At 39.8% G+C, this 144,179-nt stretch overlaps 4 protein-coding genes and 1 pseudogene across 5 annotated transcripts; 2 read left to right on the forward strand and 3 right to left on the reverse strand.

The window, feature by feature from the left end:
- Nucleotides 1-21,310: 21,310 nt before the first annotated feature.
- Nucleotides 21,311-30,778, reverse strand: oaz1.S (ornithine decarboxylase antizyme 1 S homeolog). The gene is given in 5 exon segments (NM_001086576.1): nt 21,311-21,727; nt 22,911-22,996; nt 23,863-24,035; nt 25,559-25,704; nt 30,617-30,778. Coding segments are annotated over 5 exon segments (651 nt in total). The 5' UTR covers nt 30,733-30,778; the 3' UTR covers nt 21,311-21,596.
- A 188-nt stretch (nt 30,779-30,966) lies between these two features.
- Nucleotides 30,967-80,325, forward strand: jsrp1.S (junctional sarcoplasmic reticulum protein 1 S homeolog). 2 transcript variants are annotated; one of them, XM_018243637.2, is made up of 8 exons: nt 30,967-31,342; nt 48,001-48,171; nt 63,802-63,870; nt 66,247-66,290; nt 68,697-68,856; nt 77,208-77,366; nt 78,763-78,836; nt 79,402-80,325. In XM_018243637.2, the coding sequence occupies exons 3-8, from the start codon at nt 63,816-63,818 to the stop codon at nt 80,029-80,031; spliced, it is 1,122 nt and encodes a 373-aa protein (XP_018099126.1). In that variant the 5' UTR covers nt 30,967-31,342; nt 48,001-48,171; nt 63,802-63,815; the 3' UTR covers nt 80,032-80,325. The 2 variants fall into 2 exon arrangements, with proteins under 2 accessions (XP_018099126.1, XP_018099127.1); XM_018243638.2 differs by lacking the exon at nt 30,967-31,342 and adding an exon at nt 31,379-31,702.
- A 14,852-nt stretch (nt 80,326-95,177) lies between these two features.
- On the reverse strand, nt 95,178-122,133 carry amh.S (anti-Mullerian hormone S homeolog). The gene is made up of 5 exons (XM_018243639.2): nt 121,237-122,133; nt 106,445-106,623; nt 105,806-105,926; nt 104,011-104,173; nt 95,178-99,613 (listed from the first exon to the last, which is right to left on the reverse strand). The coding sequence occupies exons 1-5, from the start codon at nt 121,688-121,690 to the stop codon at nt 98,719-98,721; spliced, it is 1,812 nt and encodes a 603-aa protein (XP_018099128.1). The 5' UTR covers nt 121,691-122,133; the 3' UTR covers nt 95,178-98,718.
- A 90-nt stretch (nt 122,134-122,223) lies between these two features.
- sf3a2.S (splicing factor 3a subunit 2 S homeolog) lies at nt 122,224-133,125 on the reverse strand (the record flags this gene model as incomplete). The annotated part of the gene is given in 9 exon segments (NM_001086671.1): nt 122,224-122,906; nt 123,918-123,986; nt 124,276-124,416; nt 125,625-125,674; nt 126,118-126,227; nt 127,900-127,946; nt 129,625-129,696; nt 129,778-129,941; nt 133,075-133,125. Coding segments are annotated over 8 exon segments (1,218 nt in total). The 3' UTR covers nt 122,224-122,303.
- A 197-nt stretch (nt 133,126-133,322) lies between these two features.
- Nucleotides 133,323-141,426, forward strand: LOC108706871 (annotated as a pseudogene).
- Nucleotides 141,427-144,179: the final 2,753 nt, after the last annotated feature.

A 144,179-nucleotide genomic window follows, 5' to 3' on the forward strand; every position in this document is an offset into this window, starting at 1 on the left:
AGGAGATAGACTCTGGCGCAACTTCGCACTCTTAACGCCAGGCAAATTTTCACTCTGACGAAAGAGCGTTACTACGCAAATTCACTACGTTTTTGATTTTACTGAACGTTACCTCTATCGCCAGACTTGCCTTCGCAACCTCAGACCAGGTGAAGTGCAATAGAGTAGATAGGACTTGGTCCCAAAAAATGCTGGCGTCTTTTCCTTTTTACAGGGTGATAGGATGAAAAAGATCCTAAATTTTTTTTTGGGTACCCTCCTTCCCCCCTACATTTCCTTACATATGGCACATAAACTATACTGTGGGCTTGTGTGTAGGGCAATATAACAACTCTATTTTCTTTTATTAAGGTTCCCTGGGCTTGTGAAATGTAATGTATTTGCTGCAATATATACGTCCATTGAAATGTAACTTCCCGCCATATGTTAATTATCTAACGCTAGCGCAACTTCGCTATGCCTGGCGTAGTAACGCTAGCGCAACTTCGCAAGCATTCGGCACCGGCGACGAAACTTCGCAACTTAATGAATTAGCATTGTCTCTACAAAGTTGCGCCTGGCAGAGTGTGGCGAAGGCGGCAAAGCCGCTGCCGCTGGCAAATTTTAGCCTGTTAGTGAATTTCCCCCATAGAATAAATCTGTACTAAGTAGTGTGTCCTTTGTGAGCAATGCCATTTATGGCTCTGTTTGACTTGCCATTATATCATGCCATGTCGACAAGTTATGTTGGCCTCTAAAGGACCTTTAAAGCAGAAGTTCACCCTTGTTTTTTGAATTATTTACCATTTTGTTTAGCTCCCCAATCTGGAATTTCAGCAGCTGTCTGGTTGCTATGGTGCATTTTACCCTAGTAACCATTCTACTACAGGTATGGGACCCATTATCCAGAAACCAGTTATCCAGAAAGCTCAGAATTATGGAGTCCATTTTATCCAAATAATCCAAATTTTAATAAATTATTTTCTTTTTCTCTGTATTTATAAAACAGTACATTTAATTTGATCCAAACTGAGATATAAGTAATCTTACTGGAATTTAAATCAGCCTATTGGGTTTATTTAATATTTAAATGATTAAGGTATGAAGATACAAATTAAAGAAAGATCCATTATCTGGAAAGCACCGGGTCCCAAGCATTCTGGATAACAGATCCCACCCATTTTCTACTGGGTAGTAAGTATCTTCTCTTTAGATTATGGTTTTGGCAGGCAGATGATTAGGTTAAGTTAATTTGCAACCATTCTTTAGCCCATACTAACCATACTGGGTTTTGTTTTTTTTTTTACATTTTTCACAAAACTAACAAATTTTTAAAAACAACAGAGGTTATTGACGAATGCAAGTGCAGTGCGAAAGATGCAAATTAGTTCAGCGTGGTTTTACCAACAATATAGTTTATAAAAATTCCAGTGTCACTGGCTGCTGACACGAAGAGGAAGTTGTGTCGAATATAATTATGGCACAATTGAGCAAGAGCATTTTGAAGCATGAAAATGGAGTGTCATTCCCAACACTTGACCTCAAAAGGACATCTATGTGTGATTCTTCAGCTGTGCCCATTGACACAGGCAACAGTGGGAAACCCTGCGTCAGTAGGCACACTCACGCACAATTCAGAGCAGAGAGCAGGAAAGATTCCAAGGCTCTGGGTGAATTGCAGATGCAGAGATCGGCAGGGGGCTCAAGTCTCAGGTACAGCATTATGCACTACTGTGCATGACCAGGCTGCACACATAATTTCCATAATTTGTCTGTACGTTGCTTTCACTGACAAATTATGCTGGAATTGGTTTATTTAAAACCCTAGCTAAATATATGCTAACATGTTTTGGTCATTTCACCCACTGATGTGTGATGCCTCTGCTCTTTGGTTGGTTGTACACTGTAAGGCAGTTGGTTTTTGGAAAGTGCAAGTCCCATTTTGTAGGTCCAATATCTAGTCACAGCACCTCTTAGCTAATAAAGTTAATGATATATAAAACAAATGAAATCTAGGACCGTAAATACCCAAATTACACCACCTTGAACTTCAAGCTGGGATTTAATAAGTATCAATGTGAGCAAATAGTAATGGGGCTCATTTATAAACACTGTGCACATTTGCACATGGGCAGCAACCCATAGCAACCTATCAGTGATTACATTTTTTCAGTCAGTTGTAAGGAGAAGAATGAAAGCAAACATCAAATTGATTGCCATGGGTTACTGCCCAGGTACACATTTGCCCAGTAATACTGTTTGCTCACACTGATATTTATTAAATCCAATGTTGACATTCAAGGAGGTGTAATTTGGGTAAAAACGTATTTACAGTTCTAGGTATTCTTGGAACTTTCTTTATCAAAAAACTTTCCCAACTGGTCTTCGGGTTGCCCCCACCCACTCCTGCCAGCCTAGTCACTGATCTTACCACCACCCCCCCCCCACACAGTTTAGAAGTAGATATTCTGCCAATCAATTATGCCTTTTTTACATAAAGGATGGCATTATTAAAAGAATCCAGAAAAAATGTAATGCATTATGCCAGTATAAAATTAAAGGGATTCATCATCTCTAAATTAACCTTTGTTGTGGTGTAGAGAGCCTATTCTGAGACAATTTGTAATTGGCATTAATTTTTTTATTATTTGTATTATTAGAATTATATAGCTTTTTGTTTAGCATCTCTCCAGTTTGCAATTTCAGTTGCTATTTAGTTGCTAGGGTCCAAATTACCCCAACAAACAGGTAGCGGTTTGAATAGGAAAGGCCCTGAATATAAACAAAGTAAAAGTAACAATGACAATAAAATTGTAGCCTCACAGAGCAATAGTTTTTTACTGCCCAGGTCAGTGCCATTTAATCTTACATTAAAGAAAAGCACAGCAATTAAGTAGTGTTAGTATTGGATACATTAATGGGTTTAATACTCTATTGTACTTTTTAGCACCAAACAATGCGTTCATTAGGAGCAAGCAAATAAATATCTTTGAGAATTTAGTCTTTAGAGTGTACAGATCTTGTTTTTTATATTATACAAATCAGGACTGTTTTAATGGAAGCCTGCAGCCCAGATGCCCAGATGCAACAATCCATTGGATAACTGTGGTGTCCAGCCTACTTAATGGCTTTTTGACCGTGGGTTTTTAATACAATCTGCCCTCAAATATTTGTGGCTAATCAGCCCACTACTACAGGCAGAAAGCTAATATTTATGATATAATTATGGTTATTTTTTTTTTTTTTTTTGCAATTTAAGCCATGGTTAAGCTTTACATACATTTTTATGTACAGCTCCCACATTCTACAGCAACAAGATTGTGAGATTTAATGAGTGCCCACATTGGATTATTTTCCATTTCTATTTTTTATATACTTGTTGATAGCAGTGTTTTGAACAAGTTGCACCACATATAGCCCATGGTGCTCAATTGAATTGTTTATTGCACCAGCTGGGTATTTGTATTGCTTAATTATATTTAAGATAAAGTAAAAAAAAGAAAGAATGTTGACAGAATTAAAATACTACAGACTTAACGAAGAATCTTTTGGAAGAGAAGCCAAGATAAATTAATGTTTATGATAGAATTCTACCTGATCTCACTGCCAATATCAAGTGATATGAGATAATAGGAGAGATCTTATGAAAAACTATGCATTGGAACTGGATACTGTACTACAGGATATGTTGCCTGGATTCTAGAAAAGCCTGGCCAGACTGGATAATGATTGTGTTTTATTCTAAAAACTCTCTTGTTTTGGACAAAAATAGTCATTTTCTTAATGGGTTTTACTCTGTGTCTTCCTGAATAAAGAGGTGTATTAATAAAATATTCTGTTTTTAAGACCAGTGTTCATGTATAAGACAACCCATGAACATCTTCTGGAAAAAAGATTTGTATAATAAATGAGATCATAATAAAAGTGCATGGAAACAAAACCATTTTTGTTGGGTATCTTTTAAAGTCTGTGAAAAAAAAAACCTTTACCATGTTGCACCTACTGTACACACCCAACTGACATGCACCTACACTAGCGAATCACACATTAACTAGATATTTCTTGAATAAATCAGTATGAACATAAATACCCCACTTTGTAACTTTGTAATGGATTTTGCCACTCATTTTGGAAATGGTGATGGATAATGGTAAGTAATGAGTAGGGAGAACAACATAGCTCATAGACTTTAGCCATGTGGCTTAAACTGTGAGTACAGCGTGGTCTACCACCTAAAATGGTACACTGCCATATAGGAAAAAAACACCAGTGACATAACATCAAGACATTGAATACCCTCCCCCGTATGAAATTGAAGGTCACCTACAATGTTGTAGGTGACCTGCAATTTTGCGTAGGTCACCAGTGTCCACCTTCACATTAACAGCCCTCTGTGGGGTCTGCTAACCCAGTAGATACACCATTAAACAACATACATTTTTAAAGTCTAAATTGCAATTACAAACACTATCCCATCCCCCTCACTTGTAAACAAGCAAAAAAAAACCTTACTGCTGGATTAAAACATTACGAATTCAGAAACTGAAGCACCACAGCAATCAGCTATGTGTTAAACACTAAAGTATATTTTTCACCATGTGGCTTTATTCATATTAAGCAATGTTTAGAAACATAAGTTATTTGAAGAAATATATTTTTTATAGATTCCTGAAATGATCAAAGGTTTAGTTTACTTTTAAGGCCCCTTTGTTAGAAGTCATTGTGAAATTACTCTCCATACTAATTATTTTCTAACTCCTTATTATGGGGTCATACTGCCCATTCTATATGTACTCTCTGCCTGTCCCTGCAACAGTAAGCTATTACCTATTTACATTGTTAAGTTGGGTTGAAAAAAGGCCAAAATTCATCAAGTTCAACCCATCCAAATGAAACCCATTGCAGAAACGCACGCACGCACGCACACACACTGATAATGAGCAATCTATAAACACACATATATAACCTATATATACCAATATCTCTACTAATTGTAGATTTTAGTATTACAATAGCCTTGAATATTATGCTTGTTTAAGAAATAATCCAATCAAAGTACGATATGAACAGCACCACAATTGTAATTGAAGTTAAAATGCCTTTATTGCAAAAGCATTTGATACATTTATTAGTGACCTGGAGGTGGGATTTGAAAGTACTGCTTCTGTTTTTGCTTATGATATTAAATTACAAAACTAAGCTCAATGTAGGAAAAAAAGCTTGAAAAAGGGCCAAATGAGGCCTGAAACGTTGCGGTAATGCCCGTCACTTGAGCAATAAAGGCATTTTAACTTCAATTACAATTGTGGTGCTGTTCATATCGTACTTTGACTGCATTTGCTGGTGGAAAGTGGCCACTGGAGAACCTGCACCCATCCAAAGAAAAGTAAGAAGATTTAATAAGGTTGTGCTGACTATTTTTGTTTGCATAAGAAATAATCCAAGCCACTCAAATGCATTACCAGAATCAGCCATCACAACATCATCTGGCAGGACATTCCACAACCTCACTGCCCTTACCATGAAGAACAACTTACACTGCTTTAAATGAAAGTTATTTCCCTCTACTCTAAAGTGTTGGTCTCTGTTGCATGAATGCATTTATGGGGAAAAAAGATCCCCTGCTATTTGTATATAATATCCTCTAATATACTTATAAAGAATAATCATGTCCCCTCCCAAGCTTCTTATTTTCCAGAGAAAACAAGCCCAACCTTGACAATCTACCCTCAATCATCTGTCCCTGTAAGCAGCTTAGTTGCATGTCTCTCCAGTTCATTTATATCCTTATTAAGCTTTGGAGTCCAAAACTACACTGCATACTCCAGGTGAGGCCTTACCAGGGATCTATAAAGAGGCAAAATTAAGTTGAGTCAACGGCCTTTTTTATTGAAAACAGTTCTTTATCTGCTTTTGTAGCCAAAGAATGACACTGGCTGGAATTAAGCTGGCCATAGACGCAAAGACCCGATCATACGAATCCTTGATTCGTATGATTTTCGGACCATGTGTGGAGAGTCCCGTCATTTTTCATCCTACGAAGATCGGTCGTTTGGTCGATTGGACAGGTTAAAAGATTTCTGTCGGCTGCCGATAATTTCTCTGCATGTATTGCCGAATCGGGCGATTTTCAGTGGGAGACTGTCACCAGCTTTGTTGGGCATAACTTCGTACGATTGCTGTCAGAGGCAGAACATTGGCTGATCTGTTCTTTTACTACTTTATTTGATCGGAATGGTTAGTGCCTGGTCGGGAGATGGGGAAGTCCGATGAGGATTCGAACGATCGGATCTTTGCGTCTATGGCCAGCTTTAGACAATTTGTAATCTACAAAATTCACCAGATCCTTTTCAAAAGGAAATCCCCAAAACTTTACCATTTAGTGTATAACTCACATTTATATTATTGCTCTACAAAGTGGCAACATCCTACATTGAGCTTAGTTTTGTAATTTAATATCATAAGCAAAAACAGAAGCAGTACTTTCAAATCCCACCTCCAGGTCACTAATAAATGTATCAAATGCTTTAGCAAAGTATAAGTAAATCGTATCCACTGCTAATAAAATGCTATGGGTCCAGCTCCTTTCTATGGACAACTGCAGGGAATCCCACTGTGGCCCAACGTATACACAAGAAATAGTATCATTATTTTTATTGACATTCACACAACCACTACTGGAGCTTATTTTAATATCAGTGGCCAAACTGCTAGAGCAAATCAACATGCTGACGGGTTCAATCCTATGTCTTATTCGAAATGTGAGCAGTAGTGTATCTGAATTTCAGCATGGGGGTTATTAGTTAGGGGGTCTTATTCTCCACCCCAACTACTATAATCTATTGTTTAAGAGTTGTAGTCACCATGACATAAGCTAGGGGTAGGTGATCCCTGGGATATTCAGTGTTTTTTTATAATTATTAACCATGCCCCGCCTTTATGGAGTATGGTATGGGGGGATTACTGGAGTTAACCTGTGCAGAAAGGGAATTCAAGGACATCAAAAATTAATTGCTCATGTTTCTATGAAATTTGAAACGCTATTTTTATATGTCTACTCTTTGAAAATGTCTTTTGAAGTTTACTAAATAATTGAGATTGAAAAAAATATTGACTGACGGTGGATGGGGATAAAAATAATAATCTTCTTTTTTGCACCTTTATGCTAGGGCTTCCTTTATTCTGCCAGTTTCATAAAGGAGCCATTTTATATGATTTGCTGAATGGATTAGAACCATGATCTGGGATTAAATCATGGTTTTACCATGAGGTAAAGAAAAATACATAGGTCCAAAAAGAGATCAAAGCAGAATTGTACTTATATACAAAAAGCTGAGCAGCAGCTTTCAAAGTAGGGACATGGTTGCCACAATAACTGTTTCTGATATTTATTGGGAGAATTACAGACACAACAATAAACCCTTTTCAAATAAAAAAAAAGGTCTTCAGTGGGGTGGGAAAACAATAATTCATTGCTTCTGCAGGTATTGACAATCTGGAAGTCTTAAAGGAACAGTTCAGATAGTATATGCAAAATAAAAAATGTTTCTAATATAGTTAGTTAGTCAAAAATATAATCTATAAAGGCTGGAGTGAGCGGATGTCTAACATAATAGCCAGAACACTGCTTCCTGCTTTGAAGCTCTCTAACGCTGAGTTAGTCAGCAACTTGAAGGGGGGCCACATGGGACATAACTGTTCAGTGAGTTTGCAATTGATCCTTAGCATGCAGGTCACATTCAAAAGCATCATTACGACTCATATGCCCTTCTCAAGTCACTGATTGGTTACTGCCTGGTAACCAATCAGTAGAAACCAAGAGAGCTGCAAAGCAGGAAGTAGTGTTCTGGCTATTATGTTAGATATCCAGTCACTTCAGCCTTTATACATTATATTTTTCGCTAACTAACTATATGGAAAACATTTTTTATGTTGCAAAGCCCATCTGTTTACCCAGTTTTTATTTTTATATTGAACAATTCCTTTAAGACTATTGGCGTAACAACTGCAATCTACAAAACCCCCCCCTCACCACCCACTTGAAGGATCATATGTGTGCACATGCAGTTAGCATGTGTGCAAATTTTCCAGGATTAAAGTGACTATTAAGGAAGCCGACTTTTAAGGTCCAGGCCTCCCTATTCCCTGGGGGTTTCCAGATAACGGATCTTTCTGTAATTTGGAGTTTCATGCCTTAAGTCTACTAGAAAATCATGTAAACATTAAATAAACCCAATAGGATTGTTTTGCTTCCAGTAAGTATTAATTATATATTAGTTTGGATGATATACAAGGTACTGTTTTATTATTACAGAGAAAAAGGAAATAATTTTTAAATATTTTAATTATTTTGATAAAATGGAGTCTATGTGAGGCGGCCTTTCCGTAATTCGGAGCTTTCTGGATAACAGGTTTCAAGATATGGATCATATACCTGTAGTAGTTTTAAGGCATTATGCTTCAAATTAAGGAATAACTCTATATTCATCATGTGCTAGGTCCCATGTATTTCAGAAAATAGAAACCATTCCTGTACTAAAATATAGATAACATTAATATTACACTGTAGTGCTTTACTCAAGATTGTTACTGATATAAATACCAATAATTAAAGACTAGAATTCACTATTTAAAAATAAAATGCCAAAGAAAGCCATTATTTTGCATGACATTATCAGAGCATACACAATCTGCTATGGAGACAAAAGCTTTTGTAGCTGGGCCTTTTAGCACCCTAAAAAGTAATGTAAGTCTGTTTTTAAAAAGCCAAAAGCATTTCACTGTGATATATGTCGCACTGAGACTGCAGTCGTAAACATGACCTACAACCTGTCACTACTGTTAGCGCTGTACAATAAGCATAATGTTTTCTCAAACGATAAAGGGCAACAGCATCACCTTCTGCATCGTAATGGAATTGCAAATCATAGTTAGGCTAGGGGGCTATATACATTTAACATAAGCAAACATACATTTAGGATTGTGAAAATGTATTTGTCTATTTTTTTATAGTAATTATTATCTAGATTTAAAGCACTGGAGTTTATCTGTATAGAGATAATTAGTTTTGTATAAGAACGTTGCTGCCTGTGACTCAGGTTTACAAATGAGGATGAGTTTGTTATATTAACAGATTGAAGTAAACTGATTAACTTACCTTCTTCTTCTCCAGCAATGGCTATAAAGTACAAGGAAATTGGAAAATGACAGTACTTTTAATTTCACTGTTAAAATAAAACCCATAAATACTGTTTCCCTTACGTCCCCTACGGCAGCACCATGAGATTTATTTTGCTTTCCCTTACATGTAGGACAAGTGAGAAAAAAAGAGTTAATTCTCCCCACCCATAAATACCAGCTACTCAAAACCCCCTCTAGTGTTTTTTTGTCCTACCTTCGTAGGCAGGTGAGTGTATTATCCGCGTAAAGGTGGATGCCATATTAACGTTCTTTCTGGTTTTTTCCTAGATTAAAGATGCCAGGTCCCTAGGGGACTTGAAGACCGCAGACTGCATTACCCAAGAGGTCTTTCAGTCGGAGGTGCGAGTGGCCTCTTAGGTTTTGCCGTCGCCGCAATAGACTGTGCAGCCGAGGGTTGCCCATAAACAAAATGGCGACGATAACCTATGACGCAACTTAGAGTTGACGTGATTGGTTAAGAGATGTTTACACTGATGATGCGGATCAGGTGTGCTGAAGTTCGCACCAGAGGATCTTTAAAGCTAATCACGCTGTGTTCAGACGCTCCCCTTGTATAGGAGTGTGATCAGCCTGCTGCTTAGACGTTGCTGCCTGGGTTGCAGCCTCCTTATTCAGCACTAAGGTACAAGGTACTCTGTGGGCATGCTTTTTACCTAAGATTCCTTTATAATCTATGTGTAAATTTTCATGTTTTTTCAGATGTCTACCCTAGAGCCACCACCTGTCAAAAGACACAGGAAGTCAAAGCATCTGCAGTGTAGAGCATGTGACATACTTCTCCCAGATGACTATGGGAAAAGGTTTTGTAAGGACTGTCTGTCCTATCTGGCTCACAAGGATGTTGAAGCACTTCCTGAAGCTTCTTCTTCGTGGATTAAGGAGTTTATAAAATCAACTATAAAGGATATGTTTAACCAGTTGCAACCTGGCCCAGTCCCTATTGCGGATGATATTGTGAATTCTCCTACAATAGTTAATCCTATATCTTTAGACGGATCAACTCAGGATTCATCCTCGGATGAGGAAGAAATCTTAGCCTTGTTTCCGGTGGAAAGCACTGCGAAATTGATCAGGAGAGTAAGGTTAACGATGGAATCTCTGGAAAGCGAGGATTCGCAGGCAACCACTTCTCAGGTAGCTAAGAAATCTAAAGATTTTCCGGTTCACCCAGTCATGAAAGATTTAATGACTAGAGAGTGGAAAAATCCTGAAAAGCCTCCGTCTATAACAAAAAGACAAAAGCTTTTGTTTCCCATTCAGGAAGAGGAGATACAGTCCTGGGGGACTCCTCCGAAAGTAGATGTAGCCATTGCCAGACTGTCTAATAAAACACTCATTCCTGTGGAAGATGGTTCAGGATTAAAGGATCCTATGGATCGCAAGATGGAGTCCTTACTTAAAAGAGTTTATAATACGGGTACAGCTATTTGTAAGCCAGCCTTGGCTGCCTCGGCAGTGGCTAGATCAACCAGGCATTGGCTCAAACAATTCACGGAGGATATCAACAACAACATATCCCGTGTGGAGCTTCTGGAATCCCTGGAAAAGGTCAATATGGCAGTTGAGTTCTTGTGTGACTCATCCATTGAAAGTATTAAGCTAGCTGCGAAAACTATGGCTTTATCTACAGCATCCAGAAGAGCTTTATGGCTAAGAACCTGGTCAGCTGATTCAGTATCCAAAAACAGCTTATGTGCCATGGCATTTGAACCAGGTCGTCTCTTTGGATCAGAGCTGGATAAACTTTTGGAATCTTTGTCAGGCTCTAAGAATAAGCGTCTTCCTCAGGAAAACCAATCAAATAGGAGCAAAAATTCCTTTTTCCGGAATAGAAGAACATCACCTAAAAGAGATAACTACTTTCAAAGAGACAGAAGAAGGAACGATACAAATTCCTTTCGGCCCAATAGAGCATTCAATTCTTCCAGAGGGGAGAGAGGATTTGGGAAAACCTTCCCACCAAAGAAAAGGCCATCCTTCTGACGCCAGAAGTTTACTGCCGGTAGGGGGCAGATTAATTTTTTTCTTTCCAGAATGGAAAGAAACCATTGCAGACGCATGGATACTCCAATTAATTGCAGAAGGCTACAGAATAGAATTTCTGAGTCTACCTCCTCAGAGGTTTATTCTTACTCCCTTAAATTCTCCAAACAAACAGCTGGCTCTCGAGCAGGCCATCACAGAATTTGTTTCAGCCAGAGTTCTCGAACCAGTGCCTCCACTGGAGATTCATCGAGGAACCTATTCAAAGGTCTTTTTAGTCCCCAAGCCAAATGGGACTTTCAGAACGATTGTAGACTTAAGACAAGTAAATCAGTTCATCCACAAGAAGACTTTTCGTATGGAAACCATCAAGTCGGTGATAAACATACTAGACAGAGGCGACTATATGGCTTCTTTGGATCTCAAAGATGCTTATCTGCATATTCCAATTTTTCATGCTCACAAGAAATTTCTTCGGATTGCTGTGTTCATCAAAGGAGTTCTGCACCATTATCAGTTCAGAGTTCTTCCTTTTGGGATAACAACGGCACCTCGGGTGTTCACCAAGGTTGTGACCTCGATAGCAGCGGTTCTAAGAGAAGAAGGGATAACTCTTATACCTTATCTAGACGACTGGCTGATTACAGCAGTGTCAGCAGCGCTGTTAAAGAAACATTTAAACAGAACCATCGAGCTGCTTCAGTATCTAGGATGGATAATAAATTGGGACAAATCAACCCTAGAACCATCCAGAGCAATAAAATTTTTGGGACTCATCATCAAATCTGCGGAAATGAAGTTATATCTTCCCCAGGACAAGATTTACAGTTTGAGGGAAGCTGTTCAAGAGATAATCAGAAACCCTCTTTCGACAATCAGAGGCTTAATGAGAGTCCTAGGTCTCATGACGGCATCAATAGAGGCTGTCGCTTGGGCGAAGTTACACATGAGACCTTTACAAACAGAGATACTTATGAGTTGGAATCGGAAAGTTTCCTCCATAGATATGAAGATATGTCTCAGCGCAGAGACACGATCCAGGTTGGAATGGTGGCTTCAGGAGAATCACCTAGTACAGGGTCTATCTTTTCAACAGCCGGAATGGATAGTGCTAACTACGGATGCCTCTCAATGGGGATGGGGAGCCCATCTGAGCCATCTAACGGCACAGGGCATTTGGGATCCAATGGAAAGCTCCATGTCCTCAAATTTCAGGGAATTGAGAGCGGTCTACAAAGCCATTATGAGTTTCCAAAGACAACTAAAAGGCAAAAGCATAAAGATTCTTTCAGACAATTCCACCACAGTGGCTTACTTGAACAAGCAGGGGGGGACCAGAGTTCCCTTGTTGAATCAGGAGCTATTCAAGATCTTGAATTGGACAGAGAGACACAGTCCTCGTCTGATGGCGGTGCATATAAAAGGAAAGGAGAATTTCATAGCGGATCATCTCAGCAAAGATTGCTCCAGGGGAATGGTCCCTAGATCAACACATATTCTGGAGAATTACAGATCGATGGGGAATGCCAGAGATAGATCTCATGGCCAACAGGAAGAATCGCAAAACACAGAGGTTTTGCTCCTTAAACAGACTAGATCGTCCGGATTATATAGACGCCATGTCAATCAGGTGGAAATTCCAACTAGTTTACATCTTTCCCCCAATACCTATGATTCCCAAGGTTTTACAGAAGATCAGATTGGAGAGAGTGCAGACAATTCTCTTAACCCCATTTTGGCCTCGGAGGAGTTGGTTCTCTCTGTTAATGAGAATGTCCAGAGGACAGTATTGGATTCTCCCGCACTTTCCGAAGCTATTGACCCAGGGGCCTCTGGCATATCAGCATCTTGCGAGATTGAAGATGACAGCTTGGAGACTGACAGGTCCATTTTAGAGTCGGAGGGACTCTCTGAAGAAGTAGTAGACATACTGATTCAATCCAGAAAAGCTTCTACTATCAAGTCCTATTCTAGAGTCTGGAAAAGATTCAGAGACTGGTGCAAGAGGAAACAGATTTCGGAGACTCAACCTTCTGTGCCGGTGTTGTTAAAATTTCTTCAAGAAGGTTTTGATAAAGGGTTATCGGTAAATACTATCAAAGCGCAGATCTCGGCTTTATCTGCTCTCCAAAATAGATCTTTGTCCACTCTACCGCTTCTTAAAAGATTTGTCAAGGCTATTTCAAAGATCAGGCCTAGACTCATTCAATCCTCTCCTACTTGGGACCTACCTCGGGTGTTGAAGAAATTATGTGAAGCACCTTATGAACCTCTGGAAAATATCTCCATTAAGTGTCTATCTTTCAAGACTTTATTTTTAGTAGCCATTACTTCAGCTAGAAGAGTTGGGGAAATCCAGGCTTTATCAATAAAGGAGCCTTACTTGACATTCCTTCCAGACCGTGTTGTCTTGAGAACCCTTCCTAATTTCAGACCTAAGGTTGTCAATACATATAATATCAATCAGGAGATTGTTCTACCAAACGTTCAGGAAGCCCAAGGCCACAGCTCTCAACTGGTCCTTTTGGATGTAGGCAGAATTCTGAAAGCCTACCTAAGGAGTACAGAAGAATTTAGATTATCTGAAAGTCTATTCATCAGTTTTTGCGGGGAAGAAATAAGGGGCTAAAGAGCTCGAAACCGTCATTAGCACGTTGGATTAGAGAGACTATCCAGACGGCCTACATTAAGGATAATCTCAATCCTCCATTTCCTGTCAAGGCACACTCTACTAGGAAAATTTCTGCTTCATGGGCAGAGGCAGCCAATGTATCCTTGGATCAGATATGTAGAGCGGCAACCTGGAGTAATCCAAATACTTTCATCCAGCACTACAGGGTAGACATCTCGGCTTCACAGGAAGCTTCCTATGGCAGTAGCATACTACAGAAGGCGATATGAAGATACCCTCCCTTGTTACTCGTTAACTCTCATGGTGCTGCCGTAGGGGACGTAAGGGAATAAGTAAATTTATACTTACCGTAATTTACTTTTCCCTTAGTCCCTTAGGCAGCAATAAATTACCCGCCCTAATAAAATACTTAAGCATCGGTCTGTGTGTCTTATTAAAAAAAAAAAAAAAAAAACACTAGAGGGGGTTTTGAGTAGCTGGTATTTATGGGTGGGGAGAATTAACTCTTTTTTTCTCACTTGTCCTACATGTAAGGGAAAGCAAAATAAATCTCATGGTGCTGCCTAAGGGACTAAGGGAAAAGTAAATTACGGTAAGTATAAATTTACTTATTATCTTAATTAAAAAAAATCATAATTTTTTATGCCAAAATAAAAAAAGTAGGTAAACCAGTACGTGTTTTCCATGGGCAGTGAAAATTGGGTATTCTCATTTAGTTGTATGGGACCCCAAGATTTTTATTGACATTCCTGTGGATGAATTAAAAACTGCGATAGGCAATGTTACAAAGAATACATCTGGAGGGAAATGCAGTTATGGTTTACTTTTTCTGTATACATCAGAAAGAAACGTTTGCAGGGACTCACATCCTGCAGTTTTTTTTGCTGGGCATTCAACATGAAACCAGCTTGTATTACCCAGTAATACCTGGAGGTGGCATTGCTGTATTAGGTAAACTCACAACATAGTCCAGTTTCTCAGCTGCCAAAAAACACACACACACATCCTTTTTTTTAAATTACCTGAAACGCACGGGACTTGTGTCCCATACCTCATTGATCACTTGAAATTGAATTTCCTATTTTTTAAATTCTTTTGGAACCTGGTGACATTTATGCTGACTTTGTTGCTGATGTGGAATAAGTAATAATTAATTACATAAAGGAATAATTAAGCATAACGGTTACCATCACATTTTAAATTAGTCTGATCCATTAACAAATTATTATAAGAAAAAAAAGCATACCTCCCAACATTTGAGTTTAAGAAAGAGGGACAAAAATGTGTGCCGCGCAGATTGTATCGGTCATGCCCTCTTTATGGCCACTCCCCCATAAGCCACACCCATTTTAGGACATAATCAGCCAAAGTCAGCGATGCAATCTCCTAACTAAGCACAAGAAAGCAGGTTCACTTGGTATGTTTCTCACCCTTCAAATAAGACTCTATTCACTCTTTAGTCCTGCCTGCATACCTCGCTCAAATCTAGCCCTCCTGTCACATAACTCAGCCTTCATGTCTCAGTTTTCCTGCTTTACTGATTTCCTCTGAGCCCTCCTCATTACCTCTCATACAATAACTATCTCCTCTATCAGCCCTGTGTCCTCATTCGTCAGCGTTCTTCTCTAGGACCCTGGCTGATGATAAGGATGAGGAATGAGGGGTCAAGACTGAGGGAGGAGGGCCAATATCCGGGACAGCGGGACAGGCAGCTAAAAACGGGACTGTCCTGCGAAAGTTGGGGGGTATGAAAAAGGCTCTATCATAGAAAAAATTGGATAAATGGCTGACTATATAAATGTACTAGGCAGCACTTGAAATAAATCTACAGCTCACCGATAACAGAATTGACCTGGGTGTGTATATAAACATTATTATATATGTGTATTTAATCAGAATATATATATATATTTATAGTCATATGAAAAAGTTTGGGAACCCCTCTTAATTCTTTGGAGTTTTGTTTATCATTGGCTAAGCTTTCAAAGTAGCAACTTTTTTTTAATACTGTATATAACATGCCTTATGGAAACAGTAGTATTTCAGTTTTGAAAAAGCATTGGAAATATGCAATATGCATCATCAACAAAATTAGACAGGTCCATAAATTTGGGCACCCCAACAGAGATAATACATCAATATTTAGTTGAGCCTACTTTGGCAAATGTAACAGCCTCTAGACTCCTCCTATAGCCTTTGATGAGTGTCTGGATTCTGGATGGCAGTATTTTTGACCATTTGCCCATACAAAATCTCTCCAGTTTAGTCAAATTTGATGGCTGCCGAGCATGGACAGCCTGCTTCAAATAATCCCATAGATTTTCAATGATATTCAAGTCGGGGGACTGTGACGGCCATTCCAGAAAATTGTATTTTTCCCTCTGCATAAATGCCTTAATTGTTTTCGAAGTGTGTTTAGGCTCATTGTCTTCTTGGAATATCCAACCCCTGCGTAACTTCAACTTTGTGACTGATGCTTGAACATTATCCTGAAAAATTTGTTCATATTGGGTTGAATTGATCTGACTCTCAACTTTAACAAGGGCCCCAGTCCCTTAACTAGTCACACAGCCCCACAGCATGATGGAACCTCCACCAAATTTGACACTAAGTAGCAGGTTTTTTTTTTCTTGGAATGCGGTATTCTTCTTCCGCCATGCAAAGGGTTTTTTGTTATGACCAAATAACTCAATTTTTGTCTCATCAGTCCAAAACACTTTGTTCCAGAATGACTGTAGCTTTTCTAAATGAGCTTTTGCATACAACAAGCGACTCTGTTTGTGGCGTGAGTGCAGAAAGGGCTTCTTTCTCATCACCCTGCCATACAGATGTTCTTTATGCAAATTGCGTTGAATTGTAGAACGATGTACAGATACACCAACTGCAGCGAGATGTTATTACAGGTCTTTGGAGGTGATCTTTGGGTTGTCTATAACTATTCTCACAATCCTCCGCATATGCCACTCCTGTATTTTTCTTGGTGTACCAGACCTGGGTTTTACAGCAACTGTGCCTGTAGCCTTCCATTTCTTGATTACATTCCTTACAGTTTAAACTAACAGTTTATACCTCTGAGATAGCTTTTTGTAGCCTTACTCTAAACCATGATACTGAACAGTCTTTATTTTCAGATCTTTTGAGAGTTGCTTTGAGGATCCCATGATGTCACTATTGAGAGAAGAGTCAATCAGAAGCACAACTTGCAATTGGCCACCTTAAATACCTTTTCGCATGATTGAAAACACCTGCCTATGAAGTTCAAGGCTTAATGAGCTAAACCAACCAATTTGGTGTTGCCAGTAATCAGTATTGAGCAGTTACATGCATTCAAATTAGCAAAATTACAAGGGTACCCAAATTCTTGCACAGCCAGTTTCACATTTGATTTAATTTCATACAACTGAATACTGCTTAACTAAAAATCTTTGTACAGAAAACACCCCAGTACTCAGATGTTCGGAGCAGCATTTCAGCTTGTTTGTTTAAAAATGTTATATTTTTTGGGAAGGTGGCTCTCTCCTTAAATGCTCGGTCTCCCAACGCCCCGCCTAATGGTGTCTTTGGAAGTGATCATGCTAAATAAAGAGAAAAGCAGGTATGGTCTGTCTCCCCCCAAAGGTAACACTTAGGATAGGACTGACGCATGGACACTGCCTTGACGGGGCATGTCAGCTTATGCATGTTTTGTACAAACTTTGTAACTAAAAGTGTATTTTTTAAGAAAGTTACAGTTCAGTTATATATTTACAGTTCAGAATATTTTTTCAGGGGGTAATATATTGAGAGTGCTGGGGCTACCTTGTTTAGTAAATATATATATATATATATATATATATATATATATATTATATATTCAAAGGTTAAAATACACATCAGACACATAAGATAAGGGCAGGGAGAGAGCACTGCTTTACACATTTTGTAACTAATGCGAGTAACTTCCTCAAAAGCGTGCCAGTGACATCACTAGTGTTATGGATCTGCACACATCTGGGTGCACACATGCCTTTCCTGCCTCCTTCTTCCAGCAGGTACACCCTGTAATCCTGCAAATAGAATTAATAATTGAAAAACAATAGATGGGCCTGTGCATTAATCTGTCCATTAGTCAGTTGTGTGAATTGGCTTAGCCTTAGAGCTCGAGATGGGTACAAGATAAGGATAACATATTAGGACATTTTCTGGATAGTTTGATGTGCATATTTTTAAAAGATACAGGGCTATACATGTAAACATTAAACTAACACTTGTGTACCCCACCCCCATTCAAGAGCTGAAAAGAGGCAAAAAAGGAAGGCAGATAACCAGGATTTATAAAACAATAGAGACCAAATGAAAAGTTGCTAAGAAAAGGCCACACTATAATATATTCAAAAGTAACTTAAGGTGAAATACCCTTTAAATGTAATTTTTGTCATTATGAAATATGTATTGTGCATGTAAAAACTGCATGTTTGTTTCTCAGCGAGCTACCATTCGTTGTTTTTCATTTTAAGAAATGTATTTTCCAAATTCTTTGTTCCGTGGGATGACAGCCTTGAACCATAATATGTGCCTTGCCCACAGAATGCTGGTCTTTGTTCACATGACACCTGCATTTCTTCCTGCCTGGAGCACTAATAATAAGAGATTACTGTGCAGTACATTCAATTCCTAAATTTTGGAGATGAAACATTCTATTCATATCCTAGCTAGCCCCACAGAAGATTAGAATAATTTTTCAAGGTCAGGTAAATCTGTCACCTATTTAGTTTTACTCTATGTACCCTCAATATAAGAAGTAGCCAGATGTAACAACATGAGCATAAGGTTTGAGGAAAACTACTTATTATTTCACTTTGTTAGTTAGCATTGTGCTATTAAACTGCTACAAAAACACACACCAGAATCCACATATCTGTGAGCATATGAAAAGAAGTACTGTGATATAAGAATAGAATCTATTTCCAGAATCCTCAGTACCTAGAGTTTTCCAGAAAAGTGATGTTTCTGTAATTGGGATCACCATACATTAAGTCTGCTTAAAGGGATACTGTCATGGGAAAAAAAAAATTTTCAAAATGAATCAGTTAATAGTGCTGCTCCAGCAGAATTCTGCACTGACATTCATTTCTCAAAAGAACAAACAGATTTTTTTTATATTCAATTTTGAACTCTGACATGGAGCTAGACATATTGTCAATTTCCTAGCTGCCCCAATTCATGTGACTTGTGCTCTGATAAACTTTAATCACTCTTTACAGCTGTACTGCAAGTTGGAGTTATATCACCCCCCACCCTTTTCCCCTCAGCAGCCAAACAAAAGAACAATGGGAAGGTAACCAGATAGCAGCTCCCTAACACAAGATAACAGCTGCCTGGTAGATCTAAGAACAGCACTCAATAGTAAAAACCCATGTCTCACTGAGACACATTCAGTTACATTGAGAAGGAAAAACAGCAGCCTGCCAGAAAGCATTTCTCTCCTAAAGTGCAGGCACCAGTCACATGACTGGGGGCAGCTGGGAAATTGACAAAATGTCTAGCCCCATGTCAGATTTCAAAATTGAATATAAAAAAATCTTTTTGCTCTTTTGGGAAATGGATTTCAGTGTAGAATTCTGCTGGAGTAGAACCATTAACTGATGCATTTTGAAAAAAAAACATGTTTTCCGATGACAGGATCCCTTTAAAGGCATTTACATAATACCAATATGATTGTTTTGACACCAATATGGATTCATTCAGTTTAGTTACGCTTAATGGGGTGGTTCACATCTTTAGTTAACTAATCTTTAGTATGTGATAGGGTAATTAGGACCCTAGTAACCAGATTGTTGAAATTACAAATTTCTGCTGAATAAAAAGCTAAATAATGCAAAATAAACACAAATAAAAAAATTAAAACCAACTGCAAATTGTCTTAGAATATCTATCATCCCCAACTTTATGCAAATAATTCTAGTTTTTTAAAATGATTTCATATTTCACTGTAATAAAACAGTATCTTGTACTTGATCAGTGCACGGCCAAAATGGAAGAGTGACTGATGCAAGCTGCCAATCAGATGGGCCCCTACTCCCCGCATGAGTGAAAGTGATGCTTGTTATGGACTAAATTTGGGTAAGTAAGACAGAGGTAGGTACCTAGCAACCCCACCCGCCATTGGGCCCTAGTAATGTGCCTCTTCTGTATTCTTGTTCACTTTCAATTAACTTTTAGTACAATGTAGAGTGTGATATTCTGAGAGAATTTGCAATTTTCTATTATCATTTTCTATAATTTGTGATTGTTTTCAGTTGTTTAGCTTTTTGTAGAGCAACTCTCCATTTTGGTAGCTATCTGGTTGCTAGTTCTTATTTACCCTAGCAACAAGGCAGGGGTTTTTTTTTTTGTTTTTTACTGTGTGGTGGGTGGCAGACCTTTGGGGTGGGGAGGACGGACCTGTAGGTGGGGCTTGCAGTGGGTGCAGCCCAAGGGGCCCAGGAAATTTTGTTGCATGTGGCCCTGTGATTTCTGATGGCGGTCCTGGATGTGGCCAGTGTATGGCATGCCTCCCTTCAATATTGGCCAAGAACTAAACACTGTATTCACATAGCCTGTCCTTTGCTGTGTAAATCAAAGGTATGACCAAGGTATATGATTGAAAGTCTGCCAGCTTTGTGTAAAGTTAGTGATTATTAATGGGAATCTTTTATGAAAGGACCTAGCACCTTCTCTATTTGATATATTAAGTTATTTCCCAGTTTAGTTTTTTTATTCAGCCGCTTGCCAGTTTGCAAGTTCAGCCATCTTGTTGCTAGGGTCCATATTACCATAGCAACAATGTACAGCTTTGAAGGACTGGACAGTGAAAGGTATGAATAGAAAGATTAATAAATGTGTAGCCTTAAAGAACATTTGTTTTTAAGATAGGGTCCATGACCCCCATTTAAAAGCTGGAAAGAGGCAATAATCAAAAAAAAAAAATTATTTACCAATTGAAAAGTTGCTTATAACATACTAAAAGTTAACTTGAAGGTGAACCGCCCCTTTAAGTATGCTTTATCTGCTCACTTTTTATACACCCCAACTTTTCTGGGCAGTGTCAGTGTTCCAAAAAGTTGCGTTTCTCACATAATACTATCATGTTAATAACTTCATATGTTAAAAGTGCATTTTCCAGAAGGAATTATTTCTGCTACAATACACTGCGCTATCGCAGTCTTGGCTAACTGATGTTGGGGGGAATGGCACCTAGGATGTCACCTTCTCCATGCTTGGAAGCGATTTTATCCACTATATAGAGTTTGCCTTGGTTCAGAATACCAGACCAACCAACTATTGCTTGCTTTTATGGTACTAACCCGTATAAAACGTTACTGTTACATAACAAATTATGTGTTCTCTGCAAGTGTCCTTTTCACATACAGAAGAGGGATGAGAAAGCAAGTGTGCCTTGTTTGTAATGTTAACACATGTACGGTGTGACCATTTAGTATTCATTTATACTACTGTAAAATCCCATTTCAGTAAGGATCTTTACCTGTAAACAGAGAAAGTAAAATAGAAATGTTTTATTTAGAATGAAAGAAAAGTACTATCACAAAACACATTAAACCTCCATTCATATAGCAATAAATTGGAGTGGCATTTATTCATAACGTGCAGACAAAAAAAAAATTCAGAATATGATGAAAATCTCAAAATCTTGTGTCTTCTCTCAGACCCATATGGGCACAAGCATAAATCAACAGCTTAAATTGACATGATTTCTCACATTCCAGCTCGAGATGTGGGGAGGGCAAAAAGAAAAAACAAAAAGCAAAAATTGCAGGGCTGTCTAATCTTCATCAGAAGAATCTCTTTCAAAGGTGTAAGCCATAAAGCAAGCATCTGGTCTCTTAGGGACAAGGGGATGTCCAGGTATCACAATCTCAAAGCCCAAGAATCTGAAAGTTCGGAGAAGCATAGCTAAAGAAAAAAAATATGGTTCTTAGTAAAGCACTACAGTTTAAGCAGAGTAGTTATGCTAATTTCATTTTAATTCAATGTAAATTACATTTTACATTTTTAAATTCAAGAATGTGAATTTTTTTTAACAAATTAGATTTTATTCACAATTTGGACATATTTAGGAAAATCTCCAATGTCTCAAATCCAATCAAATAGTCCCGACACGAAAATTTGAATCAAATTCAAACTGCGAAAAAAAAGTCCACGGGCATCATTTTCACAGCAAAACTCATCACTACTATTAACATCTTAAAATAGTTTAAGGGACCTCTGCTATTGACTTCTACATGAACTTGGCAAGTTTTAGGTGGCCAATATTCGAATTTTTGAAGGGTCTGACTAATAAATCTTACACTGGAATTCAAACTCCAGTTTGTGATTTTAAATTCGAAATTGTGAGTTTCAACCCCCCAAAAAATAAAAAAATTGAACTCGCCATTCGAACCTTAGTAAATCTGCACCTAAGTGTTCTAGCTACACAAAGCCTTGCGTAGGCCATGTTAATGGTCATTGTGCCCTTTAGCAACAAGTTAAAGCTCAGGAAACACTTATGTCAAGTAGGGATTTTAAAGAACAAAAAGTTAAGTTTTACAACTTAGGGTAGAAATGGTACACATTGTTTTGGGGTTTTGAACAAGCCATGGGCAACCACAGACCTTCAGCACTGAAGACCCGTGTCCCTTAAGATGCCCCAGTAGCTCCCTGTCTTTTCTGTCGATTCACAACACATTCTGTGCTGCCATCAGTCACACGTTTAGGGACTAAATGAACTGTGTATAGTGAATACAAATGTCACAAATAGAAGGCTGACTAGTAATTAATTCTAATTCTCGGTACAAGGTAGCATCAAAACCAGTGCAATTCATATTAGACTGATAATCTGCCCTGTAGTTTTATCTTATATAACAGAAAACCTAATTAATTAGAAATGACTACAAAGCTTAGCTTCTCAACAACATCCCAGAGAAGACAGACCCTCTTAAAATCCAAGATTTTGCACTATTATAACAACTTTGAAGGCCTGGGTCATCTATTAGAGATTCTGAATACATAGGCCAGTGAAGCAAGTTCAATATACAAGGTTTTATGGTATAGTTGTCTTAATGCCAACATTTGAAAAAACCAAAAATGTAACAGATACCTCTATCATCCCTGTTCTTGTGGAAGCAGATAAAGACATGATCCACTTGAAGTTGCTCTTCTGCATATTCCAGTAGAATTGCAAAACTAAATAGGTAGGGAAAAAAATATTGCAAATGCAAGTAGATGCTAACGTACATAGTTTCACATTTAATATGTGGCATATTAAGATACCACGAACAATCATGAACATAGCATGACAAGCATGCACTGCATTGTAAAACAATGTAATTTCCAAGGCAATACCCTTATGATGATAAGCTCACATCCAGTTGATGTAAAGCTCTTACAATTTAAACTCCTGGAGTGACTGGATGTCTAACATAGCCCAACTTCCTCCTTTTCAACTCTCTTGGTTTCCACTGACTGGTTACCAGGCAGTAACCAATCAATGACTTGAAGGGGGCCACATGGGTCATTTCTGTTGCTTTTGAACCTGAGCTGAATGCTGAAGATCAATTGCAAACTCACTGTGGCCCCCCTTCAAGTCGCTGACTAGCTCAGAGTTAGAGAGCTGAAAAGCAGGAAGAAGTGTACAGGCTATGTTACAAATCCAGCCACTCTAGTTTATACATTACATTTTTGGATAACTATATTAGAAATATTTATTTTGCACAGCCTATTTACAGTTTTTATTTTCACGCTTAAGTATTCCTCTCATATCATGAGCCCAAATATGTAGGATCATGCAGACTAACATTTACAAAAAAATGGAAGCAGACTTCAGGGGAAGGGAAAAAACACCAGGCAACAAAAACATATTGTAGGCCAGCACTATACAGTCACATTTTAAAACAACATTTACAATTTACTAAGTGGTGGTTTGCAGCCAGCCATTCGAGCAAAGATTATAAATAAGAACTCATGGTGATAGGTGGGCATTAATCATTCAGATGTGGGGTTTTCTTTATACATTCTAAATTCTACTACTATGTAAAGAAAATTAAACATACCTGTCTTTGCTGCCATCAGGTAGAGAACCACTTGGCATTTCTATGTAGAGGTTGTTATTGTTTAGCACAGCTCTCCAACTCACTTGCTTGCCATCTGTCAGACTTGATTGGACATTGAGTATTCTGGTCCTGTTGTTGGATGTAAGCTCCTCTGTTATATTCAGCCTATTATCCTATAAACAACAAGACACCACTAGAATTTCTACAAATATATCACAAACCTTTAATCTTGAAAATAAATGTCATGTTATGTGCACATTTATATAATTTGTAATCCCAAACTGGAGGACTGCAGCCAAACGTAGACCTCAATATTATATTGAGAAGCATGCCTATGACTCCCTCAGACAAGCTACGTTGTATTAATACTTACAATAAAGCAGTCCCAAAATGTGGAATAGCAGGGTCATTGAAAACACTGTAAACAATGCTTAGAGAATGATTAAGATCATGTACACCAGTTCTGAAAGTGTTAACTGTTCCTTACTGGAGGGAAAGGCAATCTCCCATTGCCCACAGGGTCCAATTTAGCAGCCAAAACGAGCATGTGTTAATATTTACAGAATAAAAATCTTGAAATATATAGCATACAGGATAAACAAGAATTTTTACCAATAGTATATTTTCTGAACCTGAGCTTCAAGTTTCAGCAATCATTGATTAACTTGCATGGAAGGGAGTCTATTAAAAAGGCCTATGCCCCTTTTCAACATGAATTCAATAAGCAAGGCTTGTGCTGAACATAAGCAAAGCAAAAAAGCAGACCACCTTTTATGGAAAAGTTCAGAAGCCTATCCACTAATCTAATGTTGAAAAAGGGTTTACTGCCACCATTTCTTTCTGCAGAATGCATTGTCTAGAAATTAAGCATAGTAAAACACATTTTGCCAAGCAAAGGGTTAATGTTACGTGATAACGACAATTCATACTAAAGGGGTAGTTCACCTTTAAAACTTACTTTGGTATGAAAAAAAAACTTTACTGGTCAATTTTAAATTTATCTTTTCATTAAGAAACTCTGCAGCCTGGTTGCTTAGATAAACTACCATAGTAACAAAGCAATGCTCTGAATAACCCCAACAACCAAACAGCATTTTAAATAGCAAGATGGAAAGAACTAGCAGTTCTTTCAAGAATAAAGTGGTAAGACAGGAGAAAAAATTACATGCCTCCCCCACCTCGATTCAAGTTTACACACATGCAGTCCAACCAGCTTCTGACAGCACAATTCTAATATGTAGCATGTGCTGGGAGAAAGAATTACTTTATATTAATTCACTTCTAACAAGCATATTTATGACAAAAATCTTTTTATTGCATGGTATGCAATCATCTTGTGTTTAGCCCAGTTATTACATGTCTAAACCAAGTGCTACCTTATGATGTTAAATACAGCCTTAGATAATCTGTTGACAAACTGTCACAGAAAGCCCTTGTAAAGGCTAATGCCTTTCAAGGCCATTTTGAGCACCATTGCCACAGCAGAAGGGCTCAAGATGTCCCTCGGTTTTGTTAGTCATCTATGGGAAATGCAGCATCTGCTACCTGTACTACGATCATCAACGCATGAGCTTTAGGCACACTTCTCAGATTAGTGTTTGGTGACACTTGTTCAGCTGCTAAGGTTTTTCACAGATTTTTTTTTGGACAATAACATAGCTAAACAGTAACTTGCAAATGCTAGTACAATACTTACAGAATAAAATAAATTAGCTGAAAGATTGTGATCCCTCTGACTATTCCCTCGCCCACCTGGGATCTTCAGGGGTGGGTGAGGGACATCAGGAACACCACCGAGGCCCGGGACCCAGGTTACTACAGCAATTGAAAGAAGCCCTGGAACTAAGAAGAAAAAAAAACAAGTTAAGGTAAATTAATGCAGTCTAAAATTGTAGAAAAATGACAGCTCGTTTGACATTATACCCCTATCATTTGAATTTTTTAATGAATTGTTTTACAGATAGTATCTCTACTTCAGATATAAAAAAACCTATGAAGCAGAGCAAGACCTTTAGCTACTGCACACCCTGAGCCTAAAGTCATGTTTGTTATGCAAGATCTGTAACCCCTTCACAGCTAAATTTGTGTTGTTGTGTTTCTGAAGTTCTGTTGTAAAGTTTTTAATAATAAACAAAAACCCTTCACAGCTGAATTGGTGGAAAACACACAACAGTTAATACAAAGCAGTACATATCTATCACACAACAACATATTAGAACGCAGAAAGGAAAAAGTTTGCACATCTAATAAGCAATATACATATATTTTGGAGGCAAGCATCAAACCTTAATACTGTTTAAAATATCACTACCTCCTCTTTTCTGTTCAAAAGCTTTGCTCCTCCCTATGCATCATATCTCACCCCGCAGCTCATTTTTTGCTTGCGTCATCTCAGCAGATGTAGCAAGCAGATGCCCACAAGGGATTTGTTAGTCCTGTGAACAGCAGCCATTTGCAGATGGGTTAATACATATGCAGAGAATAAAAGCATCCATTTTGTAGACATACCGACTTCCGAGGGAAGAATGCCAATATCTATATTTGTAATAATTATTCCATTCATTTAAGCACACTGACAAAGCACCATGAAAGGTTTATATTTTTTAAGCTGAATCAAAAGCTCAAAATAGCCATAGAATGTTTAGAAACCATCTAACAAAAGAAATTAGATGAATGACAAGCCTATAAAGTCATAGGATGATAGTTTTTATATTATAATACTAGAGTGTCCTGCTTGCCAAGGAACAAATGAACAAAAGCAAATAGCCTACTGTAGCAACTATGATACAGGATAGCATCTGCCTGTGAAACGTTTGTCTAGCTTGACAAACTGAAACAGATTGCTTAAAAATGCAGATTCATTCTAGCCTAAACATGTGACCTAAAGGCAACAGCATGCATGGCGATGTTGCCCACAAAAATTGCGTCACATGGGAGTCTATCTCCGGAATATACCTTGCCATCCATTAGACTTACTGTACATACTGCAAACCCAGCTAACAAGGAAATGCGTAAATAGGTATTTTCTCGATTACTCAGGGTCACTGTATAATGACAAGTTAAATATGTTGACAATTTTTCGAGTTTGTCACCTGCCTATAGTGTCAATTACTCGTGGATGACAAACCTTATGTGCAATTACCCCAACATTTCCTCTATCAACACTATCCAGCTTTTCAGTATAGTCCGATTACATGACTTCTCCAATGCCCTGAAAGATACCATACATCAGGGGTGTCCAAACTGCGGCCCGAGGGCCACATGCGGCCCAGGATGCATTTGAATGCGGCCCACCTTGAAATGCTTAGTTCCCAAGGAAATAGGAGGAGGGGGGACTCTGCCCATTGCCAAGTTAGTAATAATAATATAATAATACGTCTATTTAATATCCAGGTGTCCCATATTCCAGTGTGTAGCTCCATCTGGTTATCCAACTGGCATTGTAGTTCTTTTCTGTGTATTTGCTTTACTTTTAGAAATCAAATGTGTTTGTGTATTTCATGTGTGGCCCCAGACAATTTTGTCTTTTTCCAATGTGGCCCGACGAGCCAAACGTTTGGACACCCCTGCCATACATAAACTCAATCTACAGGCCTTTGGCCATGTTGGGAGGCATCAAACACCTGGATATGTCCAGCCAGAGTCCTCATTCTGTACAAACATTTTTGTTAGGAAGCACAAATGGACACAGGATACACACTACAGACATGTCTAATCAAAGCAGGCACCCCTTTCTGCCTAATGACAATAAATATAAAATCTTTAAGCATAAACTAGTAGAACATGCAGCCCACTGGACAAAAGAATATTAACAAAAGGCAAACTAGTTTAGTTTTATTTTCATTCCATAAGTCAACAAGAGCCAAACAAGTTTAATTTCAGTCATTGGCCTAAAGTTGTATAAAGGTTGAAATTTACAGAGACTGAATAAGAAACAAGAGTTAATCTGCAACAGAAGGTTCCAAATCTCTGATTCCTCAAGCAGAATCCAGACCAGCGGGTGGCTCTGATGACCAATTATGGAGAGATTTAAGTAGAATGCCCATTCTATTGTGACAAGATTAGATACACTAGAGAAATGCTGTAAACCAAAGAGTAAGCCATCTCAATGCAACCCATTTTTAAACAGTACCATACATCACTAATCCAAAATAAATGAAGACCAGTGGCACACAGTATATTAAATTTGCCAGCAGGAAACAAAACCTAACCATGGTCATGCATTCTTCCATTTACAGGTATGGCACCTCTTAATCAGAATGTGTAAAAGAAACGGATCCGCACACACACCGATTAGTGCAGTCGGGGAATATCCCCTTTTTAGTCAGCCACCAAACATCAACGTTTCTGCGGATCCGTTTCTTTTACACATTGGTTGCTAAGGGACCCGGCCGGGTCAACGGAAGGAACGCACCACCAGCTTGCAGGATTGGTGAACTACAGGTGTGCGGTAGGAGAATTACATTGTAACCTCTTAATCAGAAGCCAGTTTGAAACTTTGAATTATAAAAGGCCATCTCCCATGGAGTAATTTTTTTTTACAATTTCCCTTTTCTCTGTAATAAAACCGTACCTTGAACTCAAGCCTAAGCTTCATGATATCAGACATTCCAACACAGACCTATTGGAGAGATAGATAGAACCATTGGTTGCCGGCACTCACCTCCGCCATTCGATAATTTGCCGGGTGCTAACCCAATTCAATATAAAGTCCAAAAATAAAAGTAAGCACTCACGGCATAAAGGTTGTTAGAAGTCCTTTACTGAATCATATAAACATCTAAGTGTTTTGGTACCTCAAGGGACTGTCATCAGGATGTGATGACTGTCCCTTGAGGTACCGAAACGCGTAGATTTTATATATATATATATATATATATATATATATATATATATATATATATATATATATATATATATATATATATATATATATATATATACACACACACACACACACACACACACACACACACACACACACACACACACATATATATATATACACACACACATATATATATATATATTTATTAGGGATCCACTATTTTGGATTCGGCCAAACCCCCGAATCCTTTGCGAAAGATTCGGCCGAATACCGAACCCTAATTTGCATATGCTAATTAGGGGTTGGGGAGGGGAAAACATTTTTTACTTCCTTGTTTTGTGCATATGCAAATTAGGATTCGGTTCGGCTGGGCAGAAGGATTCGGCCAAATCCGAATCCTGCTGAAAAAGGCTGAATCCCGAACCGAATCCTGGATTCGGTGCAATCCTAATATTTATTTTTATTTTTAAAGGGAGAGCCAAATTATGGAAAAACCCCAGGCATCCTGTGTAATACATCCCATTCCTGTACTTGATCAGAATCTGACATACAATCGGAGCAACAGGTATAATGGTCAGAAAATGTTCCCCATGAACCTAAATAGCCTGCACAGTGTTATATATTAATATATATATATATATTAAATATATAATACTATATTAAATACACCGTTACCCTGATTTGCTAAATACAGGTTTTGGTTCATGTCAAGAAACAGCACGGTGTATTCCCGCCCCCCCGACAAGCAAAGAAATGTCTGAACCCTCCCATGCCATGAAGCACTGACTAATGGCTACCGATTGTCACGTCACACAGTCAGCTTATTCGGTGAAACTGCCACTACAGAGAGTCTAGAATAAATACAGCTGTTCCTGGAATAGGAGACACTATTAATGTAGGACATACAGAGATTTGTCTGCTGGGGTTCCCTATGCTTATATAACTTCTGTAATTACATGTACCCACCAAGGTTGCAATTCACATCAGTTGGGACGTACGACCCGCATTAAATTAGCACAGAAGTCAGTTTTTGTAATTAACTAGAAAATAAAATTAAAACGAAGGCCATCTGGCATTATGCACCTACATAAACTAAAAACCAAGCATTTCACAAATTATCAAAACCCTTAAAGGGTCAAGGTTTATGTTACGGTGAATGTACAAACCTAAATGAGAGAAATAGCATTTAATAGGTACAGGTATGGGACCTGTTATCCAGAATGCTTGGGAAATGGGGTTTTCTGGATAACTGATCTTTCCGTAATTTGGGTCTTCGTGCCTTAAGTCTGCTGGAAATTAATTTGAACATTAAATAAACCCAATAGACTGGTTTTGCTTCCAATAAGGATTAATTATATCTCAGTTGGGATCAGGTACAAGGAACTGTTTTATTATTACAGAGAAAAGGGAAATCATTTTAAAAAAAAATTGGATTATTTGGATAAAATGGAGTCTATGGGAGACGGCCACCGAGTCTAAAGGTTTGGCCAACAGTAGGTTACACCACGAATTTACAGTACAAAGAAAACATTTAAGCGTAAAATAGTCATGGATTAGTAAATGAAAGGTTTTATTATAGGTACACAACATGGATGGCGACACGGGCCTTCAAGTTGTTTATTGGCAGCTTCCAAAGTCCCTGGCCAGACTGGCTTTAGACACTATTTGCCTGAAGACAGACAGGGTTTGTGTGAGGCCCCCTCAGGAACTGCATTACGATTTAGCCTACAGCCAGTCACACAAACAATGTGGGACAAGGTGATTCGCATTACACAGGTCGTATAAACAAAGGGATTGCGACACAGGTCGTATCGAAACATGGATTTCCAGTTCTAGACAAACGCCACAAAAAAGGGAACAGTAAAGGCAGTGATCTGCGGAGACATGCGCAAGAGTTCAATTGCCAGTATGACGACGGCCGCCTACCTTTCACTACTACTGGGTATACTCAGAAGAGGCATGGCGTCGTTTCTTTTATTTCCTTCTTTTTCTCTGGCAAAGCAATGGCTATTGAGTATCCGCTGGAGGGAGGATTTCACCATCCGGCCTCTCTGGTCAAAGAACCAGAAAACCCCCCGCTTTCAGTCGCGTCCGTCGGAATATCTCAAAATGGCGAAGGCCCGCCTCAGACGACGACCTTATGTAACTAGCGCTGTAGCCCCGCCCAGCTCCTGTCACCTCACTGCGCCAATCACAGTGCCGAAACTTTGCACTGCCCAGGGCTGCGCGCCTCAAACTACATATCACGATTGGGCCAGGACTAGGCGTGTGCCCGAGAACTGAGCTAAAGGATGGGAGCGTGGTCGCGCTAACTCCGCCCATGTTCTTTACCAAGCAACAGCACGTTCACGAACTGGGAAGTTTACAACGTCACGTGGTACCACCTCATGGGAGCTTGGCCGACTTAATTTGCTGATGAAACATAAGTGATTCACAATTAAACCCGAATGATAATAAGAACATCAAAGCAGTTTCGCATGGAAGTCCTGTGAGCCCAGTTTGTTCTAATGCTAAGGCAAGCGCAAGTAGGTGCTTACAGTGCAAAGGTGGTGGAACTACGGATACCTGGAGGGTTCTTTCTGGCTTGATATCGCTGTTGTCATAGGAATGTAGTCACGTGCTGCAGTGATCGAAGGAAATGACAATTTTTAGGTCAGTGTTGTTGAGTTTTTTATTTTCAGTTCCGGCTACTTTTTAAAGTTCCGCGTTCGGTCTTTGTTCTCCCAAGTTCACAAAAAGGTTAACTGTATATGAAAACGTGGATGTATTCGTCTTCATTCGTAGTTTGAAGAGTACGGCAGCAAATAACTTTTCACCGTAGATCTCACCCTAATTAAATCCCATGAGAAATACAGTAAATATAGCAAATAGATTTTGTAATCATTCTTTTGTAATCAGCTAAGCCCCTCTAAACAGTGCTCTCACCTCCCTGTGTTGGACATCCCCTGCCTGGCTGCAATTTGGGAACCAAGTACTATATATGTATGGACTGGAGATTTACAGTGTACCCTGGTACTGTATTGAAACAATTGTTGGAGTATATTACTCTGTCGTTAAAAGCCTTTTATATATAAATGTACATTTACCCTGCACTTGTGGTTTGGGATAACATTGTGATATGTGTGTGATATAATGTGGTATAAATGACTTGTTTATGCATTGCCTCACAAAATATACTCGCACAACTCTGATTGCTTTTTGTAGATTCACACCTTAAAAATATTCCTAAAGTAATCTGTAGAATAAAGCATATACAGTCATATGAAAAAGTTTGGTAACCCCTCTTGGTTCTTTGGAGTTTTGTTTATCATTGGCTAAGCTTTTAAAGTAGCAACTTCCTTTTAATATATAACATGCCTTATGGAAACCATAGTATTTCAGCAAAACATTTTTGCCGCAGACTTTTTTTGTCCCTCTTTTTATTTCCAAAATGTTGGGAGGTATGCTGTACCCCGACTTCACTAAAGGGTTGTACCTTTAGGGCCTAACACTTCTGGGGCCTTGTTGACTCCAGGCTCAGTGGAACAACTGCCCAAGTCAACTGCTGCAGGCCAAAGAGGAAGGACCACCCCCCTGCAAAGCACTTTGCTACCATCAGGACCGCCATTAGAAATCGCAGGGCCCCATACAACAAAATTTCCTGGGCCCCCTGGGCTGCGCCCACCGCAAGCTCCACCTACAGGTCTGCCCAACCCACAGGTCCACCCCCCACCACACAGTAAAAAAATATTGGTGGCTAGGGTTCCCACATGTTAATAAAAAGATATTGGTGGTCAGGGTCCCCCCATTAAAAAATATTGGTGGCTAGGACCCCACACACATTATAAGAAAATTGGTGGCCAGGGCCCCTTAAACATCCATGCCTTCCCGAAGTCAGCAGCTCTCACAAAGATGGGGGCCCGGATAATCAAGTAAGTGTGGCGTGGCCAGGCCAGGCCCCCCTTACCCTCGGGCCCCCTACAACTCCCCCCCCCCCCGATGGCTGCCCTGGCTACCATGCTGCAGGAAGTGGTCTCTAACTAGGACCAATGAAATAGGTATGCAAATTATGCATAATAAGTTACATGGGGTTTAACCCAGCAACAGGGAAAGAAGGCACTGGCAGGGAATGAAGCCTTAAGGGCCATTACACTTATGAGTCCCTACAAACATATCAATCAATTGAGTACGGGGCACGTACATTAAGGGGGTTAAAACCCGAATTTATCTCACTATTTTTGGAAAGCCACTCCAACCAAATCTGCACAGACTTCCCCCCCCCTTCGGACAACTCCGGAAATCGAAGTGCAACGAGTGCATTAGAACTTATCATTTATAAAAATTAACTCTTCTTTTGAACAGGATGTAATACAATTAACAATTAACTTGGTTGGAGTATTTTAACTTTAAGGGGGTTATTTACTAAAATTCTAAAAATTCCTCACTATTTTCTTAAAACCACTTCGATCCAAACGCCCACGCACATTTTTACCGTATTTATCAATAAATTTAATAATGATGTGTGGAAAAAGTCTCAATAAAATCGTAAACAAAATCCGAATTGTACATTTTTTTTTTCCGGATTTGGCACTCAGGTTATCACCCGTAAACCACAAATTAATCTGGTTATTGCATGAAACCCAACGCAGATTATGATATCTTCCAATTGTAAACAGAACATCTGCCATTGACTTCTACAGGACCTCGGCAGGTTTGAGATGGGGTACTTTTTTATTCAGACTTTTAACACCATCATTGTTTCATAAATCATGAAAAATTCAAGGTTTTTTTTCCCCTTTAAAACTCCGGCCAAAATAAATCAGCGTTTCGTAAAAATAATTTATAATAATTTGAGCTTGTGTGTTTTCTTCAAAACACAAGAACATTTTAAGAACCTTGAAGAGTGGTGATTTATTATAGAAAAAAATCACATGAAAAAACTCGGCAGAGTTTATATTGAATGGAAATTGTCTCACCAACTTTGTTTACCCCCCCCCCCCCCAGTGTATTAATGCATTTAAAATAATCAACCTCACTGGAACAATGTGATTTTTGTTTGTGTGTGTGACATTTCTTCTGTGACAAAACACGACTATTTTTTTCTTAAATAAACTAGTGATCGAGAATAACTGGCTGATTTTCAGCAAGATCTTAGTCGGGCAGACCTATCAGTGGGCCACGACATATAAGCCAGTACCAAGGCCCCTTCATATTTTGCCTGACGAAGGGGCCTTGGTGCTCCGAAAGCTTGCAATGTATTTTTTTTATTGTTAGCCAATATAGGTCTCACTTCTACAATACTTTTTGTATTTGTTTGTTTTTTTATTTGTTATATTTGCTACTGGCTAACACGGTACCACAGTTTTTGTTTTGTACCTTTTTTAGTAACAACCAACAGATCACAGCTGATATGATTGTCAAAAGTTCACTTTGGCCTGACATTGGGTAAACTCTAATTGGGACTGACCCTGCAAAGCAAAACATGAATATTTTGCTTATGAGAGTTCGGCTACAGCTGCAGGGCTACAGGCTAAACAATCCTGATCTATCTGGAATTTTAATTTGGTTGGTATGTTGACAAAATGTAAAAACAGAGAATTAAAGGAACAGTAACATCACAACACAAAACACAAAAGTGTTTTAAAGTATTAAAAATGTAATGCAGTGTTTCCCTGCTGTTTGCTTCAGAAACACTACCATTGTTTATATTAATAAGCTGCTGTATCGCAATGGCAACTATTCAAAGGAGAAACGGCTCAGGTTCCACTCTGTAGAACATAATGTTATCCACTATTTAACCTGTCATATAGCCTTTTTTCAATTTCCGCCATTGCTACATACAGCTTGTTTATTTGAACTATAGTAGAGTTTTTGAAGCAAACAGATGTTTTACCAGTGCAGGGCAACAGTACATGATATTTTCATTACTTTAAAATACTTTCATTTTTTGGTGTTACTGTTCCTTTAATTAAATGTAGCTACCACACATTTATGAGATGCTGCCATTTAAATGTCAAAATGGGACAATTGGGCAGTTTTATGTTGACAGGTTACTTTACACAAGGAGCAGTAACATGCCCCTAAAACAGGGGTGCCCAAACTTTTTGCAAAGAGGGCCAGATTTGGTGAGGTGAAAATTAACATTAAATTACAGGAATCAAGTAATCGTAGCAGTAATATTTGGGCCTGTGTGCTGAAGATGTTAGCAATAGACACTTACTGGAACATAGTGACGCCATACTTCTTTAGTTTACTGTACTGGCACATCAGTACGTCTATTGACACATTCAGCCCTAAAGAAGTATGTGAGAGTGGCGCATCTCTATAGACCAGAAGTATAGACCAAGTAGCAGATCATTTCACTAATGTGCCCAAATATTACTGCTAAAGGATTCCTGATCGTACTGTGCTGGAGGGTCTCATTATTATTAATTTTCATGATGGAGGGCCAGTGTAAATTTGAAAACGGGCCGCAATTGGCCCCCGGGCTGCACTTTGGACATGCCTGCCCTAAAATAATTTTTTTTTTTTAGAGGTATGTAAATTTAAAAGTAAGTAAAAGATGCAAAGATTAGAGATTAGAACTCTCCATGGAAAATCTCACTCACTTTATATTCAATCCTATGGGGTTTTTAGAAATATTTTTTTTTAGAAATATATTTATAAATTGAGTAATGCTTTGCACCTAAAGTTTGAAACTCCATACCCTAAGTCTACTGCAAAACATAAAAATAACCCAATAGAATTGCCACTATTGTGGATTTATGCAGTTTGTTTAAAGGAACAGTAACACCAACAAGTTTAAGTGTTTTAAAGTAATAAAAATAACAGTACTGTTGCCCTGCAGTGGTAAAACTGACCTGTTTGCTTCAGAAACACTACTATAGTTTGTATAAACAAGCTGCTGTGTAGCAATGGTGGAAATTGAAAAAAAGGCTATATGGCACAGGTTAAATAGCGGATAACAGATACCACAATTATGTTCTACAGAGCTTATTTGCCATCTTCTGTGTAACCTGAGCCCTTTTTCCTTTCAATGGCTGCCCCCATTGCTACATTTATATAAAAAATAGTAGTGTTTCTAAAGCAAAGATCAAGTGTAAGGATCAGATTTCTTATTACAGGGAAAAAGGAAATCTTCACTCTTCAAAATATTCACTCAAAATGGACTCTATGAAAGATGACCTTACTAATTTATTTATGTTGGGTTTCTGGATAAGAGATCCCATACCTTTATATTAAATCATCTGCTTCTAGAATAGTTTCATTCATTCCAGATGCTTAAAGCAGTGTAAAATATCCCCAATATACTAATTTAAAATGTACTTTTGCAGGTAAAATTGGGCAAAGAGCACAAATAGTTGTCAATGTAGTAATGATGTCTGGTCCTATTGCTTTCAATGAGTACAATTTTTATGTATGCCCATGTAAAAAGAACTTATGGGTTTTAATCACTATTCCCTATAATGTAATGTGCTTTTCGCATGTGTAGCTCATTTACTTAGTATAGCTAAATTATAAAGATCATACTAGAGTGGGAAGTGGCAGTAAAGATATTTTCTATTCTAAATTCTCTATAAAAGGGCATAGGCTCTATGAAGGTGTCTGCAAATTTCTCTTAATTAATTTAATCATGGGGAAGAATACTCTTCGATTAAAAGCCAGCTCTGTCTGGTTTTTCTGCATTATTCTGTGTCATTTGAAGGATTTAGGATTAATTGCCAAAAGCATAACAAAGTCATCTTATAAACCAGTTTCTTCTAGCTATTTCTTGCTTGAGAAAGAGGATTTGGGCTGGGTGCTTAAGTGTTTACAGAAAATGAAAAGTGCCTGGTAGAGGCATCTGAGGACATGTTTCATGTACATAAATGGTGGCTTTGGGCTCTTTTATCAAACCTTCACCTTGGGAACAATTCAAATTAGACTATTCACCACCTAAAACCTGCTGAGTTGATGTCGTAGTCAATGGCAGAGGTCCAGTGACCCATTTAAAGATAATAGCCTTCTGACATTCGCATTTAGTCGAATTAGATTTGAGTTTTCGAGGCGGTAATATTCGTTTGAGTTTTAGAGTGTTTGTTAAATTACCTCACATTCTAATTTCGAGTATATTCAAATTTATTAGAGTAAAAAATTCACATGAAGTCGAAATTTGACCTTTGATAAATCTGCCCATAAGGGTGTTATCAAAATCTGAAAAGTTCTCACTATTTTCTGAAAACTACTGATCTGACTCCCCCCCCCCCCATTTATCAATAAATGTTCCTAAAAAGGTCTTGTGCGGGGGGGGGAACTCAATAAAATGGTGAAAAAATCTGAAAACATTTTTTTTGGATTTGTCGACAAAAACAGCAACTTTTCGGATTTGACACCCGAAAACCACAAAATCTTCGGAGTATTGAATGAAACCAGGCGCAGATTAGGATATCAAGAGGACATCTGCTATTGACTTCTAGATGAACTCAGCAGGTCTGAGATGGAGTACTTTTTATTCAGACTTTTAACACCATCTGTGTTTAATAAATCTTGAAAAAGACAAGGTTTTTTTTTCTATGAAAAAAAGGTGCTTTCCCCCTTTAAAAGTCCAACCTGAAAAAAATCGGACTTTAATAAATAACCCTCTAAGTAGTGCCATAGAAGTGTACTATTTCTTGTAGTTCTGCTTGCTATTGCTCTGCTTGGGAGCAATGACAAATGTCCTCTAGAAAGAAAATGTTGCTACAAATTAACGATACTGATAAATTTGTTTCTGAATTTATCTTCTGATTCTTCAACACACCAACTTATCTGCCTTTCTGCTGTTTTTTGGGACCCAGTATTTGGTATGTACTAAATGCTATGTTTTAAATACTTTGTAATGATACATTGTTGTAATTGTATACTTTATTAAAGGAATTGTTCAGTGTAAAAATAAAAACTGGGTAAATAGGCTGTGCAAAATAAAAAATGTTTCTTATATAGTTAGTTAGGCAAAAATGTAATGTATAAAGGCTGGAGTGACTGGATGTGTAACGTAATAGCCTGAACACTACTTCCTGCTTTTCAGCTCTCTTGGTTTACACTGACTGGTTATCCTGGTTACCAGGGAGTAACCAATCAGAGACTTGAGAGGGGGGCATATGGGTCATATATGTTGCTTTTGAATCTGAGCTGAATGCTGAGGATCAAATGCAAACTCACTGAACAGTTATGTCCCATTTGCCCCCCCTTCAAGTTGCTGACTAACTCAGTTATAGAGCTGAAAAGTAGTTTTCTGGATATTACAGTGGTGTGAAAAACTATTTGCCCCCTTCCTGATTTCTTATTCTTTTGCATGTTTGTCACACTTAAATGTTTCTGCTCATCAAAAACCGTTAACTATTAGTCAAAGATAACATAATTGAACACAAAATGCAGTTTTTAAATGAAGGTTTACGTTATTAAGGGAGAAAAAAAACTCCAAATCTACATGGGCCTGTGTGAAAAAGTGATTGCCCCCCTTGTTAAAAAATAACTTAACTGTGGTTTATCACACCTGAGTTCAATTTCAAAGGTTATAAAGCCATTTCTAAAGCTTTGGGACTCCAGCGAACCACAGTGAGAGCCATTATCCACAAATGGCAAAAACATGGAACAGTGGTGAACCTTCCCAGGAGTGGCCGGCCGACCAAAATTACCCCAAGAGCGCAGAGACAACTCATCCGAGAGGCCACAAAAGACCCCAGGACAACATCTAAAGAACTGCAGGCCTCACTTGCCTCAATTAAGGTCAGTGTTCACGACTCCACCATAAGAAAGAGACTGGGCAAAAACGGACTTCATGGCAGATTTCCAAGGCGCAAACCACTTTTAAGCAAAAAGAACATTAAGGCTCGTCTCAATTTTGCTAAAAAAACATCTCAATGATTGCCAAGACTTTTGGGAAAATACCTTGTGGACCGACGAGACAAAAGTTGAACTTTTTGGAAGGTGCGCGTCCCGTTACATCTGGCGTAAAAGTAACACAGCATTTCAGAAAAAGAACATCATACCAACAGTAAAATATGGTGGTGGTAGTGTGATGGTCTGGGGTTGTTTTGCTGCTTCAGGACCTGGAAGACTTGCTGTGATAGATGGAACCATGAATTCTACTGTCTACCAAAAAATCCTGAAGGAGAATGTCCGGCCATCTGTTCGTCAACTCAAGCTGAAGCGATCTTGGGTGCTGCAGCAGGACAATGACCCAAAACACACCAGCAAATCCACCTCTGAATGGCTGAACAAAAACAAAATGAAGACTTTGGAGTGGCCTAGTCAAAGTCCTGACCTGAATCCTATTGAGATGTTGTGGCATGACCTTAAAAAGGCTTAAAACCCTGAAATAAAGCTGAATTACAACAATTCTGCAAAGATGAGTGGGCCAAAATTCCTCCAGAGCGCTGTAAAAGACTCGTTGCAAGTTATCGCAAACGCTTGATTGCAGTTATTGCTGCTAAGGGTGGCCCAACCAGTTATTAGGTTCAGGGGGCAATTACTTTTTCACACAGGTTTGGATTTCTTTTCTCCCTAAATAATAAAAACCCTCATTTAAAAACTGCATTTTGTGTTTACTTGTGTTATCTTTGACTAATAGTTAAATGTGTTTGATGATCAGAAACATTTTGTGTGACAAACATGCAAAAGAATAAGAAATCAGGAAGGGGGCAAATAGTTTTTCACACCACTGTATGTTAGACATCCAGTCACTCCAGCCTTCATACATGAAATTTTTGGCTAACTATTACATTCATAGGTGTCGGAACCGGGGGGGGCTACCGGGGCTGTCGCCCCCACCTAGAATTGTGCGCCTCTTTTTATCTTTTACAATTTTTTTTGGCCGTTTTTTTTTTTTTTAAATTGCAGTTAGCAGGGGCAGAAGTTTCACCAGGGCCTGCTCCCCCCTTCCCCTGCCTGCTGCGGAGAAGGAGCCTAAAAAAAGACAGTGGCAGACTGACGCACAACTACGGGGAGCAGAGGGAGACATTTCACCAGGGCCCGCTCCCCCCTTCCCCCGCCTGCTGCAGAGAAGGAGCCGTAAGAGGAGACAGTGGAGGCTGACGCGTAAACCATCTTCTCCCTATACTGTGGAAAGGGCTCATAGGATTCCCACGCGGCGCATACCAGGTGAGACGCCGCGGCCTTTTATCCTGCGTCTCTTGAATTACAGAGATAGAGACGCCATTTTGTCTGCAGCTCGGAAAAAAGGCGAAGTTCGTTTTCTCAACGCTACGCTGAAATTCTATCCTGATTTTACTGCGGAGATACAAAGGCAACGCCGCACTTTCCAAGATGTTAAAAGAAGACTGCGGGAGAAAGAGATCAAATACAGCATGCTTTACCCCAGCAGACTGCGGGTAATTGATGGAGCGGCTACCCGCTATTTTACAGATCCGACAGAAGTCAGCCAATGGATCGACAACCATCATCGCTAGGGCCGGATGGCCCCTTGTCTGGTGCACCTTGCGCAGTAAGGCTATTTGCAGGACTGTGACAGCATACGGGGTAAGACACATTGGAGCCCCAGCCAACAGGTGCCTCCTCAGTTAGTTAGACAGGTTTGGGGATTAGGACCTCCGTTTTCGGCTCGGAAGGTCAGGGCGGGAGGGAGTTAGTGGGTTTTGGCAGCTAGGTTTGCCTATACGGGCTGATTTATAGTCCTATGCTTGATTTACCTATGGGGATTCCCATATATGTTGATATGCCATGTGTAATAATGCTTGCCATTGTATATTTTTTGTTTGTGTATTTTTTCTGTGTTTTTTCTGTCCCTCCTTTCTTTCTCCCTCTATTCTCTTTTCTTTCCTGGGGTGTTGGAGGGGACATAGGTGTGCTGGCAGTCGGACGGTTCCTATTTGCACTGTACACTTATGGCGTCTTTGAAACTGCTTACTTGGAATGTACGGGGTTTGGGCACTAAAGAAAAGAGAGCTTTAGTGTTCCAGTTTGTGAAAAGGCACAAACCGGATGTTCTTGTGCTCCAGGAAACCCACCTCTCGGGACAAAAAATTTTAGCGCTTAAACGGGCCTGGGTAGGGAGAACTTTTCATGCCACCTACTCCACTTATTCTCGGGGAGTGGCGATCCTGGTGCACAGGAATATTGATTGTCAGGAAGAGAAGGTCAAACAGGATCAAAATGGGAGATATATAATTGTCCAGGCCCGATTTAACGGGGTTAGGCTTATATTGGCCTCTATGCCCCCCCTGCTGTTGAACACCAATTTCTACCCCACCTTGTTACGCTTATGGCAGACATGGTCCCATCTCCTATTTTACTGTTGGAGGATTATAATACGGTTTTGAACCCGGCAGTTGATACGACTACTGGCTCGCATTACAGCAAGCTACCTCTAAATAGCTGGGCGGATAGCAGTGCTCTTATTGAGGCATGGAGGTGGAAACACCCGAATACGAGGGAATACTCCTGTTACTCGGCCACACATAAGTCACATTCTCGCATTGATTTGGCCTTTGTATCCCCAGATGTTCTAGCCAAATTGTCTTCAGTAGAATATTTACCTAGGGGCATATCGGACCCCCTGATGCTCACGCTGGTCCTACGGGCCGAACCTATTGATAAGATTTGGAGGCTCCCTTCACACTGGATAGGTACCACTACCACTGAACCCATAGTCCAACCTGCATTAGTGCAATACTGGCAGCTTAACCCGGGTACTGCAGATACATTTGTAGTCTGGGAAGCGTTTAAAGCAACAGCAAGGGGGGTGTACATATCAGGAATCAGCCAGGCAAAAAGGGCATTGGGTAACACAATTGGCTCCTTGGAAACAGAAACCGCAGCTAAGGAGCAGGTGTATCTAGCTGACCCCACTGATGTGAATAGGAATGACTGGTTGCAGTCCTCTCGCTTACTTGCACTGGCCAACGTCGAACAGGCACGGGCGTCCATACAGAAGCAATCGCATAGGCTTTTTGAGATGGGGGACAAAGCTGGCAAGCTTTTAGCCCTGCTGGTGCGAGACGAGTGTAATACGGCTTCCATTCCCTGTATTGAGAATAATGCTGGTGAGTTGGTAACCCAACCTCGATGCATTGTGGATATATTTCGTCAGTTTTACCAAGAACTATATTCCTCGAAGGTGATATGCTCTGATGTACAGTTGCTTGAGTATTTGGGAACCGTCCCACTGCCATACCTTTCCGATGCTACACAAGAACGGTTAGATGAGCTCATAATGCAGTCAGAAGTAGAGCAGGTAATTAAATCGCTACCTACAGGCAAGGCCCCTGGCCCTGACGGCCTCCCGGGTGAGTTTTACAAACAACATCTCTCCTTGGTGGTGGGGCCGCTCACGGCGATATTTAACGATGTAGCTCTGAGGGGTGCAGTGCCTGAGTCCATGTCCCGTGCATATATTTCCATTATCCCTAAGAAAGGCAAAGATCCGCGAAAATGCACTTCATATAGGCCTATATCGCTTATAAACTGCGATGCCAAGATTCTAGCTAAAGTGTTGGCAAATAGGCTTAAACCATTTATGCAAGATTTAGTCCACCCGGATCAAACTGGCTTCATTCCCTCTAGGGCGACTGACGTCAACATTCGGAGGCTTTTTACTCATCTACAGGTAAGGCATGATAATGCTAGCTCCCGCACCATTGTGGCATTAGATGCAGAGAAAGCCTTCGATTCAGTCGAATGGGCCTTTCTGTGGCAAACCTTGAAGCGATATGGTTTTGGCCCCAGGTATGTGGGGTGGATTCAGGCACTGTACCATTCACCGGTAGCTCAGATCAGGGCAAACTCTATGCTCTCGGTCGATTTCAATTTGGCGAGGGGTACCAGGCAGGGCTGCCCCCTCTCTCCTTTTTTGTTTTGTTTGGCGATTGAGCCGCTTGCAGAACTAATTCGTAACTCTGCTGGTATCACGGGATTGAAAATTGGTACTCTGACCGAAAAGATATCGTTGTACGCTGACGACATGTTGATATACCTTGAAAACCCTGGCCCGGCCCTTGATGATCTATTGGGACTTATAACTGAGAATGGGAAATACTCTGGGCTTCGAGTAAACTGGCACAAATCTACGTTATTTGCCTTGGATCGGGCGGCCAAAGGACAGTTATCTCCAAATTCTCCGTTACAATGGGTTGACACCTTTTTGTACCTGGGGATTTGGATAACTCAGGAGATTACCCGATACAAGACAGTCAATATAGATCCTATTACTGCAGATATGGTCGCCAAATTTGCCCAATGGGAGTTTTTGCCATTGTCATTATACGGTAGGATCAACTTATTAAAAATGAAGTATGTTCCTAAATTTCTCTATATGTTCAGGAACTCTCCTGTATGGCTTACTAAATCCTTTTTTCAACAAGTGAACTCCGCTATTTCCTCCTTTATTTGGGCCAAACGGGTCCCCAGAATCAGTATGGCGACATTACACAGGTCCACTCAGGCCGTGGCTCTTGCCGTCCCTAATTTGTACTTATACTACTTGGCTGCTTTATTGGTAACGGTACGATGGTGGTTTGAATCTGACTGTACCAATGCATCCTGTACTTTAGAAGCTGGGATACTGGGCTCGAGGGAGGCCTTGAGGCTTTTGCCTTATAGAGGGAAGGAGGCACACCCACAGGTTACCCACTCTATGGACACAACCGTCAAAGCCTGGCAGCTAGCTCAAAAACTGTTGACTCCCACGGGTCTGACCTATCACTCACCTCATGCTCCACTGTGGTGTAATAAGTTGCTCCCACATTTTCTCACTGACCTGGATTACAAATTTTGGGCATGCAATGGGCTCAGATATGTGAAGGATCTGTATCGTGAGGGGAAGCTAAAAAGTTTTCTGGAGCTCAAGGCCTCTTGTCCGGCACAGCATGTTACACAGTTTCGGTATGACCAACTTCGTCACACTGTTCAGGCGCAATTCCCTGATCCGCAGTCTACTATTGTGGCTACCTCTTTGGAAAAGGCTCTACAACTTCAGGTGGTCGCCAAACCTCTCTCTACCATTTATCATATCCTGTTGGCGCCTGAAGAAAAACGCCCGCTTAAATGTTTCCAGAAATGGATCAGGGACATTGATAATTTGGACGAGGAGTCCTGGGAGCTGATTATGCGTCACATGTTAGCCACCACAACTTCGGCTAGAGACAAGTTGGTACAACTGAAATTTATGCATCGCTCCTACCTCACGCCGGTGCGCCTTCATCATATGGACCCTACCAGAGATCAGAACTGCACCAGAGGCTGTGGGCACCCGGGGACATGGTTCCATGTGGTGTGGACATGCCCCAAATTGACTCGCTACTGTACTGGACTGACGTCTTCTCCTTTATCTCTAAAGTTTTGGTTTTCCCTATACTGCCTCAGCCCAGCCTAGCATTGCTTGGATACATGGGTGGAGATGTGAACGCAATTGGCTGTCGGACTTTGCTCCAGCTGCTGTTGTTCTATGCTAGGAAAATGATTGTTCTTCGGTGGAATAAAAAGGAAGCACCCAAATTGGAGGACTGGAAGGACCTTGTTAATAAAGCCCTCCCTTACTATAAAGCAGTATATATGTCTAGAGGATGCAAGGACAAATTTGTAGCTGTATGGATGCTATGGGTTTTGAACTCTGACACTAATAGCCCACATGTGTTTTAAAATGCCGATCTATGTTCGTTCCACTAGATTCTAGTCTTGTCTACTGTTCACCCCCTCCACACCCTATTTGGCTCTCTCTCTCTCTTTCTTTCTTTCTTCTCCCTCCTTTCCTTTTTCTTTTATTGCTTTTACTGATTATGTATGATTTTTTGTTTCTTTCATGGAACAATGTCTGTTTTGATTTTTTCTGTGTGAGAAAACCAATAAAAACACTTTTAAAAAAAAAAACAAAACATCGTCTCCTCCGCATCTAGAGGGTAAGGGTGTGGGGGTGGTGCGCATCCTGCGCCCGGGCCCAGCATCAATTAGTTTTGCATTGGCGCCTCGCACACTGCTGCATAATGCATTTGCATTTGAGATTCCTGAGAATCCTCTTGATGCTCCGACTGGGATTCCACCAGGCACCCTCGTGAATCGTCCTAAGTGAGGGAATTTTTACATCGAATTGCGCCTGTGCCATCCTACTATGAATTCTGGGGGTATTTGTACATGGAATTGCACCTGTGCCATCCTACTATGAATTCTGGGGGTATTTGTACACGGAATTGCACCTGTGCCATCCTACTATGAATTATGGGGGTATTTGTACATGGAATTGCGCCTGTGCCATCCTACTATGAATTCTGGGGTTTTTTTTACATGGCATTGCCATGGTGCCATCCTGCCATGAATTTTGGAGGTATTTATACATGGAATTGCCACCGTGCCTTCTTGATGTAAGTTCTGGGGGTATTTTTACATGGAATTGCCATTCTACTATGAATTATGGGGGTATTTATAAATGAAGTGTCTTCCCGACTCCAAGATGCAATTGAACCATTTTCTGGATTAATATATAGTGCTAGTAGTGCCTTCTCTATATTATGTTCTCGGGAGATCAGTACCTACTGCTCCTTTGTATGTCTTTTGAGTACCTCACTCTCTGCATGTAATGTACTTTAGGTGCCAGAATCTTTTTGCCCATAATGTGCTGTAGTGCAGCATTCACAGCTCTCAAGACGTTAAGCAAATTTTGCCTGAATTGCCATGGTTCAATTTTCCTAAAAATTCAGGGAAAGCACACGGAAAGAGGGTGGAGTCCAAAGGGAGTGGCCAAAAGGGGCATGGTCAATTTTTTGCTGCGGCGCGCTACGCGTGCCACCTATAACCTTCGTCTTGAGCCCCCCCAGCCAAAACCATCTTCTGCTGCCTATGATTACATTCTATAATTTTACAGAGGTAACTTTATTTACCTGTCACTCAAAAGATTTAGGATTCTGGAACATGCTACTCTCCCATGAAGTCCACAGTTAACAGAAAATCTTGCCAATAATGACATAAGATGTAGGATACTATATACTGGTCTTCAGACATGTGTAGAGAACAAACTCATTTGGTCCACTATCACATAAACTTGAATAGCGTCTGCTGTCACTGTGCACAAAGCGCAGATTCTCACCAGATATCTACCTCCATACGCTACACAAGCATTTTTACAAACTGTATTGCAAACTGTTTTTTTTGTAGCAGCAGGGACAGTAACACATGCAACAGCATCATATAAATCCATGAATTTACCAGATAATAAATTCTCACGTTTGTGGTATGAAATTGTGCAGAACTAAATTGTGCAGAACTATAGGTTCCATGCAGTATGCTGCCACTTTACAAAGTGATTTGTCTAAGTTGGGAAACTGGGCAGCAAACTGGAAAATGGAAAACTGGAAAATCAGGTTCAGTGTTGATGAATGCAAGGTTATGCACTTTGGCAAAAATAATATAAATGCAGGTTTGGGAGTTTCCTTAAATGAGAAGGATCTAGGGGGTTTTGTAGATAATAGGTTGTCTAATTCTAGGCAGTGTCATTCTAAAGCATATAAAGTTCTGTCTTGTATAAAAAAGAGCATTAACTCAAGGGATGAAAACATAATAATGCCTCTTTATAGGTCCCTGGTAAGGCCTCATCTGGAGTATGCAGTGCAGTTTTGGACTCCAGTCCTTAAGAGGGATATAAATGAGCTGGAGAGAGTGCAGAGACATGCAACTAAATTGGTTAGAGGGATGGAAGACTTAAATTATGAGGGTAGACTGTCAAGCTTGGGGTGGTTTTCTCTGGAAAAGGTGCTTGCGAGGGGACATGATTACACTTTACAAGTACATTAGAGGACATTATAGACAAATAGCAGGGGACCTTTTTACCCATAAAGAGGATCACCGTACCAGAGGCCACCCCTTTAGATGAAAAAACTTTCATTTGAAGCAACGTAGGGGGCTCTCCATAGTCAGGAAAGGTTGTGGAATGCACTGCCGGGTGATGTTGTGATGGCTGATTCAGTTAATGCCTTTAAAGGGGACCCGTCACCCAAACAAAATTATCCAAATCCTGTTTTATCATGTTAGTCAAGCAAAATTAACTTTAATTACACTGTATAAATTATTTGAATCTTGTTTCCATCAGTCTGGGAACTCATAATTATAGCAAGCAGGCAGAAGCCATTTTGTGGACACTTTTATTAAGGCAAGTCTTGTATCATCTCAGAATTTTGATTCTGCACCAGGGGACAGGGACCCAATGTCCATCCCCATGCACTGGTTACACAATTAAATCGTTAATAGAGCTGGGGGAATGTAGGGAGAGCGGTGACATCTAGGAAGTGCTGAATGGAAAGTGAAAGTAATTGCTTGCCCCGCCTCTATGCCTAGGCATAGAGGCGGGGTAGGCAATACTTGATTGACAGCTGATATTTTTAAATGATTTTTCAACAGCTATGAATGCTTTAATAAAAAAAAGAAATTGTATTTCATATTTAATTTAAGAAGGACTTTTATTATACAGATTATATATGTCTGGGTGATGGGTCCACTTTAAGAATGGCTTGGATGATTTTTTGGACAGACATAATATCAAAGGCTATTGTGATACTAAACTCTATAGTTAGTATAGGTATGGGTATATAGAATTTATGTGAAAGTAGGGAGGGGTGTTTGTATGGATGCTGGGTTTTCATTTAGAGTGGTTGAACTTGATGGACTTTGTCTTTTTTCAACCCAATTTAACTATGTAACTATGTAACCAATACATTCAGGTACTTTACTCCTATAAAAGTTTCCCATATTGCTAAAAAAACTTTAGTTTTTGTATTCTATTAAACAAACCTATAAATAAAAAATAAATATGATTTTTGGTGATGGAGTCTTTTAGATGCTAATACATAGTGAAGAATATTAAACTATTAAAAGAAATAGGAATGCTAATATGCATCTGCTGCACCGCAAACCATAAGAGTTTACATAACGGCATAATTTCACTGTATAGAGTAGATTTGCAGGATGCGCTGGACCTTATCTTGAGTATTTATGAGTATTTTAATATAGGGCAGTATTTTTGGTGGTAGCCCTGTAATTCTGTGTCCATATTTCCTCTATTCCCACCATGCATTTACAACTTCTGTTCCTGTTTGCTATTGGATTCAATGTTATTTTACTACAGTATTACATTCAATTAAGTTTTTGGATAACTAGGAAAACTGTGCTCAACCCATAGCATATAATACATATAAGAGAAGAGGAAGGAGTGCAAAGAGTGTTGGCAAAGCAACAGCATAATAGTTTTGACTTTACTCTAGTCACTATGGTACTTTTATTATAATTATACTTCTGAATCTGCCATATTTATGAAAAATTATATGAATAAAACAATGATAATTATGAGTCATAATTTTCTCCTCTTTCTCCAGGCGGATTGTGATAGCTATACCAGGACATGAATATTACATCCACATGGGTCACATTTCCTCTTGACTGGTCATCATTTCACTATCCCACAGTCCTGCACCTGTCCCTGTGCATTTAGCTTCTTTGACAGTCCAAAAGGGTGTGAACCTTGCACTGTGATCTGCAGCCTAAAGGTAAGAGTCTCGTGTATTGTCCTGCTCCTCTAATCACCACATTTTTGGATCCGTGATATTAGAATAAATGGAACATTTGGGTATGATATGGGACATTTATTAAATGGTTAAATACACTTCTTGCAGAGTTCCATCTGGCTGAAGAGTGGTCTATTTTTAGTAATCTGCTGGCTGTAACTAGGATCTCTATATTTAAGACAGCCTTAGCTCAATGTCTGCAAGAAATCCTTTTAAGAAAAATAAAGTAAACTAGTTTTATTACCAACTTTACATTTTCAAGCAATGTATTCTTTTGACTAGACTTAAGCTGTCTGGTATTTGTGTATGAGGTAAAAAAATATTCATTTTATTATGACTTGAGAAAATAGCTTATCCCTTGCAATGTGCTGTGCTCTAAACTCTCTGACCTGTTGGTTTGCTTGTGTCACTATAAATTGACTTTGGATTGATCGTTTTAATTGAGGGAGTTATTCACTCCTGCCTCTGGCCAATAGAAGAGGTTATTCTGAGTCAACTCTGTTCTCTTGACAGTTTCACTCATTCTTATGTAGAGCTAACCAATATTTTCAAATTATTTCTATCATTAAAAGAATTACCTAGTTAAATAGCATTTTTTTTATTTAAAGGAGAAGTAAATGTTTAGATTACCATATAATTTCAAAAATCCAGGATACTAATAAATGCACCTGGCTGAGCTCCGCTCATTTAAAATGATTATTAATTTATTTAAATGCAATTAGTGTAGTTTTTGCAGCTGCATTTTCATGTAATAAAATATAAATTAATATATTGTAATATAATACAATGTTATATTTCTTTTATTTATAAAATATAAGATACTGCATTAAAAGTATTATTTACTTTTTAAAGCACCTATTCAGATGGAAAAATTATATAAGGGGTTTCCTTGTCCTTTAATTTAAAAAATAGGAAAGTATGTTCAACTTAAACCCTGTGTTTAGTGAACAAATGCTTAAAAAATTGGTCTACTGCCCCTTTAGTAATATGCAAACAGAAAGTCAGTTTTATTTATATAGATCTACTTGTATTTTCAGTGCTGTACACTAAAACCGTAAGTAAAAAAAAAAAAAACAGATGGAAAACAATACAATAATAAAATAAAAATGAATGCCAAAATACAGTTACACTTAAAGGAAAACTATACCCCCAAAATGAATACTTAAGCAACAAATAGTTTATATCAAATTGAATGACATATTAAAGAATCTTACCAAACTGGAATATATATTTACATAAATATTGCCCTTTTACATCTCTTGCCTTGAACCACCATTTCGTGACTCTATCTGTGCTGCCTCAGAGATCACCTGACCAGAAATACTACAACTCTAACTGTAACAGGAAGAAGTGAGGAAGCAAAAGGCAGAACTCTGTCTGTTAATTGGCTCATGTGACCTTACATGTGGTTTGTATGTGTGCACAGTGAATCTTACGATCTCAGGGGGCGGCCCTTATTTTTTAAAATGGCAATTTTTTATTTATGATTACCCAATGGCACATACTACTAAGAAAGTATATTATTATGATAATGGGTCATTTACATGAAGCAGGGTTTTACACATGAGCTGTTTTACTCAGTATCTTTTAATAGAGACCTACATTGTTTGGGGGGTATAGTTTTCCTTTAAGATTACATGCCTGTTGTTAACTACCACTAAAGTAACATAACCTAGCGTGGAAGCACATGTATGTAAGTCCCACTTATAGTCAAAAGACACAAGATATAAAACAGTATGTTTGGAAGGGCAAAAGCGTCTTCTATGTAGCTTATTAGTTCAACTAGAGCAGTGTTGTCCAATTTATGTGGTACCAAGGGCCGGAATTTTTCTGGCCTACTTGGTGGAGGGCCAATAATCGAAGCCAGTGTTGACCACACCCCTTTAAACCACACCCATTTGAACCACGCTCATGTTATCTCAAGAACTTTTAAGACCTGGTTGGTGCTTGCTGCAGGGATATTACTCGTATGTGAAAAATGTAAGACATACCTGTAACGTTTAGTATCCCACAACCCAGAGTAAACCCCAATGTCCCGGGCTCGGCTCAGGGTCGAAGTACAGAGCGGAATCCAAAGAGTAGTCAGGGACGAGCCAAAGGGTCAGGGCAGGCGGAAATCAAACAGGAATGAAGGATAGCCAAAGGTCACAACAAGAATCACAGGAAAATCGCACCCAGGAACAATATTCAGAACCTACGTTGGGCAAGGCACAAAAGGACTGTTGGCCATTTAAACATTTGAATTTGGCGCCATTGGACGCTGGCGAATCAGCGCCTGCGCAAATACGTCAGCGCACCTGTCCCTTTAATTCTAGCGCATGCGCGCTGCGCGCTCCATAGGAGCCGGCGCCTGGGGCCTAGCCGCATCGGCGGCGGAGATGAGAGACGGGCGTCCCCGTCGAGGGGGCGGCAGGCGTCCCTGCCGTCCCCTGGGTAAGTTCTTTACATTACCCCCCCCTCCAGAGGGGGCCACTGGACCCTTAGGTTTGTTGGGAAATTTAGAATGAAACTGTCTCATCAACCTATCCGCCTTAACATCAGAGGCGAAAACCCAGGATCTCTCCTCAGGACCATAACCCTTCCAATGAACCAGATATTGGAGTTTACCCCTAGAGATACGAGAGTCAATCAACCTGTGAACCAAGAATTCAGATTGGCCCTCAACAGAAATAGGAGGAGGAGGAGAATTCTGACGTACCACTCTAGCAGGTCTCAACAGAGATACATGGAAAGAATTAAAAATCTTGAGTTCGGGAGGAAGATTTAACCTGAAAGTACATGGGTTGATAACATCAGATATAGAGAAAGGACCAATAAATTTGGGACCCAGTTTGGCTGAAGGGACTTTCAGAGATTAAAGGAAGAGGGTAACGATTCTTGACCGTGATCTTATTCAACCCTCTATAATCGATACAGGGTCTAAGAGTCCCATCCTTCTTCTTGACAAAAAAAACCCAGCCCCCGCAGGGGAAGAAGAAGGTCTAATGAACCCCCGCTCCAAATTCTCTTTAATATATTCCTCCATGGCTAAAGACTCGGGGAGAGAAAGAGGATATGTCCTACCCTTGGGAGGAGAAGACCCAGACAATAATTCAATAGCACAGTCATAGGGTCTATGGGGGGGTAAGGATTCAGCTGCATTTTTACAGAAAACATCGGAAAAAGCGGCATAACAAGGGGGAAGACTCTTTAAAGAAGTAGCGGCCAGGGTCTGGACAGACTTAACACAAGAATACATACATGCAGGACTCCATTTCAAAATTTTACCAGAGGGCCAATCAACCTGGGGATTATGACCTTGTAACCAGGGAAGACCTAAAATGACTGGAGTCTGTGGGCAGTCAGTAATGAAAAATGAAAGGGATTCAAAATGATCGGAAATGGACATGTGAATAATCTTAGATCGAGTAGATACTAGTCCGGAACCCAAAGATCTACCATCAATGGCGGATAATCTGAAAGATGGAACCTGTGGTTCCCAAGGAATACCATGTTTTTGAATAAACCCAAAATCCAAAAAATTACCCGCTGCCCCAGAATCCAAAAAAGCAGAGCTCTGCACACAACCACTGTCCCAACTCAAAAGAACCGGAATTAAAATTTGTGAAGATTGGGGAGTAGAAACGACATCACCCAAGCAAGACTCCCCAGACCTGCTTAGGTTCTGTCGTTTCCCGGCCTTTTGGGACAGGTGTTGCGAAAGTGCCCCTTATCCCCACAATACAGACATAACCCATTATTCCTCCTACGAACCCTCTCCTCGGAAGAGAGACGAGTAGAACCAATCTGCATAGGTTCTTCTAAGGATCTAGGAAAGACTTGTGGGGTGTTAAAGACATTTACAGAAGGAGGTGTAACATAAGTAACCTGCTCCTCCTGGAGTCTCTCTCTCTCTATGCCTTCGATCAATCTGGATGGCCAGATGCATGAGAGAATCCAGAGAAGACTGTGTGGGAAAATTTACAAGACTATCTTTAATAGCCGGAGCCAGACCAACCCTGAATTGACTCATAAGAGCCGTATCATTCCAGCCCGTCTCTACCGCCCAACGGCGAAATTCAGTACAATAATCCTCTGCCCGCCGTTTGCCTTGTTTAAAAGCACGTATGGCTGCGTCGGCAGAAGCGGCACGATCAGGATCGTAAATTATAGCCATAGCATTAAAGAAAGCCTCTAAAGAGTGCCGGGCTGGATCCCTTCGAGACAAACTAAATGCCCAGAGCTGGGCATCACCCTGTAAGAGCGTAACTACAAAATTCACCCTAGATTCTTCAGTAGGGAAAGAATAGGGTAAAAAACTGAAATGTAGCTTACATGCCTCTTGAAAAGTAAAAAACTTACTTCGATCCCCAGCAAACTTTTCGGGGAAAGGAACCTTGGGCTCATGGAAGGTACTACCCGTATGTGGAGGTAGAGAAGTGCTTGCCTGAGGAGTAGTATTACTCGGACCAGGAACAGGCTGTTGCTGCATCATGTCAAGTCTGGAAGAAAGACCGTGAAGACATTGCACAATATAGTCTTGCTTGTCCTCTTGTTCACCAAGCCTCTGTAGAAGATTCGCCAGAATAGCTTCCGAAGGAGTGGTGGAAGTAGTAGCTTCAGCTGGCTCCATCTTCTTTAGTTTTTTGGGCCCAACGTAATGTAACGTTTAGTACCCCACAACCCAGAGTAAACCCCAATGTCCCGGGCTCGGCTCACGCTTCGGCCTATAACCGCCGCCTTTCACGTCGGGTGGGGCCCTCCGCTACTCGGATGCCGCCAGGACTTAATAGTGAGGAGACTGAGGGAAGAACTCTGGGCGAGCAAGGGAACTTAACGTAGAGGTTATCAAAGTCCAGAAACGGGCCGGGTCGAAACCAATCGGGAATGCAGTACAAAATCGGAAAGCAGGAGAGTAATCGAGGTCACAGGCCAGGTCAGCAACAAACAGGGTCGAAGTACAGAGCGGAATCCAAAGAGTAGTCAGGGACGAGCCAAAGGGTCAGGGCAGGCGGAAATCAAACCGGAATCAAGGATAGCCAAAGGTCACAACAAGAATCACAGGAAAATCGCACCCAGGAACAATATTCAGAACCTACGTTGGGCAAGGCACAAAAGGACTGATGGCCATTTAAACATTTGAATTTGGCGCCATTGGACGCTGGCGAATCAGCGCCAGCGCCTGCGCAAATACGCCGGCGCACCTGTCCCTTTAATTCTAGCGCATGTGCGCCGCGCGCTCCATAGGAGCTGGAGCCTAGCCACATCGGCGGCGGAGATGAGAGATGGGCGTCCCCGTCGAGGGGGCGGCAGGCGTCCCTGCCGTCCCCTGGGTAAGTTCTTTACAATACCCTTAAATCCATATTACGCCTCCTCACCTGTGGATAACACCGCACCCCCAGCACACAAGTACACAAGCACATAAGTAAACAATTTAGGGGCCCCTAACAACAAATTTCAAAAGATAACAAACCCCCAGGCTCACTTCCCACAAGGTACAGAGTAGGGCAGGCAGAGTATGGCACACACAGGGAGCATAGAGCCAGCAGAGTATGACATACACAGGGAGTATAGGGCAGGCAGAGTATGACACACAGAGGGCGCATCAAACAAGCAGAGTATGGCACACACACAGGGCCTAGGACAGGCAGTGTATGGCACACACTGGGAGCATAGGGCAGGCAGTGGATGGCCTCCCACAGACACACACAGGGAGCATAGGGCTAACAGAGTATGGCGCACAGGTTTTACTGTCTCATGCTCTATCAGGCAAAATGGACAGTTCATACTTTGCTACATAGTGTCAAAATGCTGGTGCCCCTCCAGCAGTTTGTATGTGAATTGAACAGGTGAACAATGTGGGCACTTTATACTAGGTCTGAGTTGTGAACAGTACAGGGTTTTTTGGGTGTGAACAATAGAGGTGATACAGGTGTGAACAATGCAGGGAGGATTATGTGTGTGAACAATGCAGGAGTTTACTGTCTGAATTTGAGGTTTAAACAATGCAGGGCCCAGTTAAGATCAGTACTGATACCTTTTAAAGTTTACACAAAGTAAGGAATTACAGCAGACAGACCTTCATGTGGGGGACCACACAAGGGGGAGGTGGTTGCAGGCCGCCAGTAGGACAGCCCTGAACTAGAGTATTGATCAAATTAAAGGCCACTCTTAGAACACACAGGAGAAGGAAGTTAAGGCACAGGTCAAACACACCCTTCATAGACTATAGACTCCTGTATGTCATTCTGGCAAGCCTTTGAAAGTAGCTTACTATGGCAGTTCAAGTACCAGAGTCTGATTATTTACTACTTTACTCAGGGCCGGATTTACATAGTGGGCGCCCCTGTCCCCTCCCCCTTATTCATGCAAATTTTCATCATCTGAACCAGAGCAATGGGGATTGGCTCATGGGAAATTTAAAAAATTATTGTATCTCCAGCGCATCACCAGTGTTTTTGAGCCAAAGTGGGTGTGATTGGGCAGCATGCCGCCCCCCTAAAATCCTGCCGGCCTAGGTGGCCTTTCCACAAATCCGGGCCTGACTTTACTACTTAGGGAGCATCCACAAATGTGCATAAACCTAAAATTAAACCTGGAGTTAAGGCTGATGAGGATAAGGGTAATGTTGAGTTGTTTATAAATCTATTGGTATAATAACCCCTAGATGCCTAAATGTATGTACCGTATATACTCGCGTATAAGCCGAGTTTTTCAGCACCCAAAATGTGCTGAAAAACTCAACCTCGGCTTATACGCGGGTCATACGTAGATACGCTCCTTCCGCGGCCCCAGCAGGACTGTCTGTGACTGACTGTCACGATCGCCGCCCGGGCCGGCCGCTACCCACGTGGCGGCCATGGGCGCCGCCATTTTGGGAGCGAACGCCGGCAGGGAAGGACGCGCCGCCCGGAGCTCCTGGACCTGCTCCGGGCGGCGATCGTGACAGTCAGTCACAGACAGTCCTGCTGGGGCCGGGTCACAGGGGGTCGCACTGCTGGGCTGGAAGTCAAAGCTCTGCGGGACAAGACAGAGCTCCCTCTGTCTCTGCAGGGCTCGCAGGGTGCTGGGTGTAAAGGGGAACATTTCTCCAGCCATTTTATGAGGGATTTTGATGTTTTCACCCCGTCGGATCAGCAGTGGCATCACTATGCGTCTGTGCTAGAGAACTGTGTCCTATTTATAACCTGGCCCACACTGATCCTTCTCAGGGTAAGCATATTTTTGCAGTGTCATGTTCCTGCTGATGGAATTATGGGGAGGCTCTTTTAAATAGTTTTAGATAGATTTCTATGCCATAAAACATGATTACACATTTACACATTCACATTTTGAAATCTGACATGGGGCCCCTAGGCTTATACACGAGTCAATACATTTTTCCAGTTTTCTTAGGTAAATTAGGTACCTCGGCTTATACACGGGTCGGCTTATACACGAGTATATACGGTACTACCTCTGGTTGTTCAGTAGTGAATAGATTGTCCTGTGGGAAAGCATCAGTGGGAAAAATTACTGTTTTACCATAATTCCCCTGAAGTACAGTGAATCTGCCAAACTCTGTCAGTCTAAGGGCCCTATTTATTAAACCTCAAATTTTTCCTGGTCGAGTTTTTAAAAAGGAAAAACTTGAATTTTTTTTTAATTTTTTTTTACAGGAAGCTACTAAAATTAAAATCCAAAAAATACTCCAGCTAAAACCTGTCAAATTCATGTAGAAGTCAATGGCAGATGTTCCAATTGTTAAAGCGACCATGTTTTTTACCTTCATGGTCCTCAATACTTTCAGGGGTTTTGTTCTATAATTCGATGAAGTCGAGTTTTTGGGGTGACAGTTCAGTTTAAGTTATGGCTAAAACTTAATAAGCAGGACATGCAGCTATTTTTCCAATATGCTGTCGATGCATGTCATTAATAATCAAGGTGATCACAATCAAATCATTGTTGGGCCAACACAGATCTGCCTACTTAACCCCTTTTAGTACCAGCAGAATTTCACATTTTGGTTACCCAAAATGCCAGACGTTTTTGAAACATTATGTGCTCTCTCACTATAGGGGCATTTTCTGAGGGAAAACCTACAGTTTACCTAGGTAAACTATACATAGTTTTTTTATATCTGCCTGGCTTTTGTGTCTTTCCACCTCTGCAAAAAGATGTATAGCTCTAAATATCAAAAAAAATGAAAAATTCCTATTTTTCACAATAAATTAGTTTATACCAGAAAAATATTTCATGTTACGCATGAAAATCCAACTTATTTGGAAAGCCTCAAGTCTGTCGAACGTGCCAATGCCAGATATGTATCGTTTTAGGGAGATTTAGGACTCCCGGCAGTATATTGCCGAATTTTGAAAGCACTAAGGCAGAAAACGGCATACTTAAGAGTCCAAGGCCAAAAAATCATGGTAGGTTTACCCCTGAAAACCATATATTTTTTAAAAGTACACATTCTGCTGACTCCAAAATGGGTAACTAAGTCTGTCTACTCCTAATGGTGGCCATACACGGGCAGATAAAGCTGCCGATATCGGTCGTTTGGACTGATTTGACAGCTTATCTGCCTGTGTATGGGGGCTTCCGACGGGTCTTCCCGATCGATATCTGGCCACGATATCGATTGGGAAGGTTTGATTTTTAACCGACCCATCGGAGCCCCTTGGCGCATCGTAATTCGATCGTTCGGCAATACGGCCGAACGTTCGAATTACCCCCCGATATAGCCATGCCGTTAGTGTCATATCGGGGAAAGATCCGCTCGTTTGGCTATGTCGCCAAACGAGTGGATCTTTGAGTCTATGGCCACCCTAAGTACCAAACATCAAAGCTTGTCTGAATGTATCGGTTTTTATAAAATTCTGAAAAATCACTTCAAAGGTTTTGCCACTCTGCATATCCCACACTGTATTAGGTACCAAGAAAAAGCACCCAGGGGTCCACTGAACAGTTTGATGCCCATTGTGCATAGGTTTACTAAAGTATCTGGCATTTAGAGACCCCAATATGAAGTTAAAGGAAAACTATACCCCCCAAACAATGTAGGTCTCTATAAAAAGATATTGCATAAAACAGCTCATATGTAAAACCCTGCTTCATGTAAATAAACCATTTTCATAATAATATTCTTTTCTAGTAATATGTGCCATTGGGTAATCATAAATAGAAAATTGCCATTTTAAAAAATAAGGGCCGCCCCCTGGGATCGTAGGATTCAATGTGCACACATACAAACCACATGTAAGGTCACATGAGCCAATTAACAGACAGAGTTCTGTCTTTTGCTTCGACACTTCTTCCTGTTACAGTTAGAGTTGAAGTATTTCTGGTCAGGTGATCTCTGAGGCAGCACAGAGACCATCACAAAATGGTGGTTCAAGGGAAAAGATGTAAAAGGGCAATATTTACTTAAATATATATTCCAGTTTGGTGAGATTCTTTAATATGCCACTTAATATGATATGAACTATCTGTTGCTTAAGTGTTCATTTTGGGGGTATAGTTTTCCTTTAACGTATCCATATTGTCTAGGACTTTACTTTCAGCTACTGAAAAATCAACACATTTATTGCATTTTTTGTGGGTAAAAACAGAGAAATATATGTTTACCCCCAAAACCATATATTTTTGGAAAGTACACATTCTACCAAATCAAAAATGAGTACCCAAGGCGTTCCCAAAATTGTCAGTTTTGGTGAAATATCTGAATATTGCCTCAAAGCTTCACCTTTCCAGCTTTAAAACGCCCATGTATCATTACGTACCAAGAAAAAGCACCCTGAATATGATTGCCAGGGGTCCTCCAAACAGTGTTGTGCCCATTGTGCATAGGTTTACCAAAGAATCTGGCATTTAGAGGCCCCAAAATGAAATTAGCGGATACAAATAGTCCTGTGGGTCACTTCAGCTAATTAACAACACACTGACTGCATTTTTTGTGGGGTAAAAACACAGAAATATATGTTTACCCCCCAAAACCATATATTTTTGGAAAGTACACATTATACTGAATCTAAAATGGGTACCCATGCCTTTCTGCTCAAAACTACTAAGTAGAAAGGCTTTCCCAGAATTGGCTGTTTAATTGGCTAAAAGCTTCAGCTTTCCAGCATCGTACCGTCCATGTATCATCACCAGCATAAAGCATCCTAAATATGAATGCCAGGGGTCTACTAAACAGAATGATGCCCAAGATGCATAGATTTACCAAACTATATGGCAGGGTCCAGATTGTCCAGGAGGGCTGCAGGCATCATGGTATCGTCTTCTTTGCTGGATCCAGTAAAAGGGGCGGAGCTGGAGGAGCAGGAAGTTTGGGCAGCAGCAGAACACGTCCATTGCACGTATCTGCTGCTGGCTTTGGGGCTCCGAGTCCTAGGCGATAGCGCCTCGGCTACTCGTTTCCCGTCTAGGCTCTTTGCCTAGGGGCTGGGGAATGAGAAGGAATTAAAAGCTGCTCCTCCGTTCCCAAACCCTTTAACCCTTTCCCTGCCAACAACATAGCTCCTACATTCTTTTAAAAAAAGGCGTTAAGTGCTAAGAACGTAGGAGCTACGTTCTTTACTAAAATAGCGATCTCTCTGCATGCACCGCAAAATCAGCGTGCAGAGAGGAGCGATGGGCGACAGAACCCCCTAGGCAACGAGCTTATTTGCAGCAGATCGCTGATCCCCGCCAATCTCCTCCTCCACAAGCGGCACAGACGCAGCAACGGCTTCCTTGTTGCAGGTCCCGGACCTCACGTGTTCCAGCGCCACCCATGCACTTCCTGCTGCTCTGACTCCGCGATCCTGGACCCTCCAGCACTGAAAAGGACCCCCTGCATCATATACACAGTACACATATTATTAAAAGTAGTTTTTTTATTTTTTTGCTTTTCTGACTTTTCAGATTTTTTTTGATTTTTCACACTTTTGCACATATTTACACACTCACATACACATATGCACACATTTATACACTTTTTAGAGCTGTACATCCATGCATACACAAACACACACTTATAGGGTTTTTTGTACTTTTTATTTATTTATTTTTTTAGTTCTTAACAAGTTTCCCTCTTGTTATTTCCCTAAAAACTTTAGATTTCACAGCGTGACTACTGGATCAAGTATTCTGACCACTAACCACGCTGTCGGATAAGTTATTTTGTTATTTCGTTGATTTTCCTAATTGTATTTGATTTTTTGTGATTTTTATGGCAGTTTTATGCTTGCATTGTTTTTCCTTATGTAATTTTTTAGCATCGTTTACACTTTTATCATTTGGGGTAGAAACACACTTTTAGCAACTCTGCATTTGCCAGAATGTGTACTTTCCAAAAATATATGGTTTTGGGGATCTTTGTACGGTTAGGGGGTGTTACGGCACATTATATGCAGTCAGGCAAATTGACAGCCGAGAAAATTCTTATGCACTATTTTCATTTGGGGTCCGCACGTGCCCACCTGCTTTGGTATATCTATGCATATTGGGCATCAAACTGTTCAGTAGACCCTTGGTGTCAATATTTATAGTGTTTTCTAATTGTATGTAAGAAATTGGGTGAGATAAATGCGACCAACTGCAATATTTTTAGGCGAAATTTCAGAAATATCATAAAAACCGCTGCCTTTAGCGTAGCTTTGCAGTATGTAATTTTAGAGTAGAAAGACAGTTTTAGCAAATTTTTAATTTCGGCAGAATGTGTACTTTCCAAAAATTTATGGTTTTGGGGGGTCTTTGTACTGTTAGGGTGTTTTATGGCACATTATATGCAGTCAGGTTGCTATGTTCACAGAAGGTGAATTGACAGCTGAGAAATTTCTTATGCACTGTTTTTATTTGGGGTCCGCACGTGCCCATCTGCTTTGGTATATCTATGCATATTGGGCATCAAACTGTTCAGTAGACTCTTGCTGTCAATATTTAGGGTGTTTTCCATTTGTATGTAAGAAATTGGGTGAGATAAGTGCGACCAACTGCAATATTTTTAGGTGATTTTTAGAAATGTCATAAAAAACGCTGCCTTTAGTGTGGCTTTGCAGTATGGTACTTTGGAGTAGAAAGATAGCTTTAGCAAAGTTTTATTCGTCAGAATGTGTGCTTTCCAAAAATATCTGGTTTTCTGGGGTGAACATAATTTTTTGTACCTTTATATGTGCTGATTTTGCAGTATCTGGAATTACAGAACTCGTATGGGGTGTCTTCTTTCTGGGGCCCCTATAGGTGTACCTATGCATATTGGGTATCAAACTGTTCAGCAGACCCCAGGCTTTCATGCTTAGGGTGTTTTTTCTTGGTATATAATGATATGTTGGAGATACAATGGTTCGTGTTTGCAATATTGAGGTGATTTTTGGAAATGTCATAAAAATTGCGAAATGTAGAAAAGCTTTGCGGCTTGATACTTTGGAGTAGAAAGACATGCATACCCATTTTAGATTCGCCAGAATGTGTACTTTCCGAAAATATATGGATTTCTGGGGTGAACATACATTTTTGTACTTTTGCCCCTTGAAAACTGCTGTAAATGTGCTGATTTTGCAGTATTTGGAATTTAATCTCTAGTCTGGAGTATGCAGTGCAGTTTTAGACTCTGGTCCTTAAAAGGAATATAAATGAGCTGGAGAGAGTGCAGATATGTGCAACTAAACTTAAATTTTAAGGGTAGACTGTCAAGGTTGGGGTCGTTCTCTCTGGAAAAAAAAGACGCTTGCGAGGGGACATGCCCTGGCAGATGTTGTTGTGATGGCTGATTCTGCTAAAAGAACAGTACCGCCAAAATATGAAACCGTTTTAAAGGAAGACAATACAATGTACAGTTTCCCTACACTGTTAAAACTGGTGTGTTTGCTTCAGAATTACAACTGTAGTTTATATAAACAAGCTGCTTTGTAGCCATGAGGGCAAGCCATTCAAGCACAGGATATACAGTAGATAACAAGTTCTGAAGAATCCCATTGTATTCTACAGAGCTTATCTGTTATCTTCTGTGTAACCTGTGCCTTTTCTCATTTTTTACCTTTGAATGGCTGCCTCTATGGCTACACAGCAGCTTGTTTATATAAACTATAATAGAGTTCCTGAAGCAAACACACCAGTTTTACCAGTGCAGCGCAATAGTACATTATAGTTTCATTACTTTAAAACACTTTTGTTGTTTGGCGTTACTGTTCCTTTAATGCCTTTAAGAGTGGCTTGGATGGTTTCTTGGACAATCATAATATCCAAGGCTATTGTGATACTAAACTCTATAGTTAATATATATCTGGGTATATATAGTTTGTGATTGTACGGAGGGGTCAGTGTGTGTATGTATGGTGCTGGGTTTCATTTGGAGGAGTTGAACTTAATGGATTTTGGTCTCTTTTCAACACAATTAAATTATGTAACTATGTAATGTAGTTTGGCAATTAAGAACAGCAGTCATCAGTTTGGAAACTGAACAGCGGGTCAGTTTGGAACTGTTATTTGGTTGTGTGCCAATTATCTTAGCAATCAGGCCTTGGTTTTTATATCACAATTAAAGAGAACCAGGACATGGCCTCAATACAAAGAAGATAATATATAATAATAATACATATTGTATCCATAATAGATTTATTATACCTGTAGTAATCAAGTAAATAAGTGCTTACAAGTTAAATAACTTGTTAATTGTGCTAAGAAATCAGCTCCATGTTGTAGCTCCCACCCTTCCCAGCTATAGTCAGGTGATCCCACTGGTGTCTAATAAAAGGGCAGCCAAGTTTGGGAGTTTTACTTTGAAAGCAGCTAGTAAGTTGCAGGTAAAACCTAGTCCCTTTGTAAAATGTATAATTAAGCAATTGAATTCGTAATGAATCAGATAAAATTAAGCGTAGGACTGGCCAGATATGGGATGACTTTGACGTAGTTGGCCAGCTTAAATATATTGCAATATATGGACAAACAATCCCTGTGTTGTTTAAAGGGTAAGGCATTTTTTAGTAGCAGTATGCACAAAATGTCTCTGTCTTAAATATATTGATAATGGGTTGAGTGCAGAGGACCTCTTGTAGTTGACTATCTCCTTTAAAGGGGTTGGTTACCTTCAAACAACTAGTTTTCAGATACGTGTAGATCACCAGAAATAACGACTTTTTCCAATTACTTTCTAGTTTCTATTTGTGATAGTTTTTCTTATATTGAAGTGTAAAATGTCATTTTTCACCTTCTAAAGCAGCCTAAATTGATACATTTAATGGATATGTTTCTTATCTTTGTCCCCGCTGTGCAGAATCCCTAGATTTCATTACAGGCAGCTGTTCGAACTGATACAATAGTTGCTAATACTCCAGAGATGCTGCTAAAAAATGTATCAGCTAAATGTTGCAAAATTGTAACAGTTTAGAGTGCGCGTGAATTACTGAGCTGCCAGCCAGATTTTGGAAAAACAGTAAAAATAAATAGGGATGGGCGAATTTGACCCGTTTTGTTTCGTCAAAAATTCACCGGCGGCGAAATGTCGCAACGCCCATTAAAGTCTACGGGCATCCAATTTTTTTGACGCGCGTCTTTTTATTTTGACGCACGACGGCTACAAGTCTATGGGCGTCATTTTTTCTGTGAAACAAGGCGAAAAAATTCGCCCATCCCTAAAAATAGATAATGGAAAGTAATTGAAAAAAGTCTTTATTTTTTGGGAACAATCTGAAAACAACTGTAAAAAGGGTTTTGAAGGTGAACAACCCCTGAAAAGCTCTTGCAAATGCTGGCAAAGCCAGTGGTGCAGGTTTCTGGTGGTCATGTACAAATACTAATCAGTAATCAATGAAGACGTTTCACTACTCATCCGCGCAGCTTCTTCAGTTCAACTGACTGGTGTGGGAAGTTCTCATCATATAAACTCTTCCACTAATCCAATCACAATGGCACATTGTAACTCTTCAAAGTGGTGTCACAGAGGTGTTGATTCTGTGTAGTTGTGATAGGATTATCCAATGTGTCATGCAACTCCTAGAAACAGTTGTTATTTGTGAGAGTTGCATGAATGGATGTGTGAAGTGTTCTGAATCCGCCGGGGTACAGATGTTAGAACAGCATTGTATGTAGCAGACAGGTGGTGTCAAAGGCCCCACCTGTGGTCAGGGATGGTTTCTTCACCTTGACATGAATTGCCTCTTCCACGCCTCTTCTTTATCCAAGATTTGGACCTTGCCATCTTCAAAGGAGTGTCCCTTGTCTTTTAGGTGTAGAAAGACAGCTGAGTTTTGCCCTGTAGAATTCGCCCTCCTATACTGAGCCATTCGCTTGGTGAGCAGTTGTTTTGTCTCCCCAATGTATAAATCTGTGCACTCTGTATACCACATTGCTTTGTTTTTCTTTTGGTGTTAGATCTTTTGGGTGTACCAGTTTTTGTCTCAGTGTGTTGCTAGGTTTGAAAAACACAGGGACGTGGTGTTCGTTGAAAATTATCCTGAGTTTGTTGTGTACAGCTGCCATACAAAAAAATTCCCAGTTTATGTAGTTAAAATTTTCTGCAGGCCATAAGTAAATTTAAGGCTGTTGTAATGAACTGAAAAACTTGATGAACCTGCAGAACTGACTCCAATACATATGATCTGTTTATATTTTCAATATGATTCGTGAGATTTTTAAGTGTATATAACCTTTTTGGTTTTGATGTCTTTGCAGGTAACTGTGTGCAGATGGAAAGGAAAGAGAGAGGGGCAGCCTTTGTTGAAGACCTGCCAGTCTCCGAAGGTAAAACAAATCCATCCCATCTCCCTTTGTCTGTTACATAGACATATGAGTGATGTTGACTCTGGAGTAGTCGACTGCTATGAGCCTGCAGAGCTGTGATGTTACCAGTCTTGTGTTATCCAAGGGTCTTCAAACACACCTCAACAGCTGTCACATTTAGCTCTACGTTAGAAACTTCTTGGTGTGACATTAACTAAATATGATATTACACCAACTATTTTTTTTCTTATCTTTAAGCTTGGAGTTGTTGATCAGATGCTACAGGAATGTCATCACTATCCAAAACCAGATATCCAGAAAGCTCTGCATATTTTTAATGTTTTCTCTTTTCACTTTAATAAAACCTTGTACTTGAGGGTTACATAGGTGATTGATTGATTCATCATTCAATATTGGCAACAAAACTATTGGGTTTATTTGATTTATTAGTAGGTTTTTTTGTTGTTGTTTTTTTACTTTAAGGCAAGGTGGTTCAACTTGCAGAAAAAAACCTTATCTGGAAAACACCAGGTCCCAGTAATTGTGGAGTATATCTAGAAAAATATACAAAAACTACAACAAAGCTGTTTTCCACAGAGGTTTGTTTTAATAAGCAATTCTTCATTTTTGACTGTAATAATTAGATAGTACAGTGTATAAAAAGCCAGAGTCACTTGGAACCTTGGATTATTCAGATAAGGGCTCTTTCCATAATTTTGGATTACTATTCCTTAAATCTGCTAAAAATTATGTAAACATTAAATAGACTCAATAGGATTTTGTTGTCACCAATATGGATTCAAGCAACTTAGTTACCATCAAGTACAAGGTGTTGTTTTATTATTACAGAGAAAAAGGAAAACATTTTTAAAAGAATTTTGTTTAAAATTGAGTCTACGGGAGATGGACTTCCTGTAATTAGGAGCTTTCTGGATAATGGGTTTCCAGATAAGGGATCCCATAACCTGTACATGATAATGAAGCTAGCATAAATTGATACTGATGGCAAAGTGGTCCTGTTTTTTTTAATACTTTAGGTATTAAACACAATTTAATACTCTGTTACGCCTATGGTAGTCAAACTTTATATATGTATATAATACATTTGCTATTGTAGTAAGGGTCGGCGATCACTATTTTACATTCTCATGCATATATAAAATATGACAAGTGCCAGCCCCATCCAAGTGTACCAGATGCACCTTTACCTTCTTTCTGTCACAAATTAATTTAGAGCTGTTAGACCGTTAGACTGTCTAACTGAAGAACCCAGCCTGGATGTGGCCCTCTATGGAATTTTCTATGTTTTTGCCCCAGATATGCTCAGATTGCACCATGGTTTAATGGCTTATATAAACAAAAGTTATGGGGACCCATTCTGTCACTGCCATCTCTTCAAAATTTTACTACACAGAGAAAATCGTTTCTATGAGGACAGTGCTATTTTAAAATCATGCTTAACCATCTTGACTGATGCCCTAAATATATTGGATCATTTCTAAATTACATGGCATATGAATAAGTAAGTGTAGACATAATGGAATAAACTCATACATGACAAATATCTGGGCCAAAACACCTCAGGGTATGTGAACCAAATTATATATATTTTAATCTCTTTCTTAATTTAATTCTAATAATATAGAACCTACAAAAAATAGGATAAATGTTTAAACTCACCTAAGTTAAGTTTAAGGCACTAGTGTGAACGCAGAGCACAAACATTTAAAAGAAATGGAATGGAACTGCAGAATAAAAATAGGAGATAAACGATTACCTTATCTCTAGTCTTTTTTTAGTCACTTTTTTAGTCACTCAGAAGGCTATAACCAGCAAAAATGTTTGGGTAGACTTATTAAATACAACTCCATCAAGCTCGGTGGCATCTTTTAAACTGTCTATTTCTGCTGGGCTGAGTGATTTTTTTTTTTTTTTGCAAAAGTAAAAATTATCCATTATGGTTTTTTGTGAACATGTTCAAATTTTCTATTAAATTTTAGTATGATTAAAATAACATTATAAGCATTTAGCAAATTTTCTTTCTCTAAGTAATTTATTTTGCTGTATTTTAATTTTATCTGTGCTAGCCTAACTGTAAGGAACTGAAAACAAAAACTATGACCCACCCAGCTTTTACCTACAGAAGACACAGAGCTTTAACATTTAACACAGAGGGGGAGGGGCATCATCAAGTGGGAGGAAGATGACTTTGAAGGTAATGTGCCGGGTTCAGATGGATAGCAATACCAACAGCTGGAACCCACAACCCACCCAAACCTGCACCAGCAACACCATTTTGTGACCCAAACCCACAGGTTCAAATTCGAAATTAAAAGTGTAGCAAACTTCTGGGCTATCAGATAAAATGTAATAATTTATTTCTCATACTTCATGTAGGAGAGCCAGTAGCAAGAAGCAAGGAAGAAGCAGTTACTTCAAAGGTTTGTGCAATTTTATTGGAGAGACTCCTGTGCACTTAGAAAAGTTAATGTCTTTTATTCTGTCTTCCAATTTCTTTCTCTCAAATGTGTATTTCTTAACCCTTTTCTCAGGGGACCTAAATGAAGTCAGAGAAACAGCTTTGTCCCAAAAAATTGGTTCATAAACTGTTATGCCTCTCATTTTAATTGTTTTTTTAGTCTTAGAAGGACATTTCACTGTAATAAGTGAAATTTAGAGTTGCAAGGAGTGCATTAATATGATCTACCTTACATGGCTTCCCCTGGTAAAGCCAACATACTACAGGACATGGGGATGCTGATATACACGTGCCAGGTATAACTGAGTTACTAAAAGGGAGCATTGGTGGCAATGGAAGGAGATGTTAAGTTGAAAGCTGAAGATGGAGAATGGGAAAACTTAGAAACGGGGTTAAGGACAGAAGAGAATAGGGCATACAAATATGTTGTGGAAATGTAAAGTAGAGAAGAAAGTGGGGTAAGGAAGAAGCTGAGATGGGAGCATAAAAGAATTGGGAGGAACAATACCAAAGGAAGCAAAGAAGATTAGAAATAAAAAGGGGAAGACGATAAAATCATAACAAAAATCGAAAGTAGAAAGTGAACAGCAGAATACAATTAAGATGGCATAAAAGAAAAGGACAAGCAGTGGAAATAGAACATACAGAGTCCCATTTATCAACATTCTCATTTCGAATAGTTTTAGAAACCACAAATAAACTCACTTTATCTAAAACTATGAATGCCATGAAAGTTGTTAAAAGTTCAATTATATAAAAAATCTGAATGAATATCTCTAAAACCTCTAAAACTTAAAAGTTTTTCATTCGATTAGTAGCAAAAAAAACTATAAAAGTCTGAATTGTTTAAAAAATATGATCAGTGCAACTCCTATTGACCTATATATAGGACCTTGATAATCTTTACCTGGTGAGATTTTGCATTAGAGTTTTCATAGTCTTTCTTGAATTTGTAGTGTTTTAAGAAAATATAGAAAAAAAAACACAAATTTTGAGAGATTCTTGAAAAAAAAGAAATTTGAATGTTCGTAAATAGGCTCCATAGAGTACTCAAGAGAACTGAAAGATGCAAAAAGAGGACAGGGTGAGAAAGAAAATTAGATAAGGGAAAGGGCAAATAAAAGTGGAAAGAAGGAGCAAAAATGCAGAAAAGAAAACGGACAAATGGGTTGAAACAGAGCCGGGCCAACCCAGCCAGGCGCCCTAGGCAACCTGGCCGGGTACGGCGCCGGCTGAGCGTAGTTTCTGGCGCGAAAGTGCGCTCTGGCGCGCATGCACGAAAATGCACATGCGCGAAACTTTGTGCGCACATGCGCAATTCCAAAAATATACGCGTGGAAGTCGGGAGAGACGGGACCGGACAATGGGGTAGGCGTCAGAGCAGGTACGTGCCTGGCGCCCCCCTAGCTTTGCGCCCTAGGCACGTGCCTACTTTGCCTACCCCTAGTTCCGGCCCTGGGTTGAAAAATGAAAGTGATTGAAACAAAAGAATAAAATGTAGGAAAATGTAGAAGGAAAAAGGGAAGGAAGTATACAGAAGGGGTCAGGATAAAATTAGGAGAGAAAAAAATAAGAAAATAAACTTGATATATTGCATATATCAATGATGGGTAATTTCAAGGCCTGGCACCACTGTCATTATGCGACAAGGCCTGTGCTTTCGGAAACCTTGCTGATTACTTTTTTATGATCCCATTCTCCAAACATAGTGATTTATCATTCGTTGGAAACTTTTACCAAATGGTAAAGATAAACTTAAATTTTCAAGCATGGAAATCCTGAATTCCTCGCTTCAAGTTATGTCAGCCCTATTGTCCCTGTTATTTGTAGTTCTGAGCTGCACTTTGTTCATTTGCAACATGAAGCTTGTATCTAGTATCCTGTAACAGTGTGAGCATAGTAGTGATGTGGGGGTTCAGAAAAACTGGACCCACATCCGACCAGAACCTACCTGCACCCGCCCCGCCGATGACATCGCCAAAGGGGCAGAAGCACGTCTATAAAGCTGGAAAGCAGAAGCTGGCAGTGTAAGGTCGCGGGTGGCAAGATCAGGCAGAAGAGCTCAACCCAAATCCATCTGCAAGTAGTGTGCCAAGGTTGGCCTTAACCCACCCCACCCGCTCCATTATGTTCACTAAGAAGAACAGCAGCTAACAGGGAGCACTAACCAGTGGTTTCTCTTAAGTGGATACAGTTATTGGGGGGGGGGGTGACTAGTATTTGGCACACCCCAGTGATTTCCAATTTCCTTCTTTAAGTGTCACTAAAGTTGCCTCATAGCCCTTTTTAGATGGTAAATGTTATATGCTAAAGCAATACATAAGATTATTTTGAAGAATTCTAAATCACCAAAATGTTATTCCTCCAGGCCACAGTGACCAACTCCAAGGTAAAGTGTGAGCTGCAGATCACAGAAGATTTGGATGAGTTTGCAGATGTAGGTCAAAAGAAAAAAAATGAACTAGAAGAAATTCCTCAGCCCCCTATTCCCAAACTCATCACGAAGACTATCATCAAACCTAAACAAGGTATGCTTATCAATGGCCTGTCACAGTTGGTGGGAACCATTCGTTGTCAAAGTTATACATGTAGCTTTAATTGGTCAAGTATTTCCTTGTCCGTAAGAGTAAATGAACAACTTTATTGACTGTGGGGAACTTCCTTTAGCTGCTTTTGCTTTTGTTTTGCTTTTTAGATGGTGGATATCGATCCATTATATTAATAACTTTTAGCATCTGAGGGCAGCAAGAGTATGGGATTCATTGGGACAACTTTGCACACTGCAGTTGTGGTTGTAAATGACTAGATGTTTCTAGCACTGTTGAACTGCAGTAACTGGTTTGGATACACTTGTATTATATTCCAAGGGTTAATGCTTCAATTTAACATTTTCTCACTGGCATGTCTGGGAAAATGCAGTTCTCTTAATCCATTTTCTAAATAGATCTAACTGGCCTAGCATACCTAAACAGCTAAGAAGACGCGCCAAAATTAATCACCAGGCACATTTAAACACCCAGTCCTGGGTCAACTAAGCTAACAAAAAAACTGATTACCAATATTATTGAGTGAAGCCAAGTTACTTAGGTACTTTGCTTATTCCGGTGACATTTAGGCTTGTGGTTGATTGCCAAAATACACAGAGGCAGGACAGTAGGCTAATGCCAGCACAGGGGCTGACTCTTGGCCTGCATATTTGTGCCCTGTCTGACATTAGCGTAAGCGTAAGTCCTTTCTCAAGTCAAAAATGCCAGTGATATGCATTAAATGACTTTACATCGGGGGGGGGGCTAGCACAATATATTAGTATAATGATTTCAAACCCTGAATCAGCATGAAAAATAAAAGTTGGAATCTGTACATACAAGTGATTATGGCCATCATTGAAATTGCCATTGTGTGAGGTGGTTTTCAGGCAATTTGGTGTAGCCCCCATGCTTCTAAAAAAATGTTTTACAAATTATCCCTCAGGTTGTTGCCCAATGAACTGGCTTGCTACTGTTCTGAGAGGGCTGATGATGCACCATTGGATCAGATGTTACATGCAGATTAACTAAATCTGATAGGTTTACAGCTCGGAATTATTTTACTAGACATAAACCGTTATACCTTGCCACCTTTAAAATCTCAGGAATGCTGGTAATGGGATTCCGTGACAACAGAGACTGGGTTTCCTTCTGGCAGAGACCTTGAGGAATCTTCAGCCAGAATCTTTTTACAAGTTAGAAGTCATAAATAGATAATGATATATACACATACACCACTATATGATGTGAGTTTTTTTTAGTTACTAGTTACTTCAGAGGGGGTAGTATGTCTCAATACTGCTATTAGGTTTTAAATAGGTGATAATGTGCTTTTCTTTAGTGTTCCTCTAATGGCTCAAATGTTGATCCCATGTATCTGCCAGTTGACAAACACAATCTCCAATACACTATACTAGCAGTGGAATTTGTGTAGTTGTCTGTGCTTTCCCTATTCAGAAGCAGAAAACCTTCCACTGCTTGCAGCCATTCATAGTAACTTTACTTCTGCATTTCTTTGTGCCACTCATCAATAATAATGCAGAAATACCTTTATTATGCCTTATTTGCCATGGGAAACATTGGAGTATTTTTAAAGCAAATCATTCATTATTTACTTTTTAAACTAGTCTAAGGCTTATATGATATGTGATTTTTTCAATTGTTATAATTGCTATATCCCTTTCCATTTCAAGTTTGCCTTAATAATCATGCCTCAAATGCTTAAATTGTTAGTCATTATAAGTATATAATCAGTTATGCCAGAAGTATTATAAGGAGCTTATCATCAAATTAAACTCTGGGTCTTGGAGGTCCTGTATGAAGTTTCCAGTAATCTACTATTAAAGGAGAATTAAAGATTAAAACTAAAAGTTAGTAAACTTTATCAGAAAGGGATATAGAAATACACCAGTAAACCCTCCGAGTCCTCTGTCCTTCTGTTGTGTACACATGGGCTTCTGTATCAGACTTCCTGTTTTCAGCTTAAACCTCCAGGGCAGGGGCTTGAGCATGCTCGGCTTGCTCTTCTCCCCCTCCCTTCTGTAATCTGAGCCCAGCGCTATGAGTGAGCAGGGAGAGACAGGAAGTCTCGGGCAGGAAGTGATGTCACACTAAGCTAATATGGCAGCTGCTATCCTGAGAGCTTCTAGAGCTGTTTACTCAGATAAAGCATTCTACAGAATAAATATAGCTTTCTAGCTTGCACTATTGTGGCTTATCCATTCACAATAAACTGTCCCTCCTTTAAAGGAAAAGTTCAGTGTAAAAATAAAAACTTGGTAAATAGGCTGTGCAAAATAAAAAAAAATTCTATTACAGTTAGTTAGCCGAAAATGTAATCTATAAAGGCTGGACTGAGCAGATATCTAAAAGAACAGAACGCTACTTCCTACTTTACAGCTCTCTAACTGAGTTAGTAACCGACTTGAAGGGGGCCACATGGGACATAACTGTTCAGTGAGTTGTAATTGGTCCCCCCTCTAGTCATTGGTTACTGCCTGGTAACCGATCAGTGGAAACCAAGAGAGCTGCAGAAAGAAGCAGAAAGTAGTGTTCTGGCTATTATGTGAGACATCCAGTCACTCCAGCCTTTATACATTACATTACATTTTTGCCTAACTATGTTGAGAACATTTTTTTATTTTGCACAGCCTATCTATTTAACTAGTTTTTTATACTGAACAATACCTTTAAGGAGAGAGAGCCAAAGGGAATAAGACAAAATTCTGGCCTGATAAAGAATCAAAGGATCTCCCAGTGGGACCCAGCCACTGGTTTCCATCAGCCCTTTCTGTCACAAATGGCCATGTCCAGACTCAGAATTAAAATAGGCACTGGCATTTCAGGTACATAGAGGCCCAATCAGCCCACACAGAGGCCTAAACAGCCCCCACCAGCCCACTAAATACTGACTTTCTATGGCACCTTACAGAAGCCCCTCCGGCATTTGCCAGAACCCACAAATTGCCAGTCCGGCCTGCAAATGGAGAACCCAAACCCCAGGGACAGTCACTGGATTCTGGTCTAAGCATGGTCTTCTGACTATAACAACCACCTTTGGCCTTGGGCTTAGCCATCAGCTACTTGGGTGCCACCAGGTCTTACCTGCAACTCCCACAGGGGCAAGCAAGGGAGCCAAATTTACAGCAGGGAAGGAGCCAGTAGAGACAGAATTATCATAGTCAGGCAGGCCAGGTCAGTACCAGAAAGACAACCTCTGAGATGTGAGACAAATATTAGGTCAGGACTAGGCTGGGGTCAGAACCAGAAAATCCCATGGAGCAGGACTCAGCACAGAGGAACAAGCAAACTTCACCTACAATGGGCAATGTGTGAGTGCAAAGCAGGGGGTTTTTAGCCACACTGATGGCAAACTCTGAGCACCTGTGGCAAAATTGACTACAAGTTGAATTCTCTATGCCTGCCTGGAAACTAAAGGTGACCAAAGCATAAACAAAGCATCCTCCTGCCTGTTCAAATAGAGCAGTGGCAAATGGTCTGCACAGAAACAGGTCACCAGTTCAAATCCAGGCAGGGTCCAGGTCCCAACACTCTCCCCCTTGGGGAGAATAAGGGATACTGAGTAGTACCACTATGCTGAGTTTACCACCAATGGCAATGACTATCACTGGAATAACCTAAATGTGATATGTTTTCTTCCTATCTAAAATTTGAAGTTAAAAAAGAAAAGAAAGTGCTTAAAGTAATATAAGTATAATGTGGTGTTAAACTGCACTGGTTAAACTGGTGTGTTTTGCTTCAGAAACACAGTTGCTGTGTAGCAATGGGGGCAGCCATTCAAAGGAGAAAAGGCTCAGGTTACACAGCAGATATGCTCTGTAGAACATAATGGTGTTCTCTGTTAGTCACTATTTAACCTGTGCCATTTAGCCCTTTTCAGTTGCTGCCATGGCTACACAGCAGCTTGTTTATATGAACTACAGCAGTGTTTCTGAAGCAAGCAGATCAATTTTACCAGTGCAGGGCAAGAGTACATTATATTTTCATTACTTTAAAACACTTTAATATTTTTGGTGTTATTGTTCCTTTAAGACATTTCTTAGGTTGATGGTAAGGACAGGGTTCTTTCTGTACCTTGCATCTATTGTGGAATGAACTGCTAGTAAGGGGAGTTTTTGTGCAAGCCAATCGACTGACCACATGCCGGCCATCACATGGGGAGCAGGAAGAGAGGAGCAAATTACTTGACTGGGGATTCCAGAGACATAAGGATTAAGCCTGAGAGCAGTGGGCACCAGTACAGAATTAGAAGCCATTAGTATCAGTACCTTGGGTGCTAATACACCGAGGCCAATATAAGTATTAATGGAGTACTTAAGTATGGAAGCTTAGCAAGGCAATGCAAACTCTGTGGCAGTTTGCAAGTACTCTGAATACATTTTGTACCAGGAAACTGACCAATGTGTAAAAGGAATAAAATGAATTAGAAGTGCAGAATTGTGTGATGGCTTAATAACTGTGTTTCTATGCAACTGCTTCAACTCCTGCGAGTGGGAGGCTTTTTAATGTGTGCTTCTGCTAATCCTCATTATGGGTCAGAGCTTTTTATTGAATGTAAACTGAAAGGCAGCTACAGGTGTAACCATTGTTCTAGTGCTGGATATGTGACCTTCTGTTCAAGGCTTAAGCAATGAAATATTATTCCTATTCTTTTCCAGCAGGTTTTTACCTTTAATGATAGAGTTTAACCCTTTATATGCAGTAAAATATAGTATGTATGTTGCTGGCACTGAAACTACGGCATGCTTACTCCACAGAGCCAACATTTCCTGCAATCATCATCTTGTAATCCCCTGATACAAGTCTGGCACTTCAATGGGTTAATTGGTAGATATCTTACTATAGCAATATTTTGCCACTTGCCTGGTAATTTTCACTTTTATTCATGGACTGGCATTGTACCTATTAAATTTTAATCTTCTGGTCTCTGTACGTGATTTGCCTTTTTTTTTTGGATCTTGCTAAGTAGCGAATTAAAGGACTAAACCACCTGGATGCTGTTCAAGGGATTTAATGACCCACAGTCTGTGCAAAGGCTCTATACATTTCTTTGCATATCATTATTTAAAGTGATTCTGTCTGTCTGTCTGTCTGATTCTGCCATGTAAAATGTTATTCCTAACCCAGCGTGTATATTTTTTTAGTTGTAATATTGGTGCGTAGGCAGCCATTTAACAAATACAGCGTGATTCCCAAATACAGCGTAATTCCCAAATACAGCGTGCTCCCAATCCAGAAATCGTCAGGCTCTCCTCCGCCTCCAAAATTAAGTTTCAAAAAATATCGCTGTATGCCTCAAAAGTTAATTTGAGGGGGGAAAAAACAGAAAAAATATATAGTGTAATATTTTTGATAAAAACACCACATACAAGTGTTTGAATGTTGTTTTAAATAAGTGCACCCCCAGAGCATTTCATTAACTATGGTGAAGGGTGAATAAAAGCGCGTATTTCGTTATAGGTGGAAGGTGGTCAAATACCCACACCGTAATCCTTAAGGTACCCGGTGGTGTATTGTACTCACAAACAGCATTTAGTGTAAGCGCATGTCACAATCAAGGTTCCATCTCTAAATCAAACCCTCCTCTCTTTTTCTCTCTCTCCTTCATGGGCAATAAGAAAGCGGCATGTGTAGAAGCGTAGACATAAAATTGCACTCACAAGCATATAATATTCCGTTTTCGTTAAAATCCTCTTTAAAATCAAATCGGCAGCTGATAGCGATACAGTGTCCCTCTGCTCAGCGTTCGCTCTGGTCCACTGCGCTTGTTCCAGCTTCACAGTCCATACACTTCCGCATAGGCAGCCATCTCAGATGATTTTGCCTGGTCATGTGCTTCCAGAAAGAGCCAGCACTTTAGGATGGAACTGCTTTCTGGCAGGCTGTTGTTTCTCCTACTCAATGTAACTGAATGTGTCTCAGTGAGACATGGGTTTTTACTATTGAGTACTGTTCTTGGATCTACCAGGCAGCTGTTATCTTGTGTTAGGGAGCTGCTATCTGTTTACCTTCCCATTATGTTCTGTTCCTAGGCTCCTGGGTGTGGGGGGGTGGTTAGGGAGGGGGTGATAATCACTCCAACTTGCAGTACAGCAGTAAAGAGTGACTGAAGTTTATCAGAGCACAAGTCACATGACTGGGGGCAGGTGGGAAACTGACAATATGTCTAGCCCCATGTCAGGTTTCCAAATTAAATATAAAAACATCAGTTTGCTCTTTAAAAATTGGATTTTAGTACAGAAGCACTATTAACTGATGCTTTGGGGGAAAAAAATTCCCATGGACAGTATCCCTTTAAATACAGTATGTTCTGATTTGCGAACATGTGGTCTTTCTAATAACTGTCTATCTGCATTTTTGCATTAGTTTGCCAAATACATGCATTTAATTACGTCAAGAATTTGTGAAGTCTGTACTTTAGCCAGTGCTTGGCCTAGGTGTTCTAGCACCCAAGGCAAATAAAACACCATTTACATGAATTTAAAAACTGGCAGAAACAATGTTTTGTCTGCCAGCAGGAAAATGCAGAATTGGCTCCCTACTATTTCATTTATTTATCATTGGCAGGAGCCAAATCCACATGTTACTGAACACATGGAAGGATTTTGCCCACAAACAGTCAGATGTGTTCAAGGGGCAACTCCATTTCCTCCAGGACTGCAGGCCTTCACTGTAACTAGCTTTTAAAGAGGTCCATCAGGAACAGTAGAATTCCAGCAGGGTATTATATTCTGCAACTGAATGGTTACTGCACATCTGCACACATATACTGTTGTGATGCACTGGTACAACTGGTGTGTTTACTTGAGAAAAACAACTATATTTTATATAAACAAGCTGTTGTGTAGCCATGGGGACAGCCATTCAAAGCTGAAAAAGGAGAAAAGACACAGGTTACACAGCAGACAACAGATAAGCTTTGCAGCATACATTGGGATTCTTCAGAACTTATGTTATCTGTTGTGTTTCCTGTACTTGAATGGCTGCCCTCATGGCTACACAGCAGCTTGTTTATATAAGATATAGTAGTGTTTCTGAAGCAAAAACACCAGTTGTACCAGTGCAGGGGAACACTACGTGATATTGTTATTCCTTTAAAACACTTTTATTTTTTGATGTTACTGTTCCTGTAATCTATGCTCTTGTCTCCAAATATTCTTTGCTCCCATCTGACCTATTGCCCTTTCATAACCCTTATCGGTTTCTTCTGCAAGACCTTTCTCATGCTGCTGCCTGCCTGTGGAATTCACTGCTGCCTCCAACTTTGCTATCTCCCTCCCTGCAGGCCTTTAAGCACTCCCTGAACATACTTTTTCAAGGATGCCAGCTTGACACATCTGGCTACTGCAGAGCTTGTATATGTATGGCAAATTGATACCTTAAATAACCCCTTTCTTCTGACCCTATTTAGATAGGTGTACTTGATGAATTCTTACCCAAAAATAATTCACTTTATCAAGTCATCCATTCTAAGGGCATTCTCGTTTGAGGACATTCTCGGTTGATGCTAAAGATGTTCTGGCATGTCTGAAACCTGCGACTGCTAGAACTGAGGGATTTAGGTTCCCGGGAAACAGGATTTTAAAGGGCAGATTAGGCTGGGGTGTAATTACAGAGAAACTAGACGCAGGGACTGTTGAGAGCCCAGAGCATAAAGTGGACCCAGTAGGTCAATAAATGATAAGCAGTTCCAGTTTATGGTTATGAAAAATGTTTGTGCCTAAAGTTTAGCAGGGCTTGGATTGAATGAAGATGTTTTCTGTTGTTCCAAGTAACTTTTTGTTAATTCACTAAGATCAGGGTCCGGTGTGGAACAATAATATATTTGACTCATGTAGGATGATGTTACTGTTGCAGTAAACAAAAACTATGAACTATGTATAAAATTGTATCAGTTTAGAGAGTCTGTGACCTGGCATGCTACATTACTAATTGAACATAGGAGAGTGGGCATAACTAAATAAATTCATATATATACTATGGTTTCTTGACCTCAGTGCCACTACATTGACAGAACAATGTGCAGTTTTATTGATTTGATTTCTCTGTACCCTTCAGAAAGCGTGTATAACGTGCAACAGATGAATGGTCACAAGCTGGATACCTATAACTAGTGTGGCCCTTTCCAGGTGCTGCTGTGCTGAAAAATAACATTAGAAAGAGCATTGCTCATGGTGTTCCACCATCAACAAAGGTTCGACATTGCTCAAAAGGAGAGGGTGCAAGTACTGTAAATGATTATTAGGATAGCTCAGCGTTAACTGCTTGAATGATGCTTTTTGGCAACAATTGTTGAGATGAGTTCTTTCTCTTTTCTTTTTCTGTCTTTCAAGTTCCCAAAAGCACACCAGTCAAGAAAAAGTTGGAGCCCAAAAGTGTTGGGCCAATGAAGGAAGAGGAGTCTGCTTCCTGGAATGGAATCACACTAAACAGGTGTCTGACTATAGCTGCCTTTGCTGCCCTAATAAGTGTGGGTTTCCAGGTTTTACAAGGTGAGCTACAGTATTGTTATAACTGGGTGCACTGTTTAGGACAAAAATACAATGCTTCATGCTACATAAGTAATATTGTTCCCAGAGCAGAATAAAGATGAATAAATAAGATTGTTTACCCCCCCCCCTTTTGACCTGCATCTTCTGTTACTCCCTAACCTGTGTATAATTTAGATGAGGAGTAACATATGTACATTGTTTAACTTCTCCTTGAACCATTGTCACGAGAACTGAAATGTGTAGATGTGGGGAATTTTGTTATCTTCAATAAAATTCACTTATTGTTACATCCGTGAGTGCTTCTGAATACCTTCTACTACATGTATTTAATGAGGAGCACCCGGAAGTTCATTAATGTCGGGTTTGTTTGTTTTTTGCCAGTTGTTTATGGTCATTTATGGTTCGTGTCGGTCTTACCAACTGCAGGGCCCAATTGGAACCATGGTGGCCGGGCCCCCTAGACAGTGTTTTGCTGTCTAGCACAGGGTTCCACAGCTGGGTCGGAAAATAGTGCCTGCCTCTCCCTCTGTCCAAATGACTGCTGCATATCGGGCAGAGTTGGACTGGGGTGCCCGCCTTGCATACCACACCTTACTACTGTATATACACAGGTGAATTAAAGCAAACATGAAGCTTAAGCCCCAAAAGATGTGCACAGAGAAAATGTTTGGTACGTTCCCCTTTGGCATTTCCTTTAGCCATAATTACCCAGATATATCTGTATGTCCACTGTGCAGTGTGACCCTCTGCACCAACGCTGCCAAAAAAAACACTCCTAAATAACAAAACTACACTCCTTTTTACATTTTATGGCACAGTCTTGCCTCCAAGCATTTAATAAAAGACAGCCCTCACAATAAAAATTTGAAAAAAAGAGACTAAAGGCCATTCTACTTTCTTTTTTTCCAACTTTTGCTCCTGCCTCTTTTCATGTCTCCCATTTTTAACAATTTAGCTTTTGATCCATTCCTGCTTCCTCTTTTTCATTCCTAATCCTGCTCCTCTATATGTCTACTATCCATTCTGCCTCTTTAGGTTGTGTTCTTCTCCTGCTTGTACTGTGTCCATTTTACTTTTCGTCCCACTCTTCTCACTGCTGGTTTGCCGTTGCATTTATTCAGTATACCTTGTGACACTCTCTCTAATGAATGTAGTAAAGTTTGATATGTTAAAATTAATTTGTACCAGGCAGTAACCAATCAGTGACTTGAGGGGGGGGCACATGGGCCATAACTTTTTGCTTTTGAATGTTATCTGCATGCTAAGGATCAATTACAAACTCACGAACAGTTATGTCTAATGATGAACAAAATATTTCACCAGGTTCAAAGTAATTTCAGGGGAGTTTCTCTTTAATTCCAGCTAGGTTGATGTTTGACACTTTTCCCCCCCACAGAAGTAGCTGATGAAGATGAGCTGACCGACCTAGAAAATGAACCATGGACACCATCTGATCCAAATGACCAGCTGGTAAGAAAACATTTGGAGAAATATAGCAACATTTGGTAGACAATTTATTTTCTGATAATTCCATGTACATGAATTGCATATATTTGTGTAGTTGTGTAAAAATCCAGTGTTTTTAATAAAGTAATGGCAGAAAGGACACTGATAAACGCCAAAACCTGGGGAGCATTCTAAACTTAATCTTTGATCCCAGCTGATTGGCCTGGCCAGGCCTGGGCCTATCAGCTGGGGACAAATGGCAAGTATAGAGTGCTCCCCAGGTGTTGATGTTTATCAATATCCTTTGGGGCCTTGTGATTATTGCAGCAGCAACTATGTTGAACCAAATTCACCACAGCCACTAGATAAACCTAACAAGAAGGTAACAGATAAGAGTAAAGTGAGGGAGTAACCAAACGGAGACCATTTTAAAGTACAGTTTAAGAGAGGAATTTGTAAGGAAACCTAAAGAAGAGGTAAATGCAGTTTTATTTTGCTTTTCCTCTGGATCAGTAGTGCATGATAATGGTTTACTGTTTGTTCTGATTGTATAATTCACTAGACCTATCATTTACTCTGATTGTTTCAGCAGTCAGATTCATGGTTTTTTGAAGGATGGTTTGGATCGTCTGAAAAAGATGTTTCTGACGTGAATTTGCCAGAAGTAGAATTACCAGAGGTGAAAAATGATGAGTCTGTTGAAGATGAGATCAATTCTGTAGAAGAAACTCTGCAGGAGGATGAGGAGGAAGAGGCGCTAAAAGTGGATACAGAAGTGGAAAAGAATCTAGATAAGGTGGAAAAAACTGAGCAATGGGATTTGAAGGACAAAAGTGAATACATGGAGACAAAAGCACTTGAAATCCATAGGGCATCTGAAGAAGAATCCCATAAAGGAGAGGTGTTTCCGTTCATGAAAAAAACAAAGGAGCCAAGCAAGTATAAGGAAAAAACATACAAAGAGAGAGAATTTTCACATGAACATAAATATGAACACTATAAAAAGCAGGATGAAGGGAAGTCATACAAGAAAGACAAAGAGGAACATAAAAAATATTTCACACAGGAAGAAAATGAAAGGTACAAGGGATGGAAAGCAGACAAGGAGAAGGGATGGAAAGCAGACAAGGAGAAGGGATGGAAAGCAGACAAGGAATATAAACACTACCAGTATGATAAAGGTTTTAAAAAATCTCAAGATAATAGAAGGCATGGATAATAGACCAGATGATTTCATACCCAATGACCTTGTCAGGATTTGGTGGTGTTCCATTTGTTGCTACTTCTAAAGAGTTCAGGTTCTAAAGAATATAAACTGTTCTACTCCCTCACTGCCACAAAGATGAAGCCTACAAAAAAAGTGTATTGTTCTTCATTCACTTTAGAAAATTTCTTTACACTTTACAAATCAGATGCTTTAATGTTTTTTTTTTAAGTATATAGAACATGAAAATATTTTATTTTCCTCCCTTAAATTATTATTGTACAAATAAACAATGCAACATATTTTAAATACTTGTCTTAACAATTCTTGCTTCATATTTTCTGAGAATTACAATTCAGCCTTGAGGTATAATCTAGTAATTGGCCTCATCTGAAACCTTTCAGGTTATCCAGCACTGGAATAATGTGATCTTTATCAACATATTTTTAATTATGCAGAAGGAATGTGACACATACACTCCCAGCATCTTACAGCTTGTGACCCAGCACATTAATGACACATGCCCACTTTATAACATAAAGTGATAATCAGATGAATAAACAAAAACCAAAGAAAGACCCTTACCACCCTTGGGTTCTACCTAAAACACAGAATTTGTCCCTTGCTGTGTCAGGTAGTGATGGTTGAATTTCTTCAGACAAAAAATTGGTGAAACTCGAAAATTGACGCCCGCGTCAATTTTGACGCTGGTGTTAAATTCAATGGTCGTCCCTATAGTGTTGACGCACGCGATTTTGATGCAAGCGACTTTTTGGATGCTCGTCCAAAATCTTTTGACTCCCACAAATTTTGCAGACGTTTCGCAAATTTATTCGCCGGCGGCGAAACACGCACATTCCATGCGAATTCACACCAGGCGAGTTTATTCTCCCATCACTAGTGTCAGGTCTTATACTGGGTTACTGCTCCTGAGTAAACATATTGCCTTTTATTACATAACCTCCATATACCTTTGCTAGACTTTTCTGGCAACCAGCAGCTGTTTAGGCGAAGCTGATGATCTCGCCGCTGTTTTCAGTGCAGTGCCTGGGGGGGCGGGAGGCTGTGCCCATCCAGATCAGGGATCTCCAGGTTCCCATCTTCCCGGACCCGGCCGGCGTGTAGTTTCCTCAAGGCAGAGACCATGGCAGATAAATCGCCATACAGTACGTGGTGCCGAACACTTCCCCCGGCTCAGGCGCCCCAGCTTCTCCGCATGCAGTGGGTCTTCGTGCTGTTGTTGGTGAGGAAACTACACACTGACCAGGTCCGGGAAGATGGGTCAATACAAGATGCATTATTAGACTGGATTGCAAGCTGTATTGAACAGGGAAAGCCTCTTAATTTATAAGCAAGAATATTATGCTGCATGTTTTTATGCAGTGTCATTCACCCATGCAATGCATATCTGAGCTGGTAAATAAACAGCCCTGTAGCATGTGCATTTTTGTAAGTCTTTAGATTTAAAAGATTGCAAGCTCATCCCTTCAAAATGCACCCGTGTTCCCCAGGTCCAAACTGGGATTCAAACAGGCCACACTATCCCAATAAATTGTTACTGTCTTTGGCAGCTTACAGCAGCCTCTTGGGCCCCTCCGCAAATCTGCTCCTTTTCCTTACTCACGTGAGTTGAAGGACAACCACTCAGACTGTTGATTCTTCCTCTGCAAAAGATCTCCAACACTGAGCATGTGCAGGTGAAGCTGATGTAGACTTGTCTTCAACTGTGCATGCCGAACTGAAGGATAATCATAAGCAGCACACATTTTTAAAGCAGCTTAGTGTTTGTAAGTTTCTAATGCTGTAGTCATGGGTTCTATTTGATTGCTAAGCTCAGTATAGCAATGTCAGTGGTGTTTTGGACTGGGTATATGTCTATATGAGGTATACGTATTGATTTTAGAGTTGATAGAATTGGGCATGTACAGTTGTTTTCAGGATAATAGCAATTCGATATCACTAACCTTATTTATATTGTATTTATATTAAATTTCTACATGGCAAATAATTTACTGGTAGGTGTAGTAGAGTAATTGAAAACCAACAGACTCAACAGTCATGACATGCATGCTGATGATGATTCTGTGTCATTGAATCAATTGATAGGGATGCACTGAATCCAGAATTCGGTTTGGGATCCAGCCAGGATTCTGCCTTTTTCAGCAGGATTCAGATTCGACCGCATCCTTCTGCTTGGCCTATGCAAATTAGGGGTGGGGAGGGAAATTGCGTGACTTTTTGGCACAAAACAAGGAAGTAAAAAATGTTTTCCCCTTCCCACCACTAAATTAGGGTTCGGTATTTGACCGAATTTTTCCCGAAGGATTCGGGGGTTCGGCTGAATCCAAAATAGTTGATTCGGTACATCCCTATTAATTGAGGCTTGTTCCAAATAATAGCAGTGTTCAATATAATAATAGCTTATTCCGAATAATAGTAGTGTGGCGTTCAATTAGGGAGGTCATTCATTCTGTGAAAAAGAGGTGTCAATTACAGCCCTTATTTAAAGTAGGAAGGCAGCAAATATTGTGCATGTGGTTATAGTGCATTTCTCTCTGAAAATCTGAGTAAAAGGGGTCGTTCCAGACATTGTTCAGAAGAACAGCGTACTTTGATTAAAAACTTAATTGGAGACGAGAAAACATATAAAGAATAGCAGAAAATTATAGGTTGCTCAGATAAAATGATCTCAAATGCTTTAAAATGGAACCAAAACCTGAAAGACGTGGAAGAAATATCGAATGGATAGAGTAGCCAAAATGGCAAATACTCAGCCGATGATCAGCAGTCCCCGCAAAGTTCCGTTTTCCATTGAAGGGGTTACAATTTGCTACATTTACTGGCCTAAAGAGAAATGGTGCAACATGTTGTGGACCGATGGAAGAAAGATTGTTCTTTTTGGGTCTTTGGGCCGCAGTCAGTTTGTCAGACAACCCCAAACATAATTCAAGCCACAAGACACTGTGAAGACAGTGAAACATGGTGGCACAAGCATCATGATATGGGGATGTTTCTCATACTTGGGCCTATTTATCACATACCAGGGATCATGGATCAGTTTCAATACATCAAAATACTTGAAGAGGTCATGTTGTCTTATGTCGAAGAGGAAATGCCCTTTTAACCCTTTAAGTGCCAGCAGAATTTCACATTTTGGTTACGCGAAATGCCAGCCGTTTTTGAAACATTTTGTGCTCTCTCACTTTAGGGGCATTTTCTGAGGGGAAACCTATAGTTTACCTAGGAAAACTATACATTGTTTTTTTCGGTAGAAACTGAGCTTTCTAAATCTGCCTGAGTTTTCATGTATTTCCACCTGTGCAAAAAAATTTATAGTGCTAAATACCAAAAAAAAATGAAAAATTACCATTTTTCATCGTATATCAATTTATACCAGAAAAATATTTCATTTTACGGATGAAAATCCAACTGATTTGGAAAGCCTTATGTCTCTCGAACGTGCCAATACCAGATATGTATAGTTTTAGGGAGATTTAGGATTTCTGTACAGCAAAAACTCCCGGCAGTATATTACCGAATTTTGAAAGCACTAAGGCAGAAAACGGCATGCTTTAGATTCCAAGGGAAAAAAATCCTCAAACCGTAGGTTTACCCCAGAAAACCATACATTTTTGAAAAGTACACATTCTGCCGATTACAAAATGGGTAACTATGTCTCTCTACTCCCAACTACCAAACATAAAAGCTTGTCTGAACATAGCGGTTTTTCAACAAAAAATTCAAAATTCTGAAAAATCATTTCAAAGGTTTTATTTTGCTGCTCCGCATATCCCAAACTATATTAGGTACCAAGAAAAAGCACCTGAAATATGATTGCCAGGGGTCCACTGAACAATTTGATACCCATTATGCATAGGTTTACCAAAGTATCTGGCATTTAGAGACACCAATATGAAGTTAGCACATCCAAATTGTTCAGGACTTTACTTCAGCTACTGAGAAATCAACACATTGACTGCATTTTTTGTGGGGTAAAAACACAGAAATATATGTTTACCCCCCAAACCCATATATTTTTGGAAAGTACACATTCTACTGAATCTAAAATGGGTACCCATGCCTTTCTGCTCCAAACTACTGAGTCGCAAGGCTTTCCCACAATTGTCGGTTTTGGTGAAATATCTGAAAATTTCCTCAAAGCTTCAACTTCCCAGCACCATATCGCCCATGTATCATTACGTACTAAGAAAAAGCACCCTAAATATGATTGCCAGGGTTCCTCTGAACATTTTGGTGGTCATTGTTCATAAGTTTACCAAAGTATCTGGCATTTAGAGGCCCCAAAATGAAGTTAGCGCATACAAGCAGTCCCGTGGGTAACTTCAGCAAATGAAAGATCAACACATTGACTGCATTTTTGTGGGGTAAAAACACAGAAATATATGTTTACCCCCCAAAACCCATATATTTTTGGAAAGTACACATTCTACCGAATCTAAAATGGGTACCCATGCCTTTCTGCTCCAAACTACTGAGTCGCAAGGCTTTCCCACAATTGTCGGTTTTGGTGAAATATCTGAAAATTGCCTCAAAGCTTCAACTTCCCAGCACCATATCACCCATGTGTCATTACGTACTAAGAAAAAGCACCCTAAATATGATTGCCAGGGTTCCTCCAAACAGTTTGGTGGCCATTGTTCATAGGTTTACCAAAGTATCTGGCATTTAGAGGCCTCAAAATGAAGTTAGCGCATACAAATAGTCCTGTGGGTAACTTCATCTAATGAAAAATCAACACATTGACTGCATTTTTGTGGGGTAAAAACACAGAAATATATGTTTACCCCCCAAACCCATATATTTTTGGAAAGTACACATTCTACTGAATCTAAAATGGGTACCCATGCCTTTCTGCTCCAAACTACTGAGTCGCAAGGCTTTCCCAAAGTTGTCGGTTTTGGTGAAATATCTGAAAATTGCCTCAAAGCTTCAACTTCCCAGCACCATATCACCCATGTGTCATTACATACTAAGAAAAAGCACCCTAAATATGATTGCCAGGGTTCCTCTGAACATTTTGGTGGCCATTGTTCATAAGTTTACGAAAGTATCTGGCATTTAGAGGCCCCAAAATGATGTTAGCGCATACAAACAGTCCCGTGGGTAACTTCAGCTAATGAAAAATCAACACATTGACTGCATTTTTGTGGGGTAAAAACACAGAAATATATGTTTACCCCCCAAAACCCATATATTTTTGGAAAGTACACATTCTACAGAATCTAAAATGGGTACCCATGCCTTTCTGCTCCAAACTACTGAGTCGCAAGGCTTTCCCACAATTGTCGGTTTTGGTGAAATATCTGAAAATTGCCTCAAAGCTTCAACTTCTCAGCACCATATCACCCATGTATCGTTATGCACCAAGAAAAAGCACCCTAAATATGATTGCCAGGGTTCCTCCGAACAGTTTGGTGGCCATTGTTCATAGGCTTACCAAAGTATCTGGCATTTAGAGGCCCCAAAATGAAGTTAGCGCATACAAACAGTCCCGTGGGTAACTTCAGCTAATGAAAAATCAACACATTGACTGCATTTTTGTGGGGTAAAAACACAGAAATATATGTTTACCCCCCAAACCCATACATTTTTGGAAAGTACACATTCTACAGAATCTAAAATGGGTACCCATGCCTTATTGCTCCAAACTACTGAGTCGCAAGGCTTTCCCAAATTTGTCGGTTTTGGTGAAATATCTGAAAATTGCTTCAAAGCTTCAACTTCCCAGCACCATATCACCCATGTGTCATTACGTACTAAGAAAAAGCACCCTAAATATGATTGCCAGGGTCCCTCTGAACATTTTGGTGGCCATTGTTCATAAGTTTACCAAAGTATCTGGCATTTAGAGGCCCCAAAATGAAGTTAGCGCATACAAACAGTCCCGTGGGTAACTTCAGCTAATGAAAAATCAACACATTGACTGCATTTTTGTGGGGTAAAACACAGAAATATATGTTTACCCCCCAAAACCCATATATTTTTGGAAAGTACACATTCTACAGAATCTAAAATGGGTACCCATGCCTTTCTGCTCCAAACTACTGAGTCGCAAGGCTTTCCCACAATTGTCGTTTTTGGTGAGATATCTGAAAATTGCCTCAAAGCTTCAACTTCCCAGCACCATATCACCCATGTGTCATTACGTACTAAGAAAAAGCACCCTAAATATGATTGCCAGGGTTCCTCTGAACATTTTGGTGGCCATTGTTCATAAGTTTACCAAAGTATCTGGCATTTAGAGGCCCCAAAATGAAGTTAGTGCATACAAACAGTCCCGTGGGTAACTTCAGCTAATGAAAGATCAACAAATTGACTGCATTTTTGTGGGGTAAAAAACAGAAATATATGTTTACCCCCCAAAACCCATATATTTTTGGAAAGTACACATTCTACAGAATCTAAAATGGGTACCCATGCCTTTCTGCTCCAAACTACTGAGTCGCAAGGCTTTCCCACAATTGTCGGTTTTGGTGAGATATCTGAAAATTGCCTCAAAGCTTCAACTTCCCAGCACCATATCACCCATGTGTCATTACGTACTAAGAAAAAGCACCCTAAATATGATTGCCAGGGTTCCTCTGAACATTTTGGTGGCCATTGTTCATAAGTTTACCAAGTATCTGGCATTTAGAGGCCCCAAAATGAAGTTAGCGCATACAAACAGTCCCGTGGGTAACTTCAGCTAATGAAAGGTCAACAAATTGACTGCATTTTTGTGGGGTAAAAAACAGAAATATATGTTTACCCCCCAAAACCCATATATTTTTGGAAAGTACACATTCTACCGAATCTAAAATGGGTACCCATGCCTTTCTGCTCCAAACTACTGAGTCGCAAGGCTTTCCCACAATTGTCGGTTTTGGTGAAATATCTGAAAATTTCCTCAAAGCTTCAACTTCTCAGCACCATATCACCCATGTATCGTTATGCACCAAGAAAAAGCACCCTAAATATGATTGCCAGGGTCCTCCGAACAGTTTGGTGGCCATTGTTCATAGGTTTACCAAAGTATCTGGCATTTAGAGGCCCCAAAATGAAGTTAGCGCATACAAACAGTCCCGTGGGTAACTTCAGCTAATGAAAAATCAACACATTGACTGCATTTTTGTGGGGTAAAAACACAGAAATATATGTTTACCCCCCAAACCCATACATTTTTGGAAAGTACACATTCTACAGAATCTAAAATGGGTACCCATGCCTTATTGCTCCAAACTACTGAGTCGCAAGGCTTTCCCAAAGTTGTCGGTTTTGGTGAAATATCTGGAAATTGCCTCAAAGCTTCAACTTTCCAGCATCGTATTGTCCATGTATCATTACCAGCATAAAGCATCCTAAATATAAACATATGGGTCTACTAAACAGTTTGATACCCAATGTGCATAGATATACCAAACTATGTGGCGCACAGAGACCCCCAAATGACAATATGTATAGACATTTTCACGGCTGACGCGCTGGCTGCTGCAATATAACCACCCGGTGTGTGTATTATGCGACATTAGCCCACCTAACAGTACAGAGACCCCAGAAAACCATATATTTTCAGAAAGTACACATTCTGACGAATCCAATATGGGTAAATAAGTGTTTCTACTGCAAACTGCCAAACTGCAAAGCAATGCTGAACATAACGGTTTTTATCAAATTTCGGAAAATCGTCACAAAGCTTGAATTTTACCCCATTATATGCAACACATTTCGTAACGTATCAGCATAAAACATCCTAAATATGAACGCCAGGGGTCTACTGAACACTTTGATGCCCAATATGCATAGATATACCAAACTATGTGGCGCACAGAGACCCCCAAATGACAATAGTGTATATACATTTTCACGGCTGACGCTCTGGCTGCTGCAATATGAGCACCTGGAGTGTGTATTATGCGACATTAGACCCCCCTAACAGTACAGAGACCCCAGAAAACCATATATTTTCAGAAAGTACACATTCTGACGAATCCAATATGGGTAAATAAGTGTTTCTACTGCAAACTGCCAAACTGCAAAGCAATGCTGAACATAACGGTTTTTATCAAATTTCTGAAAATCGTCACAAAGCTTGAATTCTACCCCATTACATGCCACACATTTCGTAACGTATCAGCATAAAACATCCTAAATATGAACGCCAGGGGTCTACTGAACACTTTGATGTCCAGTATGCATAGATATACCAAACTATGTGGCGTACAGAGACCCCCAAATGACAATAGTGTATATACATTTTCACGGCTGACGCGCTGGCTGCTGCAATATAAGCACCTGGTGTGTGTATTATGCAACATTAGACCCCCCTAATAGTACAGAGACCCCAGAAAACCATATATTTTCAGAAAGTACACATTCTGACGAATCCGATATGGGTAAATAAGTGTTTCTACTGCAAACTGCCAAACTGCAAAGCAATGCTGAACATAACGGTTTTTATCAAATTTCTGAAAATCGTCACAAAGCTTGAATTCTACCCCATTATATGCCACACATTTCGTAACGTATCAGCATAAAACATCCTAAATATGAACGCCAGGGGTCTACTGAACACTTTGATGCCCAGTATGCATAGATATACCAAACTATGTGGCGTACAGAGACCCCCAAATGACAATAGTGTATATACATTTTCACGGCTGACGCGCTGGCTGCTGCAATATAAGCACCTGGTGTGTGTATTATGCAACATTAGACCCCCCTAACAGTACAGAGACCCCAGAAAACCATATATTTTCAGAAAGTACACATTCTGACGAATCCAATATGGGTAAATAAGTGTTTCTACTACAAACTGCCAAACTGCAAAGCAATGCTGAACATAACGGTTTTTATCAAATTTCTGAAAATCGTCACAAAGCTTGAATTTTACCCCATTATATGCCCCACATTTCGTAACTTATCAGCATAAAACATCCTAAATATGAACGCCAGGGGTCTACTGAACACTTTGATGCCCAATATGCATAGATATACCAAACTATGTGGCGCACAGAGACCCCCAAATGACAATAGTGTATATACATTTTCACGGCTGACGCTCTGGCTGCTGCAATATGAGCACCTGGAGTGTGTATTATGCGACATTAGACCCCCCTAACAGTACAGAGACCCCAGAAAACCATATATTTTCAGAAAGTACCCATTCTGACGAATCCAATATGGGTAAATAAGTGTTTCTACTGCAAACTGCCAAACTGCAAAGCAATGCTGAACGTAACGGTTTTTATCAAATTTCTGAAAATCGTCACAAAGCTTGAATTTTACCCCCATTATATGCCCCACATTTCGTAACTTATCAGCATAAAACATCCTAAATATGAACGCCAGGGGTCTACTGAACACTTTGATGCCCAATATGCATAGATATACCAAACTATGTGGCGCACAGAGACCCCAAATGACAATAGTGTATATACATTTTCACGGCTGACGCTCTGGCTGCTGCAATATGAGCACCTGGAGTGTGTATTATGCAACATTAGACCCCCCTAACAGTACAGAGACCCCAGAAAACCATATATTTTCGGAAAGTACACATTCTGACGAATCCCATATGGGTAAATAAGTGTTTCTACTGCAAACTGCCAAACTGCAAAGCAATGCTGAACATAACGGTTTTTATCAAATTTCTGAAAATCGTCACAAAGCTTGAATTCTACCCCATTATATGCCACACATTTCGTAACGTATCAGCATAAAACATCCTAAATATGAACGCCAGGGTCTACTGAACACTTTGATGCCCAGTATGCATAGATATAGCAAACTATGTGGCGTACAGAGACCCCCAAATGACAATAGTGTATATACATTTTCACGGCTGACGCGCTGGCTGCTGCAATATAAGCACCTGGTGTGTGTATTATGCAACATTAGACCCCCCTAACAGTACAGAGACCCCAGAAAACCATATATTTTCAGAAAGTACACATTCTGACGAATCCAATATGGGTAAATAAGTGTTTCTACTGCAAACTGCCAAACTGCAAAGCAATGCTGAACATAACGGTTTTTATCAAATTTCTGAAAATCGTCACAAAGCTTGAATTCTACCCCATTATATGCCACACATTTCGTAACTTATCAGCATAAAACATCCTAAATATGAACGCCAGGGGTCTACTGAACACTTTGATGCCCAGTATGCATAGATATACCAAACTATGTGGCGTACAGAGACCCCCAAATGACAATAGTGTATATACATTTTCACGGCTGACGCGCTGGCTGCTTCAATTTGAGCACCTGGTGTGTGTATTATGCGACATTAGACCCCCCTAACAGTACAGAGACCCCAGAAAACCATATATTTTCAGAAAGTACACATTCTGACGAATACAATATGGGTAAATAAATGTTTCTACTGTAAACTGCCAATCTGCAAAGCAATGCTGAACATAACGGTTTTTATGAAATATTTGAAAATCGTCACAAAGCTTGAATTTTACCCCATTATATGCCCCACATTTCGTAACGTATCAGCATAAAACATCCTAAATATGAACGCCAGGGGTCTACTGAACACTTTGATGCCCAATATGCATAGATTATACCAAACTATGTGGTGCACAGAGACCCCCAAATGGATATATAGTAAATAAAATTTACAAGGCAAAACAAAATAAGGCAGTAAAGAGTGAAATGCAAAAAAATCCAATAAAACCACAAAAATCAATGTTTTTTTTCCAGACTCGTGTTATCGGCCGTCAGAATCACAGTTTGAATATTTTAGCTGGGCCAAACAGGTTATACGGCTAGAAACAAGTGAACACAACATACGCAGAGCTGAAAATGCAATAAAATGGCTAAAAATTCAATAAAAATGCTAAAAATGCACCAAAATACCCAAAATTGCAATATAATCACCGAAATAACATAAAAAAGATATTGCACAGTACGGTTAGCGAATACGCTATTCGTAATGGCAATAAAACATTTTTTTCAGCCAAAAAAAGAAACGATGCGATAAGAAAAAAAAAAAAAAGCCACAATGCCATGTATGTGCGTGTGCGTGTGTACAAATGGTAAATTACATGTTATGCGCGCGTGTGTGCGTGTGCACATGTGTGTAAGTGCAGTGAGTGTAAGTGACCCCCCCAATCCCCAAAAATGTATGTGTAAGTGTGTGTAAGTGTGAATCTAAGTGTGTATTACTGTAATAAGTGTGTGTTGGTGTGTTTGTGTGTGTAATTGTTGCACTAACCTGAAAAAATCGCTGGAGACTGTTGCAGGCGATCTGGAAGGGCCTCAGGAAGAGATCTGCGACGTCCTCTGTGTGCCTGTGCTGTGGGGGCGGAGATATCCAGCGCGGTGTAGGCTGCAGCAGCAGGACACGTAAGTTACACGTGCCTGCTGCTGTTTTTGGGCCCCTGGGCGATCGCGCCCCAGGGGCCACTCGATCCCCTGCTCTGCTCGTTGCCTAGGGGCAGGGGATCGATGCGGAACGGAGCGAGCGGCTCTAACAGCCGCTCCTCCGCTCCAGAACCCGGAAGTGCTGCAGAACGTAGAATCTACGTTCTGTGGCATTTCAAGTTACTTTTCCACAGAACGTAGATTCTACGTTCTGTGGCACTTAAAGGGTTAACAAGCAAAATTACCCCAAACACAACAGTAAACAAGCAACATCTTGGTTCCAGACCAACAAGATTGACGTTATGGAGGGGCCAGCCCAATCCCCGGACTTTAATCCAATAGAAAACTTGTGGGGCGATATTAAAAATGCTTTTTCTAAGGCAAAACTAAGAAATTGTGGAATGTAACAGGTGCCAGAAGTTGGTGGACTCCATGTAACACAGATGTGCAGCAGTTCTCAGAAACACTGCTTATACAACTAAATATTAGTTCAGTGATTCAAAGGAAAGCAAAATCTTGAAACATTTTCAGTTTATACAGTAAATGTTTGAGTTTGTAAATAAGAATGCAGACACTGCTATTTTTTTGGAACAGTCTAATATTCTATTTTCTTTGCTTTCTGTAAAGGAATAACACATGTGAGACATTTTTCTCTTTTGATTTGGAATAGAATGGGCAGTGTTCCCAATGCATTTGCATGTATGGAAATAAAAGCTATTATAAGGATTTTGAGTTTGATTCACTTTTTTAAACACACTGCTATTATACTGATCACACAATTCCTAACTCCCCTGGAACATATACTGTAACTGCCCTTATGAAAATAGCAACTTTAACTACAGAGCTTCTATTTGAAACTGGCGTTGTAGAAGACCTGCCCTCCATATTTTTACAAACCGATTAAATTCCACATAAGTGTATACACATATCAAAAAACCAAGTTTTGATAAATATTTAGAGAAAAGTAAAATATACAACTGAACATCTGCTTAACGTCCTCTGGAGTTTGACACATCTAAACCATTTTACTTGAACACAAATGGAAATGTTGCTTTTTACTGATGGTGTTCCAGTATTCTCATTCATATTCTCTCTCTCCTCTCTCCTCTCTCCTCTCTCCAGACTGATGTTTCGGCTGACTCCTCATCCTTTCTCAAACGCTGAGGAGTCAGCCGAAACGTCAGTCTGCTGCTATTTTATTAAATAAATTCTGTTTAATTTTTAAGACCTGAATAGTGCTGATCCCCTTTTTGCTATTGTATGGAGATGTTTGTTGATCGTGCACCCAGGCAACTTACTGCATCTTATCGAGAGTGCCGGCTCCCCCTATTGCAAAATATAAGAACATTATAAGCCTTGGTGAACGATTCGGCCGAATACCATATGCAAATTAGGGGCAGGAAAGGAAAAATTCTTCTTTTGTGAAGAAAAGTCACGTGATTTCCCTACCCACCCCTAATTTACATATGCAAATTAGGATCTGGATTCGGTTCGGCCAGGCACATGGATTTGGCTGCATCCGAATTGTGTGCAGAATCCTGGATTCGGTGCATCCCTATATAATACTGATCAAAATTTTGGTTTATAGATATCATTTTAAGGGAACCCTCCTAAAGTCTTTTTTTTTCTCTTGAGGAAGGTTCCACTGAGGGAACATTTTTTTTCAGCATTTATAAAGTCTCATAAAGAGAACTTCATTTATTTTTATTTATTTTGGCAACACTTTGCTTGTCTGTATGGGAATGTGAGAAAAAAAAAACTTTAAAATCCTCATACATAAAATTGGGGTTTTACTGGACATGGAATGCAGCATAACGTTCAGCTATTCATTATATGTACAGAGCTTGGAGCAATTGAAGTATTGTTTAGGTTGCTAGAAGTGGTAGTACAGGAAGAGGGATGCATACTACTGATTTAGATATCTTTAGATAATCTTTAAAATCCTTGGCTTGACTGAATCCCAAACCAAATCCAAACTCTAATTTGAATATTCAGATTTTTTTAAAGAGTTGAAAAATCACAAATCACTTCAGTTTGGTGGAATAAAGGAATATGCCAAATCGGAATCTTGCAAAAAGAGCTAGTATTGGGCTGAATCCTGGAATCAGTGCATATTAGTGTCAAATCATATCATATTCATATTAGTGTCACCCGGCTGATGATATTGAAATGTTATTTTTCCCCTTCCAGTGTCAACCTTGATATCTTAATTTGGGTCTCTTCTTATTTGTGGGCCATTCCTACACGGCTTTCCGAGAGCTAATTTCATTTAAGAAGAAATGCTGCTCTTCCCCCCCCCCTCCATCCCAGAAATCCATTTGGTACAATCAGTTCTGGTATCAGCCCCTTTCACCAGGTGCAGTGCATTGGGGTTATTCCTATTTCAGTCCTACTCATAGCCAATCAATAACTAAATCATGTCACTTTTGGCTAAGGGATATAATTAATATAGCACCATTTATCACATAAAATGCCACCAAAATCTGGTTCACTCTTTCATCTTGTAAGATATTAACTACTGTAAATCTTTATAAATGTTCCCCCTCCAGTATAATAAAAAGTCCAGCTGCCAAGCTCACACATCTCACCAACCATGCATCCTGCCATTCCACTCCTTAGACTGATTTTCCCAACTTTTCAGAATAAAATTTAAACATATAACCCTGACATTTAAAGCCATTTACAACTCTGCTCCACTCAACATCTCCGAACTTATCCAAATATTCACCAAATCACTTTTACACTCTTTTTAAGATGTACTGCTCATTACCTCTTCAAATCCTCACATTCAAGACTTTGCTAGGACTGCATTTTCTTCTCAGAATTCTCTCCCATGTTCCATCCAGTTTTCACCTGCTAAATGCAATGCTCAGTACCACATCTCTCACTACTGACTCCTGATCTTGCCCATTCCCACCCTTCTTTTAGAATATAAACTCTTTTCGGCAGGGCCCTTTTTAGATTTGTATTGGTCAATATCTGTATCTGTACATGTGTATATGTACATGTTTGATCAATCCACCATTCTATTGTATGGTATTGTTAAGTATGTTGGCAGGGCAGCCATCAGGGGGGAGAGTTGTAGGGGGCCCCGAGGGTAAGGGGAGCCCGGCCACGCCGACTTTCTTGACTAGTCAGGCCCCCCTGCTTTCTGAGAGCTGCTGACTTCGGGAAGGCAGGGTGGGAGCACAAGGGGAGGTATCTTCTGTCCATTACTTCCCCTTATTGGTCACTGAGTTTAAGTCCCAGTTGAGCTGCTCAGGTATTGGATAGCTGAGGTTTGAACTTCTCCTCCAGCTCATCCAATCACCAAACAGCTTTACCAGGACTTGAAATTCTGTGACCAATAAGGGAAGAAAATGCTGTCACTGGAAGAAGATGCAGCCACCTGTGCTCCCCTCCTCCCTTCTGTAGTTGGCAGCTCACTGACAGCAGGTGGGCCACACTAATGAAGTAAGTGTAACATGGCAGAGCCCCCCTAAAGGTAACCCTTTGTGGCCCCTGTTTTGTGGTGGGTCCCTGGGCACCAAATTTTTTTTAAACTTCTGGGAGGGGCAGTTTTTTTTTACATGGACGTTAAAGGGGGGCCCTGGCCACCAATTTTCTTATAACGCAGGGGGGGGTCCCTGGCCACCAATTTTTTTTAATGGAAGGCCCTGACCACAAATGTTTTTTTTTATGGGGGGGCCCTTATCACAAATGTTTTTTTCAATGGGGGGGCCCTGACCACCAATATATTTTCATTAACATGTGGGAACCATAGCCATCAATGTTTTTTTTTTTTTAGTGGGTGGTGGGGGTGGACCTGTGGGGTGGGAGGACCTGTAGGTGGGGCTTGTGGTGGGTGCAGCCCAGGGGGCCCAGGAAATGTTTTTGTATGGGGCCCTGCTATTTCTGATGGTGTCCCTGTATGTTGGTGCATAATAATAATAACAATAATAAAAGTGGCACTATGCTACAATATGAATTCATGTATTAAAGCTTGTATTGCCCCTCTATCTAAATTAATTGATGTAAAATTAACTTATATAAATAAGAGTGCTTCTCTGAGTGAATCTTTTGCCCGATATGTCTACCTTCCCACTATCAGGGCTGATCCAATATTGGATCAATAGATATAAAAAAAAGGGAAAAGAGCCCCTATCAACAAGCCAATGTGGTCCTCATCCTGACTTTTAACCCTATCTCATAGATATTTGGCCAATTTTTAGCCAGATATCTATGAAATAGGCTGTCTGACAGTGCCCATACACAGGTAGAAAAGCTGCCAACCCGTTCAGAGGGAGACAAATCAGCAGCTGCTGGTTGAGATCTCTGATTGCAAATGCAGCTCTGATGTAATAATGAAAATGAACTTAACAGTCTTCGGAATCGATTGTAGCATAGTCTGCATTGGACCAACCAGGTTCTGTAAAGAACTGTCTCAAACATGGTAGATGGTTAAGTGAATGTATGTAAGTATGTATACACATAAAACACAACAAAGTTGTGGTTCACTAAACTTGTAAGCATGGGAGCATGTTTATCCAGTTTTCTGGATAGTCATTAGATGTTATCTTAGATATCTTAGAGAAAAAAGGATAGTAACTAATTGTGGTTATGGTGGATCGTGTAAAGTGGTGGTTGTTGAATGGCATATTATCATCAAAATAAATTATCTTTATTGGAAAATAAAAACCCTGGGAAATAGCTGTTCTCTGCACATCGGGCTGGATTAAAAATCTAGAGCAGAGTGCAGTACTTTCAGGCACAAAACAGCCCTGTCTGTACCTTGCACTCAGCAGTGTTCCCTTATTTGCACATGTGAATAACATGTATATTAGGGGAGCGGATATCTATGTCAGTGATGTACAGGCCGACACGTGAGACAGGCAGGTTCGGGCTGACTTCCGCATAAAGTTTACGACCTTCTAGTGCCCCACTTCCACTCATTGTCGGAGTGCCCCGTCTCCTTCAGTGACATCACAGCCGGTGAGGATATAAATAGGAGCAGGTTAAGGTCGGCTGTGGGTTCTTTAGGGTCGGCTGTGGGTTCTTTAGGGTCGGCTGTGGGTTCTTTAGGGTCGGCTGTGGGTTCTTTAGGGTCGGCTGTGGGTCAAGTTTTTCTCGACCCGTACATCACTAATCCAAGTGGCTCCCCTAGTCTGCCCTTTTTTTGAATTCAGTATTGCCAAATGACAACAGAACTGTACTGAGGGGGAAAGCACAGGTCTTTATGCTCTATAGCACATGTACAAGTTTTTGCACTTCAGAATACAGTGCAGGGATAGATGCAAATGTGCAAAATGGAGTGGCAAGTAGGTTAAGTAGGGTAAAAGAAGCCATTTTGGAAAGGATGCCACATTGTGGCACTTTGTCCAAATGTGGTGCAGAAATTATATTCTCAAGACTTACGGCTCTGTTACATTTTTTCAACCCATGGAAAGTTATACTGGATAAAGGTTGGCAACAACCTCCAATGGAGCTGAAGAACCCTATATAATTCTAATAATAAATTTCTCAGGACCTTTGACAAAACACTGCCTTTATTCCAAATGAAATTGTGGCACACACCAGCTACACATGATCATATCACTCAATTCTAACTACACAATACTGTTCAATAACTTGATAAAGGCCACCTGTACATCAAAATACAAAACCTTCACTGAACGTGAAACCACTTTTCACACACATTTGAAGAATCCTTCCCACTTTCTTAAATGCTCATGCAGGGCTATTGCTAAAATCCTAAACACCAGGCAGATCCCTGCTCAAGTTGAAGTACCTGCTCAAGTTGTCAGAGGGGATGGCATGTATTGGTCAATCTGTGCCACTGACTTTAGAATAAGTAAGATACCCACATGCACCTAAATATTTCCAGTACCATGTTTGACTGTAGGTTTTTATGCACTGTAGCTTTAGTCTCCCCAGCCGTTGTTTCCTAAGTTTTGTTACTACAGTCTTAAACATCAATATCTCACACCTCTGTAACTAAGACTTTCCTATAGGCTTTGCTTTGGTTTGGCCCCATATTAAACTTTACATCTGTTCTCCAATGAAGCGGCATTTTGTCAGTCGTATATATATTTTTCTTTGTTCAAGCTGACTTTGAATCTTGAACGATGGAGAGGTATGTTAGCATTCAGGAGAAGAATTTGCCCTTGAACTGATTTATTAAGCTCTCTTCATATTGTTACAAACAGCTGTTTAAATATTTGATATAAAAATGTAAAACATTGTATTGAACTGGCTACTTTTTTTCCACACGATAAAAGAAGGACTTTTGGAAGCTATTCTGCAAAGTGTGTTGATCCATTTAAAAAGTTCAGAGAGAACAACTCACACCAGCACAGGATACTTTGTGCAGAGTATACCACCGCCACCACCATCTTCTTCAGTTCTACCAGGTGTCCCAGGGTGGAGCAGAGGATACATGGGAGAACAAAAGAGCATGGCTATGTTGGTGCAATTCGCACCCTGGAATGGTGTGTTATAAAGTAGAGAAGCACCAGCTTAGGGCAGGAGGTTACACATTATAGACACCGATTTAACCTTTTGTTCTCCTTGAATGTCCCAGTTTACTCCCAGAAACTGACATGAATTTTCTATAAACTCAGCTCAGAGAGATAAATGAAAATGCACTTTAATGGGCAGATTTATCAAGTGTCAAAGTGAAAATTCAAATTTAGAATTTGAATTTTCGAATTAAAAATTTTGAGTTTTTTATGGTCAAAATGGTAAAATTCGACTAGGGAATTGCTTAAATTCGATTTGAGTTTTTTAAAAAATTCAAATTTTTGGATTTATCATACACTGGCCCTTTAAGAACTCAAATTCGTCTATTCACCACCTAAAACCTGCCGAATTGCTGTTGTAGCCTATGAAAGGCGATCAATTTGGAGTTGTTTGCAGACTTCCTGACATTCAAGTTTTTTTTGCAAGTTCCATGAGTGCACCAGTACATAGAACACTGATAGATTATTTACCCTCAAATTCTCATTTTAGTTAATAGGAAAAATGTGCTTTTTGCACGTTAAAAACATTTTAAAGGGTTTTGCAGACACGTCTTTGGCCCTCCTGCCAACCACACCCATGGGTTCCATGCCCCTTGACCCTCCCATGCACCAGTGATCTAATGTATGTAAATGTAGGGACCAGAAACAAGGAATATCATAACAAAATCAGGAGTGGGGTGGGAGAGAAGGGTCAAGCTCTTAACGCTGTCCCTGTCCCTGTAGGGTCTGCTTCCCTTACAATTATGCAAAGTTAAAATGACATTATTCCTTTATGCAGTTGTTTCTTATCAATAGTTTCATATTTACATGAATCTGTTTGTATTAATTCAGATTATCTGCAACCACACTCCTTGGCGACCATGTTAGGGTAACTCTGAATCCTGATACCATTTCCATCTACCACCATAAGCCATTGCTCTTCATATCTCACAGGTACACAGCATGGTGGGCGAGCAAGACTTGACAGACTCCTTTCCTGAAGCTGTATCAGAAGAATCACATGTGTCTGGTAGTCATTTTGTGTTGTCTGTGGAAAACGACAAGGCCCAACACAGTTATTGATATTGATTTCCTCGGGCAATAGTACGTCTTTGTACTCGGCAAATGGCTTCAGACTTATAGTCAGTTCTTGCAGGCGGCAATATGGTTTGGTGCCAGTTCCCCGGTTTCGTCTAGAAAGCTTCTTTTGGTCTTGCCAATAAGAACGAATTGTTTGAAGGACCTTGAGAAGCATCAAGGAATGAAGCTTCCTGTTCTGGCTCTCCCCCACCTGTGATATATTCTCTGCTTCTGAGGGTAAATAGCTAACATTGTAAGAGCCATGACAAGAATGTAAGAGGTGTCGAAGAATTTGGGCATGATCTTTATTAGACAAAAGCTCTTCCATATCCTCCAACACCTCCTGAAGCTTATCTGTCATCTTGTCTAGCAGCTTTCCAGCAAGCTTCTCTTGAAGAACTTTTGTCCCTTGCAAAAACTTATTTCCTGATAGAAAAAGGAACACCAAAGGGTCATTGGAGTCCACCAACCATTCCAACGCTTCTACATCCGTGACATTAAAAAGTTGAGGATACAGATCGCCAACACTGTGATCGTTAGGGTCAAGGGGAAGTTTAATAGTAGATGCTGCTTTACCATTAGAGTTGAGCAGGAGCACTGAGAACTGTGATATCATCTCAAGGAATCCATCCTTCTTTTCAGCAACTGTAGCTGAGTTTATGTGGGTACTGTAAATAAACATATTAATCTAGGATAAGGCATTGGTTAACAATAGAATAATAAAGCATTTTCCCTTGCAGTACTGAATCCCAGTCCTGATCTTTCCCATTGTACCTTTCAAAAAATTTTAAAAATATTTAAGCATTTAGAGGAGTAATATTTGCCAAAGTCTTATCCTCCAGTCTTAGAGGGGTAATAGGACATCTAATACGCCTGGATAAGTCCGGCTTCATGCCAGGGAGGGCTACAGACGTTAATTTTAGGAGTTTATACACAAATGTACAAGCCCATCACGCAGAGCTGGGCCAACCCGGCCAGGCGCCCTAGGCAACCTGGCGGGCCACGGTGCCGGCTCTGTGCGCACATGCGCAAAATTCCGCTCCAGCGCGCATGCACGAAATGTGTGCGCGCATGCGCAGAAGAGCATTTATGCACAACACACCAGTGGCAGTCGGGGAGAGACGGGACCGGACACGGGGTAGGCGACAGAGCAGGTACGTGCCTGGTGCCCCCTCAGCTATACGATTTTTCAGATTGCATATTAGAGAGCATATTTTGGATATAAGGAAGGGACATAGAGATTCCCAGGTAGCAAAGCATTTCCAAGAGTGTAATGGGGGAGACATTACTAAATTGTCTGTTTTAGGCATTGATAGAGTGGTGGGGGGAAAACGAGGGGGAGGCGTTTTGCCTAAACTACTCCGTTTGGAAACAAAGTGGATATTCTTTTTAGAAAGTAGGAAACCCCTTGGTCTAAATAGTGACTTTGATGTCACATGCTTTTTTTGAGAAATTACTGCTGTCACTTTATTTCCTACACAACACATATCTCATCAAATATTCTCTATAAGTTCTTTAACAAGGCCTGTTCTTCAATGAAAGCTAACTTATGTGTTGAATATGTATCAAATATATTTAATATGCTATATTCGTATATATGAAGAAAAAAATATATACCAAGAAAACCTTATCAAATTGTGATTGTATTGTTTATTTTAAACTTTACTTTTCTTTATTCCTTTTGGTCCCAATTATTATTGTTTCACTTCATTTATTTTCTCATTATTTCCATATATATATTTTTTTCTTTATTGTTTGGTTTTTTGTTTTTCTGTTTGAGGTGTATCTTTTGTATTTTTTGTATATTGCTTTTGTGTATGTATGTAACAATTTGCCTTTTAACCACTAGGTGGAACTTTACAAATTGTAACAAAGTGGTAACACGTTTGCTCTTTTGTGATTGGGTACAGCCCCTTTATAACATGTGTACAGGGGTGTGCCATTTAGCCTATGAGTAAGTGCCCCATTAGGCACAAAACGCGTTAGGTCTTATGTCCTAATAAATTTTCTACTTTTTTAAAAAATGTAGTTTCTTTATTATTGGAGATCCTCACATTCTTCCTTTTGGATATAGTGTTTTGGATTTTGCACCTTGGGACTGAGGTGAACTGTGAGTGGATCCTCCTGTTATTTACTTAATCACAAAAAATTTTTGGTTTATTAATTTTTTTGAGTGGTACCATCTATATTTTTTCCTTGTGGCAGTAGCACAAACCTTATCTTTATTGCCCTCTCTCCCCCTTCTGTTCGCACTAGCGATAGAACCACTGGCCAGTCAGGTCCGCAGTGACCAAGAGATAGTCGGACTAAAATTAGGTCAGCTGGAGGAGAAGGTATCCTTAAGCTGTCCATAGACGCAAAGATCTTGTTTTCGGACCATGTGTCCCGACATTATTCATCCAGCGGAGATCGGCCGTTTGGTCGATCTGACAGGTTAAAAGATTTCTGTTTGCTGCGGGTAATATCTCTGCATGTATTGGTACGATTTTCAGAGGGAGACTGTCACTAGCTTTGGTCGGACATAACTTTCGTACGATTGTGGTCAGGGGCAGAACATCGGCTGATCTATTCTTTTGTACTTTATTTGATCGGAATGGTTAGTGGCAGGTCGGGAGATGGGAAAGTCCGATCGTACGATGATTCGTACGATCGGATCTTTGTGTCTATGGCCAGCTTAATACACCGATGACATGCTGGTGTAGCTGGCAGACCCGAGGGACTCACTGACTAGGCTCCTGCAAGTGGTAAACCAATTTGGAGTGCACTTAGGGTAAACTGGGAGAAATCTATAATATTTCTAATAGATGAAATATCTTCCCCTGACTGAACCCCATCCCAACTGCAGTGGGCCAACTCCTTTAAGTACTTAGGCATCATTATCCATAAAGACCTTAAAGAATACATACCGAACAACTTAGACCCTGTCCTACAGGAATACCGTAGGAAAACTACGGCTTGGACCAACCTCCCTCTTTCCCTAGTGGGAAGGGCAAACTTGGTGAAGATGATCTTCCTGCCTAAGTTCTTGTACAAGTTGCACAATGCCCGTACATATGTACCCCAAAGTTGGTTCAAACAACTTGATAAAATAACAGGGGCCTTTCTCTGGGCGAACCAAGCCCCCCCCGCATTAGCCTTGCAGCTCTCCAGTCCCCAAAAGGGGGAGCCTGGCGCTGCCAAACTTTCTACTGTACTACCATGCCTCGCAATTGGTCTAATGCTCACTCACATTGGATATAAATAACCAGGCCCTGTTGGCAGAAGCGGCGTGTGCCACCTCCGTAGAGGCACTGGCAAACCACTTGTATAGAGGTGAACAGTCCACTTCCCCCCACACCACATCCATGACGCCAGTGATGAGGATTTTTGATCAATACCTTAGGTGCCTGTACCCGACAAGACACCTGGTCCCCTGGCACCACCTTATGGGAGAACCCAAAACTCCCACATTTTAAAAGGATTCCCGATTCTGGGCTTTGGGCCTCTATGGGTATTAAGTACCTAACTCAAATTGTAGAGGATGGGCAGCTCAAACCCTTCCAGCCTCTAAGAGCAGAGTATCAGCTACCATGCAACATGATATTCCGCTATCTGGAATTAAGTCACGAGTTCCAGGCCCAGATTCAGGTCCGCCCATTAGACATAAGCCAATGCACGCTTGAACGCTACCTTCGGCAGCCAGGTCTTGGATATATGCTATTTTACAGAAATCCTTGGGCTCACATATGGAGAGATTGCGCCTTAAATGGGTAGTAGATATCCCTGCAATGGATGAGGAGGCTTGGAAGGGGGTCATAGAGCAACTTCCGGAACTTAATATATCTAACAGAGATCTAACAGGTTTATACAGATACAATTTTTCAAAAGAGTGTACCTTACTCCTCAAAGATTTATCCGGGTACTCCAGATACTTGCTACAAAAATGTGTTCTGGGAATGCCCTTTTATGCAATGCTACTGGGGTAAAGTACCAACCAACCAGAAATATTTGGGTTTTTAGTAAATAACCCCCTAAATGCTTATGCAAACAATATTTTACTTATTTTTTTTTATTTTTCTAACAAATGGTAGTCAAGAAACAGAGTTCCTAAAATCCACCACAGGGCACTAAACGACACCATACTGCTTTCTGCTGTCCATTTCTCCTTTTGGGTGGTATGTATTGTACTCATTGTTATGTTTGTATTTAAAACTGAATATTGCTGTACATGCTACACTTTAGAACTGTTATACTCATTTAATCTTTCAATTAAATTGATTATCTCATTGCAAAAGCATAACAATTTGGGGGTTATTTACTAAAATCCGAAATTTTTTTTTAGTAAAACTTCAACCGAACTCCCACCCAAAATTTTATCAATTTATCAATAAATTCATTTGAAAAATTCAGTGAGGGAAAAGACTCTATAAACTCTCAATAAAATCTTGAAAAGATTTGAATCATACCATTTTTTCTAATTTGATGTCAGAAAACGACGACATTTTGGGATTATGGCCCGAAAACCACAAATTATTCGGATTATAGTATGAAACCCAGTGCAGATGATGAGATCTTCCAATTGTAATTATTCTGACTTTAAGCAACAGTATAATAATATAAATAATTGGGTTTTTTCCCCAAGAAAAATTGTATTTTCCTCTTTAAAACTCCGACCAGAAAAAAAGACTTTAATAAATAACCCCCTTAGTGTAAACTATTAACCCTATTATTTTTTAGTGATATTTTTCTACAGAAATTGGTGCCTTAATATCATTGTGGAATCAATTAAAAAATTGTGGGAGCTGGACCAAATACATGTTTTGTACCCAAAATGTTGTTTTAAATGCTTGATATATTTAAGATATACTTATTGTATGTTTGCAGGTACTGATATATGGATGAGTGAGATAATTCAGCATTCTTGCTCTTGCCAAATTGTTTAAATAATGTTTATATTACTAGTGACCAGGTCTGGACTAAGGTTCAATATAAACCCTGGCATAATATAATATGATCATGCTCTTGTGCGTTATACATTGAACGCTTTCCATGGAATAATAATACTGAGAAAAATGTAAAGACAAACCTAAAGCTTGTCCTGAGATTCTCAGCCTGTGACAAGAAGGAAGCAGGTGCATCTTGGCTGGTTCCACCAATAACCATGAACAGTACTGGTGTCATCTTGGTTAAACACTTTTTGTCTGTGCCAAAAAGGAGCTTCTCAACTTCAACAGTGGTTAAAGAAACTCCTGCCCATAAAAGAGAAATAAAGAATAAAGAGAGAGAGAGAGAAATGAGGTCTCAATTCTTGAAATAAAAGTGGATTGAGGTATAATAGACCTGATTAGTAATAGTGATTCTATGCACTGTGCTGTATGGGGTACCACCATCTGAACTATTTTGTAATATACTATGATTTTTTTTTGAAGAGTAAATATTAGTAATAAGTAAAAGGAGGCTATGATTGCCTGGACTGAAATATACACCCTGTTTTTGTTGAGTTCTCAATTTAACATATTAATATAAATTCTTTCTCTGCTCCTCGTGACAAGCCGTCTGCCTGTACACGCAGTGTAGCTATGGTAGGCAGGTAAGCATAGGAGCAGGAACATAAAGACAAGGAAACCACATCTTCAGTCAAAAACACAGGTTTAGTTTGGCAAACTCTTCCCAACATAAAGGTAAACAGGAACACAGTTTATTCGTTTTTCGACAGGCTTTTCCCCTCTGGGGTTCTCACCATTTAGGAGGCTTCCACATTCTGGAACACTCTGGGCTTCTCACTAAGCCCTGCTGACTCTCCCCTCTAGGCATACCAATTCTTCTCACCTGGTACACTTTCTGGCAGCACTACAACCCCCTCCAACACAAGAAAGTGTACAGGGAGCAATGAGGTGTAAGCCCACACCTCTTTTATTTGCTGCTTAACTGCAGCCTAAAAATACTAAATGGAGTACAGAATGGAGGGCCCACCCTGCTCTCCGCCATTCACTCCAGGGACTCATTTATCCAGCTTTTCTTAAAGGGATTCTGTCATGAATTTTATGATGTCATTTTTATTTCTAAATTACACTGTTTACATTGCAAAGAATTCACTCATTGTAAATACCATGTAAAATGTCATTCCTGAACCAGCAAATGTATTCTTCATTTCATTTATAATATATATTGGTGTGTAGGCAGTCATCTCAGGTCATTTTGCCTAGTCATGTGCTTTCAGAAAGAGACAGCACTTTAGGATGGAACTGCTTTTGGCAGGCTGTTTTTTCTCCTACTCATTGTAACTGAATGTGTCTCAGTGGGACTTTGCTTTTTTTCTATTGACTGCTGTTCTTAAATCTACCAGGGAGCTGCTATCTGGTTACCTTCCCATTGTTCTTTTGTTAGGCTGCTGGGGGGGGGGGAGTGAGGGGTCTGATATTACTCCAACTTGCAGTACAGCAGTAAAGAGTGGCTGAAGTTTATCAGAGCACAAGTCACATGACTGGGGGCAGCAGGGAAACTGACAATATGTCTAGCCCCATGTCAGATTTCAAAATTAAATATAAAAAAAATCTGTTCTTTTGAGAAACTGATTTCAGTGCAGAATTCTGCTGGAGCAGCACTATTAACTGACGTGTTTTGAAAAAAAAAAAGTTTTCCCATGACAGTATCCCTTTAAGCCAGCAAACAAACACAGCCATGCATGCCGCAACACTATACATTACACCCTATCGTTTCTAGAAATGTGTTACTGGCTCAACTTGGCACAACTAAACAACTCAACAAAACCTGCTATGCTTTCTAATTGCCTGTATTGAGAGATACTACAATGTCAGCATAATTGTTGCATAATTGTTTCCCTGTTGATAAAATAGCCCAGGATCCCCAGATGTACTTACCATTTGAAAGGCCTTTCATGTGAACAGACAGATGGAGCATTAGGTCTCCGGAAGGGTGGTTCTTCACGTTTCCTCCTACTCTCATAACAAGATAGCGGGTATTTAATGATACACAAGCAACCTGCATAAAGGAAACCTTATTGTATCACAAACTCAGGCAAGTACTGTGTCATAAAAGGTTGAATTATTTATATGAGTCCCCCCTACAAAATAGGGATGCACCGAATCCACCATTTTGGATTCCGTCGAACCCCCGAATCCTTTGCGAAAGATTCAGTCGAATACCAAACAGAATCTGAATTTGCATATGCATTTGCATATTAGGGGAAAACATTTTCTACTTCCTTGTTTTGTCACACAATTTCCCTCCCCGCCCATAATTTGCATATGCAAATTAGGATTCGGTTCGGCCAGGCAGAAGGAATCGGCCGAATCCGAATCCTTTATCTATTAGCTGTTATAATATAAAATTATAGATTGCAGCATAGTGAACTAGATATCCTAATTGGCAGAAAAAGAAAACTTTTTTTACTATATACTTAGCTCATCACCCTAAGTCAGAGGTTCCCAAACTAAAAATATATACAGTATACAGTATGTGAATATACTTGAGTGTAATTATAAAACCACTCTGCTTGCCTGCTCTGCTTGGACTCCTCCTCCTGTCACTAGAATTTTAGACCCATGTTGATCCCTGTAGGACTCATGTGTGTCAAGGTGAAAGACAAGCAACTGTAAGTGACGATGTTGCAGATGAGCAGTGACATGTTCCTTTGAAGTCCCCTTAAAATGCAGGCTGGTTCCAGCTTCCCAGTCAACTGATTGCAAGAAAAGCAAAACAGAGCATTAATCATTAGTAACCCAAAGGTCTGAATGATGCTTAGAAAACATCAAACTTATCTGAGTGCAAAATGTGCAGCCCAGCCATGTTGGTTCAATGTGCCAGCAAACAAAGGAAGAAATAACAAGAACAAAAAGTGGTTGAACATACCAAATTGACATTTGGTCACTAAAAAAAAGTAACTTTATGCTAGTGTTATTCAAAGGAAAAAAGGTAATAGACAGGAAGGCATTTTTTTCCTAAAAAAAAAACATGGTAACCATACTGAGCAGTGTCAGGTATTTTCACCAATCGATTCCAGTTGACAAGTCAAGGAAGCACAGCAAGTATTCATCTACTGACACTTGGTTACATAAAGGGGAAGCTGTCGGTATAAAAAAAGAACAATTGACACACAGAGTGGTGGGTAGGGTCAAATCTAGGGATAAGCAGCCTAGGGTGTAAGGATGGGTGGGGTTCAATTCAGATGGAAGAACTGCTGGTAAAGATGCAAACAGTTACACCAAGTGACTTGCAAGTAGAGGTGGCAGTTGTAGGGTGAGTATTATTTTCTTGGATGCTAATACTATTTGCCCTAACTTGAGGGTGCGCAAAATGGAATGTGTGTTTTTTTTTCAATTTTAACTTACATTAAGAAATATTTAAAGGGGCAGTACATGCCTTGTTAAATATACATACAATGTATAAGGCATGTGAACATACTTCTTACCCTTTGTTTTAATCACTAACTATTTATGGCTTTTGTTTTTTCTTGATCGAAACAGGGCAAACAGGGAACTGAAGCTCCTCCATATTTGGTCCATGTGGGGTCCTTGCTAAGAATGACTCTTACTGTCATATGTAATAAAAGGCACAACGTTTGGCAAGGACCAAGAAATAGCAATAAGATGTTTGCTTTTAAACAGGTGACAGTAATTGCTACCTGCGGTTGCTATACGTGATAAGAATTGTAGCAAAATGTGTTCCTGATATTAAACAGCCCCATTAGTCATCTACAGTATTTAGCTCTGAGAAAGGTATATTGGTATCATTAACATTGCACTTATCCATGAGTGTAATGCAATACAGACATTGGACCTGTTATCCAGAGTGCTTGGGATCTGGCTTTTTCCAGACAAGGCGCTCTTCTGTAATTCATTTCTGTAATTTTGCCAAGTCTACTAAAAAGAAAATTAAACATGAAATAAACCCAATAGGATTGTTTTTCCAGCCCAATAATTAAATAAACTCAATAAGGTTTACTTATATCTTAGTTGGGGATCAAGTACAAGGTACGGCTTTATTATTGCAGAGAAAAAGGAAATCATTTTCTTAAAATGTGAATTTTTTTATTAAAACTGGGTCTATGGGAAATGACCTTCTAATAAGTCAGACCTTTCTGGATAATGGGTTTCTGGATAACGGTTCCCATACCAGTAGCAGGTTTTGAAAGTTTGTGTGGAGCTCATAAAACAGTTGGATATGGATGTGGCCGTGGTCAGACGCAAATAGGGGCAAGGGGGGGCACTTGCCTACCATCAGAATTTTGCCCTTAAACAGTGACAGTGGTGTAACTACCAGGAGTGTGAGGGGGGAGAATAGGGGGCAAGGAAAGGATGCCATCTTCTGCGTACTCCAAGTAGTACTATTCATTTTATTTTATTATTATGGCAAAACATGACTGTGATGTTAAGCCGCCCATAGATGTAATGATTTTCGATATCGCGAGACCACAATTATCTCGAAACGATCGTTTAAATGTACAATTTGTCCATCAACTAAAAAGACCATTTCAAGCGATGTTGCCATGAAAACTGAGGGTAGCTGACTGCTTGTCCCTGCAAACATAGATAGATTGCACTGGGACTGATAAAAATGTTTTAACCTGGTCGATCAATTTTCTGACAGATGTCGGCCGAAAAATCGTAAGATGTACAATCGTTCAATTCCCACGAACCTCACAATAATTTGACGGATTGCACTGAAATCGATTGTTCACCAACGGAAGATCTTTGCGTCTTTGGGGACCTTAAATGGAAGCAGGGCAAGGCAGCAGGGGCGGGACTACACTGCCCTGCTTCCTTTTTAAGCCCTTCTCAGTAACTGTCCAATCAAGCAAGTGCAGTACTTTGATTTCTACCCAGGGTGTAAGGATGGGTGGGGTTCAATTCAGATGGAAGCAATCCACAGTTTCTTCAGGTCCCCGGCAGCACCACAAGAGAGATGGCCCCTCCTCCTAGGACAGGAAACAAGAACAAAACACCCCCCCTTCCTGCTATCCCCTGTGTTCTTGTTTCCTGTTTTCCGAGGACTAGGTGAGTATTAGGGGTCCAGCAGGATTCCTAGGGGGGCTAAGCAACCGTGTTTTTACCACTCACCCCTAGCTGTGGGTTCCTGGTGCGTTCCCCTCCCTCCGTTTATCCTCCTGCCAGCGTGTGGGAGTGGAGTCAGTCCTTTGACTGTTGGAGGGGTTCGTGCGGCAGAAGGGAGGTCCGTGTCGCCTGTATCTCCTCCTTCTGAGCCGCAGGTTGCTTCCCTCCCTCCGTCGGTTCTTCCGGCAAGTGCTGGTGTATGCGGCGGGGGTTTTAGTTTTGTGCGCGTCCTTGCGCTGTGTGCGCTTCCGGGTTGCGGTAGTCACGTGACCATCCGGCGGCAAATTTAAAAAAAAATATATATATTTTTTTTCTTTCTTTCTCTCTTCTTGCTGGAGTGGCCTCCCTGCATTGCAGCTACTGTGTTTAGGTGCTGTGTTCTGGTAAGGAGCCTTACTTCTGGTGTTCTGTGTGTTGCTTAGGGGTTATTATATAGTGTTTTGTTTTTTCCTTGTAGCCATGTCCTCCCAATCTGAAGGCAGAGATCAAGAAAGGGAAAGATCCAAGAGATGTGCTTTATGCAAATTAAGACTTCCTCCGGATTTTCCGAAGAGGATTTGTCAAGATTGTATGAAGGAGAATTTTCAGCAAGATGTGCCCGAGGCTATGTCAGAGTTCATGTCATGGTTTAAGGTTAATATGCAGCAGACCCTTGAGACTTTTAAGGTTAATGCTCAAGCTCAGCCTCAAGCAAGTACTTCGGGGGCCAGCCAGGTGGAGGCGGCAGATGTACATGAAGTATTTGTGGATTCGTCTGATGAGGACCTCAGAGAAGATGCTTATGTATTTTCAGTGGAGAATATTGATCATCTCGTAAAAGCTGTAAGATCCTCGATGGATTTGAAAGATGAAGATAAGCCACGCTCTAAGCAAGATATGATGTTTCTAGGCCGTAAAAAGTCGCCCAGAGTTTTTCCAGTGCATGAGGTGATTTCAAGTATAATTTCTAAGGAGTGGTCGAAGCCTGAAAAGAAATTAGTACTGCCTAGGAAATTGAAAGCTTTATTTCCATTTGACGAGAAGGTGGCGGCAGCTTGGGATCTTCCGCCTAAGGTCGATGTAGAAGTCGCTAGATTGGCAAAAAAGACGACTATTCCTGTGGAGGATGGAGCCAGTTTTAGGGACCCGATGGATCGGAAGGTGGATGCTGCTCTCAAGAAACTCTTTGAATCCTCTGCAGCAGCGTTTAGACCTGGGGTAGCTACAGCTTGTGTCATTAGGTCTATTAGACTTTGGCTTAGTCAGCTAGATCAAGATATGGAGGATAGAGTCTCCCGAGAGGATATGAAGTCTTCATTGGAGATTATCAAGCTTGCTGCAGATTATTTGTGCGATGCTTCGGTGGAGACCATTAGAATGGCAGCTAGGTCTTCTGCTCTGGCTGTAGCAGGCAGGCGTGCGCTATGGCTAAAACATTGGGCAGCAGACCTGGCATCAAAGAATAAGCTTTGCGCCATGCCCTTTGAGGGTCCTTTTCTTTTTGGTAAAGAGTTGGAGGCTCTGGTCTCTAAATTAGGTGAGACGAAGTTGTTACCTCAGGACAAACGTTTTTTTCCACAGAAAAATTTTTTTCATCCATCAGACCAATTCAAAGGATCTAGAAGTAAGAAGAAGCCTTTTTTTCGTCCCACCCGTGGCAGATCAGGTAAACCTCACTCAAAAGGAAACAGGTCAGAAGAATCTCGCAAGACGGATCAGTTCTGACGCCAACTTGTCCAGACCAGTAGGGGGAAGGTTTCGTTATTTTCTTCACGGGTGGACCAGGATCACCAGCGATCCTTGGGTTCTAAGTATTATCCGGGAAGGGTACTGGCTCGAGCTAGCCTCTCGCCCAGGACCTCGTTTTCTTTGTACAAGAGTTCCCAGAGAGTTTGTGAAAAGAACATATCTCCTCAAGGGAATTCAGGAATTTCTGCAATCCCGTGTTTTGGTTCTCGTTCCTCGAGGCGAAGAGAGGAAAGGAGTTTATTCTTCAGTTTTTTTGGTCCCCAAACGGTCAGGCAAGTTTCGAATGATAATCAATTTAGTTTATCTAAATACCTTAATGAAGAAAATTCATTTCAGGATGGAAGGTGTCAGGTCAGCAGTCTCAATTCTGAAAAAGGGGAATTTCATGGCGACGATCGACCTTCAAGACGCCTACCTCCACATCCCGATTTGGGAGGGACATCAACAATTCCTGAGAATTGCTATCAAAGATCAGCACAAGTTAAGTCATTATCAGTTTGCAGCCCTGCCATTCGGCCTGTCTTCATCCCCTCGCATTTTCACCAAGGTTTTGGTGGTGGTGGTGGCTTTCCTGAGAACCCAGAACATTCCTATTGTGCCTTATCTGGACGACTGGCTATTGAAGGCGCCTTCCAGAGATCTACTTCTCAGCCATCTGCAAAGAACAATTTCTTGCCTAGAGACCTTGGGTTGGAAGATCAATTACCCGAAATCGGATCTCATTCCTTCTCAGAGGAAACAGTTCTTGGGAGTCCTGTTGGATTCGGAACAGTGTCGTACCTACCTTCCTCAGCAGAGGAAGGTCAGCCTGTGCAGTTCCTTGACGAGTCTCTCTCAGCGAAGAGTAGTCTCGATCAGGCAGGCCATATCAGCTTTGGGAGCAATGACGGCGACTATAGAAGCAGTGCCGTGGGCCAGACTGCACATGAGGCTTCTTCAGAGAACAATTTTGAGACGTTGGGATGGCACAGAGAGCACTCTGGACAATCCTATAAAGCTACCTCCTCATGTGAGACACTCGCTCAGTTGGTGGAAAGATCTGAACTTGTCCAAAGGAGTTCCTTGGGTCATTCAGCAGTGGCTCATTCTCACCACCGATGCCAGCAGGCAAGGGTGGGGAGCGACTCTAGAGCAAGATGTCTGGCAAGGCATGTGGTCTCTCTCTTCCAATCACCGGGAGCTCCTGGCTGTTTGGAGAGCACTCAAAGTGTCGGCACATCTGACAAGAGGTCAGGCGATAAAAGTCAGAACAGACAACACCACAGTAGTGGCTTATCTGAACAGACAAGGTGGGACCCGCAGCCAAAGTCTTCTGGAATTGACTCTGAAAATTCTTTGTTGGGCAGAAGTTCATCTGCAGACCCTGCAGGCGATTTATATAAAGGGTTTAGACAACTTCAGAGCGGATTTCCTAAGCCGCAGGCAAGTTGTGCCGGGGGAGTGGTCTCTCAGTCCATCAGTGTTTCAACGTCTTGTTCACCGGTGGGGTCTTCCGACCATAGACCTTATGGCCACAAGGGAAAATGCCAAGCTGAACAAATTTTATTCCCAATATTTTCAGGACAGACCGACAGCGATAGATGCCATTCTCCAGTGCTGGAAAGGCAGTCTGAATTACATCTTTCCTCCGCTTCCGATGATAACCAGGGTTCTGAGGAAAATCAGGCTAGACAGAGCCAGAGTCATTTTGGTGGTTCCATATTGGCCCAGGAGAGCATGGTTCTCTCTCCTGTTGGAAATGGCGGAGGAAGATCCACTAATTTTGGGTTCCAGCAGAACTCTGCTTCACCAGGGGCCAGTGTACCATCCGGACCGCAGCAGACTAGCTCTATCAGCGTGGATCCTAAATGGCAGTCGTTAATCCAACAAGGGTTATCCTCAGAAGTTATTGCTGTTATGGTTCACAGCAGGAAAGCAGGAACTAATAAAATTTATTCTAGAGTTTGGAAGAAGTTTTCTTTCTGGTGCGGAGATCATTCTATTGATCCACATGAGGCTTCGGTTCCCCAGATTCTACAGTTCCTTGCAGATGGTTTTCGATTAGGGCTAAAACCAGCTACACTCAGAGTTCAAGTGGCGGCCTTGGGGGCAGTGAAAGGTGTTTCACTAGGTGAAAATTACCTCGTTAAGCAGTTTATTAAAGCAACAGGCAGATTGAAACCAACCGTCAGAGATATCTGTCCGCCATGGGATCTGAACCTTCTATTGTCGGTTCTGTCTGAGGATCCTTTTGAACCATTATCGTCAATTCACATTAAGTTTCTGACCTTAAAGACTGTAATCTTAGTAGCCCTTACTTCGGCCAGAATAGTGGGCGAAATACAGAGTCTTTCCATTGAAGAACCTTATCTTCAGATTTTTCCGGATAGAGTTGTAATGAGGCTTCCAGCCACCTTTGTTCCTAAAGTGGCTTCGACTTTTCATTCGTCTCAGGAGATTGTTCTTCCTTCATTTTATCCACATCTGGTGGGAAGTAAAGAATGCAAACTTCATAAACTGGATGTCAGACGCTGTTTGGTGTTCTTTTTGTCTAGATCAGCACAATACAGAAGTTCTCATAACCTCTTCATTAATTTTGCAGGCCCTTCAAAGGGGCTAGCTGCTTCAAAACCAACGATTTCAAGATGGCTTAAGCAGGTTATTATTATGGCTTATGAGTTAAGAAGTCTGTCTCCTCCTGCCAGAATTAAACCACATTCTACAAGAGCAGTAGCTACAACGTGGGCGCAGAGAGAGGAGGCATCGGCAGAACAAATTTGTAAAGCTGCGACGTGGACCTCGATGCATACATTCTCTAAGCATTACAAGCTGGACATTTTTTCCTCAAAGGAGGCTGCTTTTGGCCAGAAAGTATTACAAGCGGCTTCTGTTCCCTCCCCTTGATCTTTGCAAAATCTCTTGTGGTGCTGCCGGGGACCTGAAGAAAGATTGAATTTCTTACCTGTAAATTGTCTTTTCTTCAGGTCCCCTCAGGCAGCACCATTTATCCCTCCCCTTAATTAAAATTTCTGTTAAGCAGCCTGGTGTCTCTTGTTCTTGTAAACTAACACAGGGGATAGCAGGAAGGGGGGGTGTTTTGTTCTTGTTTCTTGTCCTAGGAGGAGGGGCCATCTCTCTTGTGGTGCTGCCTGAGGGGACCTGAAGAAAAGAAAATTTACAGGTAAGAAATTCAATCTTAGAGAGTGTCATCTTTTACATGACATTTACACACAGGAGTAATATCTGTACTGTCTGTAGTTCTACATGATAACTCTGACTGGTTATCACTTTCCCGGTACTACTTGACTATTATGTGCAGGAGAGAAGCACGGGGTAGGGCAGTTCTCCAGACACATAGAAGAGAGTGTAAGTTTTTCAATCCCCAGTTATGCTTTTATTATTGAGAATGATTAAATAGTGTTTATATATTGTCAGTGCAGCAGCATTATTGCACCATACTTCTATAGTGCTGTCTGCATACCTTCCTATCCAGAGCGGCCATACTAGTACACAGAATTTGAATGTACTGTGAGTGCATCTTACCTGCGTGTGCCAACAGGCTTATATGACACAGCAGCCACAGAAACCAATCTGCTCCTAACACATTTCTAAAGGATGGGCTCAAAGACAAATGGAACTAAACTAATTTGCAGGGTGCCCAGAGGTTAGCAGAGATAGCAGTCCCCATTTAGATGTACAATCAATTTGCTGCTTTGTGTTATGCAGACAGTAGAAGTGGAGTTGGCACTTTATACTGCTATGTGTTTGGTGTGCAAACATTTTGAGTGGAAAACCACAAAGAGATCAGTCAGGACATACTGTAAGTTTGTTACCATGACTGTTTAACCTTGAGTAGTATGCATAGAATTGATTTTAATTCAGCCTTAGATATTATGCCCATACAATCAGTAAAACAATTAGTAGTTGTGAACTTAAAATGGGGTGGTTTAAAGGGGTTGTTCACCTTTGTAAAAAATTGACAAATCTAACAGTTCACATGAATAGAACAAACTTTTCCATAGAAATAGTTAACAGAAAAAGTACAGTTCAAGAGATATTCACCTCAGAAGTGTCCCTGTACTAATCCTTCAGTTCCACACAGACCCTGTGCTGGGAGGGGGTCACTGACCCCCAAAAACACTACAGTGTTCACTTCCTCTTCCTTATATGACATCACACGTTGTACTGGCAGCTAACTTAACTCCTATTGGCTATGTCTGCTGTCAATCTGCCACTGCTTCCTGTGCTGGGGAATTTGAGCAGCATTCAGGTACTGAAGAGAAACTGTTACAAGTTTGTGAGAGGAAGGGGGAGTGTGGGCTGTGTGCAGCAGAGACTTCAACTGTGCAGATGGGGGGATCAAGGTGCTTGGACCTGGAGTTTTCTGGATAATGGATCTTTCCATAATTTGAATCTCCATATCTTAAGTCTACTAGAAAATCATGTAAACATTAAATAAAGCCAATAGGCTGGTTTTGCTTCCAATAAGGATTAATTATATCTTAGTTGGGATCAAGTACAAGGTACTGGTATGGCATCTGTTATACAGAATGCTTGCGACCTGGGGTCTTCCGGATAGCAGATCTTTCTGTAATTTGGATCTTAGTACTAGAAAATGGTGTAAACACTAAATAAAGCCAATAGGCTGGTTTTGCTTCCAATAAGGATTAATTATATCTTAGTTGGGATCAAGTACAAGCTACTGTTTTATTATTACACAGGAAAAAGAAATCATTTTTAAAAATTTGAATTATTGGATTATAATGGCTACTATGGGAGATGACACTTTGTACCCCCCCCCCCCCGGGAGAGCGCACAAAATGTTCAATAAACGTACCTGCCCTTATCACTGCTCTGCCTGTCACTTAGGGCTGCCACCTCACCCTTTTAAAACCAAACACATATGAAATCCACAGCCTGCATGGCTAATTAGCAATTCATTTAGATGCATGATACATGGCTGCACAGAAATCAGTTCAGTCTGCAGCATCTAAATGAGTTGATAATTAGCCATGCAGGCTGTGGATTTCATATGTTTTTGGTTTTAAAAGGGTGAGGTGGCAGCCCTACTGTCCCTGCTAGATGTGTAAGTTACATACGTTTATAAGCAAGTCAGTGCTGGTTTTGTTGCAATTTTGTAAATAACTGACATTATGCTTAATGCCAAAGGTTGCCAAACAATGTTGCTCCTTACTTTTCTGCAGTATTTGTCTGCATGGCTGTGTGATTGTTTGTTGCAAGGCAGGTTTGTTTATATGCTGCGTCTGTTAACCTCTGCCATTACAATTGAGTAATCAACCAATGATCATTCAAATTATGTGACTGGTTACAGTTCACAAGCACCCAATAAATTACTAGGAGGAGGGCAGTATCAACATCCAATAGGAAACAAGTAAGGGCAAAGCCTGGGCATGATGATGTCATCATATAGGAAGTTCTTGGTGTGTCAGGTTCAAAATAGGCCACTCCCATCACTTCAGAAAACTGGTCAGAGAGACAGGAGAAGGACTGAGTTAATAGGTATAGAAATTAGCTTTTACAATGGCATTTTTACTTTTTGTTATGGAAAATTGTTTTTCTAACACATTGAGAGCATTGTTAGTGGTTTCATAAGATTTGTACATTGAAGGTGAACAACCCCTTTAAGTGTGAGTTGTCAAAAATTGAGGATGGTCATTTAAAAATTAAGAGCAATATCCACAGCACAATGCGCCTTAGGTGTGACCCCAAATTTCACATTAAAAATCTAGTAACCTTACATTAGCGGGGCCGGTTACGTCATGTTATACCCCCTGAGTAGCTGCCCTACTAGACAACTGATAGCCCTTCTCCCTCCCTTTTGGGCCCACTGACTGCTCACTGCCAAACCAAAAACTCTCTTTTCTTGAGTGATTAAAGATGGTCATGCATTTTACTGTGGTAGTCTAGAAAAAACAGGTTGTTTTTTTGTTGAATTTGCCCCCCCCTCATTTTAAGTTTTTCCATATTTTATACCATGTTTTGTTGTCCCACCAATATACGTATGTCATATGAAAAAGTTTGGGAACCCCCACTCAGCCTGCATAATAATTTACTCCACTTTCAACAAAAAAGATAACAGTGGTATGTCTTTCATTTCCAAGGAACATCTGAGTACAGTGGTGTTTTCTTAACAAAGATTTTTAGTGAAGCAGTATTCACTTGTATGAAATTAAATCAAATGTAAAAAACTGGCTGTGCAAAATTTGGGTACCCTTGTAATTTTGCTAATTTGAATGCATGTAACTGCTCAATACTGATTACTGGCAACACCAAATTGGTTGGATTAGCTTGTTAAGCCTTGAACTTCATAGGCAGGTGTGTCCAATCATGAGAAAAGGTATTTTAGGTGGCCAATTGCAAGTTGTGCTTCTGTTTGACCCTCCTCTGAAGAGTGACCACATGGGATCCTATAAGCAACTCTGAAAAGATCTGAAAACAAAGATTATTTAGTATCATGGTTTAGGGGAAGGCAACAAAAAGCTATCTCAGAGGTTTAAACTGTCAGTTTCAACTGTAAGGAATGTAATCAGATCACCTCCAAAGACCTGCAAGAACATCTTGCTGCAGATGGTGTATCTGTACATCATTCTACAATTCAGCGCAATTTGCACAAAGAACATCTGTATGGCAGGGTGATGAGAAGGAAGCCCTTTCTGCACTCACGCGACAAACAGAGTCGCTTGCTGTATGCAAAAGCTCATTTAGACAAGCCACAGTCATTTTGTAACAAAGTGCTCTGGACTGATGAGACAAAAATTAAGTTGTTTGGTCATAGCAAAAAGTGCTTTGCATGGCGGAAAAAGAACACCGCATTCCAAGAAAAACACCTGCTACTTACTGTCAAATTTGGGTGGGGTTCCATCATGCTGTGTGGCTAGTTCAGGGACTGGGGGCCTTAAAGTCGAGGGTCGGATTAATTCAACCCAATATCAGCAAATTCTTCAGGATAATGTTCAAGCATCGGTCACAAAGTTGAAGTTATGCAGGGGTTGGATATTCCAACAGGACAATGACCCTAAACACACTTTGAAATCTACAAAGTCATTTATGCAGAGGGAGAAGTACAATATTCTGGAATGGCCGTCACAGTCCCCTGACTTGAATATCATTGAAAATCTATGGGATGATTTGAAGCAGGCTGTCCATGCTTGGCACCCATCAAATTTAAAGGGATTTTGTATTGACAAATGGTCAAAAATACCGCCATCCAGAATCCAGACACTCATCAAAGACTATAGGAGGCGTCTAGAGGCTGTTACATTTGCAAAAGGAGGCTCAACTAAGTATTGATGTAATATCTCTGTTGGGGTGCCCAAATTTATGCACCTGTCTAATTTTGTTATGATGCATATTTTCTGTTAATCCAATAGACGATGTCACTGCTGAAATACTACTGTTTCCATAAGGCATGTTATATATTAAAAGGAAGTTGCTACTTTGAAAGTTCAGCCAATAATAAAAAAAACTCCAAAGAATTAAGAGGGGTTGCCAAACTTTTTCATATGACTGTATAATGCATAATACATTTCCCTAACTTTATACCATTTTTTCTGGTCCCCTGAAAAATGTAAAATAATGTACATAAAGTAGAGTAACAACAGCAGGATGAGATTGTGCACAACAAACTTTCACTAATATAAAATATATGTTTATACATTCTATTTCAGTGTTGGGGAAAGCTGATTTGTTCCCAGAGTGGCAGAAGGGTTAAAAGATAAGAGTCATCCAAAAATAAACAATGAGGTGGATACAGGACAGGAGAAGGAGAGGGGGGTGAGGTGCAATATATTATAATATTGTAGCTATTTCTATTTACACAAATCTATACAGTGAGGGTTATTAGAGACAGAGAGGTGAGTGTGGGGGTAACTCAGCAGAATGAGAAGAGAAAGGGTAAAAGAGGAAAGTGAATAGAGTGAGGCCATGGATAGTTGGGGAATACAATGGAGCAGCAGGACAAGGAACTGTAGGGGTTAATGTGCTTTGTGGTAAATGAGAGAATGGCTGTAGGCAAAATCCACAGCCAACCTGTACAATAAGATTTAATAATGAATGTAGTTACACAGCTCTACATACAGATTTATTTATAGTCTCTATAACGCAGAACTTCTTAAACACAGTTGCCCTTACACACATTAACACAAACAGTTAATTGTACACACACATATACACTGGCATTCACACTCTAAGCTAAACACAACAGATTCACACTCATCTGCCCTGGGAAAGACGCTGCTTCTTCGGGACATGATTCTGCAGGAAGCATCTCACAGAGGGAAGGGGCTTGGCTAAACCGGACTGCTGCTCTGAGCAATAGAATAGGCATTGGGATGGTCCATTATTTGAAGGGGTGCTGACGTAAGCCTTTTTATAAGCTTATTGCAGGTTCTTAATGGCAATTTTAAGAAATGTGTTTAAGTCCAGTGTGTGTGAAGTACAAGTCCAGAGGGGCAAGTGCCCCCCCTTGCCTAAATATGTGGACGCCCATGCACCCGACCTCTAAAAATGATGCTAGATGTTAATGTTATTAATAGAAAAGAAAGATAATATAGGAAGACTGGTAGCAGCAATGAGTGGCAGGTTAGCAGGGGCAGCAAAAATGTAATTCTGTTTTTTTAAACAGAAATTAGACTATTCTAGTGCAAAATAGGCAAATGCAGTTTGCATCAAGGTTGCTTCAGGGTGGCTTGAGGGCTGTAATCACCCCTGACCTGTAGGGTGACAAATGTATTGTCATTGTTACTACAAATAGGCGTGGGCCTTTCAAACAGGAAAACTGCAGGACAAAAACTAAAAAATTGAAAAACAGTTGTACCCAACCCATTTAACTAAAATGACAGCTATAATCTAGTACGGTGAATTCCTGCAGGCCATCCTAACAAACTCATATTAAATAAAGAATTAGTAAAATAGGAATATTTTTTATTGCCCATGAGGTTGTGACGGTACAAATAAGTCAAAGTCAGCCAGTACTATCATATACAGTATGGTGATAGAGGTGATCCTCTTTGAGACTATAAATAATATACCAGTATGGTGAATACATTGGTATATTATTAGTTATACCTGTGACTTTGTCTCAATGAGATTCGTGTTTATTATGGAGGATCACAACTGTTTCATACCTATCATGCTATAGCACACCTGAGAAAGGAGGGTTGGAACTATGTAATTCCAAATTCCATTAAAATGTAAGTTTATACACCAGCCTCCAGTTAATGTAAATGCTTAAAGGATAACTAAAGTTTAACTAAAGAAGTAGGCTAGGCATGTTGTACATTATGTTTTGGGCTTCTGTACCTGCCCAAGGCAACCACAGTCCTTTAGCAGGAAAGATCTGTGTCTCCAAAAATGGCCTAATAGCTTCCCATCTTCTTTTCTGTTGATTCACTGCACATGCTCTGTGCTGCTGTCACTTATGCTGGCCATAGATGTTGAGATTTTTAAAAGATCAGATCCTGATCGTGAGACCACAATCTTCTTGGAAAGATCGTACGAATTTACCATCAACTAAAAAGACCAATTTGCCAGGACAAAGGGGAGCTGCCTGCTTGGCCCTGCAAACATAGATACATTGCACTGGGACCGACAAAGATTTTTTGACCTGGCTGATAAATATCCTGACAGATGTCGGCCGAAAAATCGTAAGATGTACGATCGTCCGAATCCCACTAACCGCACGATAATTTCGAAGGATTGGTCGGACTTCCCTAAAATCGGTCGTTCTGCAAGAGAAATCTTTGCGTGTATGGGGACCTTTACTGAGCTTAGGGACCCACTCACAATATACAGTACACATAGAATAGAAATGTCACATTATTAGGCTGATTAGTAATTAATACAGATAATTTCTACATGGCAGCAAAATTTAGGCTGGTGCAATAGGTTCAGTAGATAAAATATGGCATTTTTAGCCAAATTAATTCATTTTTAGGGTTTAGGTCTCCTTTAAGGCAGACTGAGCTAAACATATACACACATCTATATACATATATATCTCTATCTATCTTCTATCTCTCTCTATCTATATCTCTCTCTATCTATATACACACACACACACACACATATCATCAGGCTGGTGTATACATTTATTTGCATTTTCCACAGGAAGGTCCATGTATGGAAGTGTAGGTATGGAGTAGATCTCCTCAGATGCAACTAAATGATACCGAATCCAACAATGACTAATCTGATAGCAAACCCTGCTGCAGCAAAAATGCAAGTGCAAATGAAACCTTACTGATATATTATATATTCAAGTAATAAAGTTAATGTACAGACTGCAACAAGCAATGAAATTCTGACATGGGTAAACTTCTTCATACAGCTGCACACCAAAAACAAGAGCTATTATAGATTAATCCTTTGCATTCATTGATCAAAAGGGAGCACAGATTTTTTAAGCCAAAACTCTTGATATATAATCATGTCACATACAGAAATGAGGAAGGTGTTTGTGACATGAGAAAACAGTTATGAATGGAACTTTTTCCATGTGAAGGGCAACATACCTTTTTCCATGTGAAGGACCAACAGATTTTTCCCTTGGGGCTCTACAAGCAAATCTGCAAAGCTTTTAAGAACCTCCAGAGCAGCCTGATGCTTTTCTCCAGGACATAACCCAAACACTTTTAGGTCATCTGCTTCCCATGACCCCCTTTGTACTGCATCCAAGAAAGCACTGTCATAACCCCTTACAACACCCTGAGTTTCCCACTTGCCCCAGCTTGGCACAGATAGCCCACACATCGGTTTGTCCAGTTCTTCAGTGTCCACCTCATGCCTCACAAGCTGACTAGATTGAGACAAGGGTTTAGTAAGAACCATTGCTTTAAAATCTTCTTGAGCCTCCCTTGTATCAGATTTGCTTGAAAGAGTATGACGCATCATTGGCAGCAAAAATAACCACCATCTTAAACGTGCAATTCCCATTCCAGTGTAGCTGAAAAACAACATTGGTAGCATCTCTGTCACAGAAGACAATGCTGTATCAATCCTGTTGCTTCACACACACATTTGAGTAGAAAGGCATGTTACAAATACCTCCGTGCATTCAGAAAACATCAGTGATGCCTTTACTGCCAAGCTTTGTGCAAGATGCTGGGAGGTTCCCTTATTTTGGCCAAGCTAAGACCTTGAGTTCACTGTGGGATGCGTATTCCCAAACTGTGCTGTCTTGTGTGTTTTATTTTTTTTCCTTTGCAAAATGAATGGGATCCCTCACAACTTATTTTTAGAAAGCTGCCCCTGTGAAAGACTCCCATACCTTGTCCTTGATAACTCACAATACCTCTATTGTGGAAACTCTGTCAGGGATATTTGAAGCATAACCAGTACATATTAAATCAGAAATCCTAATAGGACATAGCAATGCATTTGCACATAATACAAAGCAATGCACACAAATGTTGTGTGTATATTGACCATGAAAATACTTAATATAGCATTGTTTGCTGTACATACACACAAAATGGAAAAGCACATACTGTACTATTTGAAAGGTTGGATTTTTTAATGATTTTAAACATATCACAATACAAAATTGGGAAAATAGGCTTATCTTTGAATAACAAATACATCAGTTGTTGGGAGGGGGTGGTGGAATATTTGTTGGTCCATCGCTGGGTAAAGGAGGCCTCATCATTGGTGGCATAGGGCCAGGTGGAAGAACACCAGGTGCTGGTGGAGGAGGCACGCCTGGGGCAGGAGGAGGTGGAACTCCTGGTGTTGGAGGGGGTGGCACACCAGGTGCAGGTGGTGGGGGAACGCCTGGAGTGGGTGGAGGAGGCACCCCAGGAGGAGGAATACCAGGAGGACGAATGCCTGGAGGAGGAACACCAGGTGGTGGCACTGAAGGATTAGGAGGCAGTGGTGGTACACCAGGTGGTGGTACCCCAGGAGGAGGCAGAGAAGGTGGCGGCACAGGAGGGGGTACTCCAGGAGGAGGAACTGGGGCAGGTGGAAGCTGTGGTGGAGGTACAGGGGGTGCAGGTGTCCCAGGAGGCATTGGGGGCATAGGCAGTCCTCCTGGAGGACGAGGAGGCATATTTTCAGGCATTGGAGGACGAGTCTGCATCCCATTGATGGCTGGTGGAACAGGTCTTTTAACACCAGGCGGAGCTGGAGGCAAAGTGGGTGCTTGAGGAGGCTTTTCGGTCTTAAAGTGAAACTGAAGGAAAAACTGAAGGGGGGGGGGTTGAATATCAGTTAAAAAGGTCACAGACCCATGCTGTAGTATCAAACAGGATTAAAAAAAAAAACCACACATTCTAGCAAGTATACCCTTTCCAAAACCATTTACAAAGTTATCCAGAGAATTTAAAAGTTTTTTGAAAACGTTATGTCCTGTAATATGCTGATTATCAATAAATAATTGTGTGTTTGTTTATGGCATATTTATTTTACTTTACTCCGATTCTCCCTGGAGTTTCTTTTCTATCTTGTTCTTCTCTCTCCTCTTCTTATAACCTTTATCTTTCCTCTCTTTCTATTCCCTTAATTTTTTTTTTTTTGGTATTATATAATAATAGTGTGTTACCATTGTCTTCCTATTTGTTTGGAAATAGCCCCCCCCCCAAAAAAACCCTAAAATAAAAAAATAAAAATGTTAGCGTGGGCTTATACTACTTACTAAATGCCTGCAGCATTGCTGATCTTTGCTTGTGAAACTGATCTCATATTCATGCACTGACTACGGGCTTAAGGTTCCTTACAAAGAACAAAGCAAGTCACTGGCACACAGAGGTAGTGCTAGCAAGGTGAGCCCTTGCTGGTTTATTGCGTGATTGCGTACTTGTTATTGCAGCATGCAATAAACTAGCAAGGGTGTTTTCCTTTCCATGTTGGTTCTGATGTAGCCGTTTCCTCTTTCACTGAGCACCGGGGATTCACTGAATTGTAGCCCCTGGGTATGCGAGTGTAAACTCTTTTTTTACCTTAGGGTTACTTATGAATTCATGCTACTTAATGAAAAATTATATTAAATATGCAAAACTTGAGTGGCGATGTAATCCATCTCAATAAGTGGGACTTTACATACTTTTTTTTTTAAGAAATGTAAAGTAAACCTTAAATTTTCACTTTTTTTAAGCCCATATGTACCGCTTCGTAGAACAGGGTTAAGGCTGCTAGGTTATTTAGTCTTTTTCTTTGCTTCTTTTCCACATCAAAGTGGAAGATGTATTTTTAATACCTGTTTTGTCTCTCTATTCCAATGCGTCCAAAACTTCCCCTCCACCTTGTCTATTTCTCGACTTGGGACCTGTTGGGTAAAAAAAAAATAGTGCTGCAGAAATGATACCAATGGATAGATGAATAAAAGCAATCTTGTCAATTTTCAGTTACTTAAATATATGCAATTCTACAGGAATATGAGAAACAGGCTCAGCTACTGTCTGTGTGGAGTGTAGAGTACTGGGGTGTTTGATAATACAACTGAAATCATATTTTGGATAATATTTCATTGTGCTCTAAGATGAGAGAGGTTTTGTATTTTTTCCAAGTGATTGTTTAAAAAGTTAGACAAAGTTTTGTTCTATGGCTTACCATACCTTAAAAGCAATAGTTTCATAGGGCTCTGCAGCCATCAGCAGGTATTGCCATCGTCTGTCTGGGGGCTCAATCCTTTGCTCATATGCAGACATGAAGCGGTGTCTGGGCATGATACTTTCAGCTATCTCAGGATAGTCAATCTGCAGAAAGAGAGGAAGACAGGGTTGGAGCATAGTATGAAACTCTATTTCAAGCCATAGGTTAGAAAATGTGAACCTCTACTTTATGTTGGTTGGTAATGCTTAAACGTCCACAAATGTTTTCTTATATCAAACACACATACTGCAGTGTGCTAGCACTCGGGACAAAGAGAAGGAGAAAAGAGACTTTAAGAGCTTCTCGAGCATCATAAAGCCTCTTTGCTCGTTCTCTTGTCCCTGGTGCTTGCATACGGTCATGTGTGTTTCAGTAATTTGTGGGTCGAGAAAAACTCGACCCATACTTGACCACCAAGAGACAACCTAGCCTGCCGTGTGTTCCTATTTATATACCTGTGCCCGCCCCAACATCACGAATGGGGGTGGGGTATGGCGGACGTGCTACTTTTTATGAACTCGTGCGAAGTGGGGCACTAGAGGGTCCAAGCATGCAAACCTTGGGGGCCGTCAACCAGAATCCACCCGACACGTGGGTAAACCCTTCTGTGCGCACATCACTAGTGTGTGATACAAGAAAACAGTATCCAATGTGTCTGTGATGCTGAAGAACACCATTGAGTACTGTTTTAAGGAAAAAAATCATTCAAAAAGTGAGAATGTTTGCTATGTTGCACTAACAATATCATAAACCATGTTATTAATGTTTATTGAGCACAAAGGACGTCTATTTAAATGAGTTCTGTTCTTGTATGTACAGTTGTTTAAAATTGAGTAAATTGTATATATCAACAGTGAAAGAATGGAGCCTTGTAAAATGAGATGCACTAAATGTTACACAAAATGGATTCCTCCATACAAATACAAAAAAGGGAATGTAAATGAATTATATTTACAAATCAATACTGTTATTACTTGCTATATTGTCATGACATGTGTTATGTATGTGTATCCATTACTACTTATTACTATCTTCTCATCAGGATTGTTTGTCTGAAATTCCTAAATGCCATGCTTTCCATGATCTTATTGCATCCTAAAACTTCAGATTTCTTTAATATTCCTCTTTTTTTTTTATCCCTCCAGCAGAATATCTCATTTGAAATGAAGCAGACTGGCAGAAAGATAGAAAACCAGGTGAGAATAGTAAAAAAAAATAAAAAAAATAAAAAATAAATTACGTTTTGTTGCAATCAGTTATAAATAACTGTAAAAAATTCAATTCAGAAGGAACTGGTAAGTCAAGTCACTACCTGAAACAACAAAGACTGCTGGCCCATTTCTGGATCTCTCTGCTTTGTCACTGGAAAATAAAGGTATGTAGGTCATTATTATTATCAGTAAATATAAAGAAATTACTCTTTCACATCCAAGATACACGGCAGAAACAGCAGCAATGGCAAGTGGCCAAATAAACATCAGCACAAAAATACAACACACATTACTGCAGATAAAATCTTTGCCTTCAGGACTTATAAATTCTGACACATCCATCTGAAGGCACCTAGGAATATATCTTTGCTGATGGGTAGAGAAGACTCGTTCAAGCAGATGATTAGGACAGATGTTAGTAAAAACTAACCAACATCCAAAATATAATGTCAAGATATTATTGTAACACAGGGAGGTCACTGAATGTAATGCACACTGGCTACTGTCAAGATACTCAAGAAGATTGTTATTATTATATAGGACTCAGGATATAAACCACTGTGCTCATGTAAAAGACATTGCACTAAATCTCACCTTTGTATCCAGGTCGACCAATTTTAACAAACTTTTTCACTTCTACTTTTACTTTTTCAGGGGCAGGTTGTGCTGGTGCTTCTTTTGCTTCTTTGGCGGCTCGACGAGCTCTGATCAGAAAGAAAAGAAAGAATTACAGCCAAAATGACTGACTGTTCACAAAATGATCTTTGATAATATGGTGCCAGAGAAACCTGTACAGTTGAAACAAATTATCTGATGGAAAGCTTCTACACTGGGCTACATATATGGTGTTCTCATAAAATAAGAAGAATGTTATACACTTAGTCCAACTTAAAGTAAAATGCGCCATTTGGCTTTGGGTTCAGATTTTCCACAGCCAAGTCAGGTTAGACTGAAAAAAATGACTGTAATTAATAAATTATATTTACAAATCAGTTATATTATTTTTTTGCCATGTATGAGACGATATCTGAAAAAAGCAGTTCAGCCCTAAGGATAATGAAACGGGTAAGTCCAGAGCAGGTGACAAAACATCAGAAAATACCTTGAAATTGACATTAATGAGATTGGTTGTTTTGAATCATTGCACAAAAATGCTGCCTCTGGTAATTTCCTGCGGTTATATGAAATGATTTATATTTGTTGAAAATTAAATTCAGCAACTTTTCTCTTCTCTTGGAAGGTGTCCTAAGCAACTACACGGCAGGTTATAGCCCTTGGTACAGAGGATAAAGGTTGTAGGACACAAACTCAATTTCTACAAAAAGTGGAAATTGTGTTTCACGTGGAGCAATCCATTTCAATGTATGGAACTTTCTCACACATTAAACATGGGGAAATAATGCCCAAAACGAAAGCCGCTGCTTTAGTGCTATAAAATAATGCTGAACTTTAATTAAGCAATAACAAAGGAAAAAATCAAGCCAACGGTCTGATCATATAAGAGGAGTTCTTGAATAACCTAATAAAAGGCAAATTAGACTATTTAGAATCAAGCAAGTCTACAAATACATTTTATGCAAAGATTGCATGCTACAAAAAAAAAAAAAAAAAAAAAAAGAAACTAGAAATCTCAAATCAAATACAAGCAAAGTCTTTCTTGTTCCCAATGTTGATGTTTTTTAATGGGCTCTGGTAAGAACACAAGCTTATGCAGGGACAAGTATAACTTGAATTTAAAGGGGTTGTTCACCTTTGAGTTAACTTTTAGTATGATGTAGAGATTAATATTCTGAGACAATTTGCAATTGATTTTTATTTTTTATTATTTCTGTTTTGTTTGTTTTATTCGGCTTTTAATTCAGCAGTTCTCCAGTTTGCAATGTCAGCAATCTGGTTACTAGGGTTCAATAAACATTTTTAAAAGGTAAGGAGAATTCACCATCAATGCAGGGACCATTTTTCTGCTACAGCTTGATCTTGTCAGTACCAGAGAGAATGGAGAAAGCCAGAAAATTAAAAACCTGCAGTGACTTTTTTGACTGCAAGTACCATACACTTTTTATCTACTTGAAGTCATGTGGTTAATAACTGTAGCTGCTGTGTCCAAATCCTGAAAACATGCAATGTAGTGGTATTGGCAGCAGTGAAGCTGGGTTTTATTTGGCATTAAACATGGGTTGGATGATTTCCTTAATGGAAAAAAACAATTATCTGTCAATTTTGGGTTCAGCAAGGATATCCCACGATGCCATTCAACAGAAGTACAGTTTGGGAATGAATTTATTCACATTCTTTAGATAAATTCTGGAAATAAATACCTGAACACTTGCCGTTTTAGTGTTTAGTAAAGCATAAAATCAACACTATTTCACTTACAAATTTGTCTGATGCTTTTTTCCTTGAGTATGAGCCAGATAACTGCCCTAAGAAAAAATAAGATTCAACAGTGAATGGCAAAGAAAGTGTCATTACTGAGTGCACTTGAAAGTGGACTATACCATTAATTAATGTAACTCTGGGGTACCCCTAGATATTATCTAAGAGTGTCAGAATACGAGTGAGTTTTATAATGAAAGTATAAAATCATCTGATCAGAAAATTACCTTTGTGCATTGTAAATTTAGTGCCTGAATGCAGCTGCCTGAAATTCTGTTGACCCGGTATAACGCAGTAAAACTGCTATGAATTTATTTGGGAGTTCCCAGACGCTGATTAATGTCAAAGTAAATAGGGGATTTTTTTTATTTTAATGCTATCAATATGTCCTTAAAGGGGTTGTTCACCTTCAAACAACTATTTATTTTCAGATAGATCACCAGAAATAACTTTTTCCAATTACTTTGTATTTTCTATTTGTGGCCGTTTCTCGAATATTGAAGTGTAAAATGTAATTTTTCACTGTCTAAAGCAGCTCTGGGAGCGGGTGGTCGCTGATCCCCCAAAACTGTTCTAAACTGATACATTTAATGAATACATTTCTTATATTTGCCCCTGCTGAGCAGAATCCCTGTATTTCATTACAGGCAGCTGTTAGGACTGATACAATACAGTAGTTGCAAATACTCCAGAGATGCTGCTAAAAAATGTATCAACTAAATGTTGCAAAACTGAAACAGTTTATAGTCTGCATCTGAATTACTGAGCTGCCAGACTGAAACACCTGAGACACGAACATTCAACATTAAACTTAGATTTTGGAAAAACAGTAAAAAATAAATAATGTAAAGTAATTGAAAAAAGTCTTTATTTCTGGGAACAATCTGAAAACAACTGAACTGAAAAAAAGTGTTTAGAAGGTGAACAACCCCTTTAAATAGTGCAAGTGATCTATAAATTTGCAATTTTAATATCCCCAACTTAAAAAAGTAGATATTCCTATATTTACAGTATTACTACTAAGAGTTATTAGTTCAAAGTCCCATCAATGCCTTTTAAACTCATAGACCTTATGATTAAGTGCCCTTTTAGGCATGAAATGAGTAAGGCTATTTGTATGTTATTTCTGATTTTTAATTGTGCTTCCCCTACATGAATAATGCCTCCTGAATACTGTTTAAATGAAATCCCTGTTCATGTGCCATGAATCTGGTACATTCTGTACATTCTGAAGAGAAAGCTAAAAAGAAGCAAGCAGTAATTCCAAAAAGTAAATGTTCTCAGAAATTCCACTGATGACTCTAGTAAAGCGAAACTGCTTGCAAATCACATTTCAACCATCTGTAAAACTGAAGAGGCAACACAGGACTAAAAGAACCAATCCTACGGGTATAGCCTATATAAACCTGCTAATCGGCAAGCACTTTGTTACATTTTAAGATAATTATTTGTGCTAAGAACTGAATTTGGAAACAATGGTAGAACTAAAAATGCTTTGTTTAATTACTAGTTGATGTTTGTAAGGATTTGGGTAACTTTACATTGAATGTATTGACACAGCCCACTTCCATGGGCAGAAGGAATAAGCAGCGCACCACCATAATGTGCTAGACAGCAAGTATTATTAGCTTTAGCAAACAACACAGCAGACATATACTGTGATTCTAATCAAATGACCCAGTTTATACATGGGGCTTGCCATGGCTATCAGAGAATCTAACTTACCTCATTATTATGCAGAGTGAGACAAAGCTTGCATTCATACGAGCCAAGGTGGTTTTTCATAAAGTACGGATCCTAGAAAAAAACAAACCAATATTTTGAATTAAGCAGTTGTTACTAAGGCAAACCAAGGTCATTCTCGAATATTTATAGTACCTTATTAATGTCAATTGTTTCCAAAGCAAGTTGCCTGAGCCGCTCCCTCCTGTCCCTATTACTTTCAGATGCAGAAGCCACGCCTCCGCTGCCGGTCTTTCCTCCGGCTCTGTGCTGGAAATCCATGGTTGGGGAATGTCGAGGATATAAGCAAGATCAAAAACCTGACAAGAAATTACAAATTACCCATTGGAGGAAATGTTTTAGAATAAGGGATATGGCATTTCCATCACTTTTAATTGTAGCAGTGATCAAAATGTCCTCTACTTGAATCAGATAGCTTCCCATTCAGTTGCATGTAAACATACGTTTTAGAACGCAAGTAAGGTGTTAAACGACCTGTGCTACATAATAATGAACTCAATGTTAAGTGATCTGAAAATAGTTTTGCCCACTGCTACTAGTAGCTGCAATCAAAGAACTGCAAGTACCATGACCCCAAAGCAGTAGCGTCCTTACAGGGAGGAAGGTTGCAAACACTTAAACCTTTGTTAAAAAAACACCTGCCTGCTCAACATCTCAATCCAAATCCAAGGGTATGGAGCCCCCACTCTACTGCTTTAATAGAATCTACTGTTCTGAACAGGTTTGAACTAGATGTTGCATGATTGTTGGTGGTATCTGCTACCATTTAGTCACAAGAGAATTAGTAAAATTGGGCACTGATGATTGGGAGCCAGGCCTGTTCCAATTAATCCCGCAAGTACCTATTTGAGTTGAGGTCAGGGAGTTGTTTAGATCAGTTCTTCAAGTAAGTAAGCTATTTTACTCTCAGATAAGCAAACTACAATTTGTACAGACCTTCATTTGTCAATGTGGACAGCATTGTGTTGAAACAGGAAAGCACTTTCTGTCAAGAGTGCCAGATAGTAAAGCATAATTGATACAGACATATACGTGTTTCGGTCCACTGATGACAGTCCCCAGTGGACCGTAACGTGTAGATGTCCGTACCTGTTGATCTATAGTAAAAACTTGCTTCGATTTGATAGCTGCCGTGAGTGCTTTCATTGCCCACTTGTGCACAAATACACACACATGTGTGTGTGTGTGTGTGTGTTTGGTGTCTTTGGAAGAGATCATGCTAAACAAAGAGAAAAGCAGGTATGGTCTTTCTCCCCACAAAGGAGAATACTTTTTTCTCACTTAGATAGAACTGACGCATGGACACTGCCTTGATGGGGCGAGTCAGCTTATGCATACTTTGTACAAACTTTGTAACTAAAAGTGTCTTTTTTTTTTACAGTTCAGTTATATGTTGGAGGGGGTTATATGTTGGAGTGCTGGGGTAAATGTTGTAGTTTGTGTATGTATGTGTATATATATATATATATATATATATATATATATATATATATATATATATATATATATATATATATATATATATATATATATATATATATATATATATATATATATATAATACACAAAAGCCATGAATATCTTGTAAATTATATCCTTTCAAACGGTGAGTTCTGATGTCATGAGTTATAAACGGTGAGTTTATATCGGTCATTTCTGTCACATGACTCACTGAGACTTGTGTATTATAATAAATAAAGTACCCCCACTTTTAAAATATGAGGATATTAGAAGTTACCTCGGAGTTCCACGATCTTTGGCCTCGTGTTTTTATATGGTCATGAGATGCCTCGGTAACTTATTATATCCTTATATTTTACAAGAGGGGGTACTTTATTCAATATATATATATATATATATATATATATATATATATATATATATATATATATATATATATATATATATATATATATATATATGACCAGCTCCATGTTGTAGCTCCCACCCTTCCCAGCTATAGTCAGGTGATCCCACTGGTGTCTAATAAAAGGGCAGGAGGTTTACTTTGAAAGCAGCAAGTTAAGTTGCAGGTAAAACCAAGTACCTTTGTAAAATGTATAATGAAGCAACAGAATTCTTAATGAATCAGATAAAATTGAGCATAGGACTGGCCAGATATGGGATGACTTTGACGTAGTTGGCCAGCTTAAATATATTGCAATATATGGACAAACAATCCCTGTTTTGTTTAAAGGGTAAGGCATTTTTTAGTAGCAGTATGCACAAAATGTCGCTGTCTTAAATATATTGATAATGGGTTGAGTGCAGAGGACTCTTGCATTTGTCTATATGTATTTTGTGGTCACAGCCTCATTGCACCCCCGCCTATTGGTTTTAAAAAATAGTGGTGAGCACAACTTTCCCTTGTTTGTTATAGTTTATACAGGAGCAGTGACCAGCTCCATGTTGTAGCTCCCACCCTTCCCAGCTATAGTCAGGTGATCCCACTGGTGTCTAATAAAAGGGCAGCCAAGTATGGAGGTTTACTTTGAAAGCAGCTAGTAAGTTGCAGGTAAAACCAAGTCCCTTTGTAAAATGTATAATGAAGCAATAGAATTCTTAATGAATCAGATGAAAATTGAGCATAGGACTGGCCAGATATGGGATGACTTTGACGTAGTTGGCCAGCTTAAATATATTGCAATATATGGACAAACAATCCCTGTTTTGTTTAAAGGGTAAGGCATTTTTCAGTAGCAGTATGCACAAAATGTCTCTGTCTTAAATATATTGATAATGGGTTGAGTGCAGAGGAATCTTGTATTTGTCTATATATATATATATATATATATATATATAGATATATATATATATATATATATATATATATATATATATATAGATATATATATATATATATATAGATAGATATATATATAGTAACAAAGGAGCACTCCCAATACAAATGTATCAGCTGGCCTGGGTGCAGATGAATAAAAATGTAAAGCAACACATCACCACACTCAACAGGCACTGTCCAAATTGACCTAACATTTCAATCACAAACTGTGATCGTGCCTGAGGCATAATCAGCATCAGAGTGCAAGTACTAAATTCAATTATATATTTTCCATTTCTCCACACACACATACTATTTAATACATGAATTCATTTAAAACACCCAAAGGCGTATGCTTGCCCCGTTTATGGAAAAGAACCACACATTATGTTTAGAGTGCACTGCTCCATCGTGTAAGTAAAATGCGGAGCTTGCCGTATATTAGCTTTCACTGGATACGCATTTAAATGCATGGGCTTTTTCTATTTGCCGTAAAGGGTAACAATCAGTACGTGTATTTTTACGGAAAGTGCATTAAATATGTGACCCAGGCAGAAAAGAAAACTAAGCTGCACAAAGCACCCCAACGTGCACAGTGTGCCTTCGAATAGGAACGCAAACAGACCACCCCATAGCCTATAGTTCCCTACCTCTTGCACCTCCAAATCGACGTTCCCCCACTCCGGATTCCAAACCGGAAGTACAACTTAAAGAACCGTATGAGAAGCAAGAGTGGCCGGAAGTGCGCTGAGTATACAGGTAGTGACGACTTACCTTGTATAACTTTATTTAGATAAACAGACTTGTTCATTCCGGGCACTAGCCAGTTATAGTTTTTCTTCTATATCTTCCAGTGAGGTTTTGTGTGTAATTCTAAATTTGACGTTGCGAAGTATATATGCTGAAGGGCATAAACTCTTTACTATTGAGCTTGACTCCGCTTACGTCTTTTGGAAAGTCGCCGGCTGTTCTGCAGCCTTCACTCCTGCCTGCGGCGAACCTCGGGCAATGCAGTGGGCTGAGGATGCGCTACAATGAGAAGGAGCTCCTGTGCCTGTCTAGGCAGAGAGCAGAGAAGGCAGCTGAGTTGACTATGAAAGGGCCCGAAGAAAGGGAGCGGTGAGTGGTTTTACCTTTACTGCCCCTGCTTTTAATGAACTTTACATTGTAAACTTCACCAAGGCAGGGACTGAATTTATATTTTAACATATAGCTAGCTACAGTAAGTTTCATATAGAGAGAGATATAGAGAGATATATATAGAGAGAGATATAGAGAGAGATATAGAGAGAGATATAGAGAGAGATATAGAGAGAGATATAGAGAGATACATAGAGAGAGAGATACATAGAGAGAGAGATACATAGAGAGAGAGATACATAGAGAGAGAGATACATAGAGAGAGATAGAGAGAGATATATATATCATACAAATAAGGTCCGCACTCTCAGGACTTAGGAAAAACGTAAAAAATGTTTATTCACAAAGGAGACTGACGTTTCGACCTCTTCAGAGGCCTTTCTCAAAGTACTGATAGATGTTTATACACGTGTGTGGGAGTAATTACTATATGAGAGGAGTAAAAGTTTTTCACCTAAAGGGTGGGGCAATCTGCAGGTTCCTGGCCTGAACTGAGGGTTATACTAGTTTCACTGCAGTAAGGGCTATTATGAATGTAGGTTGAGGGGGTTTACTATCACATAGACCTATAATCATATCTCTTTTTTAGATACTAATTGTAACTTAAAACTTTTAAATGAACAGCTGCAGCTAAAAAAGCAGTAAATAGCCATAGAGGGCAGCAGTATATTACTTAGTATTTGTTTTTAACTTTAGTAACAATGTTGATTGTAGGAGAGGTGGTGTTTTAAATGTTAGTATATTACTATAATGGCTAAAAGTGATATTCCGAATGAGTGTATAGTTTTTTAGGATGTGTATGCTAATTTTGTGACGTATACTGATGATTATGCTGACACGTCTATTCCAACTTTGACCTTCCCCCCCGCCTTTCTGTGTATTTAAAGCAGTTCTGTAACATCTATCATTACTTTGAGAAAGGCCTCTTAAGAGGTTGTAACGTCAGTCTCCTTTGTGAATACATTTTTTTTTAAGTTTTTCCTAAGTCCTGAGAGTGTGGACCTTATTTGTATGATATTGAATCTAATTTTGGAAGCTGCACCCAGGCATGTTTGAAACTTGTGACGTGAGTGCCGACTCCTCCTTGGACTGTATGTATGTGTCTGTGTGTGTGTGTGTATATATATGTATATATATGTATATATATATATATATATATATATATATATATATATATATATATATATATATATATATAATTAGTATTACCTTATAAACGGTGCATAGTGATGTCATCAGTTATAATTGGTGCTTAGTGATGTCATTTCTGTCACATGACTGCTTTCATATGGTCATGGAACTTCTTGGTAACTTATAATATCCTTATATTTTACAATAGGGGCTACTTTATTCACTATATATAGTGCCCTTACAAAATGATAGATTCAATTAACATGGTACGACAAAGAAATCCTTAGAGAACACCCACTTATCCCAATACCTCTACACATGGCTACACGAACAAGAAAGGCTGGATATCGCACCCCCCCCAGGAGTCTTCAAATAAATAGACTATTGGCTATAAACCCATTAAATCCTACATAGGGTCATATACTAAATTTTGAGCTGTTAATTTATAATGTTACTGTATATTGTTTGAAAACTATTGTTGAAGAATCTGTACTGATTATTCTTACTATATACGAAACTGTATAATGAAAACAAGCTTTATTAAGTGATATAAATAAATATATAAAAACATGTTTAAAAAAAAAAAAAAATTTTTTTTTTGTAAACAAAGTCTCCCTTCCCTCATCTGAAATGTTCATTAGGCTCAGACAAAGAGCCACTCTTTACACAGAGGGTTTCACAGTGATTTATTTTTTCTTACCTTTTGCCTATTGTTTAAATGATGTTCAGCACATGCCCTATTCATTTATCTTATGTCGAAAAAGGAGGCATACTGTCCATTTAACATTTATTTTTTGTTGTACAGAAGCAGCACAAATAAGATTGCGCTGCCATTCAAAAAAAAAAAATGCTATTTTTGTACTTGTCACATAAAATGTTAAGAACAGTGAGGAGAAGTAACTATAGCATAATGTAATTTGACAGAAAGGTAAAATCAATCAAGCAAAGACTAGTCTGGTTCCAATTGAATTCTAAGGTTTGTTTTCTAGAAAATCTTTTTGCTGTCCTTTTTTATAATTAAGAACGTTTTAACAATGAACTATATTTCTCTCTACAGTGCTGAAGAAGCGCCTGGTTAAATTGGTTGTGAATTTCCTCTTTTATTTCCGCACAGATGAGGAGGAGGTAGGAAACAATAACTAAAATGTTCTAGCATATTGGACAATGTCTACAACTAAAACTGTAACCTACCAGATTGATATCTGATCAAAGCAGAATGCATTTGACATAAGATACAGGTGCCTCTCCCAACAATCCTACACATGGTCCCCTATTGAGGCCTGTTTGTTGACCTCGGAGACAAATGATCATATCTGCTTAATTTTGCCTAGTTGGTCATATATATTTCATAATATTACTGTTCATGTTGCCTGACATATCTGACCTCAAATCTTAATACATCTCCATTATAATTAATTCCATTGCCTTGCTTACCTATTATGCAGAATCCAGCCCAGTAATATCCATGTTATGCAATTATTATGCCCTTTACCAGGACACAGACTTTTTTTTACCTAATGAGATTTCCTTGTGCTTTATGGAATTACACTGTTTATCTTCTTACTGCTAGACCTTATGTCACTTAATAGTGCTTACTGGTTTGCAATACAGTATTTCTTACCTGTAACATCTGCTGCTACTCCATTTGTTTTTAGCCCATTGGAGCTTTGCTGCTCGAACACTGCCGAGTATCAAAAGAGGAGGAAAAAGGATTTTCCATACGTGAGTATAAGAAGTGGAACAGGCTTCTCTAATCTAATTTTTTCATATTAGGATTGATTTACTAGCCAGGACACATTACCATCTTAGAGATGCAGATGTGGCTTTCCACAAGGTTGTGCCGTTTTCTCCAACACTTGATATTATTTGCACAGGACAAAACAAAAAGCATAATATTTCCACTAGTGATGTCTGGTTCAGCAAAAATTTGATCTGCACTGGCCCTTTAGCACCTGATCCTAGTTCGGTGCATTTAGCTGTTTATAGACCCTCTCCTGTCGTGCCCTGAATTCACAAAAGGGGCAGGGGGTGCAGGAGTATAAAAAAAGCCATGCATGGAGGCAGGTCCGGACTGAGAATTAAAATAGGCCCTGGCATTTCAGGTACACAGAGGCCCAAACAGCCCCCACCAGCCCACTAAATACTGACTTTCTATGGGACCTTATAGCAGCCCCTCTGGCATTTGCCAGAACCCACATATTGCCTGTCCGGGCCTGCATGGAGGCGAAAGCAGGGCACTGTAAGATCGCAGGTGGGGTGGATCTGATTCTGCCCGGCCCACACATTGCTAATTTACACTTAAAGCTATTTCGTTTTTGCCAGTACTGTACTGAAGGGAGCGTTTATCAGAAATTAAATTTGAACAACTTTTTCCTATAAAAAAATATATATATATTTTATATATATTTTATATCCTCAAATTCTACCCCATGGTTTCCAAGGGGTAGGGTCCTGCAGTGAGTGGGAGCAGGATTCTGCTCAGTGCACCAAATTCACCTTAGGACAATTGCACATGGGATGTTTTGTTGCCTGTGTTAATTTTCCTTCAGTGTGGACAACAACATATAAAAACTAGAGAGGTACATTTCCTGAAGAAAATGTGAGTGGTGCTTGCCGTGGCAAAACTCAGGCCCAAATCTGATTGGCTGTTGTTGCCCCGCCCCTTTTTTTCCCTAATTGTGAACCACAGTCACTCAGTGACTAACATACCAAAGTTTGGGAATGCTGTCATTTAATGTGTAAAAATGGCAGCATTTCTATTTTTTTCTATTGAAAATCAATGAATGAAATTTGATTGGTTGTTGGTGGCTCCGCCCACTTTTTCTAAACTTGAAGTGGAAACCCCCAGCGACCACATTTGTGATATTCAAGGTCCCTGACATCAATACTGAGAGAATGGCAGCCTTCTTAATTTTTCCCATTAAAACCAATCAAAGAAATCTGATTGGTTGGTTTTGGCTCCACCCACTTTTCTTAATTTTAATCCCAGTCCCCCAGTGACCAACTGTGCCAACTTTGAGGAGGCTGCCATTAACCATCTAAGAGCGGCAGCAGTTTAAAATTTTCCTATTTAATTGAATGGCTGAAATTTGATTGGCTTTTGTAGACTCTGCCCACTTTTTGTAAATTTTGGCTGCAGTCACCCAGTGACCCACGGTGCCAAGTTTGGGAGCTCTGGCTTTATTACTGTGAGAATTACAGCTGTTTACATTTTCTCATTGAAGTCAATAGGGAAAATCTGATTGGTTGTTTGCGGCTCCGCTCACTTTTTTGGGTCCCCAAAATAGGACAGAAAAGTCACAACACCCCATTCCCGAATAAGCTGAACGGTTTGACACCTCATTCATGGGTCTGCGACAAACTAATTATTCGATAAATTCCCCATTATAAGTCAATGGGGCAAATTTGGGGACCTCTCCTGCCCCGGGGGTAAAACTTATACCCTCGTGTGGGGTATCATCTGACACAGGTCGCAAACCTCTTCAAATGTGGTAAATTTAACGTTTCTACAAGATTCCCTCTCTGCGCTAGAATCCGTCAAAAGTTGGCCTCAATGTTAATCTATGGGACTTTTCGGGGTGGTTAATTGCCCCCGCAAGGGGGAATTAACCACCCACCCCTTAGAAAAGTCATACCACCCCATTCCCGATTAAGCCGCACGATTTGACACCTCATTCATGGGTCTAGGACAAACGGTGCGGGACTAGTTATGCGCCAAACTTTCATACGGAAGAAGAATAAAAATAAGTTTGCAAGATAACAGTAGTGATGCTTTGCTTCGCAAGCACCACTAACTTTGCTTCGCAAGCACCACTAAATACTCAATCACCACCACTAAAACATGTGAAACTGAACTGTGCAAAGCTGCCTTGTTTTACATTATAACACAACTCAAATCCTTTAGTAGTGCTGATTCAGACTGACTTTCATACAAAAGTATTTGTGAACCTTTTGTTTCCCATACTGGAGGAGATTTAGCTTGAGCAACTAAATCTGCCATCATCCTGAATTACTGGCCCAGAGAGCAACCGTGAATCTGGATCTATGCTAAAGTCTCGGCATTACAAGGCAACCGGTCTTAAGAAAGGAGCCATCTTTTATGAAATATGTGCAGCTTTATTTGTGCCTCTAATTGAAATGAATATTATTAATATGATATGAATGTTTAATAGTATATTTTGCTTTTTGTTAAACTAAGTGATTTGTTTTTGACAGAACATCACTGTAATGAACATAATTATATTGTGTTATTTGCTCGTTACAGACTTTATAGATGAACCAGAGAAAAGTTACATGTTTGAGTGCAGTAGCCAGGAGCAGTGTGTCGATTGGGTAGAAGCTTTAACTAATGCCAGGTGGGTATCGTCTGAAATAAACATGGCGGACACGTTTCTGCTTGTATTTGGCTTATTTCAGCAAATTTTTCTACACAAGGCAAATTATGAATTTTACATATTCATATATCACACATGATATATTTTCTTATTATCCTTTATTTATATGGCACTGACATATTCCACAGCACTTTAGAGGTATTTTACATCATTCACATAAGTTCATGCCTCAACAGAGCTTACAATCTTGGGCCCCAATGAAAATACCTTTTATCTGAAAAAAAAATAAAAAAAACCCCAAAACAAATATATTACAAATGTATAGAACTAATTTAGACTCTGTACAGACTAGCCAATCATTAATTGGTAAAATTGGTTAGTCTTACTCCTCGAAGAATTCATGGCCCTGTCCTTTAAAAGAGTAGTTTAAGTTTTAGGTAGTAGTACTTTTTAGTATGTACAGTAATAGAATGACCTATTCTTAGCAACTTTTCAGCTAATATTTTTTAAAATTTGATTTGAATCATTTCTATTTTATTGTGCTACCCAAATGGGAGCATTTAACCAAAAGACCATGCATTGCTCTGTGAGCCTACAGTTTAATTAATTAATTAATTAATTATTATTGTTACTTGTTATTCCTTTTATTTCTATTCAGGCCCTTTCCTATTCATATTGCAGTTCAATTCAAACCATGCCCTAGTTGCTACTGTAAATTCAACCCTAGCAACGAGATAGCTGCTGCACTACAAAACTGCATAGCTGCTGGACAAAAAGCTAAATAATTTTAAATCCATAAAAAAGAAAGATTGTTTTGAAATTACAAATTGTCTTGTGTCATAATCATGCAGTTTACGTAAATCAATGCACTTAAACTGGATCATGCACATTAAGCGAGTGTCCTGAGCTCTGGGACACATTCAGTATGCACACGTGTGCCTCAGCATGGTTTCCTACTATTCAAGCTATGTGATGAGAAAAATAAATACACCTTTCATTTGCAATTGCATTTAATGTATATTGGAATGGTGCTTAGAATCACATTTTTTAAAATGTTGTGTCATTTCTCTTTAGGCCAGTCAATGTGTTCTTTGGCAAATTGTAATCTCTTCAGCATGTCTTTTTCTCAACAATGGGACTTTGCAGGGGCTTTTGCTGATAGCTTGGTTTAACATAGGTGTCTTCTAATTGTTACTTTAGACCTTCTTTGATCTCCCTGGATCATTGGCTGAGTCTTGCTATTCTTCTATACAGTACATTCTAATGGTAGTTTTCCATTTTCTTCCACATCTTTCAGGTTTCGTTTGCCATTTTAAAGCATTTTAGATTATTTTAGCTGAGCAGCCTAACATTTTCTGCTCTTCTTTATATGCTTTCCCTCTCCAATCAACTTTTTAATCAAAGTACGCTGTTCTTCTGAACAATGTCTGGAACAGCCCATTTTACTCAGAAATGCACTATAACCACATGCACAACATTTGCTGCCTTCTTTCCTTAAATAAGGACCATAATTGACACCTGTTTTTTTCACAGAATGAATGACCTCACTAATTAAACTCCACTCGACTGCAATTATTTCGAGCAAGCTATTATTATTTGGAACAAGCCTCCCTGCCATAAAAAAAGTTAAGGGTATTTTGTGTTAAATTGCTGAATCTTTAATCAGGTGGTTTTTTTTGTTCGTTTTAGCTATGAGTTTATGAGGAGAAGTCTAATGTTTTATCGCAATGAGATCCTGAAGATGACAGGACAGGTAAAAAAGGGGCAAATACTACCCCCCAAACTTGTCTATTTGCCATTTGTTTCTAGAGATGGCTACTTTATCAATTAACCTATAACTTATTCTTTCCTCAGGACCCACTTGAGCAGTATGGGATTTCTGGAGAGTCACGTTTCCAGTTAGAGAATGCAAGTATGTGAACATACTTGTCCACAGCAGATACCTGAAGTCCAGTGCATTTCTCCTAAACTTCCTCCTTCCAAAGCAACTGTAAAATAGACTTCATGCTTGTCTCTAGGACTATTTACCAGAAGATCTTGCAATCCTCTCATTGGTCATATAGATTTGCAGCTAGGCCAATGGTTTGAACATGTAGAGCACTCCATAGTTGGGAAGAATCTTTAGTGAATACTTGAAATTGCATATTGCAAATACAGAATCATACTGTAAAGGCACTGCATCCAATGAAATGTGACAGGACCTCAATCAGAAATGCTATTTAGGAGATGTCACAAATGGAATGAACGGCATCCATGTTACCAAAGAAATCGAGTTTTGTTTCTGCTGGCTGATCATATTGTGTATCTTACTTCTACAGAGTGGTGCTGTGGACACAACCAGTGCATTGTTGAGATCAGACCTATTTTAAGATTACTAAATCTGTTACATAGAAGGAATTGTATAGAGGCTCTGTAAAGTCATTGGGGTTAATTTCACCAGTCGTGGCGAAGCTGTGCTTTTTTGGACAGAGGGTCAACAGCACTGGGGGGCAGAGAGAAGTTTAGGTTTAAAATTGTGTTTGCAACCGATATATGCTTTGTACTTGATTGTATATACTGCCCATATAAATGCAAAAGGACATGGTAGGCATAAAATACAGGCAATCACACATAGATGCCTTTTAGTGTGACCTTAATGACATAGTGTGCCTTTAAAGGAGAAGGAAAGGTTAAAACTAAGTAAGCCTTATCAGAAAGGTCCATCTAAATATACCAGTAAACCCTCAAAGTAGTGCTGCTCTGAGTCCCCTGTGATAAGAAACACTGCATTTCTTTCCTTCTATAGTGTACACATGGGCTTCTGTATCAGACTTCCTGCCTTCAGCTTAAACCTCATTGCCCTGGGCAAGAGCATGCTCAGTTTGCTCCTCTTCCCCCTTCTCTACTGTAATCTGAGCCCAGAGCAGGGAGAGACTCAGGCAGGAAGTGATGTCACACCACATTAATACTGCAGCTCCTATACTAAACAGATTTTCTAGAGCTTTTTACTCAGGTATGGTAAAACATTCTACAGAATAAATATAGCACTCTAATTTGCACTATTGCAGCTAATCTATATGCAATAAAATGCCTCCGTAGCTTTCCTTCTCCTTTAATTATTTTACTGAACTCGAATTATTGAATAATCATTCTATGCAGCTGTAAAATGTATATTTTATTTTGATTTCAAAGAGAATTTGTATGTCTTAAACTTCTTACAAGTAAGCAGTGCTTTTATTTCATCAAGACGAATCCATTGGCTCATGGTGTTGTTAGTTCATTTGTGCATAATATGTTATTTTCAGACAGAGGCATGGCATTCATGTTGTGCTGGAAATAATATAATCCCTATCATTAAATAGTTGCCCAAGTAAGCATAATCCGTGTACAGCTATAACACCTCTATTGTTCACACCAGAGACCCAGACTGAAAGTGCCCACCTTGTTCACCTGTTTACACTCATACAAACTGCTGGAGGGTCACCAGCATCGTGTCACTGTATGTAGCACAGTATAAACTGTCCATCTTAGAGTCCTGATCGGTTTCTCTGTCTCCTTCTCTTTTTCGGCCTTTCTTATGCTCCTTGTGTGTGTGCCATACACTGCCTGTCCTATGTTCCCTGTGTGTGCCATGCTCTGCCTGCGCTATGCTTCCTGGGTGATCAATACTCTGCCTGACCTACTCTCTACAATGTGGGATGTGAGACTGGTAGGGTTTGCTCTGGGCGTTTAACATTTGGAAATTGTTGTTGGGGGGGGGGGGGGCGGCGGCGGCTCCTAAGGTGTTTAATTATGTTCTGTGTTATCTACAGGGGAGGGTATGTTTATGGTATATGTAAGGGTATGACTTAAATTTTTCACATATGTGTGATGAGTGATATCCCTGCAGTGAGCACCAACCATTTGGTGTTTTTTTGGTGTGTTACCACCATTAATGTGGTGACATGGTATCAAAAGTTCTTGTGATAACATGGGTGTGGTTTAAAAGAGGAATGGTCAAAACTGGCTTCCATTATTGTCCCTCCACATGTAGGCCAAAAAAATGCCAGCCCTCTGTACCACAGAAGTTGGACAGCAGTGGTTTAGAGGAAGAACAGAGGCGCCACTATTTGCAGCAAGTGAGCTGACAGAGAACTTACTGTATGTGTACTCAGTTACTTCATATTCAGGGAGTCCTTGAATTACATACACCAGACTTACATACAACTCACACTGACCGACGGGGGCTGTTACAGTTAGGGATGCACCGAATCCAGGAAATGGCGTGACTTTTTGTCACAAAACAAGGAAGTAAAAAAAATTTCCCCTTTGGATTTGGTATTCGGCTGAATTTTTCACTAAGGATTCGGGGGGTTCGGCCGAATCCAAAAAAGTGGATTCGGTGCATCCCTAGTTACAGTAACATACTATGGTTTGCTTGACTTTTATTAGCATTTAGCTTTAATAAACCACCTGTCCCAATCCCCTCTGGTGTGTGTTGTCTACTGCAAAGCACAGAAATATAAAAATAAATTTGCACAGAAAGGTAAAAATAAATGCTATGGCAGACAAACATCTGTCTTGTTGCATTTAATAAGTAAATGTACATGTTTCAACTTACAAATTCATCTTAAAGGAAAACTATACCCCCAAAATGAACACTTAAGCAACAGATAGTTCATATCATATTAAGTGACATATTAAAGAATCTTACCAAACTGGAATATATATTTAAGTAAATATTGCCCTTTTACATCTCTTGCCTTGAGCCACCATTTTAGTGATGGTCTGTGTGCTGCCTCAGAGATCACCTGACCAGAAATACTACAACTCTAACTGTAACAGGAAGAAGTGTTGAAGCAAAAGACACAACTCTGTCTGTTAATTGGCTCATGTGACCTAACGTATGGTTTTTTGGTATGTTTGAGAGTACAGTGAATCCTATGATCCCAGGGGACGGCCCTTATTTTTTAAAATGGCAATTTTCTATTTATGATTACCCAATGGCACATACTACTAGAAAAGTATATTATGAAAATGGTTTATTTACATGAAGCAGGGTTTTACATATGAGCTGTTTTATGCAATATCTTTTTATAGAGACTGACATGGTTTGGGGGGTATAGTTTTCCTTTAAGAACAAACCTTACAGACCCTATCTCATACGTAACCCACAGACTGCCTGTACTTAC

The sequence above is a fragment of the Xenopus laevis genome, chromosome 1S, assembly GCF_017654675.1.
Source record: "Xenopus laevis strain J_2021 chromosome 1S, Xenopus_laevis_v10.1, whole genome shotgun sequence".
Taxonomy (NCBI): domain Eukaryota; kingdom Metazoa; phylum Chordata; class Amphibia; order Anura; family Pipidae; genus Xenopus; species Xenopus laevis.

Coding starts and splice junctions, on each gene's coding strand:
- jsrp1.S (XM_018243637.2), top strand. CDS start 63,816: ATGGAAAGGAAAGAGAGAGGGGCAGCCTTTGTTGAAGACCTGCCAGTC. Junction 77,367..78,762: donor GGGTTTCCAGGTTTTACAAG/GTGAGCTACAGT, acceptor TCCCCCCCACAG/AAGTAGCTGATGAAGATGAG. Junction 78,837..79,401: donor CTGATCCAAATGACCAGCTG/GTAAGAAAACAT, acceptor TGATTGTTTCAG/CAGTCAGATTCATGGTTTTT.
- amh.S (XM_018243639.2), bottom strand. CDS start 121,690: ATGCTACCAATGTTGTTTTTCAGCTACACTGGAATGGGAATTGCACGT. Junction 106,624..121,236: donor GGTCCTTCACATGGAAAAAG/GTATGTTGCCCT, acceptor TCTTGCAATCAG/TTGACTGGGAAGCTGGAACC. Junction 105,927..106,444: donor GAGGAGTCCAAGCAGAGCAG/GCAAGCAGAGTG, acceptor TCCTTTATGCAG/GTTGCTTGTGTATCATTAAA.